The following is a 144,179-nucleotide window of genomic DNA, read 5'->3' as shown; positions in this document are numbered from 1 at the left end:
TATGGATGCAGGCAGGAGTGGTATATGAGAGAACAGGTTTGGACCTGTTCACACAGGAGGTGCAGGTATGGATATAGGCAGGAAGGAGTGGTATATGAGAGGACAGGTTTGGACCTGTTCACACAGGAGATGCAGGTATGGATATAGGCAGGAAGGAGTGGTATATGAGAGGACAGGTTTGGACCTGTTCACACAGGAGATGCAGGTATGGATATAGGCAGGAAGGAGTGGTATATGAGAGAACAGGTTTGGACCTGTTCACACAGGAGGTGCAGGTAGGCAGAGCCGCAGGAGTGCGGAGCAGGCAGAGCCGCAGGAGTGCGGAGCAGACAGAGCGGCTAAGGAGCCGTGCAGATGCACAGATAAAGCTGCGAGGGTGCAGATGCACAGATAAAGCTGCGAGGGTGCAGATGCACAGATAAAGCTGCGAAGGTGCAGATGCACAGACAGGGGGGGACACAAGGAAAGACACGGCAGAGAAGGAACCACAAACAAGGAGACTGACAGACAGAGGTAAAACTGAGTTCAGACAGAGACACCGGGACAAAGACACAAGGACCAGGATATTCAGCCTCCTGGCAGGCGGACAGAGTACAAAGCAAGACTAGAGTAATCCTCCAGAGAAGGAGACACACAGAACAGGGCCTGGCTTGCTCAGCAGCAAGATACTAACTGAGTATAGACATTGCACAGGCAATGTTTCAGTGGGAGTGGCGAAACTAAATAGTCAAGGGCTCCGGGTGATTGGTCAGGGACAGATTACACAGGTGCACCCTGACTGCATAAGAACCAGAGTGTTCAGGCGCCGCCCCCCTATACACAGTCTGGAAACATGGAGAGCAGAGGCACAGAGCTGGCAACAGACAGAATTCACCGCATGGCTTGAAGCAGAAAGTAAGTTGGTGTGCGGGGGATGGGAGGCCATGCGGTGATGCCAGCAGGGTTGTTACAGTACCCCCCCTTTACGGCCCTTCTTCCTCAAGCCTGCCAGAATGACCAGAAGAAGGAGTATGGGACGACACACAGTCCAGGCTGACAGGGCATCCTTCTGGTAAGATGAAGTAAGTGTGCCATCTGGAATCACCGAATGCCAAGTTTCTTGGTGCCCAACAGCCTCCAACACAGAGGGTACAAGGACTTCTTCCTCCTGATTAGCAGAAGGCAGGGACCTGGACGCTTCAGACTTGACCCCTACATCAGCCGGCCAACTAGAAACAGAAGACACCATCACCGAGTCCGACTTCCGCCCGATGTGCCAGAAAAATTGGACCTCCTCCTCCCGGTTGGTGAGAAATGGAGATAGGTAGGTCACTGCTCCAATATCTTCACCCACCTGCCAAATGGAAGCTGGAGGCATACATACAGGGAGCCACTTCAGCCTGTTACCCTGAAAAAACTGGACCACATCTTCCTGGTTAGAGGATGGGTGAAGCTCTGTCTTGGGACCTTCACCCCTGGGCCACAGGGGAGCTGAAGGCATACACTCAGGATCCATCTTCAGCCCTTTATCCTGGGGAAGACAATCAAGAGGCAGGGGTGCTCTTGGGAGCAGGACACTGGTACAGTCGCTGGGGACGTGTGAGGAGACTGAGACCGCCTCCCCCTCTTCAGAGGCATCCTCACACCTTGACTCGGCGACTAGCAAACCAGACGAAGAAGACGACCTTGCTGACTGAATGCGACACATGGGAACCAGACACCTCTTGTCACTTGGTTGTTTCAAGTGTGGTGCCTTGCTGGGTCTCCAAACATAAATGGGCACCAGGATCTCTGGTTCAGAATGACCCATGGGCATACCAGTCAACACGTGGAAGATGAACTTCTTCATGTATAAAGCTCCAACCTGGAGCTGTAGTTGTCCTTGTAGGACTAGACTGTTTTCCAACAGGGCTCGGCCACCTCGAGACAACGCCCACGTCGGCTTCGGGAGCTGTATGACAGAGACGACACACTGACTCCGTATGGCTGGCGGTTTATACACACCAAAGCTCCCAGAAGGCAGAGAAACAGTCATTGGCTTCACAGGACAGAGACTGTCGGGATGTTCCTTCACGAGACCAGATTGCGGCTGTAAGCTTGCCAGCCGCTTTTTCTTAGACCTCTTGGACCTTACACGGGAGGCCGCCTTGGCAGGCTGAGGAACAGGAGTGTCAGGGACGGTCACAGACGGATGAGAGGATTCACCCATAGGTACCTCTTGTCTGGTCTGTATCTGGAAGCTTGAAGGGGAAGACATCTCAAGAGCAGCTGGACGAGGCATGTCGAAAACTTTACGGAAGGCCACCAGGAAGGCCCCCTGGCTCATGATGACAGGGTCCCCTGCTTCCCAAAGGGGACAGATCCAATTCAAGGCATCACCAGCTAGGTAGGACATGATATATGCCACCTTGACCCGGTCAGAGGGGAAACAAACTGCATTCTGCAGGATGTAGTGCAGGCACTTTTTCAGGAACCCTTGGCACTCTTTGGGGTCCCCATAGAACCTAGGCGGATCTGCTGGGTCGTGCTCTTCGTAGGCCAGGAGCTGCTCATAGATGGCCTTGGAGACTATGAGTGGTTCAGTAGACTCCACAATTGGAACCACACAAGGCGGAACAAACTCTTCCGGTGGCTCACACTGGCAGGGAGAGAGTTCATGACGCTCTGCGAGCGGAAGGACATGGGACTCAGCGGGGACCATGGCCTGTGCAAACTGTCAAGCTCGCGCCTTGGCTGAATGGCGCGAGCCGGGGGTTGTGGCCCCACTGTGCCACAGACCAGACTACCCTGGAAGGGGCGTGACTGCGACAGCTACCTTGGTCTTCACTGGAGCCTCTGATGGTGAGGTCAGGCTTGTGCGGCAGATAGCTGTCGGGTGCCACTCCAGGGGGGTGTCTGGCTGTGGCTGCTGATCCCACTTGGAGACAAGTCACTTGGACAGATGTGACTGACAGGCAGACTGAGACACAGGGCAAAAAGGTACGACAGATACAGGGCAAGCAGGCGTGGCTTGGAGACACTGGGCTAACAGGCACAGCTTGAGACACAGGACAGGCGGGCACGGCTTGAGACGCAGGACAGGCGGGCACGGCTTGAGACACAGGACAGGCGGGCACGGCTTGAGAAGGAACAGGTAGGGACCTGTTCACACAGCAGGTGCAGGTATGGATGCAGGCAGGAGTGGTATATGAGAGAACAGGTTTGGACCTGTTCACACAGGAGATGCAGGTATGGATATAGGCAGGAAGGAGTGGTATATGAGAGGGCAGGTTTGGACCTGTTCACACAGGAGATGCAGGTATGGATATAGGCAGGAAGGAGTGGTATATGAGAGGACAGGTTAGGACCTGTTCGCACAGGAAATGCAGGTATGGATATAGGCAGGAAGGAGTGGTATATGAGAGGACAGGTTTGGACCTGTTCACACAGGAGATGCAGGTATGGATATAGGCAGGAAGGAGTGGTATATGAGAGAACAGGTTTGGACCTGTTCACACAGGAGGTGCAGGTAGGCAGAGCCGCAGGAGTGCGGAGCAGGCAGAGCCGCAGGAGTGCGGAGCAGACAGAGCGGCTAAGGAGCCGTGCAGACAGAGCTGCGAAGGTGCAGATGCACAGATAAAGCTGCGAAGGTGCAGATGCACAGATAAAGCTGCGAGGGTGCAGATGCACAGATAAAGCTGCGAGGGTGCAGATGCACAGATAAAGCTGCGAAGGTGCAGATGCACAGACAGGGGGGGACACAAGGAAAGACACGGCAGAGAAGGAACCACAAACAAGGAGACCGACAGAGGTAAAACTGAGTTCAGACAGAGACACCGGGACAAAGACACAAGGACCAGGATATTCAGCCTCCTGGCAGGCGGACAGAGTACAAAGCAAGACTAGAGTAATCCTCCAGAGAAGGAAACACACAGAACAGGGCCTGGCTTGCTCAGCAGCAAGATACTAACTGAGTATAGACATTGCACAGGCAATGTTTCAGTGGGAGTGGCGAAACTAAATAGTCAAGGGCTCCGGGTGATTGGTCAGGGACAGATTACACAGGTGCACCCTGACTGCATAAGAACCAGAGAGTTCAGGCGCCGCCCCCCTATACACAGTCTGGAAACATGGAGAGCAGAGGAACAGAGCTGGCAACAGACAGAATTCACCGCATGGCTTGAAGCAGAAAGTAAGTTGGTGTGCGGGGGATGGGAGGCCATGCGGTGATGCCAGCAGGGTTGTTACACCTGGTTTGCCTGCCGGATGCCCGGAACCTGCCGATCGCTGCCAGAGATCGTAAGCTGGATGACTGCGGCCTGATGTCCGGAGCTGATGTTCGCAGCCTGATGCCTTGATCATGTCGATCGTCGCCAGCGGTCCGGAGTCCGATGCCATTGTGCCTTTACCTGTACCTAGGCGTGCCACCTGGCACGTACTATGCTATGGACCTTGGCGTGCCCACGCGCGCACCTTGCACGTTTTGCTTGTTTTCACTGAATGTAATCCTGAAGATCTTAATGAAGATACCTTGCACTTATGTTTTGTCTTGTCTTGCTTCCTGCTTGTCTCTGGTCGTCAGACACTCCCATAGTGTCCCCCTGAGCCGGCCGTCTGGTCCCAGCAGTCGTGGTGGCTCACCCCCTTGGTCTTGCCCCTGACACTCCCTGTATAGGGGGTGGATTCTGATAAGGTCAGCTCGCCCTCGGTGGGTGGGTGCCACGACCCAGAGGGTTCACTCAAAAAATGGGCTCAGCAGGAGCTGAGTCCGTCACAATACTAGAGCATGGCCGAGCGGCCATGCGAACCTTTTATAGGCAGGACCTTCCGGAAGCTTCCAGATCCCTGAGATGGACCAATCAGATCTGGAGAAGGACCTGGACATGTGGCTCCCGATCTCCAATGGGAGATCGTCTCGTGAGCATGCTCAGTGGAGCTACGGAGGGACTTAGCCTCTGGAGTGATTTGCTGATGAGCAGCCTGCATTGCCAGTGCTGACCCAAAGGTGGCAGCAATAGCCAACCCCACAGAGCAGGTCTGGGCAGAGCGTCTGGGAAGCCGGGATTGCTGAGCAATCTCCTCTGAGGTCGAAAGATAATGGGAGACCGCAGAATGTGAGGCTCTGGATTCCTGTTGAATCGCTGCAGGAACCTGACGCCTAACAGTCAGCTTATTCTCACAGCTGACACCCAGCACTAAGTGCCAGGATCGGTCACGGACTACTCCCGGCCCTTTAACCCCTGAGACACTGCGATCAAACATGATCGCAGTGTTCCAGAGCCAGCAGAGGGGCTGACAGCTCTTCTGCCTTTGGATCGGAGACCCTGCGTCATGACACAGGGTCCCGATCGCTGCCATGGAGACACGATTTCGTCATCAGTACATCCGGGTCTCCAGAGCTGAGAGACTTCCTGTCATGCGCAGTGCATGTCAGGAAGTCTCTCAGGTCAGTGTGCACTACGTGCTGCGCTGACAGCTTCTATAGCATGCAGATCTGAATGCTATAGAAGTGATCAGCCTGCACAAAATGAGTGTCCCATAGTGGGACAAAGTGTAAAAGACAGAAGGATATTAAAAAAAAAAAATAATTGAAAAAATAATAATAAATCAATATTTTGTCAGGATCCTGTCAGCGTCGGCAAACTGCCACGGCTGAGCAGGGTGACTTACCCACACTACGGGTGGGCCCAGGGTCCGATACTACAGTGAAAGTTCAAGCAGACAGGACCTGCGACAGTGAAAGTAGTAAGGAGTACAAGGACCTACGATCATGTGACTGCAGGGGGTGGGGCTTAGCGTTCTACTGCTGCAGATGATGTAATATACTTACTGCAGAGATACTGTAGTAGAGGAGAGGGAAATGCAGGTCATACACAGAGAGGGCGGTGCGGTACCAGAGGGACGAGCAGTGAATAGTCAAGTCACAGACAGAGAGTCATACACAGAGAGGGTATCGCAGTACAAGAGGGACAGGCAGAACTCGTAAAACAGGGACGGAACCGGATCAAAACTAAACAAGCAACAAGTTAACAGGCACAAGTACGCAAGAGGTCAACTAACTCAGCCGAGGGCAGGAGTATAACTGACACTGGACCTAGGTCGAGTGGCCACTAAATAGCCGCCCTCTGCCAGAGAGGCAGAAACAATTAACCCCTGTCTGACCAGGACGGGCCAAAGACAGAACCCCGTCCTGGATCATGACATATTTATTCCATTAATAAATAAATATTTAAATAAAAAAATGTAATCAATAAAAGTACACATATTTAATATCGCCGCATCCGTAACGACCTGACCTATAAAACTGTCCCACTATTTAACCCTTTTAGTGAACACCATTAAAAAAAGGCAAAAAACCAATGCTTTATCATCATACTGCCAAACAAAAAGTGGAATAACACGCGCTCAAAATGACGGATATAAATAAATGTGGTACTGCTGAAAACTTCATCCTGTCCCGCAAAAAACAAGCTGCCATACAGCGTCATCAGCGAAAAAATAAAAAAGTTATAGCTCTCAGAATAAAGCGATGCAAAAAGAATTATTTTTTGATATAAAAGTTTTTATTGTATAAAAGCGGCAAACATAAAAAAAGATATAAATGAGGTATCGCTGTCATCGTACTAACCCGAAGAATAAAACCGCTTTATCAATTTTACCACACGCGGAAATGTATAAACGCCCCCCCAAAAGAAATTCATGAATTGCTAGTTTTTGTTCATTCTGCCTCCCAAAAATCGTAATAAAAAGTGACCAAAAAAAGTAATGTGCCTGAAGATGGTACCAATAAAAACATCAACTCGTCCCGCAAAAAACAAGACCTCACATGACTCTGTGGGTCAAAATGTGGAAAAATTATAGCTCTCACAATGTGGTGATGCAAAAACTATTTTTTGCAATAAAAAGTGTCTTTTAGTATTTGACAGCTGCCAAACATAAAAACCTGATATAAAAACCCGCTATAAATAGTAAATTAAAACCCCCTTTATCACCCCCTTATTTAGGGAAAAATAATAAAATAATTTTTTTTTATTTATTTCCATTTTCCCAGGGTTAGGGTTGGAGCTAAAGTTAGGATTACGGTTATGGTTGCGATTAGAGTTAGGGGTGTGTTAGGGTAAGGTTTGTGGTTAGGGTTGGGATTAGGGTTAGGGGTGTGTTGGGGTTAGGGTTGGAGTTACAATTGGGGGGTTTCCACTGTTTAGGCACATCAGGGGCTTTCCAAACGCGACATGGCGTCTGATCTCAATTCCAGCCAATTTTGCACTGAAAAGTCAATTGGCGCTCCTTCCCTTCCGAGCTCTGCCATGCACCTAAACAGTGGTTTACCTGCATATATGGGGTATTAGCGTACTCAAGACAAATTGTACAACAACTTTTGGGGTCCAATTTCTCCAGTTACCCTTGGTAAAATAAAACCAATTGGATCTGAAGTAAATTTTTTGTGAAAAAAAGTTAAATGTTCATTTTTTTTTAAACATTCCAAAAATTCCTGTGAAGCACCTGAAGGGTTAATAAACTTCTTGATTGTGGTTTTGAGCACCTTGAGGGGTGCAGTTTTTAGAATGGTGTCACTTTTTGGTATTTTCTATCATATAGACCCCTCAAAGTGACTTCAAATGTGATGTGATCCCTAAAAATAAAATGGTGTTGTAAAAATGAGAAATCGCTGGTAAACTTTTAACCCTTATAACTTCCTAACAAAAAAAAAATTTGGTTCCAAAATTGTGCTGATGTAAAGTAAACATGTGGAAAATGTTACTTATTCAGTTTTTTATGTGTACCATATCTCTGTGATTTAAGGGTATGAAAATTCAAAGTTGGAAAATTGCGAAATTTTCAAAATTTTTGCCAAATTTCTTTTTTTTCACAAATAAACACAAGTGATATCAAATAAATTTTACCACTAACATGAAGTACAATATGTCACGAGAAAACAATGTCAGAATCACCGGGATCCATGGAAGCGTTTCAGAGTTATGACCTCATAAAGGGACAGTGGTCAGAGTTGTACAATTTGGCCCGGGCATTAACGTGCAAACCACCCTTGGGGGTAAATGGGTTAAGGATATAAAAACTGAAAGTTGAGAAATTTTCAAAATTTTTGCCAAAAATTTCAATATTTTTTCAAATAAATGCAAACAAAATTCAACCTAAATTTACCACTAACATAAAGTACAATGTGGTATGAAAAAAACCACATTCTCAGAAACGGTGGGATCTGATGAAGCGTTCCAGAGTTATTACCACATAAAGTGACAGTGGTCAGAAATTTGGCTTGGTCAGTAAGGTGAAAATTTGGCGTGAAGGGGTTTAAAACTGTGTACAAATGTACCTAGGAGAACTGATGCTTTGATGCTTTTGTGAAGACAAAGGATGGTCATACCAAATATTGATTTGATTTCTTTTTGTCCATTCACTTTGCGTTTTGTTAATTGACAAAATTAACTATTAACACTTCTAGTTTGAAATAATTCTTATCTACAGCATTGTTTCCACACATGCCTAAAACATTTGCACAGTGCAGTATACACTTACTGTTTTCAATGTATCTACCTATGTTCTTAATGTTTACCTATGTTTTCACATGTCATTTATATGTTTTTAGAATATCTTTATAATGTTTAGTTGGGTGTTTGTACCATGACCCAGTGTAGGTGCATTTTGCAACCTCAGTCTATTTCCATTTGACTTGAAGAAGGGAGCCATTCGCTCTTGATACGTGTAAAACAAAATAAAGATTTACTACTCCATATTCACCATGGGAGTTCTCTTTTCTTCCATTGGCAGCATATCAAACCTCAATCGCTTTTTCCTTCGGAAAATATTCTTCTAAGAAATAATTAATGGCACTCTTTTTTAAGCTTGAAACAAAGACAAAATCAGACTAACCTGTGATTAATTAGAAATTAAACTCATCTGTCCCTATCTTGTCAGTACTTTCAAAATGTTAATTAGCCTGTGAATGGTGGTTTTGATGCTTAAAAATGGCAGTTATATTCTCTGTTCCTTTTTCATAATGGCAAACGCGTGAGAACATAGGAAATGCTATTATCACGGAGCACAAGCAGTCTAAAGGAAATACTAATATCACCAAGCACAAGCGGTCTAAATGCTACAAATCAATCTCCAAAGACCCTGGCATGCTGACTTCTACAAATGTTATTAAGAAGATTGCTACTCACGCAACAGTCAAATATCTTGCAGGACGTGGTGGAAAGAGAAATTAGGATAGGTCATCAATGTCTGATAGGTGGGGGTGCGACACCTGGCACTGATGCCGACCAGCTGTTCTCGATGTTGGTCGGAACTGCTCAGTTACAGAGCTGCACAACACAGCTTGGTTGACTGTATAGTGATCATGGCTGGTTAATGGACATCCGCCACGATTCAAATCAATAGGGGGTGGATGTGTAGTACTCGGCTGCGGACACTATTCCATTGATAGAGCTGCATTGTGCAGCTCCGGTCATCGGTGGATGTCAGCTGATCGGCGTAGGTGCCGGATGTTGCACCGACACCGATCAGACATTGATGACCTATCCTAACGATAGGCTATCAATGTACAGTCCCGGATAACCCCTTTAGAAAGAGAGCCTAAACTTTGCCTAAAGTTACACAGACAAAGAACAATCCTTCTGGGGAAAATATCCAAAATATACATCCAAAAATATACAAGAATGGTAAAGAAGGAAAAAATGGATTGTTTTATAGTGGCCAGCAATGAGTCCTGATCTCAATCATTGGAAAGATCTGAAATCTATTAATGGGGATAAAGATCCCGACAAACATTTAAGAGCTTGGGAGAATTGCATCTGTACCCATGGACTGACACAAGAGGCTCAAAGAGGGCACACAAAAATCACAGGAGGCTGTCACTGTTACAAAAAGTGGTGCAACCAAGTGATAAAGTTGGTTATTAGTGTCCATGCCATATGTTTCCACTTTATTTCTTTCTTTAAACATGACTGTAGATCATGGAGACAGGATAGCTTTCTGTTGAATGTATTTGGACATGATATTAAAATACTCTAATGGTACACAGTTGGTATACATTCACTTATTTCTGAAAATATTGCCCTTTTTATTATAATGCACAATCAATGGTGCCCATAATTTTGACCACAACTGTATCACACACACTGCATAAATCATGAATAAATGAATCATATTTGCTATTTACATGTCATAAAAATGATCCAATGAAGAGCTATTATGACACATACATAATATGCCGCCACCTGGTGTTCAAAGTGTGCAACAGTGTGCAGGTCCTTCCAATGAGCTGAATGCTGAAGAACATAATGCCCCGCTGCCACTCTTCTAATTGTTCAGGTGGTTGGGCCCCCATCTATCACTAAATGAACACCTTGCTTAGCTGCGGATCATTTGCAGAGCCCTGTATGGAATGGAACAGAAGTGTGCATGCCAGACCTCCGCTCCATTTATTGTCTATGGATCTGCGAAAAATAGTTAAAGGGGCTCTCTGGCCTTGGGCTACAAGTCTGCAGTCAATCTATGTGACTGCAGACTTGTGAATCCTCACATTGCCTGTACTGCGAAAACTTTCGGCCACATTCCGATTTGATGTATCTAGATGGCAAGTGACAACATGTATGCAAATCGCATGGCTGCAGATAAGCACCCAGCGCTGGCAAATTCTGAAGGAAGGCACTTCATGCAATTTGAGGATTCACAGATCTGCAGTGACATAGCGTGGTTGCAGACTTGTAGCCTAAGACAGGAAACCACTTTTAGGCTATGTGCACACGGTGTGTTTATGGACCAAAGACACAGTGCACATGATCAGTAATTTTCCTTGAGTATTTGAAGTGCGTATTTTTCTGCAGCATGTCAATTCTTTGTGCGGATTTTTAGCGTTTTTTATCCATTGATTTTAATTAGGTCAGTCATATCCACAGCAAAAATGCAGGTCTAAAAATATTTGCGGATTGGCTCAGTTTTTGTTTGCATTTTTATGGGCTTCCTATGGTGTTTCCCACGCTGTCATCTGTGTGACAGCGTGGGAAACACCGGCGCAGCGGTACTGATCTGTGGTAATGTTATCGCTGGTAAGATTGCTACCGCCGTCAGAGTGCTGCGGGGTCACGCTGTCAGATGTCAGCGTGATAAATATAAATATATACAGTCATTGCGGAAAGTGTTGGCACCCTGTGACCCTGTGAAATTGTTCCAGAAAATTAAGTATTCCTCTCAGAAAATTATTACAATTACACATGTTTTGTTATACATATGTTTATTTCCTTTGTGTGTGTTGGAACAACACAAAAAAAATAGAGAACAAAAGCCTAATTGGATGTAATTTCATGCTAAAACCTAAAAATGTGTCAGACAAAATTGATGGCACCCTCAACTTAATATTTGGTTGCACACCCTTTGGAATAAATAACTGTAATCAATCACTTCCTATAACCATTTAAAAGCTTCTTACACCTCTCAAATGGAATGTCGGACGACTCTTCTTTTGCAAACTGCTCCAGGTCTCTCATATGTGAAGGCGCCTTCTCCTAACAGTGAGTTCAAGATCCCTCCCATAGGTGTTCAATGGGATTTAGACCCAGACCCATTGCTGGCCACTTCAGAACTCTCCAGTGCTTTTTTGCCATCCATTTCTGGGAGCTTCTTGAAGTATGTTTGGGGTCATTGTCCTACTGGAAGACCCATGACCTAGGATGCAAACCCTACTTTCCGACACTGGGCACTACATTGCGACCCAAAATCCTTTGCTGATCTTTAGATTTCATGATGCCTTGCAAACAGTCAAGGCACCCAGTGCCAGAGGCAGCAAAACAACCCAAAAAGTCTTTGAATCTCCACTTTATTTAACTGTAGGTACTGTGTTCTTTTTGATGTAGGCCTCATTCCATTTTCATTAAATAGTAGAAGATGTGCTTTACCAAAAAGCCCCATCTTGGTCTCATCTGTACACAAGACACTTTCCCAGAAGGATTTTTGGCTTATTCACGTACATTTTATCAAACTGCAGTCGTCTAGCTTTTTATGTTTCTGTCAGCAGTCTTCCTGGGTCTCCTGCTATAGCGTTTCATTCCATTGAAATGTCGACAGATAGTGTCACATGTACCTGTTCTGTGTGACACGAACCGCAGATCGGTAACTAAAACAACAAGACAAAAGGGGAACACCGGGGAAACAAGTACAACGGTGGGCCCTGTAATAAGGAACAGGGACGTGGAGACCTCCCGCAGTCCCCTGAGGCAGTGTCCCTGAACACTCCTAATGTTCCCTATACAGGCTCTTCACCTGTCGCCGAGCAGGATACCTGAATCTGTTGTGAGCTCATCTGTTCATTCATCTTTTGTGTCCGAGGATCTCCCTCTTCTGGTGAAGGAAGGTAGTGAGGCTGATTTAGATGAAAGAAACCAAACACCTGATCAGGTAGATGGTGACTGGGTAACGAGAACTTCAGACTAGATATAAGGCAGCTGATGCCCTTCTGAGTCGCTGGTGATTTCTCTGCTGGATTCTTGGAGACCAGTCTGATTCCTGCTTCCCAAAGATAAGTTTTTGCTCTGCTATTGAACTTATTAGTTTTGGTTTTGTTTACCTTGTTTTTTGAGTTCAGCCATCCCCGGCCGGGGGTGTGCTGGATTCTTTTTCCTTGATCAGTGTTCTCTTTTGCTCTGCTTCCAGAATATTCTGAGTGCTGATATAGGGTTTGAAGTCTAGTGGCTTCAGGGTCCTTTTTGCTTATCAGTTGTGTTGGTAGTATTTTTTGGCAGGGTTTTCTCGGATTGCAGACAGCAGCTTTTCTGTCCTGTCCTATTTAGTTAGCTTGGGCCCCATCATTTGCTCAACCTATCTTTCTGTCTGTGTTAGTGTTTTCATCTTGCTTCACCGTCATTATGTTGGGGGCTGCCTATTGCTTTGGGGTCTGCTCTGGGGCAGTGTTTCTCTTTTCTCTCTTTAGGCTTGTGTAGATCTCCGGCTGTGACGAGGTGTCTGGGATCACCGTAGGAACACTCCACGGCTACTGCTAGTTGTGTGATAGGATCAGGGGTCTGCAATCTGCTAGTTTCCAACCTCTCTGATTTTCTGGGCTGAGCTTGTGTTTTGTTTTTTCCTCCTCGGTGACTCAATCATAACAGAATCACCAGCCATACTGCAGATACTAGGGTACTCAAAAGCAGGAAGGAATTGTTTAAAAAAAAAAAAAAAAAGGTGTCAATTTTTTTTTTGTGTATATTTTTTCCTCTTTTTCTCTGAGGCCGTAGGAGGAATATTTTTTTTTCTGATGGAGTTTAAGCAATTGTCTGATCGTGTGGAGCAGGTTGCTGCTGAAGTGCGAGGAATTTCCGCCTATCTTGCTCATTCACACGCTGCTGAACCAAAAATCCCCACTCCTGATGTGTTTTTTGGGGATCGGTCTAAATGTTTGAATTTTAAGAATAATTGTAAATTATTTCTTGCCTTGAAGCCTAACTCATCGGGGAGCTCTGCGCAGCAGGTTAAAATTGTCATCTCCTTGCTGCGCGGCGATCCCCAGGATTGGGCATTTTCTTTAGTACCAGATGATCCTATTCTAGCTAATGTGGACGCATTTTTTCAGGCCTTCGGGTTGTTGAATGATGAACCTAATGCGATTGATCAAGCTGAAAAGACCCTGTTTGCATTGAGCAAGGGTCAAGATTCTGCAGAACTGTACTGTCAAAAAATTCCGAAAGTGGGCGGTCCTCACCACTTGGAATGATGGTGCCTTGGCAGCTCTCTTTCGGAAGGGTTTGTCGGAAACTGTAAAAGATACTATGGTGGGATATCCTGTTCCCTCTGGTCTTGACGATTCTATGTCATTAGCCATTCAGGTTGATCGGCGTTTACATGAACGTAAAATTATACGGGAAACGCTGCCACCTGTTGAACAAATGTCTGAACCTATGCAATGTGATAGAGTTTTGTCTAGGGCGCAACGTCAGGAGTTTAGAAGACGTAATAAGCTATGTTTTTTCTGTGGAGATGCCTCTCACATTATTTCTGTCTGCCCTAAACGAGAGAAACGTTTTGCACACACATTTGCTGTAGGTGGTGTACAACCTAAGTTTCTTCTGGCAATTACTCTGATCTGCTCCCTGTCCACATTTTCTGCTAAAGCCTTTGTGGATTCAGGAGTGGCCTTGAACCTAATGGATTTAGATTTTGCTAAACGTTGTGGTTTCCCTATGACACCCCTGCAGACGCCTATTCCTTTGAGGGGTATTGATGCTACTCCTTTGGCGAAGAATAAACCTCAGTTTTGGACCCAGGTGGTAATGTGGGTCGCCCCAGACCATCAAGAAAATTGCAGATTTTTGGTGTTGCATAATTTGCATGATACCATCGTGCTGGGGTTCCCCTGGTTGCAATCCATAACCCAGTTTTGGATTGGAAATCTGTGTCTGTGGTGAGTTGGGGTTGTCGATGTGCTCTTAGTGACACTCCTGTTTTCTCCACCTCTTCCCAGTCGCATGAGGTTCCTGACTATTTTGCTGATTTTTATGATGTGTTTAGTGAGAGTAAGTCTGCGTCTTTGCCTCCTCATAGGAGTTATGACTGTGCAATTGAGCTGAGTCCGGGGTGTAAATTTCCCAAGAGTCGACTTTTTAATTTATCTGTACCTGAACATGAGGCTATGCGTTCTTATATTAAGGAGTCGTTGGAGAAGGGTCATATTAGACCATCCTCTTCACCCTTGGGTGCTGGGTTTTTTTTTTATGGCCAAGAAGGATGGTTCATTAAGGCCCTGTATTGACTGTCGCTCCCTTAACAAAATTACTGTTAAATATCAGTATCCGTTACCCCTGATTTCTGACTTATTTTCTAGAGTTGAAGGTGCTTGCTGGTTTACCAAGCTTGACCTCAGGGGGCGTATAATCTTATTCGAATTAAGCATGGGGATGAATGGAAGACAGCGTTTAATACTCCGGAGGGACATTTTGAGTACCTGGTGATGCCTTTTGTGCTCACTAACGCCCCTTCTGTCTTCCAGTGCTTCATGAATGATATTTTCCGGGACTTTGTGGATAAGTTTCTGATTATCTATTTGGATGATATTTTGATCTTTTCCAGGGATTGGGACTCTCATGTGGAACATGTTCGGACTGTGTTCCGGATTTTGAGGGAAAACTCCCTGTATGTTAAGGGATCGAAATGTCTTTTTGGTGTACAGAGGATTTCATTTTTGGGATTTATTTTGTCTCCGTCAACTATTGAAATGGACCCGGCCAAGGTACAGGCCATTTATGATTGGGTGCAGCCCACTTCTTTGAAGGCTCTCCAGAAGTTTTTGGGTTTTGCTAATTTTTATTGTAAGTTTATAGCCAATTTTTCTGTTATTGCCAAACCATTGACTGATTTGGCTAAGAAGGGCGCTGATTTGCTGAATTGGTCTCCAGAGGCTGTTTCTTCTTTTCAGGAGCTGAAGCGGAGGTTCACTTCTTCTCCGGTTTTGCGACAACCCGATGTCTCACTTCCATTTCAGGTGGAGGTGGATGCTTCAGAGACTGGTGCAGGAGCTGTTTTGTCCCAAAAAGATCCTGTAACATCTAAAATGAACCCCTGTGCCTTCTTTTCCCGAAAGTTCTCTCCTTCGGAACGCAACTATGATGTGGGGAATCGAGAACTGTTGGCCATGAAGTGGGCATTTGAGGAGTGGAGACATTGGTTGGAGGGAGCTAGACATCAAGTTGTGGTCCTCACTGACCACAAGAATTTGATCTACCTTGAGTCGGCTAAACGCTTAAATCCGAGACAGGCCAGGTGGGCCTTGTTTTTCACACGTTTTGATTTTGTGGTCTCCTTTCTTCCGGGCACTAAGAACATTAAGGCTGATGCCCTCTCTAGGAGTTTTTTGGCTGATTCTCCTATTGTGACCAAGCCTGCTACCATCTTAGGTGAGGGGGTGGTTCTTTCTGCCATCTCGCCTGATTTGAGACGTGCTCTGGAGAAGTTTCAGGAGGATAAGCCTGAGCGTTGTCCCAGTGGTAGGTTATAAGTTCATGACCAGTGGAGGAGGAAAGTGATGTCTGAGGTTCATTGCTCCACGTTGGCTGGTCATCCTGGTATTTTTGGTACTAGAGATTTGGTGAGTCGGTCTTTTTTGGTGGCCTGCCTTGTCTCGTGATGTCAGAAATTTTGTGCAGTCCTGTGGGACTTGCTCCCGATCTAAGCCTTGTTCTCGTTCTAGTGGGTTGTTGATGCCTTTGCCGGTGCCCAGGAGGCCATGGACCCATATTTCAATGGATTTTATTTCTGATCTGCCTGTCTCTCAGAGGATGACTGTTATCTGGGTGATTTGTGATAGATTCTCTAAGATGGTCCATCTTGTACCACTCCCTAAGTTGCCATCTTCCTCAGAGTTGGTGCCCTTGTTTTTGCAACAGGTGGTTCGCTTGCACGGGATTCCTGAGAACATTGTATCGGACAGAGGAGTTCAGTTTGTCTCTAGATTCTGGAGGACCTTTTGTTCCAAGTTGGGAATTCAGTTGTCCTTCTCCTCTACATTTCACCCTCAGACCAATGGGCAGACGGGGAGAACAAATCAGACTTTGGAGGCTTATTTGAGATGTTTTATATCTGCTGATCAGGATGATTGGGTCTCATTTTTACCCTTGGCCGAATTTGCTTTAAATAATAGAGCTAGTTCTGCCACTTTGATATCACCCTTTTTCTGTAACTTTGGGTTTCATCCTCGATTTTCTTCAGGGCAGGTGGAGTCTTCTGCCTGTCCAGGGGTTGACACTGTGGTGGAAAGAATGCAGCAGATTTGGGACCAAGTGGTGGATAGTTGTCTCTTTCCCAGGAAAAGGCCCAGCGGTTTTCTAACCGGCATAGGACCATTGGTCCCCGGTTTAAGGTGGGTGATATGGTCTGGTTGTCATCAAAAAATATCTCTATGAAAGTGGCTTCTCCAAAGTTTAAACCTAGATTTATTGGACCTTACATGATTTTGGAGATTATTAATCCGGTCTCTTTTCGGCTGGCTCTTTCTGTCACATTTAAGATTCATAATGTGTTTCATAAGTCCTTGTTGAAGAGGTTTGTTGAACCAGTGGTTCCTATGGCGGCACCTCCTGACCCTGTGTTGGTTGAAGGTAACATGGAATATGAGGTTGAGAAGATACTGGATTCCCGTCTGGCTAGATGGAGACTCCAGTATTTGGTTAAGTGGAAGGATTATGGTCAGGAGGATAATTCCTGGGTCTCTGCCTCTGATATTCATGCCAAAAGATTGGTGCGTGCTTTTCATCGAGCTCATCCTGATCGGCCTGGTGGCTTGGATGAGGGTTCGGTGACCCCTCCTCAAGGGGGAGGTACTGTTGTGAGCTCATCTGTTCATTCATCTTTTGTGCCCGAGGATCTACCTCTTCTGGTGAAGGAAGGTAGTGAGGCTGATTTAGATGAAAGAAACCAAACACCTGATCAGGTAGATGGTGACTGGGTAATGAGAACTTCAGACTAGATATAAGGCAGCCGATGCCCTTCTGAGTCGCTGGTGATTTCTCTGCTGGATTCTTGGAGACCACTCTGATTCCTGCTTCCCAAAGATAAGTTTTTGCTCTGCTATTGAACTTATTAGTTTTGGTTTTGTTTACCTTGTTTTTTGAGTTCAGCCATCCCCGGCCGGGGGTGTGCTGGATTCTTTTTCCTTGATCAGTGTTCTCTTTTGCTCTGCTTCCAGAATATTCTGAGTGCTGATATAGGGTTTGAAGTCTAGTGACTTCAGGGTCCTTTTTGCTTATCAGTTGTGTTGGTAGTATTTTTTGGCAGGGTTTTCTCGGATTGCAGACAGCAGCTTTTCTGTCCTGTCCTATTTAGTTAGCTTGGGCCCCATCATTTGCTCAACCTATCTTTCTGTCTGTGTTAGTGTTTTCATCTTGCTTCACTGTCATTATATGTTGGGGGCTGCCTATTGCTTTGGGGTCTGCTCTGGGGCAGTTAGTTTTTCTCTTTTCTCTCTTTAGGCTTGTGTAGATCTCCGGCTGTGAGAAGGTGTCTAGGATCACCGTAGGAACACTCCACGGCTACTGCTAGTTGTGTGATAGGATCAGGGGTCTGCAATCTGCTAGTTTCCAACCTCTCTGATTTTCTGGGCTGAGCTTGTATTTTGTTTTTTCCTCCTCTTTGACTCAATCATAACATGAATCCCTCACTATCCCTGCACCTATTCCTTGCTAGGGAACTGGATAGTGCGGACACTGGTCCCACCGCTGCACTAATACACACGAAGGAAAAAGGGGAAAACACCAAAGCACTTATCATTCTCTGGTGCAGTCAGCAGGCAGCAGAGTTCTTCACTGGATTAACTTTCAGCAGTGGCTCGACACGTCAGGGCCAGCTGCCACCTTCACCATCTTTCTCTGCTGCAGTCACTAGGCAGCAGAGATCAGCACCAGATTAACTTTCAGCAGTGCCTTGACACCTCAGAGCCAGCTGCCACCTTCACCATCTTTCTCTGCTGCAGACACCGGGCAGGCAGAGTTCAGCACCAGTTTCAGCAGTGGCTTGACACCTCAGAGTCAGCTGCTCACTTCACCGTGGTTGGAATCCAAAAAGGAACTGCTATAACCAACACCTGCTGATACACCATGTGACCCTATATAGCAAAGGAGGAGTGGTCACATCAGCAGGGAAAACAACAGACATGTAAAAAATACTTGTGGCCACCGGGGGCAAAAAACCCATATTAAGTCCCCAAAGGCCTGAAAGGAAATTAAAAGGATTTAAATGAGGGAATCCCGAATCTGACACAGATCCAAGAATTGGACTGTGACAGATGGTTTGTGCTGACACTGATGCAGCCTGAGCCTGCAGGACAGCTTGAATTTCTTTGGAACTTAATTAGGGCTGCTTTTCCACCATCAGGACTATCCTGTGTTGTAACCTTTCATCAATTTTTCTCTGCCATCCACGTTGAGGAAGATTAGCTACAGTACCATGCGTTGTAAACTTCTTGATTATGTTGCGCACCGTGCACTACAGAACATCAAGCTCTCTGGAGATGGATTGCAACCTTGAGATTGTTGATATGTTTCAACAATTTTGGTTCTCAAGTTCTCAGACAGTTCTCTTCTCCTGTTTCTGTTCACCATGCTTAGCGTGGCACACACAGACACACAATGCAAAGACTGAGTCAACTTCTCCCCTTTATATCTGGTTTCAGGTGTGATTTTCATATTGCCCAGACCTGTAATGTGCGACAGGTGAGTTTGAACAAGCATCACATGCTTGAAACAAAGTTGTTTACCCACAATTTTGGAAAGGTACCAACAATTTTGTCCGGCCCATTTTTGGGGTTTCATGTGAAATGATATCCAAATTGTCTATTTTTTTGTGCTGTTTCAATACACACAAAGGAAATAAACATGTATATAACAAAACATGTGTGATTCAATGACCTTTTGTGGACTACCCTCCTTGTGGAGTGTGTCATTGACTGCCTTCTGGACATCAGTCAAGTCAGCAGTCTTCCCCAGGATTGCGGAGCTACTGAAACAGACTAAGGGACCTTTTTTAAATGTTTAGGAAACATTTGCAGGTGTTTCTTGTTAATTATTCTAATTTACTGAGATAATGACTTTGGGGTTTTCATTGACTGTAAGCCATCATCATCAATACTAACAGAAATAAACACTTGAAATACATCACTCTGTATGTAATGACTCTATATATTATACTAGCTGAAGAGCCCGGCGCGGCCCGGGCATAGTAACTAACTACGATAACAAATTATAATGATTATATATATATACACATAAAGCTGAGTATAGCTCCGCCCACTCCGCATAGTCACGTTCACTATTATATCCCACGTCATCCCATCTGCCACAGCTACTGGACCACTACCCCTAATATCCCACATCGTCCGGTCACCCAGAGCCACAGGACTACTACCCCTAATATCCCACATCATCCTGTCAGCCAGAGCCACCGGACTACTACTCCTAATATTCCACATCATCCCGTCAGCCAAAGTCATCGGACTACTACCCATAACATCCATCATCATCCCTTCAGTCAGAGCCACCGGACTACTACCACTAATATCCCACATCATTCCGTCAGAGCCACTGGACTACTACCCCTAATATCCCACATCATCCCGTCAGAACCACCGGACTACTACCCCTAATATTCCACATCATCCCGTCAGCCAAAGCCATCGGACTACTACCCCTAATATCCAACATCATCTCTTCAGCCAGAGCCACCGGACTACTACCCCTAATATCCCACATCATCCCGTCAGCCAGAGCCACCGGACAACTACCGCTAATATCCCACATCATCCCATCAGAGCCACCGAACTACTACCCCTAATATCCCACATCATCCCGTCAGCCAGAGCCACCGGACTACTACCCCTAATATTCCACATCATCCCGTCAGCCAGAGCCACCGGACAACTACCGCTAATATCCCACATCATCCCGTCAGTCACCGGACTACTACCCCTAATATCCCACATCATACCGTCAGAGTCACCAGACTACTACCCCTAATATCCCACATCATCCCATCAGAGTCATCGGACTACAACCCCTAATATCCCACATCATCCCGTCAGAGCCACCGGACTACTACCCCTATTATCCCACATCATCCCGTCAGCCAGAGCCACTGGACTACTATCCCTAATATCCCACATCATCCCGTCAGCCAGAGCCACCGGACTACTACCCCTAATATCCCACGTCATACAAGGAAAACTGTTGCTCATAGCAACCAATCACAGCTCAGCATCTTTTAAACAGCTGTGGTGAAATGAAAGATGCTTAGTGATTGGTTGGGGCTATGTGGAGTGGGCGTGGGTGAGACACACACATGCTGTTGCTCATAGCAATCAATCACAGCTCAGCTTCTTTTAAACAGCTCTGTTGAAATGAAATATGCTTTGTGATTGGTTGGTGATACACACACATTCATACATACATACATACATACATACATACATTCACTTTTATTTATATATATATATATATATATATATATATAGATGAGTTTCACTTTTTGTATCGAAGAACTGAAATAAATTAACTTTATGATGATATTCTAATATAGTGAGAAGCACCTGTATTTAAATTTGGTGATCTGAAACATTTAAGTGTGACACATATACATATATATATATATATTATATAGACAGAAGTATTGGGACACCTACTCATTAAACCTTCAGGCTCTTTTATGACAACACTTTCCAATCACATAGGCATTAACATGGTATTTTCCCCTCTTTGCAACCAAAACCTCTTCCACTCTTCTGGGAAGGTTTTCTATAACATTTTGGAGGTGTCTGTGGGACTTTCTGCTCATTCATCCAGAATAGCATTTGTGAGGTCAGACACTGATATTTGAGGGGAGGGCCGGGCTCACAATCTCCATTCTAATTCACCCCAAAAGTGATCAATGGGGTTGAGGTCTGGGCTCTGTGAGGCCAGTCATGTCTTTCCATATCAGAATTCCCCAACCATGACATTTTGATTCTTGTGCTCTGGGCACAGTCATGGGGAACAGAAAAGGGGAACAGAAAGGGAATTAAAAGGGAACAGAATGGGACGGCTGCACAGTTTTTGTGCTGATAAGGTTTGTAGCTAACAGAACATTGGTAAGTTTTCTGCCCTCTGCTCTTTAACGCTTGGAGACCCTGCTCTGTAACTTTTCATGAGTTGCTGTGGTTCTTAAACGCCCCCCTCGTTTCAATAATATTACTCACAGTTGAAGATCACAGACAAGAAAAATCTCTTGGCATTACTGGCACCCCTATTCGGATGTATGGTTAAACTCTTGGATGTTAACTGCCACCGATATACAGGACATCCTACAATGCATTCAATGTGTGAGAGAAAGAAATTAGTGGCACTCATTGTATGATAAAATTTTCTTCTTTATTAGTATAAATCCATTAACCGCAGTACAACCAGGCAAGGAGAGTTAGGACGTATGCACATGACAGCATTATCAGTCCGAGCGTGATCCGACAAAACATCGTATCGCACCTGGACCAATATTATTCTATAGGGCCGTGCACATGTCCACTTTATTCCTTGGTCAGAGCCAGGCCGGGAAAAAAAAAAAATCACAGCATACCTGAGTTTGATTCAATATGCTTAGCCATGCAAGGTAATAAGTGCATGATAATCATCGGACTGCTCTCGGATGACATCTGAGTGCAGTCCGATTTCCACAAACTGACGGGATGCAGACATTTTTTCTCCACCTTCTCCTCAACACAGAGAATCGGAGCACACTGCGATCAGTGTGTCATTTGCATTATTGACCCAATTCTCTCGGATGAGCGACCCAAACCTTATTGTGAGACACGTGCCACCAATTTCTTTCACTTCAACAATTAATTTAGGAGGGTGGAAATGTCACAGATGGACTGGTTACCCCGGTGGCTCCTATGACAGGACTGTGCTGGTATCGGTGAGCTCTGCACCACCAGCTGATATGTCACATGTTGGGAAAGACAGCTGGCGTGGAAATGGGCCGGATATTACACACCGGGGTCAATGGGACTAAATGAAAAGCCTGAAATAAATGATTAAGGCTAGTTTCACACTAGCGTATGGCCGATGCGGAGGGCTGTGGACTTCCTCTGAGAAGCTCCGCCCATGGCCGCACCTCCTCCCGTCAGCTCCGCCTACCTTAGCATGCGGCATGCGTACCCTATCTTTAGCATTGGGTACGCATGTCGTGCCGATGTATGCGGATGCCTTCACATGCGTCGTTTTGACGGTGTGGCGACCGCACCAAAATGCAAGAGGTTGCGTTTGGCGGAGGTAACCGCACCGTCAAACCGACGCATACAGAGGTATCCGCATACATCGGCACGGCCTGTGTGGCGCCCCCAGGGGTATGGCCGCCACAGTGGCTTTGCCTTCATCCAGGGGAGGGTAATGCCAGGCTTGGAGGCAATGATGGGTCTCTCTCGCAGTCAATCCATACATGCAACACAGTTCCACTCCAGGCCAGCAGGGGGAACTCTGAACCGGGATTAAGGGGAGGAGTGCTCTCTGAGGGCCAAGATTAAGGAGTGGTCAGTTTGTCTGCGGAGGGTGAAGTGTGCAGACGTGTAGAGAGAAGCTGGAGGTTGAGCTAGGAAGGAGAGCTCCCTCAGCTTGAGAGTGCATGAACTGGAGCCTGGGCTCCACGGTTGTACGGACACTTATGGTCCTACAACAGATACCAGAGGAGTAGGAGGCTGTAAATGCCCTGCTCCCATCTAAGACTTGAGACACAACAGCAGCTTGGATAGGGAGCCAGGACTCAGAGAGAGAGGAGTCCCCGAGAGAGGCTACAGCTGTCTTCCGTGCAAGTAAGGTTCTTGGGAACATCTGACAGGAGGAACATCAGAGTAACTTAGTACTGGACTGTGTTTGTGCAAAAAGACTGTGTATAATTGGCGCCAATAGCCGCCATTACCACGCTGCTTGGCGCACGTGGGAAGAGGCAGGCCTTTGTGGGCGGAGCCAGCCACAGAGCGCGAAGAAGTGAAGAGAGGACAGCGCGCGAGAGATGGAGGAGCTGAAGCCTACAGCCCGGAGCGTCGGGCCTGTGAAGCGGCCGCCGGTGAACTCTCATAACCCCCGGCCCTGGCTAACGTTAACTGGGGGGGAGAGGATGTGCGTGCCCAACGGCGATGCAGCGGCAGGCGCCGGTGCCAACCCCGCAGCACCACCAGGAGGAGCGCCGGCCGCAGCGGTCTCCATAATGCCGCTGTCTATGCCCTATATACCGGGAGCGGCCTGGCTACCGCAGTACTCAGGTGAGTCGCACACCCTGAGTGAATTTAAAGAGAGACTGTGCAGTTTGTTTAAAGTATACCCTCTGTCTGAAAGCCAGAAAGTGAATATCCTGATTGGACAGCTAACGGGTGCAGCACAGAGCGAGTTGAAAGCCTGGCAGGACACTGATAAAGAGACTGTTGCAAAGATCCTGGCCAAGCTGAGAAGCACCTTTGACACACACACTGCAGCTGAAATCAAGAGGTTCTTTGGCTGTGAACAGAAGGCACAGGACAGTATCAGGGATTATGCTCTCAACCTGCAGGAGGTGCTGCGAGCAGTTAAGCAAGTTGATCCTGACAGTGTAAAGGAGGAAGATAAACTGTTAAAGGAGCAGTTCATTGAAGAACTCCTATCCAGTACCCATAGAGGACAGTTGCGTATTATAACCCTGCAGAACCCTGATCTGGACTTTGCTGATTTTAAGGACAGGGCTATTCGAGTACTGCAGGAATCCACTGACAGCCGTCCAGCGCCCCCCTAGGCGCCCAGCGATCACCTACCATCAGGAAGCAACATCTTTCCCTTCCATCCCTGTGGAGTCTGATGCACAGACTCTGGATAAAGATCCAACTGAGGAGCTGCGTCTTCAGGTCCAGGAGTTGAACAAAGGGATGGCTGCACTTACTAAAACCGTGCAGTCCCTGAAAAGATCCAGCTTGCTTCCAGTCCAGAGGATGTCCCGTGGCTCCGGAGGCCATCCCTATGCAAAATCTCCTGGTGGGGCAGTCCAAGAAGACCAAACAGAAAAATTCCACCTTTGAATGGACTGAAGAGTTGGAAAGGTCCTTCACCAGATTGAAGATGGCTCTCACCGGAGACGAAGTTCTGGCCTACCCAGATTATGACAAACCCTTTGTGCTGTACACAGATGCCAGCAACGTGGGACTAGGAGCAGTACTGTTGCAGGTACAGAATGGGAAAGAAAGAGTGATCTCCTACGCCAGCAGGAAGCTGCGCCCCACTGAAAGGAACCCTGATAACTACAGTTCTTTCAAGCTGGAGTTTCTTGCCATAGTCTGGGATGTCACCGAAAGGTTCAAACATTACCTAGCCTCCGCCAAGTTCACTATCTTCACGGACAACAACCCGTTGATGCATTTGGACACTGCAAAACTATTTGCACTGGAACAGCGATGGATGACTTGGCTATCGAACTATGAGTTTAACATCAAGTACCGGGCAGGGCACAAGAATGCCAATGCTGATGCGCTGTCCAGAATGCCTAACCTGCAGCTGCTGCAAAGGCAAATAAAATAATGGGATGCATTAAAAGAGGCATAGATGCTCATGAGGAGAACATAATTATACCTCTATATAAGTCACTAGTGCGACCACACTTAGAATACTGTGTACAGTTCTGGTCTCCGGTGTATAAGAAAGACAGCTGAACTGGAGCGGGTGCAGAGAAGAGCGACCAAGGTTATTAGGGAACTAGGGGGTCTGCAATACCAAGACAGGTTATTACATTTGGGGTTATTTAGTTTGGAGAATCGAAGGCTTAGGGGTGATCTTATTACAATGTATAAATATATGCGAGGACAATAACAAAACCTTTCTAATGATTTTTTTACTCTTAGACCTGTGACGGGGACAAGGGGGCATCCTCTACGTCTGGAGGAAAGAAGGTTTACTCACAGACGCGGATTCTTTACTGTAAGAGCAGTGAGACTATGGAACTCTCTGCCATATGATGTTGTAATGAGTGATTCCCTAATAAAATTTAAGAAGGGACTGGATGCCTTTCTTGAAAAGTATAATATTACAGGGTATATACACTAGTTTCCTTAATATTGCGTTTATCCAGGGAACTAGTCTGATTGCCGTATGTGGAGTCGGGAAGGAATTTTTTTCCCCAATGTGAAGCTTACTGTTTGCCACATGAGTTTTTTTTTGCCTTCCTCTGGATCAACATGTTAGGGCAAGTTAGGATAGGATATGGGTTGAACTAGATGGACTTAAAGTCTCCCTTCAACCTTAATAACTATGTTATTATGTTACTATGTTACCAGATGCCGGAGAAGACCCTGAGGCTCTTGAAGAGATAGAGCTACCTCCCTTCCACAGGCCACTTGCGGCCCAGCGTGCTCAAGGAGTGAGGAACCGACGGTCTGGCTTGAAGGAGGTCACCCTGAATCCATTGCCCCATCATGACTGGGCAGAAGCGCAAGATAGTGACCCTGCAGTCCGCCTGGTGAAGGAGCTGCTGACACGAGCTGACTCACGTCCAGAGTCGGATGCTCCTGAAGAAACTCAGCAGTTGTGGAATTAGAGAGGCCGGCTGTTCATTTATGAAGGGAAGCTGTGTCGGAGAAGTATCAATGCCCGCACTCATGAGCTGGTTTGGCAGGTGATAGTCCCAAAGAGAGGCATCAATGGTCCTGGAAGCATACCACAATGGAGCTGGACACTTCGGATGGAAGAAGTTGGAAGTTTTGCTCCGAGCCGAGTGAGCTTTCGAGGCAGAAGTGTTCCAAGAATTCTGTAACCTGTATGGTTGTAAGAAGATCCGGACAACGCCGTATCACCAACAGACCAATGGCATGTGCGAGAAGATGAACCAGGTAGTGATGGATCTCCTGAAGACTTTGCCCTTGGAGGAGAGGAATCTATGGCCAGAGAAGTTGCCCGATCTGGTAGACTTCTACAACCATATTCCCGTGAACTCTACCAACTGTACCCCAGCCTACTTAATGAGAGCAAGACCTGGTAAGCTGCCTATTGACTTAGACATGGGAGTCCTGACACCTGAAGTAGCATCCCCAGATGCTGACTGGGACTTGGAGAGGCAGCAACAGTACAGAAGAGTTCAAGAATGCATGGAGAAGAGTTTGGCCCAGGCAAGGCAAAAGCAGGAGAAACTTTACAATCAAAATGCACCTGCTGTTCCTTTGTCGCCGGGAGAGCAAGTCTTGAAAAGAAAGAGAAGATTGCACAAATTGGATGATCAGTGGGAAGCTGAACCTTATACCATTCTGCCCTCAAATTTTGATAATGCTAAAGTATGCCTTGTGAGTAAAGATGGAGGAGAGACCTCAGCAGCGGTATCAAGAGATCATTTGAAGTTGTGTCCTGACCAGTTGAAGGAATGGAAAGAAGAACCAGATAACATCCAACCCATAGTGGAAGAAGAGAAGGTCAACACAGTGCTTGGAGAATTCCCTGCGAATTGGACTAAAGTGAACGATGCTACAGTGGTGCCAGTGTTGCTGTTTCTTCAATTGGTAGCACAGGAAGATGTGACTCAAGAGAATCAGGAAAATCGGGTAGCAGATGCCACACCAGCAGTGGAGCCAGAGATCCCTCGCCCTGCCAGTAGTGAACCTGTTGTGCCCTTGTGTCATGCGGCGGCTGCCGCGCACTCCTCCCTTTGCCTCCTCCCGGCCGCAGCTTACCCGCTCGCCGGTGGCCTCCTCGCCTCGGCGCCGGCTGCCTTCTCCGCGGTCTCTCCCGGCTCCTCTCCTCCGTCCGGCGATCGCCTCCGTCCGGTCTTCTGGACCGCGCCGGGTGCGCGCTCCCGCCCCTCCTCCTCGGCGGGCGCGCGCACACACTATGCCCGGGCACACGCGCGCCTCCTCCTCCCCCTCCTCCTGAGGACGCGCGCCTTCCTCTCCTCCACTAGGAGGTCACGACCCGGAAGGCCTCCTACTTCCCCTATATCAGGCCGCCTCTTCCTGCTGGCGGTGCCTGATTATCACTGCGCTTCCTTAGTGATTCTGGCCGCTCTCTATATACGCCCCTGCGTCCTGTCCGTCCGTTGCTCATTCGCCTCTTCCATTATCCTCTCTCCTAGGCTCGGGAGGTCCGTGGTCGTGTCCCGTCCAGCCCTGTTCCCGCCTGTCCGGTGTCTCCAAGCCATGCCCGTCTGTCCTGTGTCTCCAAGCCGTGCCCGTCTGTCCGGTGTCTCCAAGCCATGCCCGTCTGTCCTGTGTCTCCTAGCCGTGCCCGTCTGTCCTGTGTCTCCAAGCCGTGCCCGCCTGTCCTGTGTCTCCAAGCCGGGCCCGTCAGTCCTGTGTCCCCAACTCGGATCTACCTGTCTGTCTGTCGATACATCCCCTGGGTACCAGCTGCCGTGGTAATAGTTACCCGCGGGCTTGCCCCAAACACTCCCTGTATAGGGGGTGGTCCACCTGGTCAGCTCGCCCCCGGGAGGTTCGTTGCCACGGTCTAGCGGGTCCACCCCAGGAGTACCTCACACCTTGGTGAGTCTAAGAGGTCATAGTCAATCTAGTATCCCTGTGTTACATAGAACTCCCAGTAGTGTATCCGGTACATTACCCACTACACCAGTCTTACACAGGTCTACCCGCATTACACAAGGTATACCACCCCTTAGATATCGCATATAGTAAAATAAATGTAAAGGTTGAAATTGTGTATGTGTAAATATGTAACTGTTTTTCAAGTTTTGTGCTTACAGGTAACCTGTAAGAGTTTCCTTTGGAATTTGTTTTATGGACACTGAACCACAGGACTTGTGTGTGGTCAAAAACTTTCCTTGTAAATATTTTACCATTTGCCCAGAAATGGACCATGGACACTGATGCTTGGACTTATCATAGGACCATTTTTGAAGCACTTGGTTTTTGTAACTTTTCCATTTTTAAATCTTGTACAATTATTATTGTAACTGTATATACGTTTCCTGTTTTTGTTCAGCCCAGGAGTGCTGACTTGCACTAGGGGGGAATGTGGCGCCCCCAGGTGGTATGGCCGCCACAGTGGCTTTGCCTTCCTCCAGGGGAGGGTAATGCCAGCCTTGGAGGCAATGATGGGTCTCTCTCGCAGTCAACCCATACATGCAACACAGTTCCACTCCAGGCCAGCAGGGGGAACTCTGAACCGGGATTAAGGGGAGGAGTGCTCTCTGAGGGCCAAGAGGAAGGAGTGGTCAGTTAGTCTGCGGAGAGTGAAGTGTGCAGACGTGTAGAGAGAAGCTGGAGGTTGAGCTAGGAAGGAGAGCTCCCTCAGCTTGAGAGCGCATGATCTGGAGCCTGGTCTCCACAGTTGTACGGACACTTACGGTCCTACAACAGATACCAGATCTGCTGTAAATGCCCTGTTCCCATCTAAGACTTGAGGCACAACAGCAGCTTGGATAGAGAGCCAGGACTCAGAGAGAGAGGAGTCCCCGAGAGAAGCTAAAGCTGTCTGCCATGCAAGTAAGATTCTTGGGAACATCTGACAGGAAGAACTTCAGAGTAACTTAGTACTGGAGTGCTTCATTCAAACAAGCGTTAGGAAGGAGACTGCACAGCCCGTCTACTGAGAGAGAATCCCTGAGTTGCTTCCAGGCTAGCCTGCTCCGTTACCATCTGTAATCAGGACCCTGGACTGCAGTTATCAAGTAAAGGTACAGATATTGCACCCCGCTGTGTCTTGTCTGCTTCCTACCTTTCCGGCACTGCTACATCCCCATGCCAACCACATCTACACTGCCCTGGGACTATAGCTTCACCTGTGGGGAGCTTTTACACCTTTGCTGCACCCTACCATCATTCCCAGTGGATCTGCATGCAGCGTCGGCTTAACATCTCACTTGCCAAACACCACAGGTGGCATCACGAACTATTCCATTCCATTAACTACATTCCCCCATTGCTTGGGCGCCCAGGGCCACGGACGGGTCACCGCTGCTGTGACACATTCCCCTGACACCGGCCCGGTACCGAGTACCCCACAGCCCTTGGAGGGCGACCCACCTGCGTACCCAATGCTAAAGATAGGGTACGCACGCCACATGCTGAGGTAGGCGGAGCTGATGGGAGTCGGTGCAGCCGTGGGCGGAGCTGCACCTCGGCCATACGCTAGTGTGAAACTAGCCTAAGAAGTGATTCCAATACTTTCGTCCATATAGTGTGTATACATAATTTATATATCTGTGTGTGACGCATCAGTTCAAAGGTGTTAGGGACGGTGGAACGCACTAAATACTAAATAACAGAAAGTGCGTTCGCCGCCCGGGGTCCACCGTGCAGAGGTGTTAAACTGCTGCTATATAATGGCAGACGCGCCATATGGCGGTATAGCACACACGGGTTATACGTCACCCGATGTGCGCTGGCGAGCGCTGTTAACCTCACAGAGACGCCTAAGTTATAAACATAAATTCCGAGCCTGTTGACTTCACAGGTCTCAGCGGTGTGCACACACAGTATACTAGGCCCAAGACTCAGGGTCAATGTCCGTCTAGACCTACCATGCGTGCGGCGTCGCTACCGCAGACGCCAATAAATGCTGCTGACTGCAGGGCGGCGACCGACTCAGCCACCACGTGACAATGCCCAAGAGGGGGCGCACTGTCGGACGCTAGTGCTGTAAGATGTGAACTGTGGCCTGTAGCGCGCCACAGACTGGCGCTGGCTCTATGAGTAAGTCCCTATCCACACACGTAATATCAGAGGGAGGGGATCTTAATGAGTCATTCGCAGGCACATGCATTCATCATCATTCACACAGATAGCAATTAGAGTCTATACTAGCGCATGACCGAGCGGCCATGCGGGCCTTTTATAGCTGTGCGCTTCCAGGACCTTCCAGATCTCTGAGATGGACCAATCAGATCAGGAGAAGTACCTGAGCACGTGACTCCCGATCTCCACTGGGAGATCGTCTCGTGAGCATGCCCAGTAGCGCGGCGAGAGGACTTAGCCTCTGGAGTGGCTTGCTGCAGAGCAGTCTGCGCTACTATTGCTGGTCCAGAGGTGGCAGCAACAACCAGACCCAGAGAACAGGTCTAGGCAGGGCGTCTGGATCGTTCTGCAAGTCCCCGAGAGGTCAGAGGGGAATGGGAGACCACTGGCTGCATGGCTCTGGATTCCTGCTGTGCAGCTGCAGGAACCCAACGCCTAACATTACCCTCCTCCCAGGGCCCCCCCCTCTGAGCCTCACTATGCTCAAAGGCCGCGATCAGGAGCGAAGGGTGGATGTTCTCCACTGGCTCCCAGGTCCGGGCCTCTGCACCATGACCCTTCCAGTCCACCAAATAACATTTTTTGCCACGCACAATCCTGCGTCCCACAATGGCGTTAACCTCAAACTCATCCGAAGACAAGTCTGATGAGCCGGCAGATGACTCGGAGAACTGGGCCATGTGAACAGGTTTGAGAAGGGACACGTGGAAGACGTCAGAGATGGCCAAATGTGGTGGAAGAGCCAGGCGGTAGACCACCGAGCTGATTTGCTCAAGAACCTTAAAAGGTCCGATGTATCGCGGCGTGAACTTGGTAGACTCGGCCCGCAGCTTGATATTTCGAGCAGAGAGCCACACCAAGTCGCTGGAGGAAAAGGTTGGAGCGGGACGTCGATGTGTGTCGGCGGACGCCCTCATTCTTTCTTTAGAGGCTCGAATAGCATCCTGGGTGTGATCCCAAATGTTGAGAGCCTCCACTGCCCAGTCTGCCACCCTGGAATCAGTGGAGGACACTGGCAAAGTGTATTATAAGGGTTCCAATGGATTGTGATGAATAAGAAAATGCTCACACAAGAATTTAATTTACTAAATTGATTTACTATATAAAGTGATAAGAACAAATAATAAACAATATAAAACTATAAATACATATGCATTAATCAGAAACAGGCATTATTCATTCATTACATTATTCAGATAGTCTCATCTCAGTCCTCTCTGGTCTGTCACATCTCTTTCTCTGTGTCTCTCTACTGTACTATTTTTTGATACTTTTGCTCTCTCTAGAGCAGATAGCTGGGAGATTAAATTGCATGCTGTGCAGACATTAGTGGAATTTCCCATAAGTGCACTGAACATAGTGAATAATGGGGCTTTGTAAGCAGCTGGGGCACCTTCTATGAACTTATTCTTCATCAATACTGTCAATATTGCAGCATCTGGTCCCTTCCAATCCTCCACAACAGCAAAATGATCATTCAGATCTGGCAAAGGATTGCGAGTTATGCCACCTATACCTGCGATTTTTTTCAATCTCTGAACTCCATCTGCAAGAGTCTCCCATCGTGTCTGTGGTATTAATTCCATGGGAGAGTCATACACTTGTGCCACAGAATCCCTCACCAAATGCAGCAAAAAGAAAGTCTCTGTAGTGTCCCTTGCACGTCTCATTTTTAGACGCACCATAGGATCAATACAAATACTACAAAGTCCTACTGCCTCAAGACGGTTCAAGATTATAGTATCGGCTCCCTGATCCCATAATCTGAGAATCCATGCTAACAAAGGTTCTCCTGCTTGCTGCCTGTACCTGGTAGCTAATTCTGATAATTCTCCGGCTGTGTAATTCCTAGTTTCTTCGCTCATTGAAGCTTCTGCTCCTGTAGCTGCGTTTCCTGCATCTATCCTATCTCCACTACCCTGTGTGACTTCTCTCCTAGTTTTAGTAGTCACAATCGGTCTGGCTTGCTTTTCTTCCTCATCTGTTTCACTGTCATCCCATTCTAGCAATTCTGACCATTTCTCATGTGCAATCATGGTTCTAATCTGTGCAGTATGAATATCTGACACTGGCCGCTGTCTCCTCCTGCGCCTATTCACATTTTTCATTACATAAGCTTCAAAATTCCTTTGCATATTGTCATGCTGTTTTATTTGGTCTCTCAAGGCTGATTGCAAGCTAATCCTTTGCTCTAAAACTGTATGCAGCTCTAAACACAAATTGTCTATCTCCTCCTGTAATCTTTGGGACACTTGCACACAAATCCATCCAACGGCTGCTGCAGCTTTCTGCTCTTTTGCATCATACCTTGAGAGATCAAATTTGCCAGCCACATCAAGGGCTTTAGAGAAGTTCTTACATAAAAAAGGAGGGTACTGATTAGCAGAAGGTGAGACACAGAGAAAGAGATGTGACAGACCAGAGAGGACACGAGGACACGGAGATTAGACTATCTGAATAATGTAATGTATGAATAATGCCTGTTTCTGATTAATGCATATGTATTTATAGTTGTATATTGTTTATTATTTGATCTTATCACTTTATATAGTAAATCAATTTAGTAAATTCAATTTCTTGTGTGAGCATTTTCTTATTCATTACAATCCATTGGAACCCTTACAATACAAATCGGGACAGGGACGCGTGGATGCTGGCCGTAATTAAGAAGGAACGGCGTCAGACCAGTGGAATCAGCCACTGCATTATTCAGGGCAAATTCAGCCCATGGTAGCAAGGATGCCCAGTCATCCTGCCTGGCAGAAACAAAATGCCGCAGGTACGTGACCAAGGTTTGGTTGGCTCTCTCAACCAACTCGTTCGTCTCGGGGTGATAAGCGGAGGACAGGTTTAGCTCAATGCTGAGTAGGATGCAGAGCTCCCTCCAAAACTGGGACGCGAATTGGGGACCTCGGTCACTGACAATTTTGTCCGGCATGCCATGCAAACGGAGTACATGTTTTATGAACAGTGTGGCAAGACCACGAGCGGAAGGCAACCGCGCGAGTGGTACCAGATGCACCATTTTAGAAAAATGGTCGGTGACTACCCAGATGACCGTACTGCCACCAGACTTGGGCAGGCCAACCACAAAATCCATGCCAACCATCTCACAAGGTCTGTCTGCCACTGGCAGAGGATACAATAACCCAGCCGGCCTCTGTCTAGAGGACCTGATCCGCGCACATGAGATGCATGTGTGTCGCCCCTGAGGCTGTCGCCACAGAGGTACTGCACCTTCCTCTCTCTCCTAAGGTGTGGTACCCCACCATCCGGGTAAGGTGGGAACTCCTTTCGACACTCCAACACTCACACCCCACACAACAGGGTAGTTCTGCACAACCACATTGCGGCTCTTTGCTCAGAGGGTAGCAGAGCACCTTTGGTGGTTCCCTGCTTGGAACACTGGACGTGCTGGGAGGTGGGTGGAGTTAAGATACATAAAAGAGTGAGGTTCAGTCTGACAGAAGGTCAGGCAGGTAGGAAGTCACTCAGACAGGAGTGAGGATCCCTGGAAGAAGGGATGGAGGAAGGAGTGCTGCAGCTGCCTCAGTGATCTGAGCCAGCTGGCACAGGAAAGGAAAAGAAGGAGAAAGACGTAGAACTGAAACCTAAGCTTCCATAAGAAAGAAAGACAAGTACGGAATGAAGGAGTAGAGAGAACAGAGAGGACGTGGGTTAGAAGAGGAACCCTGTCTATAGGTTCTCAGCGCAAGGCCGGGGCCCGGTCCCCGAGGTTGTATGGACACTTATGGTTCTGCAGCAGACACCGGTGGAGTAGTTGGCTGTAAATGCACTAATCCCATCTAAGACTTGGGGCACAACAGCAATTGTATAGAGAGCCGGGACTCAGGAGAAGGGAGTCCCCGAAGCAGGCTACAGCTGTCTGCCGTACAAGTAAGGTTCTTGGGAACATCTGACAGGAGGAACTCCAGTGTACCACAGTACTGGACATCTTCACACTTCAAGGCGCTATAGAGGAGAGGTTCAGGAAAGGCACATGTCATGGTCACACGTGGCTGGACACAGCGCCTCCACAGGACGGAATTAGATGACACGCGTGACCCTGGATACACCGCCTCCAGTGGGGTGAATTTAAATAATAAAACGTGCAGCTGGATACGCCACCTCCAACAGGCGAATTTAGGTAATACACGTTAGTCTGGAAACCCCGCCTCCAGAAAGGCGAATTTAAACAATAAAGGGAAAACCTGGGTAACAATAACAATGGAGGGCCCTGCAGTAGGGAAACGGGGAAGTGGAGACCTCCTGCACTCCCCTGAGTCAGTGTCTCTACACTCCTATCGTTCCCTATGCCGGTTCTGCACCAGGCGACGCACAGGAACCTTAAAACCCTGACTCGCCCTGCACCTAAACCCTCACTAGGGAATTGGTCGGTGCGGAAACTAATCCCACCACTGCACTAAACACACATAAGGGAAAATGACAATACAGGGGGACACCACTTAGCTTTGCTCTGTTGCTTATGCTCCCCGCCACAGAGCCCACCACCTGCGTGCATCTTCTCCTTCAACAGGATCCATCACCATAACCGGATCCATCACCATAGTGCAGCCTTGGAGCAGAGTCCACCACCAGTTGCAGCTGCCCAGTAAACAGAGTCCCAAAGATGAGTCCAGCTTCTGCCAAAAAGTCCAGCATGCTTGAGACCAACTTTTCTGGCAAAAAGTCCAGCATGCTTGAGTCCAGCTATCAGCAACCAAGTCCAGCATGCTGAGTGCAACTCTCACCATAGTCGCCACTCCACCAAGCCATTCAAGCACTTCCTGCTGACACCATAAACTGCGACTCCACCACGCCATGCCAGCCCTTCTTGCAGAGCCCATCGTTGGACTCCACCAATCCATGCCAGCACTCCTTGCAGACTCCATAGCTGCCACTCGTCCCCTCTGGCTGGGCTGCCCAGGACTCTTGTTCACCTCCATCTTTCACCCAGGCTTACTTGTGAATGACTAACTGAAGACCTATCACCAACAGTGATTAATACACCTGACACTCTTTTATAGAGCATCACACCTGTTTTATAATTACGTGCACTTAACCAAAGAAACTAAAGTGCACTACTGCTCACCACCACCGGGGCAACTTAGAACAAATGACACCACAGTGCAATAATTCTAATGGCCACCGTAGGCAATCACACCACTTTGGCACACAGCCAAAGGAAAAAAAAGTTCAATTTATCCATTTAACTTGTCAGATCCAGCCTGGATCATGACAGCACATAAGTTGGCGGAGTGTGGAGGGGAGCTTTCCATCTTGCCAGAGGTTGACTGGGTCTCTGACCTGGAGGACACGGCACAGAAGCGGGCACTACTGACTGTGAGTAAAGCCTTGGAACTACATGACCTGGTGTCCTCCATTCCTTCCTGCGTCCGTCTGCCTGACACTGCTACATCCCCTGCGCCGGACACTACACCATCAAAGTGTCCCCACATCTACACTGCCCTGGGACAACAGCCCTGCCTGTGGAGGGCTATACCATCGTTGCTGCATCACACCATCTGTCCCGGAGGATCTCTTTGCAGCATCGGCTTAACACTTCCCTTGCCGACCACCACAGGTGGCGTCACAAACTATTCCATTCCATTAACTACATTACATTGACCCATTGATTTGGGCGCCAAGGGCCACGGTCCAGGTCACCGCTGCTGTGACACATCCCGCGACACCGGCCCGGTACCGAGTACCCCGCAGCCCTGGGAGGGCGACCCACATGCCTGTATGTATTCCTTCGTGTCTCAAGCCATGTGCGGCCACCAATAAGACCTTGCCAGGAGTTATGTGGTCAGCTTATTGCCGAAGTGACCCCCACCCTGGACGCGTGTGCCCATGCGAGAACCTCCGGCCGTAGCTGAGGAGGGACAAAGGTCTTGCCCGGCGGCACTGACTCGAGAGCAACTGGAGCCACGGTCCTAAAACTCTCAGTAGGGAGAATTAGCCGAGGCTCAGCCTCCTCTTCCTCCGCTGAAACCACCGAGCGCGAGAGAGCATCCGCACGGACGTTCTTCTCTCCAGAGAGACAGTGCAAGGTGAAGCGGAAGCGGGAGAAGAAGAGCGACCACCTAGCTTGACGAGAGTTCAAGCGCTGGGCCGTTTGTAAATAGACCAGATTTTTATGGTCCGTATACACCTGGAAGGGAAACCGGGCTCCTTCCAAGAGATGTCTCCACTCGGAAAAGGCCACCTTCATTGCCAGCAGCTCTCTGTCCCCGATGGAGTAGTTCTTCTCCACCGGTGAAAAGGTCTTAGAGAAGAAGAAGCAGGGATGCTTCCAACCTTGAGCATGCTTCTGGAAAAGGACTGCTCCTGCACCGACGGAAGCATCTACCTCTAGGATAAAAGGTTTATCCACATAGGGACAGTGTAAGATGGGAGCGCCAGCAAAATGGGATTTTAGAGACAAAAAGGCCTTGGAGACTTGTTCAGACTAAGCCTTAGGATTAGCTCCTTTCTTTGTGAGAGCAACCAAAGGAGCCACCAGTGTGGAGAAGTGAGGAATGAACTGGCGATAATAGTTGACGAACCCCAAAAAGCGCTGCACCGCTTTGAGTGAATGTGGTTCCTGCCAGTCCATTACCACTTGTAGTCTGGCCGGATCCATAGCCAACCCCTGGGCCGAGATGATGTAGCCCAGGAACGGCAAGGACTCCTGCTCAAACTGGCACTTCTCCAGCTTGGCGAAAAGAGAATTCGCCCGCAGACGGTCGAAGACCCTGCAGACGTCTCTCAGGTGGGAGGTCAAATCTGGCGAAAAGAAGAGGATGTCATCCAGATAGACCACCACCGAGGTAGTGAGCATATCGCGGAAGACGTCGTTAACAAAATCCTGGAAGACAGCGGGCGCATTACAGAGGCCGAAGGGCATGACCAGATATTCATAATGGCCGTCCCTGGTGTTAAATGCTGTCTTCCACTCGTCTCCTTCGCGAATGCGGATCAGGTTGTACGCCCCCGTAGATCTAATTTTGTAAAGACCCGGGCCCCTCGCAACCTGTCAAATAACTCAGAGATCAACGGAAGAGGGTACTTATTTTTAACCGTTATGGCGTTGAGACCTCTGTAATCAATGCAGGGTCGTAACTCTCCGCTCTTCTTCTGCACGAAGAAGGACCCTGCACCAGCCGGCGATACCGACTTTCTGATAAAACCTCTTGCCAGGTTCTCCCGGATATATTGAGACATAGCCTCCGTCTCAGGTAGTGATAGCGGATACACGCAGCCTCTAGGAGGTTCCGTGCCTGGCAATAGATCTATTGGACAATCGCAAGGACGGTGCGGCGGAAGCGTCTCTGCAGATTTTTTAGAGAAGACGTCCGCGTACTGATGGTACGGTTTGGGAAGCCCGGAGAGATCCGCGGGTACTTCAGTGGAAGCTACTTGAACACTGCCCTTCAGGCACCTTCCCTCACAGTCCTTGCTCCAACCCAGTATATTCCCCGAAGCCCAATCAATATGAGGGGAATGGCAACGGAGCCAGGGAACTCCGAGAAGCACCTGGTTGATGCCATCAGGACAAAATCTCACGGTGGGATGGTGACATTGAGAGACCGAGTGGTGCTGTCTGGTGGGTAACCTGAGATGGTAAAGGTGCACCATTAACCACCCTGATGGTCAGGGGTTGGGGCAGTAACACCAGAGGAATAGTGTGCTTTAGGGCGAAGGTCGAGGACATAAAGTTCCCTTCTGCCCCAGAATGCACCGTGACCTCTACCTCCCAGGTGGAAGCCCCGCTATCTAAGGTCCCTCGGAATACTTGTTTGGGGGAAAAGGGTATTAGTTAGACCACCACCTACGACCACTGGACGTGATTGTTTTTTCAACCGCAGAGGACACATGCTAGCTGAGTGACCAAACTGCTGGCACTGGTAACAACGTGCGGAGCTTCGCACCGGACGTGGCTTGGGGCCAGCGCGAGACACCTCCATAGGTTCAGAAGGTGTAAGCTCCTGAGTGGGAAATCTTAGCGGCTTGGAGAAGGTGGGAGCCAATTTAACCCGTCGTCTAGATTACGCACGTTCCAGCCCGCACTCCGTAAACCGGAGATCAATGCGGGTGGAGATGGCAATCAATTCCTCCAGACTTGTGGGGACCTCTCTGGTTGCTAGAGCATCTTTGACATGCTCCGCTAACCCTCTCCAAAACACAGGGACGAGTGCTTTATCAGGCCACTCCAGTTCGGAAGCCAATGTCCAGAATCGGACGGCATAATGGCTGACCGAGAGAGACCCCTGTGTAAGGGCCAATAATTGGAGAGCGGTGTCGTGCGTGATCCGTGGTCCCAAAAAGACCTGCTTCAGGGCCGTGAGGAACTGAGCAGCGCTCTGAACTACGGGGTCATCACGCTCCCACAATGGCGTAGCCCACTCTAACACCCTGCCTGATAGGAGAGAAACAATAAACCCTACCTTAGCCCGCTCTGTAGAAAATCGCATGGCCAGTAACTCAAGCTGGATAGAGCACTGACTCACGAAACCCCTGCAGGCGGTGCTGTCACCGGAAAACTTATCGGGCAATGGGAGGTGGGTTATTGTCGGCATAGGCGTGGACACGCGTGAGACAGCCTCTGCGACTGCCTGAGCAGCGGCCACTGTAGCATTCGCAGCTGAGGTGGAGCTCTCAATAGCCACCAACCTGCTCTCCAGCTGCCGAATGTACCTCTCTAGCTGCTGCAGGTCCGCCATTACTAGCCAGACCCTGGCACTAGTATAATGTTAGTGACGACGGAACGCACTAAATATTAAATAACAGAAAGTGCGTTCGCCGCCCGGGGTCCACCGTGCAGAGGTGTTAATCTGCTGCTATATAATGGCAGATGCGCTATATGGCGGTATAGCACATGCGGGTTATACTTCACCCGATGTGCGCTGGCGAGCTCTGTTAACCTCACAGAGACGCCTAAGTTATAAACATAAATGCCGAGACTGTTGACCGCACAGGTCTCAGCGGTGTGCACACATGGTATACGGTCACAGGACTAGGCCCAAGACTCAGGGTCAATGTCCGTCTAGACCTACCGTGCGTGTGGCTACCGCGGATGCCAATAAGTGCTGCTGACTGCAGCGCGGTGACCGACTCAGCCGCCACACGACAATGCCCAATGCATCTTACGCTAGTGCTGTAAGATGTTAACTGTGGCCTGTAGCGCGCCACAGACTGGCGCTGACTCTATGACTAAGTCCCCATCCACACATGTAATATCAGAGGGAAGGGATCTTAATGAGTCATTCGCAGGCACATGCATTCATCATCATTCACACAGATAGCAATTAGAGTCTATACTAGCGCATGGCCGAACGGCCATGCGGGCCTTTTATAGCCGTGCACTTCCGGGACCTTCCAGATCTCTGAGATGGACCAATCAGATCAGGAGAAGGACCTGAGCATGTGACTCCCGATCTCCACTGGGAGATCGTCTTGTGAGCATGCCCAGTAGCGCGGCGAGAGGACTTAGCCTCTGGAGTGGCTTGCTGCAGAGCAGGCTGCGCTACTATTGCTGGTCCAGAGGTGGCAGCAACAACCAGACCCAGACTGGTCTGGGCAGGGCGTCTGGATCGCCGAGATTGCTGTGCAGGTCCCTGAGAGGTCGGAGGGGAATGGGAGACCGCTGGCTGCATGGCTCTGGATTCCTTCTGTGAAGCTGCAGGAACCCGACGCCTAACATTAGGTATGAAAGTAGCAACTTGGTGCTTTGTAGTAACTTCAAATCAGCCCTAGAATCTCGGTATGTACCGACTGCCTGCTGCTGTGATGATCTCCTTTCCTTCAAAGTATGAAGAATCATGCTATGCATGCTGCGAACAAAGACAACTGTATGGTAATGCAAATGTCCTCTGATTGTCTGCTCCTTACAACACGTTCATTCTTGGAATATATTAGATGTTACTAGTTGTGGTAGGAAACAAATGTTTAATGTGGACAGATTGGACCCTACATGAGATTGGAGACAAACAAGACTATAGCTCCTACCTCACCGACCATGGATGCATGCCTGGATGGGGCACAAGCGTCCACCACTGGCCACTCTATTTACATACATGAGACACTTAGTACCTATGGGTCGCCTAACGTGAATGTATTGTTATATTATATGGTAGATTTTGTAATAAATCAGTCTGAAAATAGAATACCTTCTGTTCTGTCCTTACTAATGAACCGGGATTCATGTAGCGTATACAGGCAGCTAAACCGCTATACCGGGGGTCCAATAAGAAGACTGTAGGTTGAATCTGTGCTTTATTGAACATGATGGTATATTGGCGCGGTGAAACTACAAGCAAAACGTACAATACAATCAACAATCCAAACACTTTAAACCTCATATCATGGAAAAATTGAGCAATGATCCCTCCAGAATCAATACATAGAACCAAAAGAGAACAAAAAAGGAGCAAAAAGATCCAAAAATACAAATTTTATTTCAATAAATACAAAAATATCATATTAACACTATATAATGCACATAAGAGATACAGAGCACATATAAAGAGGTAAATACCTCACCTGGATGGACAAACAAGCATTGTTGTGGATAAGATAAATTGTATAGGGTCACAACATATAGGCCAAACACAGCATGAACTCATGTAGTGCAAATGCCAATTATGCACCATGTAAGGGGATATAGTAACATAACTCTTTCATAAGCAAAAACTTTTGCTCACATGATATTCATCCCCCTAGTGCGCCAGATGGGAAAGAGTATAAATCCCATGTGGCATAAATAAACGTCACAACATTCACAATACATATGATGTAAATATACCTGTCGTCATGCTGCCACCTGGTTGTAGACCTGTAACGCACCCCTACGTTACGGGTTTACCCCCTGCGTTACAGGTCTACAACCAGGTGGCAGCATGACGACAGGTCATCATATGTATTGTGAATATGTATTGTGAATGTTGCTTATGAAAGAGTTATGTTACTATATCCCCTTACATGGTGCATAATTGGGATTTGCACTACATGAGTTTGTGCTGTGTTTGGCCTATATGTTGTGACCCTATACAATTTATCTTATCCACAACAATGCTTGTTTGTCCATCCAGGTGAGGTATTTACCTCTTTATATGTGCTCTGTATCTCTTATGTGCATTATATAGTGTTAATATGATATTTTTGTATTTATTGAAGTAAAATTTGTATTTTTGGATCTTTTTGCTCCTTTTTTGTTCTCTTTTGGTGGTATATAATACAATCAGTCAGTATGGGTACATAGGAATACATAATATACATTACATAGATTACCTGCGCTAATAGCTAACCAGGGGAGAGCTAGCGAGGGTGATCTAGGACAGGGATTAGATGTGGGGAGCGTGATTACTTACCGACGATGCTGACGCAGGGGGAGAAGAGGGATGAGGTGCTTCTAGTATGCAAGCAGAAGGAAAATGGTGGACTGGAGGGAAATGGGCTGAGCTAACCATAATCCCTTGCAAACTTACCCATGATACATTGGGAATTTGGAGGGAAGCAAAAACTAAGCCAAAAACAGAAAAACACTGCGGTTATTACTTTGGCCACTAGATGGAGCCAAAACAATGAACATTAAATCTGTAGCAAACTGAGCATCATCGATATTCTGAGCAAATTACTGCATATATATTATCAAAAATAGATAGTCAAGAGTCATTAATTATGTCGGAGACAGAACACTCCCCGTCTGACATCGAATGGATGTCACTGTTCTTGTTCTCCGAAGACAACAATAGGACCAGCTCAGTCACTGGCCTGGAGAATGTCTTAGGTCCATCTCCTTTGGCCATCCTGAGTTCGACTTTGCGGACATTGCCATCTTTACTCGGGAATGTTGCAGTCACTAGTCCAAGTGTCCACTGGTTCCGATGGGCCTGACAGTCTTTAACAAGGACGAGGTCACCAATCCGAAGATTAGGCCTGGTAGATTGCCACTTTGTCCGTGGCTGCAGGGTAGACAAATATTGTTTGTGCCACCTGTCCCAGAATGTATTGGCGAGACTTTGTACCTGTCTCCATTGGCGCTTATAGAGGTCCTTAGCATTGAATTCTCCTGGAGGGGCTATGGATAGTCCTGCTTTCAGGGTGAGGAGAGTAGCTGGAGTCTTTGTATGAAGTGTTGACAACCGAGGGCGGATTTCAGCACCTAAGTCCTCTCTCACTAGTTCAAAGGTGTCTGGACAACGTTCCTCAGTGTACAATCATTCTCTTTCAGGAAGCTTCTGCGATCCGGCATAGATTTTCCTCTGAAGGCTCTGCATTTCAGGAGAGGATGAGGCTTCTGAGCGGGCACTGCTTGTCAGGTTCTTGTACCTTGGTCTCTGATTGAGAGCGGCCAGCAGACCTGTAATTGGAACTTGGAGAAGAAACATTAGTCTTGTGTACTGTCACAGATGTTCTGCGTGGGTTTGCAGCTGGTGGTGGTGCGGCGTATGACATTGCAAAGTCAAAGCTGGGATCATTTCTGAATGCCGCTTGATCGTGTATAAAGTCTACAAAAAACGGAGAAGGGAGGGAATGAAACACTGTGTTTGTATTTGTATGTGGAACCACATGTGAGCCACCTCTCCTGTAGATTGTAGGGCAACTTTTGGACTATAGGGTTAACACTTTTGGCTGTGTCAAGGTATGCAAGTCCTTGTAGATCACCTTCGCATTTGGCAACTAGGACCTCTTGTAGCAGGTCACCTAGCTCTCTAAGTTTTAGGAGACCTTTGTTAGATATTTTAGGAAAGTCATCAATTCTTTTGAACAAGGCTCTCTCTATGACCTATGCTGAGCCGTAACACTCATCCAGCCTCTTCCAGATCTCTTTGAGACAGATTTGAGGGTGATTTATGTTAATGTCTCTGATCCTTACTGCATGTTTGACTGACTCTTCTCCTAGGTATTTGACTAAGAGGTCTGTTATGATTGAGTCACCGTAGGAGGCAAAAACAGAAATGCTAGCTAAGTCCAGAAAACCAGAGAAGTTGGCAGCTATCGGATTGCAGACCCCTGAGCCTATCAACACAACTAGCAGTAGCCGTGGGGGGTTCCTACGATGCCCTAGACCCCTCGATCACAGCTGGAGAATTAAATAGGCCTAAAGAAAGAAAGGGGAAATCTAAACTGCCCCAGAGCAGACCCCAAAGCAATAGGCAGCCCCCAACATATAATGACGGTGAAGCAAGATGAAAATACTAACACAGACAGAAAGATAGACTGAGCAAAGACGGGGCCCAAGCTAACTAGATAGAAAAGGAAAGGAAGGCTGCTGTCTGCAATCCGTGAAAAACCCTATGAAAATAAGAGCCAACAGACTGACAGTGAAAAAAGGCCCTGAAGACGCTAGGCTTCAAAAAAGCTATGTCAGTACTCAGGAATATTCTGAAGACAGAGCTACAGGCAAAAAGAAATTCAGCTCACCCCAGCAGGGAATGGCAGAATACAGAAAAGCAAGGAAAGCAAAAAACAAAACAAAAATGCTAACAGGCAAAACAGAAAACTTAGCTTTAAGGAGCAGGAATCAGACTGGTGTCCTAGAAGTCCACAGAGAAATCACCCGCAGGGCAGAAGGGCGTCGGCAGCCTTATATCCAGTCCGTGACTCCACTCAGCCAGTCATCCTCATTAGGCTCAGGTGCCTGATAATCAGGCTCATTAGCTTCCTTTACCAGAATAGGGAGTTCACCAGACCTCAGTGACGAAGGGGAAAATGAACTCACAACAGAGGTCTATCTCTTCCCTGTGTTGCAGCCCCAAGTCTCTAGTAACATTTTGGAAGGAAGCTTTCCAAGCTCTGTAACCTTCAGCGTGGTCAGTGAATTTCATGAGTTCTTTAGTAACCAGATCTCTTCGTGTGAAGATCCTAGCAAGTTCTGATGTGAACCGGTTGTCAGCAGAGTATAATGGTGATGGGTCACCCTGATAGTGTTGTGAGGTGCGTTCATACCTGTTAGTATCCTCAGGATGGCGCCAGCTGGTGTCATATTGCTTTGGTCTAACGTGCGGTGTGTCAGCAAGGTGATTCACGTTGGTTACCTGGCGAGGGGCAAGGTAGACATTAGCAGAGTTGTTTTGCTCCACGTTTTCCTGGAGCTAAGCCTCATGATGACTCTCACTCGTTTCACTGGATGTGTCATGATCTTGGTTATAGTTTGGATGAGGAAGTTCATTTACATACTGAGATGTGCGTTGTGGTGAATCTTGCAGTGGCAGCTTCAGACTTGACACACTGCTACGGCTATGCAGCTCAGGGTTGTGCGCGGCTTCTATTGATTCTGCCTCGGCTAATGCTGCAGCAGCCTCTCTTTTTACTGCTAGGCTCTCCAAGGTGGCATCCACACGTGCCTTCTCTAACTGCGCCTTTCTCTCTTGATCATCTAGGCATGCTTTCTCTAATTTAAATTGCATCTCTTCTTCAGCATAGCATGCTCGCATTTTGGCGGCTTCCGCATTTGCGCGGGCAATGGCGACCGCGCTGCTGATGGATACAGTCTTTGAGGAGATGGATGTAGCAGATTTTGTCCTGTGTGATTTGTGGGACAAGGTGTCTTGGAGGGATGCTTGGCTGGCTAGAGATTGCTGTAGCTGTATTAGTCTCTGTGTAGCCGGTGACTTGAATCTCACTAGATGGATTTCTGCAATTTACTAGTTCCTGCAAGCTGGATGAAGGGCTGTATTTTCTCTGAATTGCACTAGCTGGATGGTGCTGTGTAACTGGCCTCTGCAGGATGGAAGACTCTTCTATCTCTGAGTTCTCACTAGCTGGCTACATGTTGTTTTACTGCAGTCCTGCAGGATGGAAGGCTCTTCTCTCTGTATTCCCACTAGCTGGAGAGCCGTCGTTTCACTGTTCTGTCCTTACTAATGAACCGGGATTCATGTAGCGTATACAGGCAGCTAAACCGCTATACCGGGGGTCCAATAAGAAGACTGTAGGTTGAATCTGTGCTTTATTGAACGTGAAGGTATACTGGCGCGGTGAAACTACAAGTATACATATAATACAATCAGTCAGTATGGGTACATAGGAATACATAATATACATTACATAATTACCTGCGCTAATAGCTAAACAGGGGAGAGCTAACTAAAGAGGGTGATCTAGGACAGGGATTAAATGTGGGGAGTGTGATTACTTACCGACGATGCTGACACAGGGGGAGAAGAGGGATGAGGTGCTTCCAGCATGCAAGCAGAAGGAAATGGTGGACTGGAGGGAAATGGGCTGAGCTAACCATAATCCCTTGCAAACTTACCCATGATACATTGGGAATTTGGAGGGAAGCAAAAATGAAACCAAAAACAGAAAAACACTGCGGTTATTACTTTGGCCACTAGATGGAGCCAAAACAACGAACATTAAATCTATAGTAAACTGAGCATCGTCGATATTCTGAGCAAATTACTGCATATATATTATCAAAAATAGATAGTCAAGAGTCATTATGTCGGAGACAGAACACCTTCCACTTTGTGACCTCTTCCTCACCTTCCCTCGCCTTTAATCCCTTTTTCTCTTCCTGCAGGCGCTCAGCAAACGTTCAGAAATGTCCTCAGTCACCAAAATTGTATCTGTAAGAAAAAGAAGCAAGAGAGGAGGGGGATGCAGCTGCAGTTGATCTTGATCTCTCTCAGTAAGGCCTCATTCAGATGTCAGTGATTTTTCATGGGTGCAACACAAAAAAGGGTCTGAGTTTCATCAGCGTTTTTCATCTGAGTTTCATCAGTTTTTTGCATCCGAGTTTTATCAGATTCAGTTTTTCCCATCAGTTTTCATCCGTTGCTTTCACTAAAGGATACATAAGTTATATATCACTAGATTGGTGACCACAAAGAGTAACGAATGATCACAAAAGATGGTACTTAAAGGTTAAAATATTGTTTTATTAATTTAAATAATTAAAACAAAACATACAGTTGGAGAGGTATTAGATCAAGTTAAAGAAGGATCTAAATGCCATGGGGTATTCCAATGCAATGGACACAATAAGGGTAGATATAAATCAATGTGTAAATTAAAATAAGATGCACAATATAATAATGAGCTTATCTGGAATATATAAGATTAAAGGAATATGAATTAGCTACTAACAATATGAGACAATTACAAATCCTCAAAAGTACATAATGTGCCTATTGTACAAAGGCTTATAGTGATATGCTTGTCAACAAAAGAGTAGCTCTGAGCTAAATATCAAGTTCCTAGGTGAATCCTATGCTGCCAGCATGTGCCTGTATTAGCTGCACCATATAATAACTTTGCCCAAAATGATTAGTGCCAAAATGGCATAATGTGCCTGATATTGACCACGTGGAGAATCCCCCGGCGTCCCTCTGCCCCAACGCGCATTTCGCAATGCTTCTTTGGCAGGAGGGAGAAATAAATTGCAAAGTTTTTCTGATCCTTTGTAATGTTAATCACGGACAGTAGAATGCACACTGATGCCGTCCGTGTGCAGTATGCCATTTTCACGGACCCATAGCATCGTAATGACAATTGTTATCTTTGACATAGATCAAAAATGGACACGTCTCCATGATTTGTTTTTGCAGACATATGGTCAGCAAAAAAACTGTAGACTTGTTCAATGCATGAAAATCACAAAAAGACAATGCATGTGAAAAATGGACGTCTGAATGAGGCTTTATGAATTTTGCAAGGAAGAGAAGCAGAAGTGGGGAGATACAATATTAGGCCGGGGTCACACTTGCGAGAAACTCGCATGAGTCTCGCGTCTCAATACCCGGCACTCGGGACCGGACTGTGCGGCTGCATGTTTTTCTATGCAACTGTGCGATCCGGTCCGAGCGCCGGCGGCAGTGCCGGGTATTGAGACGTGAGTTTCTCGCAAGTGTGACCTTAGCCTTACCATCACACAAGGGAGAACCCTACCACCTGAGAATGACTACATATTCTCAAAGGATATGGAGAGGGATGGATAATACTTGTATGCTAATCATAGGAATAAATGGTGTAAGCATAGTTTCCCCGCATTTTCTCTATAAGGATACATACCCACAATGAGCTTTTGGTGAGTTTTTCACGTTGCAGAATTTCTGCACGTATTATTTGAATTAGGTTACTTGCGTTTTTTCATTGCGTTTCTGTGTGGGTTTTCGTTGTATTTTTGACACTGCGCCTTTTTGTCGCTTTCTGGTGTGTCATGCTTTCAATAAACCTGCTTTTTTTTAATACTTCCTAATTCTTGGCTTTGCAATAACGTGACTGATATTCCGTACTTAGCTGGGGATTACAGCGTTTTTGATCGGCTTCCACTGCAGAAATGCACTAAGAACGTATTTGCATTTTTTACTTGCGGATTTCCCGCCCCTAATGCAAGTCTATGGCTTGTGGGATTATGTGTGGTGATTTATAACTACTATATAACCCACTGCAGAAGATTGCAAGGTCGCATAGCAATAAAACAGAAGGCTGCAGCAAATACGGAGGAAAAAAGCAAACTTCACATTGTCTGGGCATGAACAACGTATTTCCCAAAGTGGCTGTGTCTGTAGCCCTTGCGGTTAGTAGAGCGACCATGCTCGTGTGCTACTAAAAAGTTTGAGTCCCCGCGGCGGCATGTCTCACGGCTGTCTGACAGGCGCAACACATGTAGGGACTATCTAACAAACAGGCAATCCTGCATATGCTGTGGATGTTGAACAGCCGTGACACATGCAGCCGCGGGGACTCGAATACACTTTTTGATCGAAATCCCTCTTTTAGCACCCGAGCATGCTCAGATAACACCTTACGGGAGCACGTCCGCTCATCACTGCTTGCGAGAGACCAAGGAGATCTTGCTGAAACTGCGAGCGGCATTTTATTCTGCTCGGCAACAGCTGAACAGATTGCAGCTGAACAAGGATGTCAGTCGGGCACAATGCCCATTCAAACAAAATGTAGTTGGGACCAAAGTAGGAAAGATGGATATTAGAATGTGCCTGTTTTCTGCTTCCAAAGCACTTGGAACGAAAATATCCACATTCTAATATAATTCCACGCTTCCTATAAAAAATGAATAAAGTACATGCTCTCATATGGCAAGAACTGCAATGTGGCTTTCTAAGCAGTCTGTAAAATATGCATGATCACGAGGGATAGACTGGTATTTTCTGTGTCACATAGGAGCCGTTACACAGGATTTCTTGTGTTTGGGAACGAGATCAGACTAGGACAGGACAGGCATAATTGTAACATACGGTAACTAATAATGTAAGCTTATGGGAGAAGAGCTAAATGGCTGCCAGACACTAATGTCATGGCTTATCTTTCAAGGACTGGAAACAACAATCTATCTGCTCTTTGGTTAGTGACAGTCAGGATCGCCCTGTCCATATTACAGATGTGTACATTTGTGCAATCCAATGACAAGTATCTAATATTTTATTCCCAGTTATTCAAAGGATCAAACTGTCAAGTAAAGAGGACGTCTGGGGACAGGCGACCATTACATATCATGTCCACTGTATAAATAAAAAGGAAGAATAATTTTTAATTTATATGCTGTTAAAAGATCACGTGAAGAACTCTGATGACATTTCCCAACATAGAATAGCGCCAACCGGTGTTCAAAGTGTATAGTAATATGCACCTCCACCTAATGAGATGATGCCACTGGACACACATGCTCAGTCGCTCCTCAGTCTCTTCTCTGCATAGTGATACTCTGCTCTGAGCACTAGGCCTAATGTTATCCTATAGGGCAGCTCACATCTGCGATTATTTTGTCATGCCTAAACAATGGCAGCATGTTGCAATTGCACCTGATAGTCAGATCACATGCACCCATATAAGTCTATGGGTGCATGTGAAACATCGCGCTGCACTCGGATGTCACCCGAGTGCAGTGCAATTCCCGCGAACACTGGCTCCTTCGCACCTGTGCTGTGATTCTCTGATGCGAGAGGCTCAGAGCACAGTAGCATGACTCTCGGATCATGCTTCCAGTAGAGCTGGAGCCGAATGTCAATAGCATGTCACATCCGATGTTCTCGCATGAGATGCCATACGCTAATGATACTCTGACCTGAGCAATTGGGAATGGCAGCTATTCATTAATAAGGCTGATGTTGGATGACTGTTGGCCAATGCTGCTTCAGCCAATCGCCATCCCAGCCGATTCTCCCATACACAGGAGCACTCACTTGGCCAAGCACTCTAATTTATCCTCCATGAGAAAGATGCCGAACTGACACGTTGACCGGCAGTTTATCTCAGGGAACACAATGTGGTCGGCAGTCTGAAATCTCATAAGCGCGATGGACATCTCTCCTGAAGATCAGTCGGCCTGCACCCCCATACACATTTGAATCAGCTGAACCTGCCGATATTGGGGGTTCCTCCGACATAAGCCTAACTTGTACGGGGGCCTTAATGCTGTCTATACACATTAGATATCGATGGGTTTGGCCGATGGTCTGACGTGTATGGGGGTGCAGGCCATATTATGGTCGGGAGAGATGTCAATCAGACACGTCCGATCTCAGGCTGCAGATCTCATTCTTCTCACTTAGATTAGCCGCCGACTCTTATAGAGAACACAAGTGTACGGACTGTGGGAGATCCGGCTGACATGGCTGTCAGTGGAACGATGAGTTGGCCGACAGCCATCTAATGGCCATTTAATGTGTATGGAGGTCTGTACACAAACAGTTATCGGACCAATTTCTCTCCAGTCACGCAGATGATGAAATTGGTCTGAGTTTTCTATTCACACCAGTAGTATTGAGCGAGTATACTTGCTGCTCGGGTGTCCTCCGTGTATTTTGGCGTGCTCGGAGATTTAGTTTTTGTCGACGCAGCTGCATGATTTGCGACTGCTAGACAGTCTGAACACATGTGGGGATTGCCTGTTTGTTAGCGAATCCACACATGTATTCAGGCTGTCTAGCAGTCGCAAATCATGCAGCCGCGTCGACAAAAACTAAATCTCCGAGCACGCCAAAATACTCGGAGACCACCCGAGCATGCTCGGGAAAACCCAATCAAAGAGTATACTCGCTCATCACTACACATCAGCAGATATTCTGGTCTTCTTCATCAGTTGTAATTGTCTTAAATGAAACCCTTCCTATTCCTTACAGTAGATTTATCTTTCAGATGTCTGTTTACACCCTACATTCACTGCTAGATCCATACTTGACAGATTTCTGTCAGACTGAATGGCCGTGCACACACCAACAGTGGTCTGATTGGGCAGATATTGTTCTGTATCTATCCTGCATTTAGAAGGGCATCGATATGGGGCAACTGGTTGTACTTTCTGTGTATAATGAAAGATACAAACCCCTATCATGGCCGTCACACGGCCGGCAGCAGCGGTGCCTGACCACAGTGATCTCTTTCCCAGAGGTGTCTGGCATTTTGATTGGACTAATAGCTACTTTTACATCAACTATGATTAAATCTGCCAGCTTCCCGGTTCGGTGCAGACGTGATCAGTACCATACGTGCAGTATCGCCATTCATGGACGGATATTGTGGGATGGCACTTTTGCAATTTACTGCGTATTAAAATTTGCATCTGTCCTTGAGCTATTATCACTTTTAATGATAGCTTGCTGCCTAGGAGACCGACCACCTCTGCTCTCTATTCTGTAAGTGCGGCTCGGAAGGTACCAGAACCATACTAGCCAGCTTCAAAACAAGTGCTTACAGGCTCAATAGAAAACACCTTGGAAGCCCTGCATATGCTCTATGTGCTGGCTAGCAGAGGTGGTCGGTCTCCAAGGCAACAAGCTGCAAACAAAAGTGTTAATTTCTCAGGACCGGCTGCAAATTATAACAAGCAATAAATTGCAAAATTGCTTGTATTTATGAGCACTATCCAATAATATCCATGTATGAAGACGGTAACCATTTATGTAGGCACCACGCAAACACTGGCTCCATATTGTACAAGCTGAGCAAGGATGTACATGTGAAAATGACTGTGCGCCAGCCTCACGATACAGGCATGTCACAATACGAAGGGTACCAAACGAGAAGCCTCCCATCAGCTGTGGCGACACTGTCCGTGCACATAAAGTTATTGCTGCTCCTCGGCCGATGCTCCCTTTCTGCGCCTGCGCAGCTCGCCTTGTCATGTGACCGTGGTCAGACGGCGCAGGCATAACAGGAAGTGTCCGAGAGAGAAGCGGAGAGCAGAGTGGAGACAGCAGCCGCCCGAGAACCATGGCGACCAGTGTCAGCACGCAGCGAGGACCGGTGAGAGGACCTTATCACAGGGGAGGGCAGGCTGGAGGGATGTTACAGCCTGCGGAGGACAGCTGCTGGGGGACTACAAGTCCCAGCATGCCTCCCATTACAGCCTGTGGTGATTGTACTGTGGGCTGTAGTTCTTTATTTCCTGGAGGAAAGGTGACTCATGATGTAGTAAGGCGTTTCTGGTGACTACACGTCTGTGGCAGAGCCTCCATTCATTGGTGGCAGTGCTGCCCTGGGCTCCTCAGTCCCCATCAGCACTTATCGCTCCACTTGTGCTATGCATCACGAAGATGAAGTTGGTTTCTTATTTGGCATTTTCCCCCTGTTTCTTATAGGTTAACAACAAAAAATAATCATCACAATAATAACCTACAATGCAGCGAGGCGCCCTGATGTGAATACACTTAGAAACCGCTACAAAAACTATACAACTGGCACAAAAATGGGCACCAAAGGCCGTTAATGAAAGGGTTAAATGACTTTGGGCCACTGATACCACACTGCAGACATATAGAGCAGGGAGCCCCACATCAAAAGCAGGTCTCTCCAGCCTGGCCCAAATGGGTTCTGGGCATCAGAATTGGCATCAAAGTGGGAAAAGAGCCCGTTTTCACAGTTTTGAATAAGTGATGTTTTTAAGGGGTTAAATGACTTTGGGCCACTGATGTCACACTATGAATACACAGACAGTGATGCCCTGCATTAATCCCAGGTCCCTCCAGCCTGGCCCAAATGGGTTCTGGGCATCAGAACTGGCATCAAAGTGGGCACACATCAGTTGCTTATTCAAATCTGTGAAAATGGGCTCTTTGATGCCAATTCTGATGCCCAGAACCCATTTGGGCCAGGCTGGAGGGACCTGATTTTGATGTGGGGCTCCCTGTTCTATATATCTGCCGTGTGATATCTGTGGCCCAAAGTCATTTAACCCTTTCATTAACGCCCTTCGGTGCCCACTTTGATGCCCATTTTTGTGCAATTTTTATAATTTTTGTCGCTGATTTTAAGTGTCTTCTCATCAGGGCGCCTCACTGCATTGTTTTATTATTGTGGTGTTTATTTTTTGTTAAACCTATAAAAAAAAAAACAAAAACCAACTTCAGCTTCGTCTATGCACCATAACTTTTTATTTTCCGTCAGCGCGGCCGTATGAGGCTTTTTCTTCTCTTTGCAGGACAAGTTGTCGTTCTGAATAACTTCCTTCATTTTACATAAAAAAAAAATTATACTGGAAAATAGGGAGAATTGCATGAGTGGAGGTGACGGCGCTCATGCAAAAAGAGTGCTGACTAGTCTGGAGTCCAAAGCCTCATTAGCATAGGGAAGGCGGAGGTTATATTTTGCTTTTTAAGCATTTAACTGATTTATGTTATACAGGGCTGGTTATGGAGGGAGTATAATCACACATAGCTTGATGCTACTGGGTTGGAGGGCACGGGGGACCTGACAGGTTCACTTTAAGTCCATCGAGTTCAACCTATAGCCTAACATGTTGATCCAGAGGAAGGCAAAAACCCATTAAGCAGATGCTAACTGCCCCATATTAGAGGGAACCTGCCACCAGAAAAAACCCATTATTAATCTGCATATATGGGGTTATTATGCAGGTGAATAGCGTTACTGACATGCCAGGAACACACACGTAGCCGAATGCTGCAGGGAAAAAATGAACTTTACTCCCCTCCCACCGTTCCAGTTTCAGTCATGAGGGCAGCGGCAGCGCAGGTTTAGTCACCGCTCTGAGTATACAGAGTGGCCAATGTAACTGCACCCTCGGCCCTGACTAACAGTCGGCCCTAAGCAGAGCCTGTGTCAGGGGCGCAGTTAGTCGTTGCTCTGTATATATAGATCGGTGACTGAACCGGCGCCGCCCCTGTGGCTGAAACCGGAACGCTACTGAAGAGAATAAAGTTAATTTTCTCCCCACAGTGCTCAGCTAAGTGCAGGCGCCGGGCAGGTTAGTAATGCTATCAACCTGCAGGTTAACCTGATATCTGCAGGATAATAGTGTTTTTTTTTTTTTTTCTTCTGTTCACAGGTTCCATTTTAAAGGAAAAATTCCTTCCCACGTCCACATATGGCTATAACATTAGTTCCCTGGAATCAACATCACTTCACAATATCTAGTCACCATAACATATGTTTCAAGAAAGGCATCCAGATCTTTCTTGAACTTTTGTAGTGAATGAACCATTACAACATCATATGGCAGAGAGTTCCATAGTCTCATTGCTCTTACAGTAAAGAATCTGCATCTGTTATTGTGATTAAACCTTCTTTCCTCCAGACGTAGTGGACGCCCCTTTGTCCCCGTCACAGGTCTAAGAGTAAAAAGGTCATTAGAAAGGTCTTTGTATTGTCCCCGCATATATTTATACATTGTAATAAGATCACCCCTAAGCCTTCGATTCTCCAAACGAAATAATCCCAAGTGTAATAACCTGTCTTGGTATTGCAGACCCCCTAGTGCTCTAATAACCTTGGTCGCTCTTCTCTGCACCCGCTCCAGTTCAGCTATGTCTTTCTTATACACCGGAGACCAGAACTGTACACAGTATTCTAAGTGTGGTCGCACTAGTGACTTATATAGAGGTAAAATTATGTTCTCCTCATGAGCATCTAAGCCTCTTTTAATGCATCCCATTATTTTATTTGCCTTTGCATCAGCTGCCTGACACTGGCCACTAAAGTTCAGGTTGCCATCCGCCCAAGTCTTTTTCAGTGTCAGTTTTACCTAATGTTTTACAATTTAATACTTAATTATACATTTTATTTCCTTGGCCCAAGTGCATAACCCTACATTAAAGGGGTTGTCCGGGCTTTTCACATAATCTCAGTGCATATCTGGGCTGCAGAATGCTGACAATAAGTAATTTACCTTCTGTGGCCAGTTTGCAGCGTTTGCTAGATATCATCTCTTGCTTGTAAGAAACCGTCCAGGGGGGTGTGTTCTGGCATTGAAATGAGAACTGGTCGTTTCCGCCTCACTAGTTTCACTTTCCATAGATCACTGTTCAGCGTGTGTCTTTGTGGTCCTGCTCTCTGCACTGAGGCTGCTAGAGGGGGAGGATTTTTTACTGTGTGAGGAGGGCTAGGCTTGTTCATGTGGTCGGGGAGTTGCTATGGAGGGTGGGGTTGTTGCTATAGACGGCATGCTTTTAGTAGAGTAGGAGGAAAGGACCAGTTCTCATTTCAATGCCAGAACACCCCCCCCGGACGTTTTTCTTACGAGCAAGAGATCATATGTTGGAAACCCTGAAAACTGGCCACAGAAGGTAAATTACTTATTGTCAGCATTCTGCAGCCCAGATATGCACTGAGATTATGTGAAAGGCCCAGACAACCCCTTTAAACATTAAACTTCAGCTGCCATTGTAGCTCTCTTATGAAGATCGACCTTTGGCTAACCTCCACAGAAGGACTAAGATTACAGGGGTCCTTCAACAGGTCCCCAGCTGCCATGGTATCTCATGGGTTCTCCGCAGTCGTGTTGTGGGGAGCAATTAGAGCTCTGCGTTGGTCACTACGGTTGGCCACAGATGAAGTTGGCCTTTTACAGCCCTCAATGATTTGTGATGGAAACGTATCTCTTTGGACATTAGGGTTTTATACTGCTCTTATTGGGCTCAGTTCACATTTGTTTTGGGATTCGATTGCAGTGAGTTCAATAGAGGGGGGGCAAAAAAGATACCAAGCTGAAACCAAAGTTTGTTTTTAAATCGATGACCAGGAGCCCTCTGCTATAGTTATTCAACTACGAGTCGGTGGATCTTTATTATGGGTTCCCAAAAATTGTCTGCCCCTTTTACAGTAGACATTTTATAGTTGTAAGCATTCCCCACAGGAGAAAAATGGCAGAGGATGCCAGTGCAGTCTCAGCTTTACTCAATTGATAACTCATTACCCCCCATAGCAATGACCATACAATGTGTGGTGCCCGTGTGGAGTACTCCTAGACCTGGGGTGGGCATGAACAGCATATGGACCTTCCACTATCTCCTCATAGAGCGCTCCTTTTGTATCTTTAACAATGCCAAGTAATTGTGAGCCATGAAATTATGACCTTGCATTCTAATAGGCAGACAGTAACTAGTTTGAAGGTGGCAGTGGACCCCTGACCTACTGGACTCCTGTCTGCAGGTCTCAGTAGAGATGATGCATTTACAGTGGAGCAAGATAAATCTCAATTCTACAAAATTTCCTTTTAGAGTAGCTATATACATCATAGGGAGAGCCCCAAGATCTTTCGCAAAGATCTTTACAAATGTAAAAAAAAGAAGATTCTGGCAAATCGATATTCTTTGTTTAAAGTCATGTTAAAACAAAAAGATGCATGTAACCACTTTATAAAACCTGATGCGTTTCTGGCGTGACAAACGCCCTTAATCATACAATAAAGGAAGGGGTTATGGGAGTCTTGTATAAATCCATGAAAAACTATCACCCAGGTGAATAAGTAGAACCAATAGAGAATGCTAGATATAACACCCAAACATGCAAAATCAAGACAAATCCAGTGCTAATATGTTTATTAGTGTGCGTGACAAAGTCAGTGTTAAAGTACTGGAAGGGACATATGGATCACTGAGGGACTCCAGCACACAAAGTGCTGAGAGGGGTTAATAGGCCATTTTAAGAGTTTGATTTGTGAACAGCTGGAGAGGGTGGGAAGCTGTTCACCATTTCTCCACCCCAGGTTGTGGTTTCTGGGGTAGTTAGTCATCCTTCTGAATCATTCAGTGTGCCTGGAGGCGAGCGCTCCATAGCTTTGTTTATGCTAAAACTGAGCTGAACTCTGTTGTTGTTGTTCCTGAGCGGGCAGATACGTGTAACCACATGGACTGTGCTACAAGTTATTTTGTTTTCCTTTTGTGCCAGACTGTGTTTATTATCAACTTTGCACTGGTTTATGCCTTACTTTTTAATAAACTAGCAGAATATTCAAACAGGAAATGTTCCTGTGTCCATTTCTGTGAGCATCTGAGCGTTCCGGTAACCTTCCCCTATTGGTTATTATAGCGCCATTTATTTGATGGCACTTTACGAGTGAAAAGGGGTTTACATAATATAAAAAACAAGTACAATAATGTTAAGCAATACAAGTCACGACTGGTACAGGAGGAGAGAGGACCCTGCCCACGAGGTCTCACAAAACTACAAGGGATGAGTGAGGATACAAAAGGCGAGGGCAGAACTGGTTGTGTGCCGGTTTGGTGGATCGGTGGTTACTAGGGTGACCGGATCTCATATGCGGGGGAAAAAATGTCAGAATCTTGTTCGTCTGGACCCCACAAAACGATTCCCCTTTCCAGATATTGAGAGAGCCAAAATTTGAGCTTGATCAAATGACGTTAACCCGTGCCGCTCGTCGCTCAAAGTTTGAAAAAAATCCAAATTGAGGTATTTTAAGATTTAGGTATTTTGCATAGTCTGTTAGACTATAAAGAATGTGACAACAACATTGCAGAAATAGCCCTGACCAAATTTTCGAACCATTTGTGGTATTTGAATGCAGAGTTGGTGGGATTATCGTTTTTTGATTCCACCATTACAGACAATGAAAAGTTGTTAATGGCTAATAAATTGCTCAGTAGCACAGATGAACCATCAGAGCACGCTAACCTACATGAGTTGATAATTTTACATAGTTATCTAATCTATTCTAGAGCTTTTGTTAAAGTAGTTTTTGAAACGTCAGAATAAAATGCTCGGCATTTGCTTACAACTTGCAGGACATATTGCTTTTGTTCTTCATCTTTTGTCAGAAGGTCGTTAAAGTCGGTTACTTCCTACCTCTTTTAATTTTTCTTTCCTAACTTTTGGATTTACAACCCTAGCGTGCTCTGATGGTTCATCTGTGCTACTGAGCAATTTATTAGCCATTAACAACTTTTCATTGTCTGTAATGGTGGGATCAAAAAACGATAATCCCACCAACTCTGCATTCAAATACCACAAATGGTTCGAAAATTTGGTCAGGGCTATTTCTGCAATGTTGTTGTCACATTCTTTATAGTCTAACAGACTATGCAAAATACCTAAATCTTAAAATACCTCAATTTGGATTTTTCCTCTTCGCCACGACAGCACCCACTGAGAGAGGGGATCCGCCCCCGGAACAGGAAACGTACAGAGAGATAAATGGGGCGGTCCCCCTCGCTCCCTCAGTTTGGTTTCCTGTTCCTGGAAAGGAACCCGCAGAAGAGGATGCCTGGTCTGGTAGCCGCCTGCGTGCAGAATATGAGCAGCAGGGGCCCCAGGACCGGAGGCAGCGTCGGGCGGAGAGGTGTATTCCCCCCCCCCCCCCCCCCCCCCCAGAGCTGGTGTAATGCAGGTGAGGCTGGAGGCGAAAGTGGTGCCAAAGCTCACTGGGGTTATGGCTATACCCCCCCCCCCCCCCCAGCCGCGCGCCCCCCCCCCCAGAGTGGCAGAAGGGCTTGTGCGGTGTGTGCTGAGCGGAGCTGCTGGGAGTCATACCTGCGGCAGGAGAAGGCGTGGAGGGGGGGCGCAGACGCGCGGTGTGGCCGGCCGCATTTTCATTTGCGGTGACCCAGCGCTCCAGGAGAGGCAACCCGGAAGTGGAGGAGGACTTCCGGGATCAGGCCCAAGGCAGAGACCGCGGGACAACACCCGCGCATGCGCAGTAGGAAAAAAAAAAAAGAGAAGGAGGAGCAGCTATAGCAAAGGCTTTAAAAGGAAGCCACAGACACAGCGCTAGTGCGCAGTCATGTCGTCCTTAGATGACCCAGCTTCGCTCCCATTAGGTCAGCTAGTGGTATCCCCACTTGGCAGTAGACAGAGCAGTGCTACGAGGAGAACCAATAGCACCAGAAGAAGTGGCAGCACTAGGAAAGAATCCAGTGGGCCTTTCTGGCAAGATGAGCCGTTAGAGAAGAAACGTAAGGAAAAGAAGTCGTCCCATGCCTCGCCTCAGCCTGGGTCCCGGACACCGCAGCCGGTAGTTGCTGACGAAATTCACGGGTGAGTGTTTTTTTGGTCAGGTTAGATAATTGATAGCCTTCTCTTTCTGGTCCATACCCCTTTTAGGCTAAAGGAACAGAGAAGGCGAAGCATAGAGAGTGTGCCTTATGTTCGCAGCCCCTCCCGGATGGCCACCCAAAGAGATTATGCCAATCATGTGTTGAGGAGGCCTTGCAGGAGGAATCCTCACGGAAGAAGGAGGATATCCGGGCACTGATAAGAGAGGAACTACGGGCCTTAGGCGGTTCCAGTAGTCTAGGGGGTCACTCCTCCGTGAGAGAAATACGTTCATCTAAAGGAGGAGTCTCGCTGGCGTCTAGGTCACCGTCAGATACCGGAGAACTAGATTCCGATAAGTCTCAGGAATACCTTTCCTCAGAGGACGAAGATCAGACGTGTTTCCCCACGGACAATGTGTCAGTAATCTCGTGAAGTCTGTCCGAAATACCATGGGGTTGCCGGAGAGTAAGGACCCCAAAACCCCTCAGGACATAATGTTTGCGGGTATTTCCCGTAAAAAGGTCCGAGCATTCCCAGTGGTCCCAGCTGTAAAAGACCTAGTTAAGAGGGAATGGGAGAAACAAGGTCAGAGGACCTTCCTCCCCTTAACGTCAAAGCGTAAGTATCCCTTTGACGATGAGGAGTTAACGGCCTGGTCAAGAGCCCCCAAGGTGGATGCGGCAGTGGCCTCTACCTCCCGTAGATCCTCCTTGCCGGTGGAGGATTCGGGAACTTTGGCTGATTCTTCGGATCGTAAGACCGATACATTCCTCAAAAGATCTTGGGAAGCTTGTACGGCAGCCTTTAAGCCCGCAATAGCAGCCACATGTACGGCAAGATCTATGTTGGTGTGGCTGAACGACTTGGAGGACAATATTAAAAATGGATTAGCTAGGAGTAGGCTTCTTTCCTCTATGCCCCTCATTAAGGGAGCAGCGGCCTTCCTCTCCGACTCCTCCGCGGATTCTCTCCGGTTGTCGGCTAGAGCGGCAGGACTGACCAATGCAGGCAGGCGGGCCTTATGGTTGAAGGGGTGGAAAGGAGACACACAAACAAAAACTAGATTGTGTGCTATACCCTGCCAGGGTAAGTACCTGTTTGGTACAGAACTGGATGAGATTTTAACAAAAGCGGGGGAGAGGAAAAAGGGGTTCCCTAACCCGTATGTTCCGTTCAACAGGAGGGCCTACAGGAAGCCGCCGTTCGGTAAAAAGAAAGACTTTAGACCCCAGGACCGCTGGGGAAATAAGGACCCCAAGCAAAGAGGCAACCTATTCGGGAAACGTCCCTTCAGAGGAGACAGATCCCGATAAAACCGTTACACCGGTAGGTGGCAGGCTATTAAGATTCAGCCGCCAATGGATGAAGGTGACATCAAACCCGTGGGCCCTAAGTATTGTATCATCAGGCCTAAAATTAGAATTCGTTCGGTATCCACCGAACTCCTTCTTATTGACTTCTATGAAGTCCCGATCTCAGCAGGAAGCACTGGAGATGGAGATTGCGGTACTGCTAACTAAACAGGTTCTAGTGGAGGTCCCAGACGACGAAACAGGGATGGGCTTTTATTCTCCTCTATTCTTAGTCCCAAAACCAGATGGCTCTTACAGGACTATAATAAATTTAAAGAAACTTAATACCTTCCTAAGACTAAGGTCGTTTAAAATGGAGTCGATTAAGTCTGCAATAAAGCTTTTGTTTCCCAGGTGTTATATGGCGGTCTTGGACCTAAAGGACGCCTACTACCATCTCCCCATATATCGAGGGCACCAGAGGTTCCTGCGGGTAGCAGTCTGGTTCAGAGGTCGGATTCAGCATTTCCAGTTTGCGGCAATGCCATTCGGGCTATCCATGGCTCCTCGGGTATTTACCAAATTAATGCTGGAAGTAATGTCATATATAAGGCTGAATGACACCCTAGTTGTCCCTTACTTAGACGACTTACTCATAGTGGGGAATTCTGTTTCACAGTGTGAAGCAAGAATAGCTAGGATTATCTCATCCCTACAAACACTGGGTTGGCTAATTAACTGGGAGAAATCCAGACTAAAGCCAGTGACCTGTCAAAGGTTTTTGGGCCTGCAAGTAGACTCCGTAACTGAGGAGTGCTTTCTGCCAAACGCCAAAGTAATGGCCATAATCGACAAAGTACAGAATGCTACAGGAAGACCCGTAATATCATTGAGACAGGGCATGTCCTTGCTGGGGTCACTGATATCATGCATTCCAGCGGTGCAATGGGCTCAGTTCCACTCTAGAGAACTACAGTGGGCTATTCTGCAGGAGATAGATAGACTGCAGGGGCGGCTGGAAGGGAAGATGTCCCTATCGCCCGAGGTGGTTGAATCCCTAAAATGGTGGTTAATTCCTTCCAATCTATCGAAGGGAGTACAGTGGTGGGTGACTCCCTCCAAGATACTCACCACGGATGCCAGCCCCTTAGGTTGGGGAGCCCACCTAGAGGAGCACATGGTACAAGGCTGGTGGCGGGAGAATGAAATAGAGGCCTCCTCTAATGTAAAGGAGCTAACAGCGATTTTTTTTTTTATGCGATATCTCACTTCCTCCCGCAGTTAAGAGGCGCCCACGTAAAGATCCAGACAGACAATACCACCGCAGTGGCCTATATAAACCGGCAAGGAGGCACGCGGTCAATGCCACTGATGTCTATCGCGGGAAAGATTCTGAAGATGGCCGAAGTCCATCTTCTCTCCTTGTCAGCGCTCCATATAAGAGGAGTAGACAACTCCCGAGCGGACTATCTCAGTCGCCAGGCCCTATACCAGGGAGAGTGGGTCCTCAGCAGAGACGTCTTCGAAATGATAGCGTCAGAATGGGGCAGACCGGAGATAGACCTATTCGCAACCAGAGCCAACAGGCGCGTAAAAAGGTTTGCTTCTCTCTACAGGTCGGACAACCCAGATATTCTAGATGCCCTCCAAGCACCCTGGGCATTCCAACTAGCCTATGCCTTTCCTCCGATGGTGCTACTACCAACAGTAGTCAGGAAAATAAGACAGGAGAGGGCGAGGGTCATCTTGATAGCCCCGTTTTGGCCAAAAAGACCGTGGTTTTCATGGCTGAGAGCCATGTCGGTAACTGACCCGTGGATCCTGCCGCTGCACCAGAATCTTCTCTCGCAGGGACCCTGCTACCATCCACAGGCCAAAGCCCTGCACCTAGCGGCCTGGAATTTGAAAGGGAGCTACTGAGGCAGAAGGGTTTCTCAAGGAACCTAATCAATACCCTGCTACAAAGCAGGAAGGAGTCCACGACAAAAATATATGCTAAGGTGTGGAGGAAGTTCCTGGCCTTTCACCCAACAAAACTAGCTGGTGAAGTACCCATTACGGCCATTCTAGAGTTTCTACAAAGAGGCCGAGTACTTAGACTCTCAGTAAGCACTCTTAAGGTCCACGTGTCAGCCCTAGGAGCCCTGTTTAACTATAACGTGGCAGCAAATAGATGGGTGACTCGGTTTATCTCGGCCTGTCAACGAGCAGAACCGGTGCATGTGCCTCGACTTCCAGCGTGGAACCTTACTCTAGTTTTGGATGCCTTCACTCAGGCACCGTTTGAGCCCATAAGCTCAGCATCAATAAAATGCCTCTCATTGAAAACGGCTATGCTGGTGGCCTTAGTATCGGCCAGGAGAGTGGGTGATCTTCACGCTTTATCAGTAGACCCACCGTTCCTGTTAACAACACGAGACAGTCTGATTTTAAAGACGGATCCGTCCTACCTGCCCAAACGGGTAACTAAATTTCATAGATCTCAAGAGATATGCCTACCTTCTTTCTATGAGAACCCGTCAACACAGGACGAGGAGAAATATCACACCTTAGATGTGAAGAGAGCCGTGCTAGCCTATCTAGATAGGACCAGTCCCTGGAGGCAGAGTAGGTCTCTTTTTGTCTCCTTCCAGGGCAGCAGGAAGGGGTCTGCAGTTACATCGGGCACGATATCCAGATGGATTAGAGATGCGATCACAATGTCGTATCTGACAAAAGGAGAAGACCCTCCACTGGCGATTAAGGCGCACTCTACTAGAGCCATATCATCCTCCTGGGCCGAGAGGGCGAACGTCCCAATTGAACAAATATGTAAGGCTGCAACCTGGTCTTCTCCATCTACCTTTTATAGTCACTATAGACTAGATTTGTCCTCTACCGAGGATCTAACTTTTGGTAGATCAGTCCTTAACACGGTATGCCCGCCCAAGTGATTATCTCTGGAAATCTCTCAGTGGGTGCTGTCGTGGCGAAGAGGAAAAACCGGATTACTTACCGGTAATACTCTTTTGTAGAGTCCACGACAGCACCCGCTCACTTCCCTCCCGTAAGAATTTTTTCACACATGGGTCTCCTTGGTGGTGGAGATTATGATTTAAGTTAGATATATGATTAAACTTAGTAAGCTTAAAACTGCATAGGGGTAAGATAGATGAATCGCCCAAACAGTTTGACTAAAACATGTACGGCGGTTCCTCCATTGTTCTCGGTAACACAAACTGAGGGAGCGAGGGGGACCGCCCCATTTATCTCTCTGTAGGTTTCCTGTTCCGGGGGCGGATCCCCTCTCTCAGTGGGTGCTGTCGTGGACTCTACAAAAGAGTATTACCGGTAAGTAATCCGGTTTTTTCAAACTTTGAGCAACGAGCGGCACGGGTTAACGTCGTTTGATCGAGCTCAAATTTTGGCTATCTCAATATCTGGAAAGGGGAATCGTTTTGTGGGGTCCAGACGGACAAAATTCCGACATCGATTTTTTTGCGGTCACCCTAGTGGTTACTGTAGGCTTGTTGGAAGAGGTAGGTCTTCAGGTTCCTTTTGAAGGTTTCCACAATAGGCAAGAGTCTGATATGTTGGGATAGGTAGTTCCAGAGTAGGGGGGGATGTGTGGGAGAAAGCTTGTGGGTTCTACTTATTTGCCTGTGTGATTGGTTCTCATTGATTTAAGTAATACTCACATAACCCCATTTTTATTTTTTTTATCCTATTAATAAGGGCATTTTTAAAGTCGTTACATGTATCCTTTTAAAGGGAATTAGATTCTCTCTTGTATTTCTGCTGTGCTTCACCAGCTGGATTCGGCACCAACCCATTGAAGATTCCAGCGTATTTGCTCTGCGGAAGGCGTGTGAGCTCCATACTTCTCTATTTTGTAGAACAGAAGCCCTCACCTTTCCACCAACCCATTAAGTCTGCCAAAGTAATCGTTTTTGGCTGCTCCAGCCAACAATCTAATGTGTATGGAGGTCTCCTGATTCTCTCCAGATAGATGATGTTAGGGGTGGATTTGGGATCAGAATTATTTAAATGCCCAGTTCTTTTGTTCTTCCAGGAGATAAGCCACCTCCAGAAATGTCTGATATCAGCTTACTCCTTTTCTCCATTAAAGCAGCCAAATCGAGCATGCATGTGCATGGAGAATCTGTCTTCTGAGCAGGCAGTGAGCCAACTACTGTCTTAGCTATATGGACACCCTAAGACACGTATATGTGACTATATTATGAAGAGAAGATGCTAGTAATCCGTTTATGCTTTTCAGCCAGCTGCTTGGCAAATGTACAGCTGTCTTATCTTATGATTGCCTTAGGGCCCCGTCACACATAGCGACTCACCAGAGATCCCGACAACGATATGAACTTGTCAGGATCGCTGGTGTCGCCTCATGTAGTACCTTAGATACCAGCACGCTGGTGCAGGGAGCTGGTAACCAAGGTAAACAGTGGGTTTCTTTTTTTTTTTTTTTTTTACACAAATTTTATTTCAAATTTTCATAGACATTGCTTCATTTCACATGACAAGTCATTTTTCCAATAAACAGACAATAACTCAGCCTATCATCCTCCCTTCCTACCCTCCCTTAAACAAACCCTCTTCCTCTTACATTTTCAATGGTCTCCCCTAGCAACTTCGCACACATGTTATGTCTAGACCACTTGTAAAACACAGATTGCAAGCATCACCTCTGTAAAATATCACCACACATTTATCCTTTTTAACTCCTGTCCCTACCAGGACCTTACACCTCGCCTTCATTAGCCAACTTCAGATTCCCCAAATTGTTTTGGATGTCTTCCAGTAGGTACCATTCAGTATATTTAAAGGGCCTTACTATTCTCCTTATTTCCTCTTCATCACATTGTCTTACTATGAAAAGCCTCCATTTTTTAAAGAATTTACCCGTCAGACCCTCCTTGTTCCTTTCCGCCTCCAGCTGTTCGATTCTGAGTAAAGATTTAATCTGTCCCATCACCTCTTCCATCAACGGCACACTTCCCTCAAGCCATTTGGACAGTAGAGCCCTCTTACCTATCATAGCCACCCCATGAAACAATTTTGGTAATTTGGGCCTCTGTTCCTCTCCTCCTCTTACTACCTGTCCCTTGTTCCTATAATGAAAGATCCACAGCAATGGATCCATTTCAATTTCCACACTCCCCACTTTTTGCATTAATAATTGCAATCCTTTCCAGAATTTCTGGCTCTCTGGGCATTGCCAGATCCCATGGAACAGGTCTGTTTTTGGCAATTTACATTTGGGGCACTGAGTCACTGTTTATCTGTTGTGTATTTGGGATGTTAAAACCATAGATTGCTCTATGCATCAGTCTATATTGAGTGTCCCTCCAACCTTCATTAATCACCTCCTTCCTCATCTTCATCCACCCCTGTAATATCTTCTCCCCTGCTTCAGAGTCACCCAGTTGTCTTGCCCATGCTCTCCAGACTTGATCTGGGCAGATTGGAATCAAAACCTCCCTCAAAGCTTTATATAATGCGGAGATAGAATTCTCATGTCGGTCATTCGTCACCTGTTCCATTCTAACATCCCTCAGTTGTGACATTAGCCCCTTTTCTATCTGTTTGTATTGGAGGATTTGAAATGTGGATAGCCCATATTTTGTCACGATTTCCTGGTATGTCAGCCATCTATTCTCCACCTCATGTATTAGATCTGTCACCCTTTTTATCCCCTTGTTCTTCCATTCTGAAAATAATTTGTTGTCTCTTCCCGCTGGGAAATCTGGGAACCTCCATATATCAAGATGCTTGGATATTCTCCAAGACAACTTGAATTTTTTCCTCACTGCCTTCCAGGCCATCACCGTATCTCTACATACCAGTGAGTGTTTAATGTTCCTTGGTATGTTGGCCAATGACGTGTGTAATAGTGCCCCTAAATCCCAGGGTTTACAAAACTCACTCTCCAAACGTATGTCAGAATGCCCATTTGTCTTCCTCAACCAGTCTATGGCATGTCTCATCAGGCGTGCCAAATTATACCCTCTAATATTTGGCAGTTTAATGCCTCCTTGTTCCAAAGATTGCATCAATTTTTCCGTTTTAATTCTCGGTCTTTTCCCCCTCCATAGGAATGTCGAAAATGCTGTATTCAATCTATTTATGTCTGTATGTTTCAACAACATGGGGATGGTCTGCATTGGGTAGAGTAACTTTGGAAAGCACATCATTTTCAAGAGATGATTTCTATCTAGCAGAGATAACGGTAGCCCTTCCCACAACTTCAATTCCCGTTCTATTTTCTGTATCAAAGGTTTGTAGTTTAAGTCATATATCGATGCTGACGTACATCCCATCTGTATTCCTAGATATTTAAGATGTGACTTTGCTATTGGTATCCCACAGATTTCCCCCCTTGTTCCATCTGCTACCATTAGTGGCATCCTTTGCCCACAGAGAAATAGTATTTCACACTTTGTTCTGTTCAATTTAAAACCTGACAAGCTCCCAAACTCCTCTATCTGTTTTATCACTTTCGGTAGGTCCCTCTGAGGATTGTTCATGAATAATATAATATCATCCGCAAATAGCGCTGAGTGCAGTCGTTCCTTCCCAACACTAATGCCTTCGAAACAATCTCCTTCATTTAACAGTCGAGACAATGGCTCAATGGCAAGGTTAAACAGAAGGGGTGACAATGGACATCCCTGTCTAGTCCCTTTGTTCAAAGGGAAAGACTGCGACAGGAACCCGGGCGTTGCCACCCTCGCCTGAGGATTCGCGTATAATACTCCTATAAACGTACGAAAGGCTCCCTCTATCCCCATATTGTCGAGTACCGTCTCCAACCATGTCCACCCCACGCTGTCGAACGCTTTTTCAGCATCAAGCGTGACCATGGCTGGACATTCCTCCTTTCGAAGATACCTGTGTCTAATAGCATCCATTACCAACATGGCCCTCCGCACATTTGTCACCGCTGCCCTCCCTTTAACAAACCCCGATTGTGCCGGTGAAATTAAATTTGGTATTATCTCCGCCAACCTATTGGCCATCAATTTGGCCAAGATTTTAAGATCCTGATTTATTAATGAAATTGGCCTATAGTTTGCTGGATTGTCTAGATTCTTATCACCCTTGGGTATCAATTTTATGTACGCAGTGTTGAGATGTCCCGAAATTCCACATCCTCCCAGTATTTTATTGTACATTCTAGTCAAAACCGGCACTATCTGCTCTCCCATTTCTTTATAAAATTCCCCATTGAACCCGTCAGGTCCCGGTGCCTTGTGTATATTCAAATCCCTTATTACCGACTGTACTTCCTCTATTGTTATTTCCGCGTTCAATCTAGACAGCTCTTCCGAATTTATTTGCGAAAGTTTTATTTTTCCCAACAGATCACTTCCCCTGTCTCCCGTCTCTTCCCCCCCTGCTATATAAATTCGCATAGTACTTCCCCAAAATCTCTGTAATCTCCTTTGGGTTTGAGGATTTGCTCCCGTCCGGTCTAGTCATATTAGTTATCAAGGTCATTGGTCGTCGTCCTTTCGCCAGATTGGCCAATAATTTCCCCGCTTTATTGCCAAATTTGTGTAGATCAACTTCCTGTTGTGATCGTATCAGATCCTCTCTTTTCCCCACCCAAGAGTGAAATTCCTGTCTCGCTGCCTTCCACTCCTCTTTCGCACTTTGTGTCTTGTTTGCTAAGTACCCCGCGTATTTCTCTCTGAGGGCCTCGCTTGCGTTTTGGTATTGTTTATGAGTATGCTTTCTAAGTTTAGCTACATGTCCAATCAATCTACCTCTCAGTACTGTTTTTGCAGTTTCCCAGAACAACATTACATCCGCCGCATGTTCACTATTAGTACTGCTATAATCATCCCACCATTCGATCAGAGTTTTGGCAAATTCCTTGTCTCTAAGCAAAAACGACGGAAACCTCCACAGATAATCTGTCCCCCTCTGTATTGTATCAGTGATGTCTAAAAGCACTGGGCTATGATCCGATATCACCATATCCTCAATAACCACATCTCTAACCCTATGCATCAAAAGTTGGTCAACCAAAATGTAGTCAATCCTGGACCACGCTTCATGAGGATGTGAATAGTGAGTGTACTCCCGGTCATTTGGATGATGCAATCTCCAGCTATCTTTCAAATTTGGGTCCTCCAAAAGCTTGGCCATTAAACCTTTTACCTCTCTAATCGGCCTACCATCATCCCTACTATATCTCTTGTCTTCCCCCCCCTTGATACCACCGCATTAAAGTCCCCTCCAACCACCCTTTTGAGTTCCGTATCCTTTTCCAATTCCTGAGTGATGAAGTTAAAAAAAGAAGTTTGTTCATTATTGGGGGCATATATGTTATGTATACCAAATTCTCCCTGTGGACTGGAAAGCTTGATGTAGATATACCTCCCTTCCTCGTCATTGGTCTGAGACACTATCGTGTGGTTAAAATTTTTGTTGCTCAAAATAATCACCCCTGCCTTGCGTCCCATCCCATGGAGCCTGACCCAACTACTTTTCCCACCCATAGTTTTTGCATACGAAAGAAATCTCCCTGGGGTAGATGAGTCTCCTGTAATAATGCTATATCCACTTTCAATCTTTTGAGGTGCCTCAATATCATCATACGTTTATGTGGTGACTTCAATCCTTTTACATTCCATGTCACTATTTTAACCATTATCCCAATTCCTCAAATATGTCAAGTCGCCATGTGGTCTTTCATATGTGTGGTGTTTTGCTTCCTTCAAGCGTTCAGTGCGCTTATGCCGTTGCATTCCCTGTACCCATCCACCCTTCCTGTATCCATTAACAGTTAACAACCCCTCAACTATCCCCCCTGTACAATCAAATGTCTCTGCACTCCCATTTTTTCTGTGATGCTCCTGGCTCCGCTATTCTCCCTCAGCCATTTAATTAAGAATTATACGTAGTCTATCCCTCATTAATTTATTACCCAACTAACCCAAACAAGGCCTTCTTGGTCAGTAGTCTAGCCAACATATAGCACCCCCTCCCTCCTTTCCCATGCATAATATTTGTCATTACTGAACCCAGAATCTTTCTTCTTCCCAGCTTTGTGGATACCTCAACATCCAACAGAGGAGTTTATCAAATAAAAATATAAATGCGAAAGAAACCCGATTTTCCCCCCCCCCCCCCCAGATATTAGTACTCCCCTACCCCTACCCCTCAGAGTAAGCAAAACCCCAATATCAATAACATCTGGAGAGACGAGAGGAACCAGTAAGAAGAGGCCACTTCAGCCCCCACTATCCGTCAATCTCTCCTCTCATAAATCCCTCAGTTCAGTCTTCAAACCTACTCCCCAGAGTCTCTCTCAAGGCACTCCCCTGCCCTGGTTTCCCGACTTGTGTGACGGCGATCTTCGTGCCTTAGGGTTCTCCATGTGAGGCTCCTTCCCTTCCTCTCTCCTTTCAGTCCATTCGTTCCAGCCCTCCTCCCGAACCTCCCCTTCCCTCTCCCCGTGTCGACCACCCCTCCTCTCCGGAGATTCACTTGTCAGGTTTCTGTCCTCCATCTCCTCCATCCATCTCTCCGCCTCTCTCAAGTCCTTTGTCACAAAAAAAGATCCATTTCGTTTTGTCACTCTCAGAAGAGCAGGGTAGAGTAGTTGAAACTTTATACCCTTGCGGTACAGTGCGGTGCATATCTTGCTGAAGGACTTCCTTTTCCGGGTGACCTCTGCCGAATAATCCCCAAAGATCAATATTTTATGTCCTTGAAGAGACAGTGGGGTCCTTCGTCCTCTAAATGCTCGCAACAACTCTTCTTTGTCCTTGTATTCCAAATATTTTATTATGACTTGGCGCGGTCTGGCTGTTCCAGTCACCCCTGCATTACCCTCCTTCCCGTCCGCTCCCCATGCGCCCGTGTTTTCTCTTACAGGGCCCACTCTGTGCGCTCTTTCCACTCTGCATCTGTGTGTCAGGCCCAGCGCCTTGGGAAGCTCTGCTTCACAAATGTTATCCAGCTGCCGCATGGTTATTGATTCCGGTAACCCCACCAGTCTTAAGTTGCTTCTCCTGGACCGGTTTTCTAGATCTTCCAGTTTGTCTTTCATAGCCTGGGAACCCTCCTCCATCTCCTTCATTTTCCCCTTTAACGTTGTCACCTCATCCTCTGTATTAGATAATCTTTGTTCCAGCTCTGCCACTCTGGCTCCCTGCTGTGTGATCTGTTCTTTAATGGGGGATAGCGCCACCCCCACCATGGCCTCCAGGGACTCCTTTATCTTGTCTGCCAGGTGTGCTGCCACTGCTCCTGCCAGGCGATCATAGTCTATGAGCACGTCCGTTAACTGACTGCTCTGCTGGGCTGCCGGCTGCTCATGCTGCTTTCTCCCCTCCTCCTCCATCAGGCTCTGCTCACCTCCCTGCAGACCGCTGTATCCCGTGTCTGCCGCGCCCGCCGCCATTTTGAGATCTCGTGCTGCGTGGTCTTCCCCAGCAGCTCCTGGCTTTAAATGCTTGCCGCCGCTCCGGAGAAGGTACCGCTCCATATACCGGCGTCTCCTACTACTTATCCCTCACTTCCCGCTGTCTCCCGCAGCCTTGGGGTGATCTTTGTCGGTCTTTGTAGCTGAGGGGAGCGCGGAGCTCTGTCTCCTGCGTCCTCACATCACAGCGCCGGAACCGGAAGTCACAGTGGGTTTCTAAGCGCCGCGTGGCACTTAGAAACCCGCTGTTTAACTTGGTTACCAGCTCCCTGCACCAGCGCGCTGGTAACTAAGGTACACAGAGGGTTTCTAAGTGCCGCGCGGCGCTTAGAAACCCGCTGTTTACCTTGGATACGAGCAGGGAGCTTGCTGGTCGTTGCTCTCCCGCCTGCCACACGCAGCGGTGCAAATTAAAACTTTTATTGTAAAATTTAAAAAAGTATACTAATCCTTCAAAAAAGCCCATATATGTTCTGAAAGTAGATACGGTACCTGCCACATTTTTATGCCACTCTGCCCTTTTTACATAAAACCTCCTTCTTGGACTTTTGTGTCACATTGTGATATTTCGATACAAATGCCTAGAGGTTTTGGTTACAGATTTGAGCCTGGAAGATTAGATGTTCAACATCTCCTCCTAAAATTAATGTTGAGATGTGCAGAGTCACATGTACCGCATATTCTTATAAAAACCAGAACTAGAGACACCAAAACCTGGTTTTAAACTGGAAAGTCAGAAAATGTAATTTCTGATAGAACTATGAAACGATCAAGGTCTTTTCATGAAATTGATCTAGAGCCTTTAATGGACCTCTGTCAGTGCAGAATGACTGTTCACACCAAGTACAGGTGCTCGGTGCTTCATGGTGGCCAATCACCTTCCCACCTGCTTGGTTTCCATCTATCCTCGCCCTTCTCTGGCTCTATGAAGCCGTAGCTGTCAAAGAGGGGGATTGGCCGCCATGATGCACCGAGCTCCTGTACTTGGTGTGAACAATCATTTTGTGCTGACAGTCCCTTTTAATAGCGAGGCCTTAAGGTACTGTCACACTTAGCGATGCACCAGCGATCCCGACCAGCGATATGACGCGGTCAGGATCGCTGGTACATCGCTAAGTGGTCGCTAATGAGCTGCCACACAGGCAGATCTCACCAGCGACATCGCTGGGGACGGGGGTCGCTACTTACCTGTCAGTCGAGGCGATCCTGCGTCCTCCCGCCCGGCTCCACGCTCGTCGTCACAGCAGGAAGCGCCGCAGGAAGCTGATGACGAGAAACAGTCCTGGACGTTCTCGCGTGATTAGCGATAACCAGCGGGGGAGCGGGTTGTAGGTAAGTATCAGACATGGCGATATCGCTAGCAATATCGCTATAACGTCACAAGTTATAGCGATATTGCTAGCGATATCTCTTAGTGTGACAGGCCCTTTAGGCTTTTACACAGTGTTTTTGCCTATGTTTGTTGGTCCCGTCTGAGATTTTCTTATCTATTCCCACCCCTCCCCCCTGCAAAATGGGATTTGGGCATATACACCTACTAGAAGCAGACACCCAGCACCAAAGCTTCATGAAAGATGGGGCTGCAATGCCATGTTCTCAGGATTCCAGAGTCTCCATCTCCAGATTGCTTTGTGTAGATCGGAAATACCTTGGTTTTATCCCTTTAAGTGATTCCTTGCCCAGACCTAAAACGTGTCTTTGTTGGGGAAGTGGTTAGTAGCACCTCATGGAAACTGTAGCCTTCGGTGCATGTATTTCTGGGTTTAGAAAAGAGAACTTGCACACTCAAAGGAAAATATAGACCTCAAATGCGAGTAGAATGGGCTTTATGCATACAAGCATGCGCATGTTTCTGTAAATCCCATTGACATCGGCGCAGAAAGCCATGCTCACCTCTCCTCTCGCTCTAGCCTGGATGTGGCCCTAATAGACATTTATGTTATAGCTTGTCATTGAACTCGGCTCAGTGTGGAAATGGCTGACAGCTGATTCTTCACCTCTGATAACTGATCTGTACAAGAGAAATCTAAGATGCATTGCCTTTAGAGGAGAATACCACGTGATGTCTACATGCAGTGACGCCAACATGGAGTGCTCCTAGATCAGAAAAGCTCTATGCACTGGCAAGAACCAGCGGTCGGTACACACTGCTCAAATAGATCATGGTAGTTGCCTTGTAAGGCTGGATTCACAGATCGGTGTTTTGTGGTCCAAGTAGGACCCGTAATGACAACATATCTCCAGACCTGAAGTTGACCGTTTCATCAACATAGGAGTCTGGGTCAGGAGATCTGTGGCTGGCCTGTGCGTCGTGTTATATACCCAGACTGTGATACACTGATGTGTGAATCCGTCCCAAGATGAATTCCAACCGAGTCAAGCTATGGGACGTACTTCCCGAAGTACAGCCTTATGATGCTCCAGTAGAGAGCATGGAGCTGAACCAGCAGGAGACACATTTGGGCCTATGTGTAAAGTGTTACCAATGGCAGTCAGATTCTAGCTTTTTCTAGACTTTGTTTCCAGAATTAAAACCAAAAAAAGTGATCGGATTGGTTGTAATAGTTCTTACATGTGAGGCCCTGTGCCTTCCTGTCTGACAAACTAATGAATGCTGTGGACAATTTCTCCAATTAAATACGGTATATCTTAAAATGTTTGGTCCCAAAATATCACCCCTTCATTAAAAGAATTTTCTTTTATTGACGCACAAGCGTACTCGGATAACGCATTGTCAGGCTCATCACTAACCAGCATCCCTTCCCACAATTCTAAAAACTTAATTCCAGCTCACCCAGTTGCTCTATCCAACTGGGGCTCAGACATTGGCCTAACATCAAGGATAATAGAAATGAGTATGACTGCTTAGTGCAGTCGAAACGTGTGGACCATGAAAATTTTCTCTTGTATGCGCTATAATTTCTTTTGAAAAATTAAAACGAAAAGTAAAATCTAGTTCTGTTGAGCCGGACTCCAATTTTTTTCTATTATCCCTTCACATGTCTGGCTTTTAAATAGACCATAGGACCCCTTTTAACGTTTTAGCTAAACCTAATACTGCTTGCAAAGGCTTGCTCAATAGGTCGTACTATTCAGGGATAGCCATAGGTATGTTAGAGGGGGCTGATTATAAAGTGTATTTCATCTAAAATAAATCCAAATAGGTTTTTATCCTTGCGCTGTATAAAACCTGATTGAGGACTGCAGTGATTTTTGGGGACTGGAGAACAGTCTTGTAGTTTCACTATTAAGTTTTCAGCGTTAATTTTTCTCAAGCGCTTTAATCGGGTAGGTGCTTTGCATAAAGGCCTTGCCCGGTCCAGTGATGCCTTTCTGGTCTTGTCTTTGCAGACAGGCTGCAGTGGTGAAATTTCAATCATAGCATGGGTGACCACTGCAGTCAATCTCTTGGCTTCTCGGTGATGTAAATATAGACAGGCACTGAACCCAATGATAGGACGTGACTGCTGCAGCCAATGTAGTTGTGGCCAAGCTGCATTGGTGACGTCAACAAGACCAGAGCAGCAGTAGAGTTGTCGCTGGAGTAGGGGAGATGAGCATTGACTGAGCCCATATTCAACTAGCGCAAGCCAATAATTCTAAATGCTTATTTGCAGGAAAATCCCTTCAAGGGAACGCTCACTGAGGGCTGAGCTGCAGCAAGCAATATTTAGACTCCATATACATTAGATTAAGGTCAGCTGAATCCACCAATAACAACGGGTTCAGCCGATGATCTGATTCGTTTGGGGTCTTTGAGGGACTGATGGTCGGGAGAGTTGTGGATCACGCATGTCTGGTTTTGGACTGCCGATCGCATTGTTCTCCCTGAGAGTAGCCACCGGCCATTGTAACAGTTCGCGACTTCCTCACAAATACGATAAGGGTGCTCGGCCGAGCAAGTGCTGCTGTGTATGAGAGAGTCTGTAAAGATGGCGACTTGCCGAAGCATCGTTTGTCCAACAGCCATCTAATTTTTATGGCCAGCTTTAAATTTAGGGACTCTGTGGAATCAGAATGCGTAACTTCATTATTTTACTTTAACTATAAATCGGGTAAACTTGATGCAGTAATAGGATTTTTTAGCAATAATTGTTCTGTTTTATAAATATTTTATTTTTTAATTAAAGAAAAAAAAATAGTGTGTAATGAACCTATAAAGGATGCAGAAATGCTTCTTAATAGAGTATTTGCCCTGGCTCCAAAATAAAATGTAAGAAAAAAAAAAAATAGCATGTATTCTTGAAAGAGGCATTGTTGGCTCCATTTATTATAATATACCCAAGGATTAAGGGATTGTGATCTTGAAAGATAATTATGTTTAACAAACGAGGAGAGCTTTAGGAGTGTGACGTTGAGAAACCTAGTGAAGAAGAGTTGACAGCCACAGTCACTGATGGCAGCCTTTAAATAGCGCACTCGCAGGGTGCTGATGAACCGGGGACCTGCCGAAGGCAACCTTGTCTGCCATCATAGGTCTCTGGTAAAGTCCAGCCTGGGTCTGGGCTTCCTAGAAAAATATTCACGGTATACTGCAGTATTGGAGTGTTGCAGATTACAGAACAGCGATCGGTTGACTGCAGGTTCATGTCCGCTAGGGAAAATTAAAAGGCTAGAAAAAAAAAGTGAGAAAAATTGGAATCATCACCACCCTCCTTACAGTGTGTGTGTATATATAACTTTATCTTTTAGATAAAAATGCAAAATTATGCATATTTGTCTTTGCCATGTCCATGAATGTCTGATCTATAAAAACATACGATTAACTAATAACTAAGCCCTATGGTAAATGCCAAAAAGAGGAGAGGGCAGGTTAATATCAAACATCAGAATTTGTGTTTTTGTGGTATGTACCCCACAATGGTATCAATAAATGGTTCAGCTTGACGTACAAAAAACAAGCACTCATTTATACAGCTCCATCAATGGTAAAATAAGTGTCTGGTCTCCAAAACCAAATTGTTTCTACAAATGTAAAAATTTTTTTTTTTTTTTTTTTTAAATTTCACACAGTGGCACTAATCTGAATAAACAGTGACCATTTCCCCCCCCCCCCCCCCATCTTTTCAGTTTGGAATTTTTTTTTTCACCTGTTCTCCAGTACATTGTACCGTAAAATAAATGGTGTCCTTCAAAACTATAACTCGCCCCAGAAAAAAAAAAATCTCAATCTCTTCTATGGCTTTGTTGATAGAAAATGAAAATTCTGTCTCTTGGATAATGGAGGGGAGGAAAAGAAGATGAAAGCGTGAAAACCGCCTGCAGCAGGAAGTAGTGCCCGATTTAGTGTAAAATGATTTCTCTTCTATCCTGAAAAGATAAATTAGGAAATGCAAGAATTGCAAGCTACTGCAGTAATGATCAGCGTACGGCTTCTCGTCACATTAGCCAATTCAAGCGGATTGTGTCATAATTACAGTGTCTGTCACCCACAGATTCAGGGGAAATGATCTAATTTAGAAAACTGTAAAACGCACAATTGGCAGTGGCATGCCATTATACGTCGCCTCGGCACGTGTAATCATAAAATCCAGCAGGCTGGTACCACATCCCATTACTTGGATGCACAGAGTGAAGGAACTGATCCCGGCACCTACACACAGGAAGAGCCGCCATTTCCACTTCATAATGTATGAGGATGGTGTCTTATCTCTTGAAGAGCCCCCCCCCCCAGGGGATTTCAAAAGTTTGGCAAACTACTATTCCTTCCGATTTCCCCCATAGACATGCAAGCTCGACCCGGAAGATCATCTAATATATAATTACCTTGTAATGTCTTCACATCCTGTTCTGTCCAGATGTGTCCGGATCCCAGAATTCCAAGCGGCGGAAGTTCACCGACTGCCATATTGGGACACCCAAGTGATGGGTGTCTCAATATGTAAACTGCTGGTGGTACCAGCTGACAATACTTGCTTTACAGCAGGGGATCACAGAGGATTCATTTTGTGAGGTAAAATATTTCACTGACTGTTTTTAAACAATATTTTACCTCACACAATGAATCCTCTGTGATCCCCTGCTGTAATGTCAGAACTGTCTTTTGCTTCCTCCCCTGCCCAGGAGCTGTGGTATGTTCTGTACATGGTCAGACACAGGGGTGAGAGACACAGAGCACAGGGGGAGACAGCTCAAACGGGACGGCACATGAGGGGAGAACACAGCACAGGAAGGAGACAGCAGACAAGGGGGATGGCACATGGGGCAGACAGGTCAAAGAAGAGAGCAAAGATGGGAGAAGTCAGCACATGGGGAAAGAGAGTGGATAGGTGGGTGAGCACATGGAGGGGAGAGATTCTCAATGCTGCAAAGCCTGCCCCCATCGTGACATTACCGCTCTCCCGATGCGATGGCATCAGGCCTCCATCTAGGTGTCTTGCTGTGAAACACAGGATTGGGCTCTGTGACATCCAGCATGCCTGATCCCTTTCCCTAACGTACCGTTGGAGGCGTCCTTAATTCCAATTTTGGTGGAGGATGTATAAATTTGCGACTTCACTTACTGCAAATTGCAAACCTGTGCCATTGAAGTGGTTAACATGCTGCTGATCACGCGGAGCTGTTTGCTGAGCTGTCGGCTGTAGTTTGTTTATTTTCCCTCGGCACAGAGAGGCCAATTCTTGGGGAAATAATGAAGAAACAGCCATTTAAGTGTTTTCTATCAAGTGTATTTATTGCCATAGAGAACGGCAGCAACAAGTCAGCGCAGGACAAAGCTGCACATCCAGTAAGTCGCTTTCTCACAGCAGGTCCAGTGCAGTCCATTGTGAAGATGTCACACAGCGTTCATCCTGGCCCTAAAAGTGCGGGCAATTTAGCGGCCGTGCCGGCGTAAAATGATTGTGTCAAAATGTGCCCGAAACAGATTTTGCTTTCCAGCAGAAAATAATGACTGCCGTCTAAACACACGAGCAGAAAACGAGTTTTCGTTAGTGTGTTGGAGATAGAGGAACAGAACTCGGAGACCTCTTGGCGGACTCCCGAATCATTTCATTCCTACTACTCCAGGGAGAATGAATAGAGAGTGGCACGTAGTAATGGAGGCCTTCAGAAAAGGCTGTACTCATGTTCTGATATTCGCAAATTATGTCCTAGTGCAGGACACGGAGGTCCTAGTGGTCCATAATTCTTCATTCCCTGCTGTCGGCAAAACTAAATTCTATAAGAAACATTGGTCCTTATGGTTGTTGTAACCATTGTAAACTTTTCTGTACAAAGACCACATTTATAGCTGTGGGCAACTGACAATACAGACCCCTGTGAGGTCTGGAGTATTGCCCAATGTATACAGTGGCTTGTCCAGAATTGTATAAAACCCCCTTTATTTGCCCATTACATAGAAAGTTTCCTTATTTTTGCATCGAGTCTTACCAGTCTACTTTTGCATCTAAATTTGCCATTGACTATTCTAAACAGATTATGTATTTTTCTGTTCATATTAGCATCATGGGCATAAAACCCTACAGGCCCCATAGACATTAATGATGTCTGTCAGGTTCTGCTGGTTTTGATGGCACAGTCTGCGAGGTATCTTTACTATTATTGGCATCAAAACACTGGAAAGTAGAATCAAATCTGACCGCCCGTGGCCCTGTTCACACGTGCATTAATGGAGTCCTTTGGGCGTTTACATTATTTTGATGGCAGGAATAGCACCCTGTTTTGCACTCGTCAGAAATATCAGGACCCAGTGGACCCCATTAAAGTTCGTCAGGATCAAAATTGTTCTATGGAACTTGGGCAGACAAGCATGTGAGGGATGAGCGGCCATGATAAATATTCCAGTCACATATTTGGAGAAGTTGTATAGCCCTTTATGCCGTCTTCTACAGCTGCTCTATGTGATCAGTCCATAAACATTACAAGAGTATACAAACATGTTTTGAGAATCCAATTCCTTCAGCTTTGTGAGTCTACAAAATGTCTACGGTGTACAGATTGGCTATAGCAGATACCCAGCGAGCCTCTAACTGGGTTCTGTGTCCTGGCATAGGCTGGTGACCGAGCTGCTCGGGTACTCTACCTTGTGCACTGTGGTGAGTGACCACACAGTGCAGATCAACGGACTCTCATCAGTTGGACCTTTTTTTTTTTTTGGTTTTTCAATTGCCCTTTCTTATAAAGTCTGCTATTGCAACTGAACCCCATTGAAGTGAATGGAGCTGAGCTGCAATACCATGTGCACAACCCTTGGTCAGAGGTGGCGCTGTTTCTGAAAAAGCAGCCATGTTTTTTCTAATCCAAGATGAACTCTCACGAGTCTTCTGTAGACTTGCCTCCTGTGAATCTTGCCTTACCGTACAACTCTTATCACATTGCATTATTGTTCAGTTGAGTTGTCCTCCGATTTGCCCCTGCGTAAGATTGTTTCTAAAGTATTGGGCCTCATTCAGTTTATAGTAATTTTTCACGTATGCAAAAAGTGGGGTCCTCAATGTCTTGAATTGATTTTTTTTTTCATTTTCACCACTCCACATGTTTTGTTTTTACCATCCTTTTGTTTAAGTGATGGATCGATGTATTTAGTGTGCGGATTAGGGTACATGCCCACGAACTGGAATAGTAGTATTTTGGACGCAGTGTATTTTCCCGCAGTGTCTGCACTTCCATTCAGGGCTGTGGAGTCGGCAAGCCAAACCTCCGACTTCAATTCCACAGCCCTGCCTCTGTTCTTGGAGCTCACATGAGGTTGTTATAACACACGAGTCCTGCATCCAATCAGGGTCACTGTCTCCCCCTTCAGCCGTATAAGTAATATACAGGAAGTCAGAGCAGCTGCAGCTTGGCTTTATTCATTTGCTGTAATACCAGACACCGCCTGGGCACAGGAGTGGCGCCCTATGGGAAAAAATTAATAATTCATGGATTAAATTGTCTCACACTTGAACCCCTGAGCCTATTCTCACTTTCATGACCAGGGAAAAAAATTTACAATTCTGATCAGCGTCACTTAGAGATAATAACTCTGGAACGCTTCATCGGATTCCATTGATTTTGAGATTGCTTCCCCTCCCCCCAATGTCGTTTTGTGCTTCATGTTGGTGGTAAATTTTGAGACAGTATTGGAGTTTTGGCAAAAATTTCGCAATTTCTAAGCTTTGTGTTTCCAGATGGTTATATCACACAAAATTAGCATTTCCCATGTGTCTGCTTTACGTCACCATCATTTTTAATACTTTTTTTGTTTTTTTTGTTTTAGGAAGTTACAAGGGCTAAAAGTTGATCAATAATTTCTGAACTTTCCAACAAAACTTACAAATCCAGTTTCTTTAAGGGTGTGTGCACATGCTGCGGTTCCGTAGCAGTTTTAGCCGCTGCGTACCTGCAGCAGTTTTTGCTGCGGTGTACAGTACCATGATTCCCTATGGGAATCAAAAACCGCAATGCAGACGGTGCGGAATTTTCCGCACGGATTATCTGCGGTTTTCAATCCGCAGAAAGAATTGACATGTCAGTTCTTTCTGCGGATTCCGCTGCGGTTTGCCATCTCCTCCATTGAGGAGATGCAAAACCGCAGAGCAATCCGCAGGTATTTTGACCTGCGGAATTTACAAAATCCGCGTGGATGAATCTGCAGCGTGTGCACACAGCCTTAGGGACCGCGCCATATTTGAAGTGACTTTCGAGGGATCTATATGACAGAAAATACTCAAGTGACACCATTTTAAAATCTGCACCCATTCAAGAAGGTTATTAACCCTTCATGTGCTTTACAGGAATTAAAGCAGTGTGGCAGGAAAAAATTAAAAATTTACTTTTTCCCACAAAGATCTTGTGGATTTTTTTTTTCTTTTTCCTTAAAGCTTCAAATCTTGCATTTTCACAAGGGTAACAGAAGAAAATGGACAGAACAATTTGAGCAATTTCTCCTGATTATACCGATTATCCCCCTTCCATAGGTGATGGGAAAACTAGTGTTTGGCAGGGCTCTGAAGGGAAGGAGGACCATTTGACTTTTGGAGTGCAAAATTTTCTGGAATGGATAGCGGACCTCATGTCACATTTGTAGAGCCCCTGATGTGCCTAAACAGTGGAAACCCTGCAACAAATTGCCCCATTTTGGAAACTACTCCCCTAAAGGAACTTATCTAGATCTGTGGTGAGCACCTTGAACCCACTGGTGCTTCACAGAATTTTATAACCTAGACCTGTGGGGGTGGGGTGGATTCCCACAAAAAAATGTTGGTTTGTCCCACAATTTTCAATTTCACAAGGGTAACAGGAGAAAGTAGACCATACAACTTGTGTAAATTCTTCTGAGCATGCAGATACCCCATATGTGGGGGGAAACCACTGTTTGGACACATGGCAGAGCTCGGAAGGGAAGGCGCACCAATTGAATTCTGGGGCACAAGTTTGGCTGCAATAGTTTGAGGATGCCATGTTGCATTTGTAGAGCCCCTAACATGCCAAAACAGCAGAAACTCCCACAAGTGACACCATTATGTAAACTACACCTCTTGAGGATTTCATCTAGGGGTGTAGCCGTGTAGTGAGCATTTTTACCCTTCAGGTGATTTACAGAATTGTATAACTTTTGACTAAGTAAATGCCTTTTTTTCCACTAAAATGTTGCTTTGGCCCAAAGTCTTTAATTTTCAAAAGGGACAATAGGTGAAAATGAATGGTACAATTTGTTACGCAATGTCTCCTTAGTTACGCCAATACCCCATATGTGGTCGCAAACGTCAGAACGAAAGAAACTCCATATTGAAGTTCAGATTTTGCTGGAATGGTTTGAGGGTGCCATGTCACATTGGCAGAGCCCCTGAGGTGCCAGAATAGCAGAAACCCCCCCTATAAATAGCCTAATTTTACAAACTACACTTTTCAATTAATTCATCTAGGGGTGCAGTGATCATATTGACACCCTGAGTATGTCACAGAAATGTATACAATTGTGCAGTGAATAAAATATAAATACTGTTTTTTCCGGATTAAAAGCGGGGGAAAATTTGTGCGTCTTATAATGCGTATATGCCTTACCGGTACTGTTGCTGCAGGCGGCGATGAGGGGTTCTCCGGCGGTGCTGCTGGGGTCTCTTAATTTTGGTGCGGGGGGCTCTGCTGCAGTGCTGAGATCTCATCTTCCGAGATCTTGATGCCGATATCTCCATCTGTGTATGCACACAGGAATCCACAGAACTGCAGGGGTCTCTTGCCTTTCACAACATGTCGGTGGAGACCCCCGCAGCAGTGCCGGGCACTTGCAGTGGCGCACTGCACATCGGACACCCTCCTCAACCCAGCCTGCAGCATCACCCCACTCCTGCCTCCTCCAGTAGCGACCCTGGGACCCCGCTTCATTGCGGCTACCACCCCCGGTAAGCAATAAGACGCGTTGCTTATAAGAAGCACCACCATTTTATTAAAAAAAAAAAAAAAAATCCTATTTCTCCTCAAAATTTGGGGTGTGTCTTATAATCTGAAAAATACAGTACATTTTTACCACAAAAATGCTTGAGCCCCGGATTTTACATTTTTCACACTGGGGAAGTGAGTAAAAATTGCACCAAAATTTGTCCCACTATTTCTACTGAACATGGAAATACCCCATATGTGATTAGCCATACGGAGAGACTCTGGAGGGATGGAGCGCTTATTTAACTCATGGCGAACAAATTCTTGTAGAATAGTTTGTGGACTTCATATACAGAGCCCCTAGATGCTAGTATAGCAGAATCCCCCCCCCTCCCCCCCCAAGAGACCCCATTTTGGAAATTACACCCCTTTACAAATTCATCTACTGGTGTAGTGACTATTTCTCCTTCCCAAATGACGGCACCACGGAGAGAGGGGATCCGCCCCACGGGGACAGGAAACCTACCAATAAAAAGGCGGTACCTCTCTCCCGCATCAGTTGGTTTCCTGTCACCATAAGGGAACCTACAGACTTACCGGATGCTGGGGCCGACCAGTCTGAAAGATGGCAGCGGGAGCCCCCTACCCCAGCTGGGGCAGTTACCCAAGGCGCCACCGCTGGGGTCAGCGGGCCTCCAGGGTGTGTGGGGGGAGGAGAGACGGCAGCAGGAAGATCCATCCTCCATGGCGGCTGGAAGCGGCCCTGGGCCGGAGAGGTACCGGGGTGGGAGATCGCCAGCGGGCGCAGGTATCCCCCACGCGCGCTGGGGGATATGCTGCCGCCTGCGCAATGCACCTCTGGGAGCCGGCGGTGGTGCGCATGAGCGTAGCGGTGACGTCATACAGAGGCCGGCAGGCGCAATGCACCACTGGGAGCCAGCGGTGGGGCGCACGCGCGGCGACACGCGCCAGAGGGCAGGGGGAGACGCCGCTGCCCGCGCAATGCACCACAGGATGAGACGGTGGTGCACATGCGCGGGGTGGAGATTGCGACGTCAGCACGTCGCAAATCAGCTGGCCGGGGGCGCGCAGGGAAAAAAAAAAAATTTGAAATTTGCCTCGCTTAGTTTAAAAGCACACAGGCATAGCGCAGCCTGTCACCTGGAGCCATGAGCACAGAGCCAGAGGAGCAGCAGCTGCTGGACATGTCCTCACACAGGACACTAGCAGCAGCCACGAAAGTCACCGCAGCAGCACCGTAAGAAAGAGACGAAGGTGCAGCAGCAGCCGTTCGGAGTCTCGACGCAGCAAGGAGTCTGGGGGGGCAGGGATCCCAAAGGACAAGCCACGTGCGGATCCGGGGCCCTCCTCTGATTCGGTATCCTTCTTCGGGCTGGCGGGTAAGTGGACTACGTGAACGTATATGCTGTAATTAGGGCCTGTCCTCCTTTTGTTATAGGGGAAAAAGTATACGCAGAAGTCCAACCACAAGGTTTGCCGACTTTGTAAGGAGGAACTCCCCACGGCATGGGGAGAAAGGCTCTGCCAGTCCTGCATTGAACATACAATATGCAAGGAATCCCCAGGGTTCGCTGATGACCTTAGAGCCCTAATCGCCCACCAGGTAGAGAACACCGTCAAAACCCTTCAGGGGAAAAGCAAAAAGCATAAGAAACCCAAAAGGAAGGAACCCGAGTCGGAGCCTAGCGAAAAGGAGAGCGGGTCTTCATCAGACACAGCCCGTCGTCCGGCTCCTCGTCGTCTGAAGAGGAAGGTCGCAGCTGCTTCCTTATAGAAGAGACGGATAGCTTAATAAAGGCTATCAGAACCACTATGGGCCTAGTAGACACCGGGCCTAAGAGGACCATTCAGGATGCCATGTTTAGCGGGTTGGAGCAGAAGAAAAGGAGTTCATTTCCCATGAATGAATGATAAAATCCAGGCGCTCATACAGAGGGAATGGAAAAGGCCAGAGAAGAAGGGCCTCTAGCACCGAAAAGGAAATGCCCTTTTGAGGAGCCAAGCTGTTTGTTTTGGGACAAGGCACTGAAAGTGAACGTAGCCATAGCGAAGGCCTTGAAAAAATTCTCTCTGCCGTTCGAGGACATGGGGACGCTGATAGACCCTATGGATAAAAAAGCGAATACGTTCCTAAAAAGAGCCTGGGAGGCAGCTGGAGGTGGTCTAAAACCCGCTATAGCTGCCACTTGCACAGCCAGAGCCCTGATGGTGTGGCTGGAAGACCAACTAAGGAACAAAACAAGAGGAGCAATCCTGGACTCCATCCCACTAATGAGAGGAGCAGCAGCATTTCTAGCGGACGCATCCGCGGATTCAATCAGATTGACAGCTAGAGCAGCTTCATTCTCGAACGCAGCGCGAAGGGCCCTATGGCTCAAGTGCTGGACAGGAGACCCGCAAACAAAAACCAAGTTGTGCTCCATCTCCTGTGAAGGGGAATTCCTTTTCTGGCCTACATGGGACGATATACTCGAGAAAGCGGGGGATAAAAAGAAATCTTTCCCTAACCCATCCAATTTCCCCTTCAAACGCTTTCGGAGCAGGAAATTTATCCAGAGGAAGCCACCTAAAAACTCCCAGGACAAGTGGGAAGATAGAAGAGGCAAAGGGAAGGGGTTCATGTTCAGAAAACCGGTGGACAAGAAGCAACCCCAATGAAGGTGTCTACCAGGTAGGGGGAAGATTGAGCCGCCTCTTCCTGGCCTGGGAAAAAATATCAGACATTTCTTGGATCCTAAGCATTATAGAAACAGGTCTCAAGTTAAAATTCCACACCTTACCGAAACCCTCTTTTGTAGTAACCCCACAGAGGCAGTCGATAGAAGAGCAAGTTGCAGTACAACAGGAGATTCAGACCCTGGTGGACAAAGCAGTGTTACAGGAAGTTCCCCACCAAGAAAAAGGAGGGGAATAGAAGCCTTCTATCTTCTTGCGGAAGAAACCAGATGGGACATTCAGGACGATGGTTAACCTGAAAAGGTTAAACAAATGCCTAGTGATTCCTCCATTCAAGATGGAGGCAATAAAATCCGCAGTAAAGGTATTGTTTCCAGCTTGTTACATGGCAGTACACGACTTAAAAGATGCGTACTATCAAGTCCCTATACACACGGACTACTGCCGGTTTCTCAGAATAGCAGTCACAATAGGGGGAGAAAGAAAACCTTACCAATTCAAAGTCCTCCCATTCGGGCTGGCCATCGCCACAAGAGTATTCACGAAAATCATATCGGAGGTTATGGCACATTTCATAGAACAAGACGCCCTAATAGTCCCATACTTGGACGACTTCCTAGTAGTGGGCAACTCCCCGAGCCATTGCAGAAACCAGTTGAACCAGACTATGGAATCTTTGTCCAACTTAGGTTGGCTGCTGAACCCACCGAAATCTCGGCTAATTCCGAGGAGGGGGTGCAAGAATATTTGGGCATAACCATAGATTCCATCAGGCAGGAGTGCCGCCTCCCCGAAGGGAAATGGCTACACACAGAGCAGCTAGCAACTGGAGCAATAACACGGACACTAATGACACTCAGGAAGGCCATGTCCTTGCTCTGCTCAATGACAGTCTGCCTACCAGCGGTCCAGTGGGCCCAAGCTCATACAAGAGATCTCCAGTGGGAGATACTAGAGGCAGAAATTTCTCTTCACGGGAATTTAGAAGGGCAGTTCAACATCTCACCCGTAACAGCTCGCTCTTTACAGTGGTGGATGGAACCATCCAACCTAGCCGGGGGGTTCCTTGGGTGATACCGGTCTCGCAGGTCCTTACTACAGACGCAAGCCCCAGGGGGTGGGGGGCTCACTGGGACAACCAATTAGCACAAGGAGTCTGGACAGAGGACGAAAAGGCAGCCTCTAATATGAAGGAGCTATTAGCGGTGAAGCGCGCCCTCCTATATTTTCTAAACTCCCTCAGGGCCCACCACATAAGTGTTCTCGGACAACAGCACGGTAGTTGCTTACTTAAATCATCAGGGGGGCACGAGATCCTGTACCCTTATGGACATGACAAAGTCAATTTTCCACTTGGCAGAAGAGAACCTAAGCTCACTAACGGCATTACACATAAAAGGGTCAGACAACGTGATGGCGGATTTTTTAAGTCGCACACAGCAGAGACAGGGCGAATGGGAGCTGAACCAGAAAGTTTTCATTCAGATCACGCAGCTATGGGGAAAACCCAACATAGACCTATTCGCCAACAAAATGAATCGGAAAGTGAAAACCTTCTGCTCCATAGACCCATCCGGGGACCCGTAGCCCTGGACGCCCTTATGATCCCCTGACACTTTCCCCTTGCATATGCATTCCCACCAATAGCCTTGATTCCGTCAGTTCTGAGGAAGATTCGGGAGGACAAAGCGAGGGTAATACTAATAGCCCCCTTCTGGCCAAGAAGGACGTGATTCTCGTGGCTGAGGAGAATGTTCATCTCTGATCCTTGGGTCCTCCCGGATATCCCGAACTTACTCTCCCAGGGCCCACTACTGCACCCTCGGGCAGAGAATCTACACATGACTGCCTGGAATTTGAAAGGGCTCTATTAATCAACAGAGGCTTCTCCCAAAACTGAGTATCCACGCTACTGCAAAGCAGGAAGCCGATAACCACTAAACAGTACGGGAGGGTCTGGAGAAAGTTCCTTTCAGTATCAAAGGCTAGTCCAAAGGGGAAGGTACCCATATCAAACATCTTAGAGTTCCTACAAAGGGGTTTAGAGCAAGGCCTAGCTACCAGCACACTAAAGGTTCAAGTGGCAGCCCTGGGGGCCCTATACAACTGTGACTTGGCGGGGAATCGTTGGGTGTCCAGGTTCATTAAGGCAGCCGGTGGATCCAGGCCTGTGGCTTCCCTAAACACCCCTCCCTGGGATCTAAACTTGGTACTCTCAGCCCTGACCAAGTCTTCCTTTGAGCCTTTGCAGAAGGCACCGCTGAAATTAATATCTCTCAAGACCTCCCTCCTGGTAGCCCTCACATCAGCCCGTAGAATTAGCGATATCCAGGCCCTCTCAGCCTTTCCGCCATTCACACAGGTTCTGGACGACAGGGTGATACTTAGGCTGGGTCTGTACAATCTGCCGAAGGTAGCGTCCCGATTCCACAGAACCCAGAAAATCTCTCTCCCTTCATTTTGCCCCTATCCCAAAAACAAGGGTGAAGAGACTTTGCACACATTAGATGTCAGGAGATGCCTAGTGGAATACTTTGTGGCAACCAGGGAGTGTAGGGCTCTTTTTGTCTGCTTCCAGGGGCCAAAGAAAGGGCGAAAGGCATCAAAGAGCACGCTGGCGAGGTGGATAAGGGAGGCCATCACCTTGTCATACTCGTCAGAAGACGCGGACATCCCAGGCAGAATAACTGCCCGTTCCACAAGAGCGGTGTCAACTTCCTGGGCAGAGAGAGCAGGTGTCTCCATTGAGCAGATATGTAGAGCCGCTACTTGGTCCTCTCCTTCAACTTCCTTTAACCACTATCGGCTGGACCTAGCCACCTCCTCAGATCTAACCTTTGGTAGAAGGGTGCTGGAGGCAGTGGTCCCCCCCCCCCCCCCCCCCCCAATAGTCTCTGCAATTCTCTCCGTGGTGCAGTCATGGGGGAAGGAGAAAATCGTAGTTACTTACCGATAACGGTATTTCTCCGATCCCATGACTGCACCCGTATATTCCCTCCCTACATGCGTGGGGTGCGCACGTTTTGTAAATATAGTCAAAAAGTCACGTGGTGTCTGCTCTATGCAGTTTAATAATTATAGAAATTCCTTTTTCTTAAAGTGTTGTGTTAGTATTAGGCAGAAGTTCCATTAATGCTCTGTAAAACAACTGATGCGGGAGAGAGGTACCGCCTTTTTATTGGTAGGTTTCCTGTCCCCGTGGGGCAGATTCCTTCTCTCCGTGGTGCCGTCGTGGGATCAGAGAAATACTGTTATCGGTAAGTAACTACGATTTTCTCCTTCCCCCATGACTGCACCAAGTAACTACGATTTTTGTCTCCATGGATGGTTTCCAGAAACAAGCAGCAGTCGATATGGACGACAGAAATTTGCAAATCTGCCAGTGGAGTGCCCAGCCCATGCTTCTGGAGACGCGCACCTGTAAATTAATCTAATCTAGCTTTCATCGCTACAGAAATGCCAAAAGTGAATGCTAAATGTGGTTTAGGCACACTGGGGCTCAGAAGTGAGGGGGATTTCCTTGTTTTCCTTCCTTTGGAAAGCGAGGAGCCGTTTTGCTTTTCCTGAGCTTTTGTACCACCAGTTACGTGGAAGCCGCCTTTATTTCCATTGACGGATGACAGACCTGAGTGGGGACTTGCTCTTCTTGTGGATTGGTTTGTTGGGAACATTTTACATCTGGGATCGTATTTATCCTGCTGAACAGTTATATCAGGTTTTACATCTAAATCTTCGAATGATGTGATTATGATGAAACACCTGAGGTACCCATTTACTAAAATGAGGTACCAGAGTTACTCTGGACTATGTCTGGCCTCTGTTCAGAGGTGTCCTTTTCAGATGTGTACACGCTTTTTGATCGCGCTTTATTCCTTTTTTTTTTTTTCTTTTATTAGTCCTGAGCTCTGGTATAATGCATTGCAGTTCATTATACCTGTCAGCAGGGCTGTGGAGTCGGTAAGCTAAACCTGTGACTCCGACTCCTCAATTTCCCTTCCACCAACTCCATGACTCCGACTCCACAGCCCTGCCTGTCAGTGCGGTGCCGGCAGAAGCCTCTTAAGGGCCCTTTTACACATAGGGATATCGCTAAAGCGTCACCGATTTTGTGACGCAACAGCGATATTGCTACATGTGACACTTACCTCCGACCGGCCCCCGCGCTTGATATCGCTTATCACGCTCGAACGTCCTTGGCCATTTTCTTCTCAATGGCGTCCCGCTGGCGCCGACTAGCGACCCATGGACGCAGGCGGAAGTCGTCATCATCGCTGCCATCTGACAGGGAGGAGCGACCGCCGAGCATTGCGGGATCGTTGCTGCGTCACTGGTGAGATCTGCCTGTTTGGCAGCTCACTAGCGACCATTTAACGATGCACCAGCAAGCCTGTTCATTGTTGATCGCTGGTGCATCGCTAAATGTCACGGGACTCTTAAGGTACTGTCACACTTAGCGATGCACCAGCGATCCCGACCAGCGATATGACGCAGTCAGGATCGCTGGTGCATCGCTAAGTGGTCGCTAGTGAGCTGCCACACAGAAAAATCTCACCAGCGACATAGCAGGGGTCGGGAGTCGCTACTTACCTGTCAGACGAAGCGATCCTGATGTCATCCCGCCCACGTCCACGCGTCGCTCGTCGGCGCCACAGGAAGCCCAGCAGGAAGCTGACGACGAGAAACAGCCCAGGACGTTCTCGCATGATCAGCGATAATCAGCGGGGGAGCCGGTCGGAGGTAAGTATCACACATAGCGATATCGCTGCTACGTCACAAAACCAGTGACGTTACAGCGGTATTGCTAGCGATATTGCTTAGTGTGACAGGCCCTTAAGACCATGCTCTCGACATGATGTAACAGGCTTGCCGTAGCTGGCTTATCTGGAGATAGTCATGACAACCTCAGTGTTGCACAAAAAACATCTCCTGATGGGAAAACCAGTCTCAAGACATTCCCAACCTTATTGTTGCAAAACATACTGATGGCATTGGTTGAAAAAGAATTTTGTCTACTGAATGTTCCACCTCACAGTGCTCACTGGGGGCCATAATCCAGAAGTGGAAACATTTGACCAGAAACTGGCCATGACCATGAGCAAGACTTTGGACAGAGACAGAAGCGTGAAAATAATTATCAGAAAAGTTGTCCAAGAGCCAAGGACCACCTGTGTAAAACTTCAGAAAGACTTGGAATCAGCAGGTACAATTGTGTCAAAGAAAACTAAGTAATGAATTCACCCTCCATGACCTGTATGCACACTCACCATGCAGGATTCCATTGGTAAACAAAAAACATGTTCAAGCGCATGTAAAGTTTGCTCAACATTTAGACAATCTTGTGACATACTGGGAGAATATAGTCTGTTTAGATGCCATAATACTCATGTTTCAAGGCCAAAGGGAACTGCATATCACACCAAAAACACCATACTGACAGTTAAGTTTGGAGGTTGGAACATCATGGTGTTGGGCTGTTTTTCAGCATATGGCACTGGCAAACTTCATATCATTGAAGGAGGGGTGAATGGACAAATGTACCTAGACATTCTTGATAAAAGAAAAAAAAGAAAAAAAAAAAAAAAGTCCTCTATCTACCAGGATGATGAATATGAAAGGAGGGTGGACATTTCAGCGAGACAATGGCCACAAACACACCGCCAAGGAAATTCTCAACTGGTTCCAGACAAAAGAATATACAGCTGCTAGAATGGCTCAGCCAATCACCTGACCTGAATCCAATAGAAAATTAATGGAAGGAACTAAAGCTCAGAGTTCATAGAAGGACCCCATGGAGCCTTCAGGATTTGAAGAGTGTTTGTGTAGAAGAATGGGACAAAATCGCACCTGAGTAATGCCTGCGACTAGTTTCTCCATACAGGAGGCGTCTTGAAGCTATCATAACCAACATACTTTTGTATGATGTATTACATCTCAGTACATGTGTTCAATATTTTCCCTGTGTAATTTCTCATTATTACACATAACTTAACCTAATTTATTGGCATCTTTGCTTTGATTTCTCAGCCTGTGTGGATTTGGGTTATTACTGACATCTGTTGAGAATTTGTATCAATAACCCCTTTAGAAATGGATTGACTTAGAAAATTGAAGTGTTCAATACTTCACCCACTGTAATTTTTGGATCCTTCTTCCAATCGGAAAAATTGATGAGGTGGTTTCACTGTAGTTGAGACAAGTTTGAAATGCAGGGCTCTTGCAAAGACGGTAGCCCACATCTGTTTTAGTAATCATATTGGTCATCATCCAGTTTTTCCAGAAACTGATATAACAAAGAAACAGCTGAAGATAGGTTTTCTTAGCTGTGATAAATCTCCGCCACTTCAAGTAAAATAATAAGAATCTGTCAGCTGCTATCCTCGTCTGGGCCGAGCTCTGCAGATAATGCTTTTTTTTTTTTTTTTTTTTGTCAAGTCCTTGAGGCTGTGTACATACAGAAAATACATGGGCGTGCTGGACTTTGGAATCTCATATAAATGTGTGCTGACATAGGAAATGTTTCCATATATTCCGCTAGACTTAAGCGGCAGGGGCTCTCCCTGACCGCTATTATGTCTCTGTGCCCTCTCTATAGAGACTCGGGCCGTCTCAAACAATGGGATCCCTGCTATGGTGTATACATTAACGTCACTTCATAGGTGTGGGACCACCCAAACGTTTAGTCTATGGGCAGTCGCAAGCCATTAAAAGAAAACCTGTCATCAGTATTTTATACCCCAAATTAAGGGCACTTGCATAAAGGTGCTTTAATGCTGATTAATTCCTCCTCTTTCTTGTAGAAATTCTTTTTGCGGTTTTAGAGAAATTCATAGGTGAAATTGTAGCTAATGAAGCTGTAAGTGCATCATGTGGGCGCTGCACTTACAGCTCTTCTGACTCTTACTGTTCCCCGCCCCTTCTCTGACAGGTCACTCATATCTTCACTCCTATTTTATTTTGGTTTTTATTTATTTTACATATGCTATATGGTTCCAGAAATATAGGTTGTTGTTGTTTTTTTTTTTTTTTTTTTTTTTTTTTTTTCCTAATTTTATAGTCTTCATCAAGGGATGGAACTGTTTGCTTAGGCTGGAATCAGCACAGCACCTGGCAGCGCTTCCAAGCTGTATATCAGAGTATACAATTGCTGTGCTGCTTGCATAGATCGGCCACCTCTGCAGTCTGTCCCAGGCCATCACCAGTAAACTATAGCATTAAAAGCTCTTTCTGTTCTCAGGAACAGATAGGATTTTTAATGAATTATATTGCAATGTTTAATACTTTTACAAGTACTTTGCAATTTCGCACATTTTAAGGAGAAGAGAAAACTGCTTAAAAGATAAATAAATGAAAAGGAGCACCTTACCAGAAAATTGAAAGAGAGAATTCTCTTTATTTCATAGTTTTTCAACCAAATTTTTGCTGCCATATAGATTGTCAGATAACTTACTAGGACTCCTCCGTGCCTGTATGACCAGGCTAGATTGCCATTCTGACTAGGACGGCTGAGTGACGACCCCCATGGTGGGCAGTAATGTAAGCCTCGCTACTGGGGGTGTCTACCACTTGTAATGTAAGCCTGCCTACTGGGTCTTCTACTACAGTTAGTGTTGAGCTTTCCAATACCGCGGGTATCGGCCGATATTAGCTGTATCGGAATTCCGATACTGACTTCCGATACTTTTTTCGTATCGGATACCGGAATCGGAAGTTCCCATAAAGCTATCAGCCTGCTTGATTTGATTCAGCCAATGGGAATCCTCAGAAGTGTGGGCACATCCTGTTAGGCATGTTAACTCTTGGCATGGCTGTGATTGGCTGCTGAAATGACGGCATCATGATGCGCGATCTGTGCGCATCATGATGCGTGGTCTGTGCCGACTGCTGGGGGTCTGTGCCGGCTGCCGGTGGTCTGTGCGGGACTGCCGGGTGCCTGTGCCGGCTGCCGGTGGTCTGTGCGGGCCTGCCGGGGGTCGTGTGTGTGTGTGTGTGTGTGTGTGTGTGTGTATCGTCCGATGGGACTACAAGTCCCATCGGGCGATGCCTGCTACACTGACAGTGATTGACACATTAGCCAATGATGGGACAGTAGTAGTCCCATCATCCGGCTAATGTGTTGAATGTAAAAAAAAAAAAACAAAAAAAAACCATAGATGCTACATACAATGGATGCTACATACAATGGATGCTACATACAATGGATGCTACATACAATGGATGCTACATACAATGGATGCTGCATACATGGATGCTACATACATATAACATAGAGTACATACTCACCACTACTTGTCACATTGTTCCCCGAAGCCAGTGTCATCTAAGGAAAAATATGAAAATAACAAACAAGCCATATACTCCCTGATCCGCAGAAATCCACGTGTGTCCCACACCGATCTCCCGTGGAGAGCAGCAGCATCAGCTGATGCGACCGCTCTTTAGGGGCTCAAGGAATCCAGTGTCGGGAGGTAGGAATCCTTCCGCACTGTATTCCTCTGCCACTGTAAAAAAATAGTCCCTAGTCTCACTTTTGGCATTGCTGTGTGAAGAAGTTCCCACGCAGCATTTGCCATAAAGTGAGACCAGGGACTATTTTCTTTACAGTGGCGGAGGAATACAGTGCGGAAGGATACTTGCCTCCCAACACTGGATTCCTGAGCCCCGTAGAGAGCGGTCACATCAGCTGATGCTGCTGCTCTCCACGAGAGATCGGCGTGGGACACTCGCTCGTGGATTTCTGCGGATCAGGGAGTATTTGGTGGTTGGTTATTTTCATATTTTTCCTTAGATGACACTGGCTTCGGGGATCAAAGTGACAAGTAATGGTGAGTATGTACTCTGTGTTATATGTACTGTATGTCTATGAATGTATTGTATGCAGTATGTATGTATGTATGTATGTATGTATGTAGTATTTTTTTTTTTTTTTTTTTTTTACATTCAACACATTAGCCGGATGATGGGACTACTATTGTCCCATCATTGGCTAATGTGTCAATCACTGTCAGTGTAGCAGGCATCGCCCGATGGGACTTGTAGTCCCATCGGACGATGCCTGCATACACAAGACCCTCGAGAGGCCCGTACAGACCCCGCCCGCACACAGACACGCACAGTGTCTGCCCAAGCTCCGCCCACCCCCCACCCCCCGAACAGGCTGTACAAGGCAAGAGAGGGGTTTTTTCATTTCCGATATTTCTGTCCCATTGACTTGAATGGGACTTCCGGGATCGGCGATACCCGATACTTTTTTTTAGATCGGCCGATCCATTCCGATACGATATTTTTCTGTATCGGGTGGTATCGCTCAACACTAAATACAGTTACTTTTAATGTAAGCCTCGCTACTGGGGGCTTCTGCCACTTGTAATGTAAGCCTCGCTACTGGGTCTTCTACTACAGTTACTTGTAAGCCTCGCTACTGGGGGCTTCTACCACTTGTAATGTAAGCCTCACTACTGGGGGCTTCTGCCACTTGTAATGTAAGCCTCGCTACTGGGTCTTCTACTACAGTTACTTGTAAGCCTCGGTACTGGGGGATTCTACCACTTGTAATGTAAGCCTCACTACTGGGGGCTTCTACCACTTGTAATGTAAGCCTCACTACTGGGGGCTTCTGCCACTTGTAATGTAAGCCTCGCTACTGGGTCTTCTACTACAGTTACTTGTAAGCCTCGGTACTGGGGGATTCTACCACTTGTAATGTAAGCCTCACTACTGGGGGCTTCTGCCACTTGTAATGTAAGCCTTGCTACTGGGGGCTTCTGCCACTTGTAATGTAAGCCTCGCTACTGGGGGGGGTTATTCCACTTGTAATGTAAGCCTCGCTACTGGGGGGGTTATACCACTTGTAAGCCTCACCACTGGGGGCTTCTACTACTTGTAATGTGAGCCTGTCTACTGGGGGCTTCTACCACTCGTAAGCTTATGGTGTGATATTATCTGCCCTACTCAACATTATTCTGTACACACAGCACCATCTAGTGACAGCTTTTGTGCAAAAACACCTCGGCATTGCATGATCACAGCTGAGACCAAACACGTTACTCACAACTTTGTTTTTCCGTAAACTTGAAAAACCACTTCTCTGCATAGTTTTGTGATTAGCCAATGTATAGGTGTGGAAGCGATTGCCTGTAGCAACCGATCAGCCGTAGCTCCACATTCCTGCACCGAGGCTGTGGCTGCAGGTCTGACGCTGAGTGCTAGCTACAGAAAGTCGTGTGTTGGGTTATCAGACAGAAGAGATCACTCGTTCTCAGTGTTTCTCGGACTCTGCTTATGATGGAGGAGTAGAGAAGTCCTGTTGATGGTAAGAATCTTATTAGCAGGGATTTTGGGAATGTTGTGCTGTGTGGGACTTGGTAGGTTATGTGTAGATCTGTTTTATACCTTTTTCCTTTTATCAACGAATGCCCACTTCACCCCCATATATGTTCTCATTGTGCACCATATCCCTTAGCTTTAGCAAAGAATGGCCACTGGTTCTTGATTCTTTCTGGATCTTACAACTTGGAGGATTGGTCTTCCAATATTGCCTTTCTACTTTTTGGAGGGGGTTTGGGCTAATAGCCTCCACAGACAGTTATTTGGTTGGCACTTTCTTGTTTTATATGAATTAGTGTTCATGTTGTGACTTTTTTCATATCAAAGACATTGATTAGAAGGCTCCCACCTACAATATTGATTGTGCGGGCTGTAATCTTGACCATTTCATGTCAGTGATGAGCTTGCAGCCGGTTGGATCTCCTAATCCTTCTATAAGGAGTGTAGGGGCCGGACACTAGATGAGCGGCAGCCAGGCCTGATTTATGGCACGGTCTCTCCCACCAACGGCAGACGTTATTGAAAATGATCAGACGTGTTGGACTTGAAAAGGTCTTCTCGGTTCTTGCAGTAGATAAGCTGCTACCTGTGATCTGTCAGCAGAATATTTTACCCACCTACTAAAAATACACGCTTGTTCAGCTTAACGAAGTGTGTATGGGGGGTTTGCTGAGGAATAGTCAGTTACCGTAAAGGTAATATCTCACAGCAACTTTTTTTTTTCCTGGAACCCCCCCCACCATTCACGAAAACAGCGGTTCTGTGACCACTTCTTGGCTCGCGGTCATGTGTGCGATGCCGCTCCCATACACTGGTAGAAGTGACTGAAGCGGTGGTCACACAGGACTTTGAGACCCCCTTATCGGGATGGGTGGGTGTTCTTCTGATCATACATTTATGCTCCATATTATAAGTAGATGAATGTTGTTGGTGGAATTCCCCTTAAGGCTACTGTCAGACTATGCTCGGCAGGTCAGACATGGTCCGGTGCCCCCTCCCCATCATGGTGTAAATACTGGGTGCCGGCTTGTACGCGACAGTATTTAACCAGATCCAACTATGGTCTCCATTCTGAGGTTAGATAGTGGTGTACCACTTGACCACCTGGTTGGACTATAGGTTTTCATGTTCAGCAAGGATTAAGAAAATAAGACCCTCTTCCATCTTTCATGTCCTCTTACAGAAGACTGGACACTTTCCAGTGTATATTGAGTTTACTTTTCCACCTTATACCCTTGAGTCCTACACCTTAAGTGCTCTGCCCAGGTGGGTGTCCTGCAGTAAGCCCCTGTAATCTGAGTTTGGTGGTTCGGTGAGACCTATATTGCAGTGTACAGCACAGATGAGATGGCGGTGTGGTTTTCTCCTTCAGTTATTAAGTAATTAAGACTACCCTGTACAGAGATAAGAGAACATTCGCTGTCTGAGCTATAGTAATAGATGGGACGACCTTTGTACCAGCGGCAGATAACCCGGGCAATGCTTGTACCTAATACCGACCGGCTCTGTTACGCATCACTCTTAGTGATTGCCATAACAAATGGCCAAACCTCTAATATCAGCTTGGGCAGGAAAACGGCTCTGTCTTCCCTGCAAACTGCGCGGACATCGTAAGACTAATGCTACGTCTATCACTTGTCAGCGTAGCCGGATGGAGTGCGTGCTGGAGCCGCTATTGGACGTCCCGCATGGAGGAGAAGACGCCGTACCAGGAATAATGGGTACAAATACCCGTTATGTATTGGAATTGGAATGTCAATCCCTTCACTGGCTCCCCATTGCCCAGAGACTCCATTACAAAACCCTAACCATGACATACAAAGCCATCGACAACCTGTCTCCTCCATACACCTGTGACCTCGTCTCCCGGTACTTTCCTGCACGCAACCTCCGATCCTCACAAGATCTCCTTCTCTACTCGCCTCTTATCTCCTCTTCCCACAATCGCATACAAGATTTCTCTCGCGCATCACCCCTACTCTGGAACTCTCTACCACAACATATCAGACTCTCACCTACCATCGAAACCTTCAAAAAGAGCCTGAAGACCCACCTCTTCCGACAAGCCTATAACCTGCAGTAACCACCGATTGACCAAACCGCTGCATGACCAGCTCTACCCTCGCCTACTGTATTCTCACCCATCCCTTGTAGATTGTGAGCCTTAGCGGGCAGGGTCCTCTCTCCTCCTGTACCAGTTATGACTTGTATTGTTTAACATTATTGTACTTTTTTTTATTATATATACCCCTCCTTACATGTAAAGCGCCATGGAATAAATGGCGCTATAACAATAAATAATACGAGATTGGACTTTCTACTGCCAATCTGAGCCAGTCTTTAAAGTAAGAAAAGCCGAGTATTTTACAACCTCAGGTCATTATTTTTGATGTATGGCCTTTATAATCAATAATCAAAGCTAATGCTTCCCATTTAATTAGCCACAATTAGATTTATGTTGCTGAAGCCACAGTTTTATCGCTGATCTTATCAAACAGCAGATCTAGCTCTGTATCAGGGCAGGTCCTCTTTACCTTTCATCCATTGGGCTTTTTACTCTTGTTTTATATTCTGTTACTTTAAGGAATAAAGAGGAACTAAACTTGCTTTGAGCCTTTTTGTATTTTCTAGCCACCTAATTTCCTGCAGGGGAGGGTCTGGGTCCTGTCCTGGAACAGTCAGTGACCACTCCATAAGACCCCAGAAAGTGTGCAGCTCGGCAGATGGCTCCATGCACTGGAGTAGGGTGCACCAAATTAAAGGTTTCAGATTTGGCCGTTCCACCCCCCCCCCCCCCCCCCGCAAGAGGTGTACTCGTCATTTATATCTTATCAACGCCAATTTTTTTTTTTTTTTTTTAATGTAATTTGCCGGCTGCGTGAGTGCTCATGCCCCTTCATGCAAAACTCCACTTAGGTTGATACAGTTAACCAACCAAGGGTTGCACAAAAAGGAGCAATTTGTTCAGCAGTTTTAATTTTTGTTGAACACTTTATCAAGACCAAAACTAGAAGTCAATGAAAATTGGAGAATGCATCCAAGAGCTTTTTTTTTTTTTTTTTTTTTTAGTCATTTATGGGTAATTTTGATCTGTGACTCAGATTAAAATCTGACCTGTTTCCTTGTTTTGTCCACTAAACTACAGACATAAACATCTCCATAGACCATAATAGGACGAATTCGATCTGTGACAGTGCTAGATCTCCTTACTAGACATGAACGACTTTTGACTTTTTTCGGGTCGAGTCGGGTTTTATGAAACCCGACTTTCGCAAAAGTCGGGTCGAACGAAATCGGCCGATTATCGTGAAAAGTCGAAGGCCGACTGAAACACGAAACCCCATGCAAGTCAATGGGGAAGAAAAGTCGGCAGTGAGTGGAGGACAGGAAACACACCTACAGTGCCCATTTTAATGCCAAAAACATCAATTCTTATTACTTAAGCTTGTCAACCTTAATTTACTTTATAATAGGCATTGAAAACTGGGGGTTATTTGGCTAAAGTTGTGTGTGTGGGGGGGGGGGTAGGGCTGGCTCCAGATTTTTGTGGGCCCAGGGCCAAAGAGTGTCAATGGGCTCCTTTAACACATGCCACAATTCATGATCCTCTGATACGGCAGAGAAATAGCGGTATAGTACAATGAAAAATACTTCACTTCTTACATCACATGACTGATTTCCATTTTAAATTCTCCAATAGCTCCAAAAACAGACAGTATATTACTCCATACAGTATTTTGGCCACCGCATAGTGCACCATACAGAGTAATGAGGCCCATATATTTCTCCATACAGAATCATTGGTCCCATATAATGTTCGATACAGTTGTGACCAAAAGTATTGACACCCCTGCAATTCTGTCAGATAATACTCAGTTTCTTCCTGAAAATGATTGCATTCACAAATTGTTTGGTATTATCTTCATTTAATTTGTCTTAAATGAAAAAACACAAAACAAATTGTCCTAAAGCCAAATTGGATATAATTCCACACCAAACATATAAAAAAGAGGGTGGACAAAAGTAATGGCACTCTTCGAAAAATCATGTGATGCTTCTCTAATTTGTGTAATTAACAGCACCTGTAACTTACCTGTGGCACCTAACAGGTGTTGGCAATAGCTAAATCACACTTGCAGCCAGTTGACATGGATTAAAGTTGACTCAACCTCTGTTCTGTGTCCTTGTGTGTACCACATTGAGCATGGAGAAAAGAAAGAAGACCAAAGAACTGTCTGAGGACTTGAGAAACCAAATTGTGAGGAAGCATGAGCAATCTCAAGGGTACAAGTCCATCTCCAAAGACCTGAATGTTCCTGTGTCTACAGTGTGCAGTGTCATCAAGAAGTTTAAAGCCCATGGCACTGTGGCTAACCTCCCTAGATGTGGACGGAAAAGAAAAATTGACAAGAGATTTCAATGCAAGATTGTGCGGATGTTGGATAAAGAACCTCGACTAACATTCAAACAAGTTCAAGCTGCCCTGCAGTCCGAGGGTACAACAGTGTCAACCCGTACTATCCGTCGGCATCTGAATGAAAAGGGACTGTATGGTGGGAGACCCAGGAAGACCCCACTTCTTACCCCGAGACATAAAAAAGCCAGCTTAAAACGTTTTGGAAGAATGTTCTCTGGTCAGATGAGACAAAAGTAGAGCTTTTTGGGCAAAGGCATCAACATAGTTTACAGGAGAAAAAAAGAGGCATTCAGAGAACAAAACACTGTCCCTACAGTCAAACATGGCGGAGGTTCCCTGATGTTTTGGGGTTGCTTTGCTGCCTCTGGCACTGGACTGCTTGACCGTGTACATGGCATTATGAAGTCTGAAGACTACCAACAAATTTTGCAGCATAATGTACGGCCCAGTGTGAGAAAGCTGGGTCTCCCTCAGAGGTCATGGGTCTTCCAGCAGGACAATGACCAAAAACACACTTCAAAAAGCACTAGAAAATGGTTTGATAGAAAGCACTGGAGACTTCTAAGGTGGCCAGCAATGAGTCCAGACCTGAATCCCATAGAACACCTGTGGAGAGATCTAAAAATGTCAGTTTGGAGAAGGCACACTTCAAATATCAGGGACCTGGAGCAGTTTGCCAAAGAAGAATGGTCTAAAATTCCAGCAGAGCATTGTAAGAAACTCATTGATTGTTACCAGAAGCGTTTGGTCGCAGTTATTTTGGCTAAAGGTTGTGCAACAAAGTATTAGGCTGAGGGTGCCAATACCTTTTGTCTGGCCCATTTTTGGAGTTTTGTGTGAAATGATCAATGTTTTGCTTTTTGCTTCATTCTCTTTTGTGTTTTTTCATTTAAGACAAATTAAATGAAGATAATACCGAAGAATTTGTGTTTGCAATCATTTTCAAAAGAAACTGAGTATTATCGGACAGAATTGCAGGGGTGTCAATTCTTTTGGCCACAACTGTATGATGAGCTCCACATAATGCTACAGTATATGTTGGTCCCCATGGATGAAGCTCCACTGTCTTATGGGCCCAAATAATGCTCCATATATAATGGGCCCCATTTCTAATGCTCCAGTGTATAATGGGCCCTGTAAATGCTGCTCCAGTGTCTGATGTCCACCTTTCAATATAATACACTATAGGAACAGAAAAGCGCAAATAGGGTCTTATCCGGGTTAATGTAAAAAATATATAAGAAATCCACTCACCTGTTGCAGGAGAGATCAGGCATGTAAGGTTAGAAGTCAGCTGCTGCACGTCCAAAGGTCAACCAAGTGACCGCTAATATATCAATTCTTGTGGAACTAATTTATGGACTTCCATGCGCTGCTTGACAAAATACAGCATTACAATTATGGTGAAAGATTAATCATTTAATTCCCAACGCGTTTCGAAGTAAGAACTACTTCTTACATCCCCTGAGGAAGTAGTTCTTACTTCGAAACGCGTTGAGAATAAATGATCTTTCACCATAATTGGAATCCTGTATTTTGTCAAGCAGCGCATGAAAGTCCATAAATTAGTTACACAAGAATTGATGTCCACCTTTGGAATGCTCCAGTCATGTATGGTGGGCCCCAAATATCATTCTGCAGAGTATAGTGCTCACAAAAAATTGCTCCCAACCTTTAAAACAATTAAATAAGTCTCCTCGTTAGGGGATCCCTGTACTAGTCTGGACTCCTCGTCGTCCCCATCTTCCATCTCTCTGCACTTGGACTGTTTAGGCAGAGGGCGTACAGACATGATGTCATCGCGCTCTCTGATCAGAATGTCACTGTCAGGAAACGCAGAAGACGTCATGGCGGTGGAGCAGGGAGAGGTAAGTATTTCAACTTTGCAAGTGCTGTGATCCTGAGCAAGCAGGGGGGGGGCCCACTTGTTGGCGACGGCACTGGCACAGGGCCCCTCATAGTACGGCTTTGTGTCTGACGGCGACAGACACTTTTGCGTACTATGAGGGGCCCTGTGCCAGTGCCGTCACCCAGGAGTATGCCCCCCCCCACCTGCTCAAGGAACCTGCACCTTCCTCACTGTGTAAGGTGGTATAGTATGCGGGAAGGGGAACCTGAGTTTCATCAGAGTCAGATTCTGGCTGTGTAGAGTGCGAGGGGAATGTAGTGGTCTGGTCAATGTACCAGCAGAATCATCTAGCAGTGGCTGGGCATCAGTGCACTTGTGGCGCTCCCAGGAGTACAGTCGCCACATTGGCATTACCTTTCTCCTAGGAAGTGTGATGTCTTGCTTGGGAACATTGAAGGATCTCTCTAGCAGTTAAAACAACACACAACACAGTTTCCACTCCAGGCCAGCAGGGAGAGCTCTGAACCTGATTGCTGAGGAGCTGCTCTCTGTGGTCGAGAGGAGGGAAATTAGGGCAGTCTGTGAAGGGAAGGGGAAGTGAGTGGATGTGAGAAGGGGATCTGGAGGATGAGCACAGTTAAGGCTCACTCATAGCTGGAGCGCATGGTCCGGATTCCGGTCTTCGAGTTTGTAGGGACACTGACGGTCCTGCAGCAGAAGCCGGAGGAAGTAGCAGCTGTAAATGCTCTGTTCCCAACTAAGGTTCGGAGGCCCCAGCAGCGACTTGTGTGAGCCAGAAGGAAAAGGCTATGGCTGCCTTCCATACGAGAAAGTTTCAAAAGCGAGTCAACAAGGGGAACTTGAGTGAACTCAGTACTGCGAGGAATATGAAAAGTAGAAAAAGAGTACCTTAGATAAGCACTAGAACGGAGGCCACACTACCAGTCTGCAGAGAGAGAATTCCTAATTTGCTTCCAGGCTGACCAACTCCTTCTCCATCTGTACTCTGGGTCCTGGACGGCACTTGCCAAGTACACGTAAAGGAACTGCACGACTGTGTCTGTCATATTTCTCCTGCGCCTGGCGCATGGCTCTGCTACATCCTGCACACCATCTACCAACTCTTTCATCTGCCCTGCGACTACCGCCCTACCTGTGCAGGGCTTCTATATCTTAGCTGCACCACAGCATCTGTCCCAGAGAAGCGACACTGCAGCGCTGGTCAATCTGATCAGAAGCCACAGGTGGTGTCACGTATCATTCACCTATAACCGTTATTCACCCCTTTGCATGGACGCCCAGGCCCACAGACCGGGTCACCACCACCGTGACACATCCCTCTGAGACACCGGCCCGGTACCGATTAACCCCACTGCCCTGGCTGGCCACCCACAATCCATGCCAGATTCATCTTGGACTGGGGAATTCACGATTTGATTTGATAACCCAGTCATGGTATGTGAGAGAGAGCTACATGGACTAATGTGAAGTGTGGCCTGCTGCATCATTCACTTTTGGTGGGGGTGAAGGACACAAGGAAAGGGGTTCTTCCTGACCAGGAGCCAGCACTTGACGACTCAGTGCTTGCATTTTTTTGAAACTTCAGAAGAGGAGGGCATATTTGCTTGAGTCTGTTTCGGCAATGTAAGCCAAAACCAGTTCCTGATGCTCCAGCTTTAAAAGCTGTTAACCTACTCCCAGAAAAGGTAGCCTTTCAGGCGTTCCGGAGCCAGACCATGATGCAGGCTCAACACCTCCTGCCTTAGCTGCTATTGTGCTTTTGCCACTACCAGCAGATGTACCAGCTGGCCATGCCCACGTCCCCGGCCTCTTCCACCATACTTCAAAATTTTGGAGAAAATGTACCCAAAATAACATCAGATATATGGTACTGTATCAGAAGCGTACAGCTCTATACAGTCAAAGGATAATTGTAAAGCTCTGTATATATTTCATGAGTCACACAGACTATCACAGGCTCAGTATGGATTAGACAGGAATATAAAAAGTAGAAAAAGGGTACAGTATCATCAGATACCAGGTATATATAGTATAGTTTAAAAATTCTAAATCTCCGTATATATTTCAGGAGGCAGGCAGACGCTCTCAGGCTCAGTATGGATTACAACGCAATATAAAAAGCCGTAAAACGGTAATGGATCTGAAGCGTACAGCTGTATACAGTGTAGGGGTCATTGTCAATCTCAGTATTTATTTCCACAGTCGGAAACAGACTCTCACTTGGTCAGTTTGGATTAGACCAGAATATAAAAAGCAGTAAATGGGTAATGTATCACAAGCGTAGAGCTGTATACAGTGTTGGGGAAATTTTTAAATCTACATACAAATTGCAGGAGTAACCCACAGACTCTCACATGCTCAGGATGGATCACACTACACTATAAAAAGAAGATCCGCAAGAAATAATCACACGTGGGACAATGTTCCAGGTGTCAATGATACACTTAGAGTGGTGGGTGGAGAAGGACTTCCTGGCAGAAAGGGTACAGTATTACCAGATACCAGGTGTATATATAGCATAGTTTAAACATTAAAAATGTACGTCTATAAATCAGGAGTAGTGTTGAGCCACTCCGCTAGTGTTTGAGTTCGGTTCGGTGCGTTTAACAGGAGGCAAGTTGGTCGAACGTTCGACGAACACCGTCGAGCCCCATTGAAAACAATGGCAGGCAAACACATACAAACACATAGAAAACAATTACAAAACACCTTAAAAGGTGTCCCAAAGCAGACAAAATGCTCAGAAGACAAAAATAACATATGGAAAAGGGCAAGTACATATAGAAAAGAGGAGGAGGAGACACCGATATAGGCATGTCATGCCCTTATAAAGTCAAGAAAGGCTGGACTAAAAATCTAAAATCGAAGACGATCCTATACCGTCGGACTTCCCACCATAAATTATGCTAACTGCCGATCGGGCGGCGTTATTCCCACGACCCTCCGAACAGCGTCCATGAAGGCAAAGTGTTTGGTTTCCGGGGGCAGGATGGTTGCAAAGCTGAACCTTAAAGGAATGTCCAGAAGGGCACCACCAGGAGTGGAGCCTGCAGCTTAATTGGATTCCACATGGGCAACCTCAACCATGCCAGCCACGGAAAGGATGGACAGATTGCAAGCTTTGTCGATTCTGTGGGTGGTGGTGCATGGCCGTTTTTAGTTGTGCTAGCGACTTGTCAGCTTAATTCCGTTAACGAATGAGACTCCGGCATGCCCCCGCGGTCCACGTCCAGCTTACTAGCGGGACACGCGAGGCTCTGGCACGCGAGATCGAGCAATAACAGGTCTGTCGTGCCCTTACATGTCCGGGGCTGCATGCGCGCTACACTGAAAGGTCTAGCGTGTGTCGCTTACAGGTGCGGATAACCCGCTGAACCCCGTTAGTGATGGGGATCTGGTATTCCAATTCTTCAACGCGAACGAGGATTTCCCAGTAAGTACAGGTCAACCTGAATTCCGGAATTAGGCCTAACCGGCATTCCAGAAAAAATGAAAAAATTAATTGTCCAAACCACAGGTGCTGTAGCTTGCTTAACAGCTGGGCTCCTCTGCTGAGTAGCATGCAGTTCTTACATAAACAGGCGGCATAGCTTTGTTCACGGGTGGGCTCCTCTGCTGAGCAGTAGACACAGGTACTAGGCCCAAAGTATTCACTGGGTTAAATGGAGTTAAAAAATGGTTCTTACATAAACAGGTGGCATAGCTAGGTTCACGGGTGGGCTCCTCTGCTGAGTAGCAGACAATGCTACAAGGCCCAAAAGGATTTTCTGGACAAGATGCGCTAAAAAATTATTAGAAACACATGGTGTAGCTCCTTGACAGGTGCATTACACCGCTGGCTACCAGACACCGCTACTATGCCATGAAACTATCTATTAACATTGAAAACCATTATTAATGTGAAAATAAAGTTACGCTTTTGGTGAACGAACCGTTCTCGAACGGAACCTCGAACAGCCAAATTTTAAGCAAAACAGCTCAAATTTGCTTGAACACCGCCCAAAACAGCTCAAATTTGAACTTGGCGAACAGGTCGACTCGAACACTGCTCATCTCTAATCAGGAGGCAGACTCAGACGGTCTCAGGCCCAAACGAGATGGATACAAGTACAGATGGAAAGTCGAGTGATTGCAGAAATTTTGGAATTACTAATCACGGGAAAAACTCCCGGGAGAATTCTCAGAGGCTATGCTGACCCTCAATTACTTTGTCTGTGGAGACAGTGAAAACAGTTCTTTGTGAAGAAAGGTTTGCTGTATCGCAGTACCGTGGATCCCATCACCATTACTCATCTCCATCAAATTGTGATCACAGGGAGAGATGTAGACCTTGTCCTCACTGCCTATCATGAGCAGTCAGGTAACTTTGGAGTGCAAAAGACAGAAGCCACAGGCCATAGGCGATTCTATTTGATTGGCATGAGAGGACACATTTAAAAATGTGGGCAGGAATGTCCCATGTCTGTGAGTAGGAAAACCGTGAAAGCTGATGATAAACCACCACTTGCATCTCATTGTGAGTCGACGTCCATAACAAATGGAAGCCATTGATCATCTGAAGATAGAGCCCAGCAGGACAGGGCATAGCTACGTTTTACCATCTTTTGTCAGTTAACCAAATTTGTATTGGCAGTCCCAGTGAAGGATTTAACAGCCCAGACTACACAGCGGTGGAGCAGGGAGAGGTAAGTATTGCAAGCGCTGGGGCCCTGAGCAAGCAGGGGGGGCCCCATTCGTGGGCGGCGGTACTGGCACAGGGCCCCTCATAGTACGCCGGTGTGTCTGACGGCGGGTGTGCACCCCCACCGTCAGAGACACTTGATTGTACTATGAGGGACCCTGTGCTAGTGCCGTCGCCCAAGAGTGGGCCCACCCACCTGTCCAGGGCAACAGCACTCGCATGGGTGCGTGCGCCAGGTGGTGACCCCGGCCCTAGGGGGGGAGGCAGCCCAGTTAGGGAGGTTGAAAAAATGGCATATGTTGATGTTGGACATTCAGCAGCTGAAAATGGAGTAATTGGAGAAGTCCGAGGAAGAGGAGGACAAAAGCGACCCATTTTTCTGGCAAGCTACGTGTCAGCAGGGGAAGGTGGGACCAAATCCTTTGAAACCCATGCATGGTTCATTTTAATGAAGGTTAGATCATCCACATTTTGGGTCGACAGACGAGTCCTCGACAGACGGGTCCTTTTTTCTGTCAGGATTGATCCAGCAGCACTGAAGACTCTTTCGGATAGCACACTAGCAGCAGGGCAAGCGAGCTCCTGTAAGGCATATTGTGCCAATTCAGGCCAGGTGTCCAGTTTACAGGCCCAATAGTCAAAGGGGTATGACCTGTGAGGGAGAACATCGATATGGGAGAAGTAGTATGTAACCATAGTTGACAACTGCTGTCCGTGTGAGCGGTACTTGAAAAATCAGTCCACAACATGGTCTTGAAACCCCTGTGTCCAACGCCACTTGGGCTGTGTGCACCACGAACACCTCTTCCATGTTGCCCCCTACGGCTCGTGGGAGAACCATCACCGCCGCTGTGTGCTGGGAATGCCTCAAACAAACTGTTTACCAGTGTTGCTTGTTTGTTAGCCAGTATTAGCTCTAGGTTCTCCTGTGGCATGATGTATTGGAATTTGCCTTTATAGCGTGGATCCAGGATGCTGGCCAACCAGTAGTCGTTATCGTTCTTCATTTTGGCAATGCGGGGGTCCCTTTTTAGGATCTGCAAGGCATAATCACACATGTGGGTCAATGTTCCAGGTGTCAATGATGCACTGCGAGTGCTGGGTGGAGGAGCACTTTCTGTCAAATCCACATCCCTCCAGTCACGCACAAACCCTGTACCTGACCTTGCCACGCCAACATTTTCTCTTGCCCCCTGAGAAGCATCCTCCCCTAAATAATCATCCCCATCCTCCTCCTCCTCTTCTTCCTCCACCTCGTCCAGGAGAGTTCCCTGAGCAGACAATGGCTGACTGTCATCAAGGATTCCCCCCTCCTCTTCCTCCTCGGCTGCAGATGCCTGCTCCTTAATGTGCGTCAAAGTTTGCATGAGCAGACACATAAGTGGGATGCTCATGCCTATGATGGCATCGTCTGCGCTTACCAGCCGTGTGCATTCCTCAAAACACTGAAGGACTTTTCAGAGGTCTTTCAGTTTCGACCACTGCACACCAGACAACTCCATGTCTGCTCTCAAACTGCCTGCCCGTGTATCCTCCCACAAATGCATTACAGCCTGCCTCTGTTCGCACAGCCTCTGGACCATGTGCAGGGTGGAGTTCCAGCTTGTTGCAACGTCGTTAATTAGGCGGTGCTTGGGAAGGTGGAGCAATCGCTGCAGCTTCTGCATACGACTGGAGTGTACGGGCGACCGGCGGATGTGCGAGCACAGTCTTCGCACCTTATGGAGCAGGGCTGTTAACTCCGGATAATTATTGAGGAAGCACTGCACCACCAGGTTCAAGGTGTGAGCCAGGCAAGGTATATGGCTGAGTTTTGAAAGGGCTATGGCTGCCACAAAATTCCGGCCGTTATCACTAACTACCTTGCCTGCCTCAAGATGTACACTGCCCAGCCATGACTCAATTTGTCGCTGCAAGTAGTCGGCCAGTACCTCCGCGTTGTCTGTCACCCAAACACATCTTCAACACAGCCTGCTGATGCTTACCAGTAGCTGTTCGATAGTGGGACATCTCGTGTGCAACACTGGCAGCTGCGGATGGAGTGCTCGTGCGACTGCTCTGTGGACGAGCTTTCGCTTCTGGAGGAGGAGGAGGGGGGTCAGATGCCTACAGCCAACTGCTTCCTATACCGTGGGCTAGGCAGCACTGTCCCCTGTGGACCCTGCTTCCACCACATTAACCCAGTGCGCAGTGATGGACACTTAACGGCCCTGGCCATGTCTACTGGACCATGCATCTGTGGTGAGGTGCCCCTTTCCACTCACTGATTGCTTGAGTGCATGGACAATGCGGTCTTTCACATGCAGGTGGAGGGCTGGGATGGCTTTTCGAGAAAAGTGCCGACTGGGTAGGTCATAGCGTGGTACTACGTAGGCCATGAGCTCGCGGAAAACTTCGCTTTCAACCAACCGCTGGGGTATCCTCTCTAACGAGATTAGTTTGGCAATGTGGGTGTTCAAACACTGTGTACGTGGATGAGAGGATGAGTACTTTCTTGTCCTACTGAGAGTCTCTGGTAGGGTGAGCTGGACTTGAAAGCTGCATATGGTGGAATTAGCGGTGGACATGGCGGACAGAGGGTTGGGGATGGTGTTGTTGGTCTTGCTGATGGCCTAGATTCAGTCTTTCGTAGCAATAACATTGTGATTCCCTGACTGCTTTGGCCATGAGACAACACCTCAACATTTGCTGCTGGTGGTGTGCTAACCGGTGGGCTTACAGTGGGGGAAGCGATGTAGCGTTGCTGACTACCTTCATTCGAAGCAGGTGCACATGTGATACGTGAGGTTTGGTAGTCCGTCCACGCTTGCAAGTGCATGGTGGTTAAATGTCTAAGCATGCAACTGGTATTCAAATTTCTCAGATTTTTCCCTCGGCTAAAGGTCTTTGCGCACTTCTTACAGATAACCTTTGCCTGATCATTAGGATTTTGTTCAAAAAAGTGCCACACTGCACTCTTCCTACTATGGAAGACATTTTGAGGCCTTGCACGCTTTGCTAATTTGACAGTCTGGCCAAGCTGTCCTGCAACTCTTTTGGTTTTTGTAACCCGTTTTTGGACTGCTACGGGCCTGCCAGATAACAGCTGTTACGATGTCGATGCCTGCTGCGGATCCTCCTCCTCTTCTGAGCTATTGGCAGCGGCACCCTCTTCCCCCAATGGATGCCAATCTGGGTCATCCATCACCTCCTCTTCAATTTCATGTGCGCCTTCCTCTGTTTCACCGTGTAAGGTGGTATAGTATGCGGGAAGGGGCACCTGAGTTTCATCAGGATCAGATTCTGGCTCGGTACACTGCGAGAACAATGTAGTGCTCTGAGTGAATGTACCAGCAGAAAAATCTAGCAGTGGCTGTGCATCAGTGCACTCCATGTCAGATTCATCTTGGACTGGGGAATTCACGATTTGACTTGATAACCCAGGCCTAGTATGTGAAAAGAGCTCCATGGAGTAATCTGTAGTGTGGCCTGCCGCATCCTTCACTTTTGGTAGGGGTGAAGGACACAAGGAAAGCTGTTGTTCCTGACCAGGAGCCTCCACTGACGACTCAGTGCTTTTATTTTTTGAAACTTCAGAAGAGGAGGCGAGAGAGCTGGAGGCTGTGTTAGCAATGTAAGCCAAAACTTGTTCCTGAAGCTCCGGCTTTAAAAACGGTTTACCTACTCCCAGAAAAGGGAGCCTTCGAGGCCTTGTGGAGTCAGACGATGACGCAGGCTCAACACCTCCTGCCTTAGGTGCTATTGTGCTTTTGCCACTACAAGCAGATGCACCATCATTATTACCAGCTGGCAACCCCCGCCCACTTCCATGGCGTCTTCCACCATACTTCCTCATTTTTGGAAAAATGTACCCAAAGTACCACCAGCTATATGGTACTGTAAAACAAGGTACAAGGTGTATATAGTATTGGGGAGAATTGGAAGCTCCCTACAGACTTGAGGACACTGAACTATTATCTCAGGCCCAGTGTAGATTACACCTTAATATAACAGGCAGAAATTGGATGGTGTATGACAAAGTACAAGGTGTATATAGTATTGGGGAGAATTTGAGTCTCCCTAGAGATTTTAGGAGGCTGACAATAATGCTCTCAGTCCAAGTGTGGCAGCAGGCAGCCTAATAAGCAGGACTGCTGCACACAAAAGGGTGGAAAAATGAACGCTTGATAACTGTGCAGAAAAGAGGAAGAAAAGTATTTTTGCTTTTAAAAAAGCAGTTTGCACAGCAGTGTGCAAACAGCAATGCAGCTATCAGGGAGCCTTATAAGGCAGCCTAATAACCAACAGAGCTGATGCACCAAAATAGAGCCTCCCATTGCACTGCACACTAACTGGTGTGTTATACAGTGGAAATCGCTACCAGCAGAAGCAGTTTTTTTTTGTTCTTCTTCCCTGCCTAACATTCTCCCTTATTCAGAATCGGCAGCCAGCAACCTCTCCCTAATGCTAAGATTGGCAGAAGTAAGATGGCGGTCGGCGTGCACGCCCTTTTATAGCCCCTGTGACGCCACACAAAGCAAGCCAGTCACTTGCATGCCCTTCTCAAAGATGGTGGTGACCGCTGCCTATGTCATCGCGTTGCCCAGTGTGTGTCCTCCATCATTGGCTGAAAAGGGGCGCTGGAAGCATCATTTGAAACGCGACTTTGGCGCTCTGGTTGCCAACCTTGTGGCTGACCTCACGCTATGGTTGGGTTTCGTTTCTTGAAACTCGACTTCAGCGAAAGTCGCTGACTTATGAATTTGACCGACCCGTTTCGCTTAACTCTACTCATTACTCTTCTGAATGAGCGCTTACAGGTGTAACGTCTACTTGTCACAGGAGGAGAGTGACATCTGGTGGTAACTCTGGGTTTTGGTCATTCATGTCTGTCTGAATTGCGTCTAACTGTGCAAGAGTCATTGACTCACATCGGAGAACTATATATATATATATATATATATATATATATATATATATATATATATATATATATATATATATATATATATATAATTAATTTTGTGCAGGAGTTCAGAAATCTCATTCACTTTACTGGTACAGTAAGGCTATGGGCCCACGTAGCGTTTTAAAGCGCACACTAAAAACCGGACTCCTTCCCAGAAATCGCGCGGTTTTTTTTCCGCGCGATTTTACCGCGATTCTGTTCGCGATTTTGCCGCGATTTTCTCAAGCACTTTCCAAGCGATTTGAAGCATCGCTTGGAAAGTGATTGACAGGTTGGTCACACTCATCAAACATAGTGTTTGACAAGTGTGACCAGCTTTTTACTATTGAGGCTGCCTATGCGGCATCAATAGTAAAAGATAAAATGTTAAAAATGATAAAAAAAAATAAAACATCGGGGTATATTTACCTTCCGGCGTCCCGCGCTGCCATCCCGGGCCACAGCGTTCCCAGTAATGCCTTGCGAGACCTGTGATGATGTTGGTCTCGCATTACTATAGCGATCTCGCGAGACCGCGTCATCACAGGACCTTGCCGCAAGGCATTACTGGGACCGCTTAGGCCGGGAATGCAGCGCGGGACGTCGGAAGGTAAATATACCCCGATTTTTTTTTCTATTCTTCTTTTTTTTTTTTTTTTTTTTTTTTTACAGGGCTATGGTACCCAGGGCCTGGAGGACAGTCTCCTCTCCTCCACACCGTGGGTACCAACCGCACATGAGACGCTTAACTTCCCGCATGATGGGCATAGCCACATGCGGGAAGTAAGCGATTCTCATGCATTCCTATGGGTGCGGAATCGCGGCAATTCTTTGCGATTCCGCACAAAAGAATGAGCATGCTGCGATTTTTTTTTCCGCGATGCGATTCCGCCGCGGAAAAAAGTGCAGCATTAGCACAGAATGTGCGGAATGCCATAGGAATGCATGGGGGGCGTTCTGTACACGATTTTTAAACGTTTTCGCGCCGAAAATTGCTGCAAAAACGCTTAAAAATTGCATCGTGGGCACACAGCCTAAAATGCAGCGTTTTAACCCTTAAAAAAAAAAAAAAGTGACAAATCATAGCATGTGAACAAGCCCCAATACTTGCTGAAAAATCAAACCACCCATTTTATAGAGTACTTGTGCTTCACTGTGACTGGTGTTTTTGCTTGCAGTCTGTCTTGTGTTGTAGCGACCACTCTGATGGCCTCAGGATGGTACATGTGAGTCGATTGAGTCTGTGACCATAACATTGCCAGATACAGAACTACATTGCTTGTACATAACTTTCAGTTCATGCATATTCCTAGCTTCTGTGTCCGGTGACACTGGTGGAAGATGTGATCGCAGATCCTAGTGAAATCCAGATCTGCTATTGCTCGTAGTTGGGTGAGCGCCCTCTAGTGGCCGCCTCGGGTATCTTTACATTTATCGCAGCCAGCACCTGTCACTGAGGATCTGGCACTCAGTATCTCTGTAATGGTTTTGTCACGTCACATGCTGGGTGTTGCTGTCGCTGGTCATCTTGTGCTGACTTGTGAGCACTCCCATGATGGCACTAGAGCGACTCGCTCAGGATTGGTGTCATTTCGCCCCCAGCACTCCTGGTTCCGGTCTCGGGTATGACTGTTCGGAGCGCTCCTCCTAAGGCTCGCTGTGACGCACCCAATGAGAAGCAGGGTGGGGCTGACGACGTGCTGTGCTTGCCTTTTAACGTCTTAATAACGACTCTAGAAAATAAAAGGAGTTTGATTCCGGTAACACTGAGTTAAAGGACTTGTATCAGGAACCTGGGATTTTTACATGAAGATGCTGCGATCAGCTAGATAATCCTAAATTCAGAGCCATTGGTGGTCTCCTGTCTGGGGCATCTAACACGGCACATGCATTGTCCAGAGCACTGACAAAAGGGGTATCAAGAAGACAACCCTATATGTCCTCTCTGGGGGTCTCCACGTATGGGCCAGAACATTCTGGCAGACTCGAGCCTTTCTTGTCTTACAGCAGTGGTTAAAATCTGAATGGCCACCATGTAAGATGCAGCGATTCAATCCCTGACTGATCGTCCCATTCTGAAAAGGGCCGTCTCTGGTGAAAATCATGCCACGTGCTTAATAAACCTGCACCTATAAAGCTTTATCCTTGTCATTGCAGGTGTTCATCGGGGAACTACCCCAAGACTTCCTGCGCATCACTCCCACCCAGCAACAGCAGCAGATCCAATTAGACGCCCAGGCGGCACAACAGCTGCAATACACTGGAGCGATGGGCACCATGGGCAGACTCAGCGTGACGGTGGTGCAGGTATGTTAGCATGTTTGTTGTGCATCATTTTGGAAACCGCATTACAGTACTGGGAGGTGGTCGCCAGTTGTATCGGAGAAAACCTGCGGGGGTCCGTCAGGTTCTTCCAGCAATTTGCTCAAGTTGATGAATCCGGTTCCATGACACAATTCATTAGGTACAGATATACTGTATATACGTATAATGTATTTGTAGTTTATCTGTTCACGTTTTCTTCCTAGGCCAAGCTGGCAAAGAATTATGGCATGACCCGAATGGACCCTTACTGCAGGATACGTTTGGGGTACGCCGTGTATGAGACCCCCACTGCACATAACGGAGCCAAGAACCCTCGCTGGAACAAAGTGATCCAATGCACCATCCCGCCAGGAGTGGACTCTTTCTACCTGGAAATATTTGATGAGGTTAGTATGCAGTAAAACGCCTTCAGTCATTGTACCAACATCATGGGCAGCACAATTCTGTTACATGACCGCTTTCCCTAGCATACACCCCCTTTAATATAGTATGAGACCTGCATGGAGAGGGCCCATTGGGAGATTTTGCATTCACTTTATTCCCCTTCTAAGTGTTGATTGCATGGCCAAAAAGTCAGCTGCACTTCTCTGTAAGCTGTGCCATATTTTTCATTAATTTTATGCATAGAATGTGTCTATGAGGTGGGATATGCCAAAAACTGGCCATCTGCTGTAGTGCAGTGCCTCGGAGCATATATGGATCAAACTACTAGTGATGAGGGAACTTGCTGGGATAAGGTGTTATCTGAGCATGCTCGGGTGCTAAGCGGGTGTCTTCAGCATGCTCAAAAAATGTTCGAGCCACTGCATGTCTTGTGCTTAGACATCCGCAACACATGCAAGGATTGTCTAACAAACAGGCAATCCCTGCATGTGTTCCAGCTGTCTAACAGCCACAAGACATGCAGCCGTGGGGGCTCAAACATATCTTTCGAGTACGCTGAAGACAGTCTGTTAGCACATGAGCATGCTCAGATAACACCTTTTCCGAGCACGTTCGCTCCTCACTATACACTACCCATCAACACCACCCAGTTGCCAATTTAGGGAATGGAGGACCTGTTTCCATCAATTGGCGTGATATTTAGTCATTCACACATGGCCATGGTGATTGTGATCATGTAGTGGGGAAATGAGCCTGAGACTTGACCTGCATATTGGAAATTGGTCTAACCTCCATGTCATCAAGACCAGAGTGAAAAATGCCAGTACTGAGGGGACAGTGGTGGGGCCAGAGATGCTCCTGATTCATTAAGGGCACACGCCCGTACTGAGTCAGGAGCGTCTGACAAGTGGCGTGTGCCTCCCCACAATTCTTACGCTAGTCGGGGACAGGAGTAATACTTCAGGTATAAAAGATGCTGCAGCTTGTCATGAATTAGAGGAGTGTGGCATCACATCCCAATTCTTTTTTTTTTTTTTTTTTGTAAAACTTGTGTAATAATGTTTGCCTAAAAATGTTGTAACTCTTCAAAGCGATTTATACCAGAATTCTAGTGTAATCTCTAATAAATCGGGGCATGTATCGATGGTTTGGCACTTCAGTTACTGAGATCCCTGACGTTTGTGTACAGCATGGTTCAAGCGTGCTTGGATTGCACCTGATTTCACACCACAAAGCTGCAGCAAGCTCATATTTAACACCTTAAGGCTATGTGGGCACGTTGCTTTTTTGCTTGGAGAAATTTCTGCAATGTTTCTGGCTTTTTGCATCTCTTGGCAGCAGAGAAATGCACTGTGTTTTTGGTGCTTTTTTATGCATTTTTTTTTTTTTTCCTGTGCAATCAATGAGTCAAAAACGCAAAAAGCACTGACATGCTGCAGAAAAAAGCGCACTGCAGATACGTGCGGAAATTTACTGGTTATGTGCACAACACTTCAGGATTGCTATTGAATAAGCTTGCATAAGGATTCCATTGCAGTTCTGGACCATTTACGCGCTGAAAAAAACCGCACGGAAAACGCATCAAGTGCGCACATAGCCTTATAGTATGTGAGTGCGATTCACTAAAAGTCCTCAAGTAACACAAAGTTTTGGTCACATATGGACTAAGGGTAAGAAGTTCAGACCCACAAGATGGCGCACTCACAAACTCCACCTGTGTTATTCTCATATGTCCGTGGTTATTTTCCCTTTTAATGAACTCTATACTTCACTTATCCTTACGTCTCCACAGAGAGCCTTCTCCATGGATGACCGCATTGCTTGGACACATATTGCCATCCCAGAAACTCTGAAGGAGGGCAAGGTGGTGGATGAATGGTTTAGTTTGAGTGGAAGACAAGGAGATGACAAGGAAGGCATGATTAACCTGGTGATGTCCTACACGGTGAGAGCACTGCTTATTCCGCACATAGTAGGAGTGGTGGTGATCGGGCCTGGGACGTTTGGAGAGACTGTTCTTGTAGGGACATAGACCTAGGACAGCTGAAGGACTTTGTCCATACACCTACCACTTACAGGACGGTACCTCATAATCTATTTAACGTTTCCTTGAGGCATAGCGGTTATGTCTGCATAGTGGAGAAAAGGCAGCATTTATGGGCATTGAGGGTTATTATAGCACAGATGATGGACGTGGGGGTAAACTAGCTACCATGGATTGGAGATTTTGGGGGAGATGTACCAAATTTGGCTTCCTGGGCCACTGCTCCACTATTTTGCACCAATCTCATTTTATAGAAGTGTTTTTGCTCTTTACACTGAAAAGTCTAATGGACCTCATATTGGCCTAAAAGATCTACTAATGATCCTATTAAAACTGAAGCCAATACTACAGAGTCATAGAGGCCTAATAAGCAGTGGCCCTGGCTTTGCAGTTTATTTCCCAGCTCTCACATTAAGTTAGTTGCAGATTAATGGGAACCTGTCTAGTTTCCAAATGCTTTTAATTTGCATATATGGGGCTATTCTGCAGGATAAAAGCAAAGCTGTGCAGCCGCCGCACTGTCCTTGCCACTACTGGGAGGAAATGAGCTTTTTATTGCTCCCGGCAGCCATCCCAATACACGTCTTCAGTCACCGCTCCATGCATAGTGATTGGCGGCTGTATCCACTTCCTGGCATTGACAGACAGCCAGCTCAGCACTGATGCGCTACACAGCCGGCTGTCAGTCAGTGCCGAGATGTGCTCATAGCCGCCACCCGCTATGTACTGAATGGTAACGGAGGCCACATCTCTGTCTGAAAGCTGGAGGAAAACAAGCTGATGGAAAGATGCATTTAAATGTTTCTCTGTGGTGAATCACCAAGCGACCGTACTTGGTTTGAACAGTCTTTTTGTGCTGACATGATAGTCCCTTTAAATCCCCATTTTACTTACATTGTATTGTAGTTTGTAGCACACTTCCCATCAATTTGCTACTCACTTTAAAATAACACATTCCTGCATTTTTATGCAACCATGCTACAAAATGGGATGAATACAGTCTTAAATAAGTTTTCCGGGCTTCAGGTACATTTCTGCAGTCTCTGTAGCTAGAGAATCCAGACGGCGTGCATTATGTGTACTGTGAGGATCTCTTGCTTTTGCCAGGTTGAGCAATGGTCCTGTGTCCACCTGTATGCAATGCACATACTGCAGGTCACCTACAGACTAGATTCTCATCTGTGTGGTCTCCACTCAGTGGTCAGTGACAGCTGAAATTTCACTGAAGCCCACAAAACCCTGTATTTTGTTGCCTAACCTCATTGTTGACTTCTCTTGTAGTCTCTGCCCGCAGCAATGATGCAGCCTCAGCCTGTGGTTTTAATGCCTACAGTGTTCCAGCAAGGTGTTGGCTACGTACCCATCGCAGGTGAGGTATTGATGATTTAATATGTATATGCTGCAGGTTGTGGCACACAAGTATGTTCTCCAAGAGTATAAGCTGGGCCTAAATAGAGCTTGTCAAACGGAAGTAAAAGCTGATTTACATGGCACAAACTACCATTTTTAAAGAAGCCAACTAATGGTAGATATCTGTAGGGTTGTCTTTTCCATATTGGATTTTTTGGCATGTTTTGTAGTTGGAGATGGGGAAGGGGGTGGAGGATGAATCCAATTAAATGACCATTTCACATATCGTGAAGAAAAGTGAACGTTGCACACTCGTCCCAGCGCAAGATGTCCACGTAGGGTTCTCTACCTTATCCCATAGTAAACAGAACTCTGCCGTTTTATATACTTGTTCTGTTTTTATTGCTAGAGTATCCAGAAACCATGACTCTGTGGTGAGATTACATGACCTTTCTCAAGCAGGAGCTAATCAGAGTTAACGAGCCGCGCAGTGAGTGGCGGTATGACTGCCCTGGTGAGAGGCGTTCCTCTTACACATTCTGATTAGCAATCTGTTTGATAAAGGTTATGTAATCTGACCACGGCGTTGCGTTTTTTGGATTGCCCAACAATAAACAGAACACTTGACGATTTTTTGTCTTTTCAAATTGCGACTTTTTTTTACATTGTGGCAGAGAGCAATCGTGGCTTTATTAAAATTAAATTTAACGTATGTCATGCGTTACTTCAGAAAATGGCCAAATGGAATTCTTAAAGGGAATCTCGTGTTTCCTATTGCTGCACAATAACAAATGTGGAATTTTCCTTGAAATTAATGAGCATGCTGCGTTTTTTTACCGCAAAGCGTTTTTTTCACGGAAAAAAGAGCATCAATATGCACAAAAAGTTCAAAATGCACTAAAATGAATGGGATGCTTCTTTTAAGCGTTTTTTGAGTGGATTTTTATGGTAAATCCACGGGAAAAATGCGAAAAAAAAAAAAAAAACGCTGTGTGTGTGAACACAGCCTAAATGGATTATTATATGCCTACATCACATATACTATGACGCTGCTTGGATGTGGTACAATGGTGTTGCTGCCCTTTTAATTATCAGCCCTTTTTCATTTGCATTTATTCTGTTTTTATTAAATTTATAATAAAATTATTAATCCGGTCTGATATGTTCTGGTGTCCCTTCCTTCTTCTTTTAGGCTATTCTTAGGAGTGGCTAGCAAGATTTTTTTTTTTTTTTTTTTTTTTTTTTTTTTTTCCCTCTCCCCTTCGGTACCTGTTATATAAGGATGGGGGGATGAATGGGATTGTTAGGAGAGCTGAACTGGAAGCCTGTCTGACCAATTTGCTAGCAAATTCCATTCTACAACATGGCTTCTGTTGCAAGAAATAGGAGTTTTGGCTGATTCTAATTAAAACCTAATTGCATTTCAGTAAATTGCCCCAAAGGTGTCCATGGCCCTTCCAACCTTTTCTCTCTGAGGCCGCTTCTGCTAAATGAGATGGTGGGCTTCCCTTTAGCTGTTTTCGGATGGTCCCTTACCTGCCTGTTGGCTTAGCAACTTTATTGAAGACACAACTTTGTTACTGTTGAAGTAAAGATTTTGCACTGATGGTGGTGATCTGTTTCTGCCTTCTGGGTGCACCGGCCAGCATATCCAGTCACCATGTGCTCATTGTCGGCATACAGGTATTTCTGGCTTGCAGAGTAACCCCGTCATTACATTGCCATCCTTCTAATGAGCCTTGTTATATGACATGATCCAAACCAGAGTCCTCTCCAGAAGGAAATGCCCCCCCAAATCATCTGCTGACTGCTATTTCGGGGTTCCTTGTCGCTGTAGAGTAGGATACTGGGTGACAGGGCTGTTACCGAACAATATGGAGTAAACGTTCTCCTTTGGGGAAGCACAGATCAGCCTCTCACCGAGCCAACTCCTACCTTGCTCTGTACCAACAAGGGTTCGAGACCTCCTAAAACTGATGTCTGCAGATGGTGGTCTTTTCCTTCTGCTGAAGCCTCTAGTTTAGCTGAATATCCAAAGACAAAGACTTGAACATGGTGGTGTCATCCTGTCTTATCATGTATATTCTGACTGTATTTCCTATCGTACATTAGCATGGTCTCTGGGTGCTTATTTCCATCTCTATGGCGCACACACACACCGAGGATTTGGTTCCTTGTCTCTGGGTTGTATAGCTCCTCAATGATCAATTTCCATCATCCACACAGCGGCGTTTGCTTGTTTTGCTGTAAAATGCACAGAATTGTAGCAGAGTAATTCTAATCCACAGAGAAAGTCTCATCACAACACATACCCCGTGGATCCAACTTCATAGGCAGTGTTTCTTCTTTATGGTAATGAGCATTAATGGCAACTCACACCACCTGTTCTTTGGAGCAACCCGTAGAAATAGGCTCTGATCTGGGCAATCGAGACTTGCAGAGAGTGGGAGGAGGTGAGCTGTGACCATGTATCAAGACAGGATCCACCATTCATATCTACAGTATATTGTATACGATGTCTTTTATAGTGAAAACTTCAGCTGCGTCTTCTGTACACAACGGAGAGTGCGAGTTTAGTATCAGGCCTAGTGACCGTATGATTGCAAAAATAAAAGGCAAGGCAACTGAGGGGGACTTGCTGAATAAATATGTATGTTTTTGTATTTTTGTCCCTTTAGTTTCCTATTGCCTGCCAGTTGGGGAGGGTCCAGAGACCCTGAAGAAATGCACAAATCTGTGTAATTTTTCCATTGAGTCCATTCTTTTGTGTGCTTATGCACCAATTGTGGTTTCCTGACCTGTGCTCTCCTCAGGGGTCTTTTTAACCAATTGGTGTTGGTTTTGGGACCTGGAACCCCTACTGATCTGCAGGCAATAGCGATGGAGACCTCCATTGTCAACCTATTGTTCAAAAAAGCATTGTTACTCTTTAAACAATGGGTCATTTTGTGGTGCAAGATAAAAAAAAAAAAAGTGTTCAGCTCACCCTTTGTACTTCCATTCTATCTATCACAGGCAGTTGGGGGCAAGTAGGCTGGTACAGCCCTTAGCTACAAATCAGTAATGGCCTCTTTATTTGACTATTGGCTTATAAATGGGGTTGTGTGTAGTTTTTGTTTTGTTTTTCATTCATGTAGCTGTACGAGGGTTTTTTTTTTTTTTTGCTCGCTGAGCTGCCATTTTTTTTTATTGATGCACTATTGGGTTATATATTTTACATTGCATAGGGGGTCTTCACTTATTTTGCATTGGGGCAGTGAAGGTAGCCTTTAAGAAAAATATGCAATGTACACATTACAAGCAGTTATTTGTGTGCTACTTTTAAATTTGGTGTTTATGTTTTTGATTTGTATTGTAGCTGCCCTTGGCTGTTTGTTTATTTTTTAGTTTCCCCTCTGGTGGCTGGAATCTAAAAGCAGTTCTTGCAGTCTCTGCCCTGAAAATCAAAATTGGGAATAACTTATAATGACTTTTTAGTTTAAAAAAAAAAAGTTTCTACTTAAAGGGAACCTGTCACCAAAAATACCGTCCAAATTGCAGACACCATGTTATAGAGCAGAGGGAGTGGAGTAGATTGATATCTAGCTCTTCCTGACTTTTTTGTGTCCCTTGGGCGGTCCGATCAGTGACTTGACAGCTATCTCTGTAAGCATACGTCTGCAAAGAAAAATATCAGTCACTGGTCAGACTGCCCACTGGACACAAAATCACAGAGCGGCAATTAATTTGATTAAATCCCGGTTACGGCTCGCTTCCACTTGTGAATAAGCCGGACGAATGCAATCCGCTTTAAAAATCTGATTGCGTTTGTGCAATGGTGTGGGTTTTTTTTTTTTTTTTTTCTCCTCTGCTTCTATCTGATTGCAATCAGACAGAAAAAAAAGCAGCACGCTGCGATTGCGTGCCAAATTCTGATGGCTCGCACCCATATAAGTCTGAGTGCGTGTGAAACATTGCACTGCACTCGGATATCACCTGAGTGCCGTGCTATTCCTGCTGACGCCAGCAGCAGAGGAGATGGAGAAACTACTTCCTCTGTCTCCTCCACACCTGAGCACTGACACTCGGATCACGCTCGCAGCAGAGCAGGAGCCCGTGTCATTAGCAGATTGCATCTTATGTGATTCGCTAATGTGACTCCAGCCTTCTACTGAATCTTCTCTCACAAAGCTGCTCCGCTCCACTGCTGTATGTCATGGTGCCAGCGGATTGGACGACATTTTCGGAGTTACAGGGACTCTATAAACTAGTATTTCACAAGGAATATCTGAACATGCGAAACGTCCTCTGTCCCCTCTTACTTTTCCATTTGTCAGACTGTTCTAGTTTTTCTTCCTTGATATCTTTTTATCTTATTTTATTATTTTTTTTCTAAGCCAGAGAATTAATTTCCCCTCTAATGACTCTGCAGTGCCAGTGACTGCTACAAAGCCGCCTCCAGGACTGACCCCGTTTGAAGTTGACGCTTTGTTCTTTTGGCTCGGCGTTTGAGCACTGTCACCGCTAATAAGGAATCCTATTTTTGTGCAATATTTTCCTATGAAAAGAAACTTCTATGGAGAAAAAGTTCCTATTTTGATCATTCACAGATCAGAATCTAACGTATTATATGTATATAATAAGAGCCTGAAGCGTGGGCAGTAATAACCGAGACTTCTTTTTCTTTTCCTTCTAGGTATGCCATCGGTTTACAACCCAGGAATGCCAATGACTCTACCGCAGCCGGCTGTGAACCCACAGCACCAAACAAGAGAAGAAGACCTAAAAGCCCTCAAAGATATGTTTCCAGGCATGGACCAAGAAGTCATTAAATCCGTTCTCGAGGAACATCGAGGCAACAGAGAAGCAGCAGTCAACTCCCTACTCCAGATGGCCGAAGAGTCTTAGTGACAATCTCGCTCTGCGGTTCCCCTTTCCCTGCCAGTGTCCTATCTGACTTGCCAAGATGGAATCTCCGTTCCTATTTTTCTTTTTTCCTCTACTCACGAGTTGTTGTTTTGGCTGTTCATTGTGTGCTCTATCAATCTTCTCCACCACTACAAGATTTGTGACTTTCCTTACATTATAGCTCGCCCTGCAGTACTCTTATTCATGGAAATGCGTGTACTCCAGGCCGCTCTTCAGCTTACTCTACTGATATTGTTTTACAATGGGAATGAATGGTTAGATGTACAGGCTATTGTTGGCCGGCATAGAATGTGATCTGTTTTATGTTTTTAGTGAAACTGAATATTATATGGCTAAAGTCTGCCAGAAGGTGGTGTGTACCGATCTATGGGCTCATGCGGGGCTATATGCCACAGGGGCTCATTGCCCGGTATCCACCATTCAAGAGAATAAGAAACAAAATCTTTAAAAAATATATATTTAAAATGCTTAAAGTAAAGGGTTTTATTCAATGTTAGGTCTGATCTCGTTACAAATACTTGGTAAGGTACCGAACCACCACGCAATCATTTCTCCTGCTACTAGGAGAGCCTCACATACTGCTGTATATGCAACAGGCTGAAAATACAACTATGCAAAACCCAAATGTAAGATCGGAGTACAGTCGCGGCAGAGCAAAGCCGTCCTCTCGTTAGATTCTGCTTGGCCATGTATATGTTTTCCATCCATCTCTGCTGCTATCTTTCTCCTGTGAAGCCAGAGCTGTCAGTCAAAGAGGAGATAGATGGAAAACAAGTAGAGGGGGGGAAGTTCGCTGAACTCTGGCCACACCAAGGGTGCACCAAGCTCCTTTGCTTGGTTTAAACAGTCATTTTGAGCTGACACTCTTCACACAAGCCCGATACCTGCCATAGAAACGAAAGCTTAATTGCTTTTCTTTTCTTTTTTTTTTCCAACATTTTCTTTCCTTTTTTGCAATAAATCTGAAGTTTGTGGAGCGACACTCGCCATAGACACATTAAAGCTGCTGGCATAGCTGCTGTAGGAGTGTGGAGTGCTGACAGTTGAATTTGTATGGAAGTCAGCTGCCCCTTCTAGACATTTATTTTCAGGTATGGCCACTCTTTTTTTTTTTTTTTTTTTTTTTTTTTTATTTTATTCAATTTTGATGGGAAAACCTCTTAAGTTTTATGACCCCAGCTTCTTCCATTGCTTGTAATAAACCGCCTGGTCACTGTGCCCTATTAGATTTTATAGAAGGCATAAATGGGGGTTTCTATGATTAACAGAGGGCTATTCTGTGAAAACAGCTTTGATGGGACCCCGCACGCCTACGGATTTACATGGCTAGCCGTTCTTTTCCACTCTCAACCTGAAGCGCATAGCCTAAGAGTTGATCGCTGGGTTGTCTTCTTGAGGAGCCCACTTTTTAAGTGCAGTAGTTATCACTACTGTGTTTCTTCCCTGTAAGGAGCCATCTTGACTCTCAGGCCTGGGTTACATTACACCTTTTCAAGTATCAAGTAGGTGTGTTATCTTTGTGGAATTCCTGCTGAAATTCTAATCTTATCCTGAGTGTGTGAACAGGGACAAACACCTGAGACATTTCACATTCCGCTGACAACTCTCCCGGCTCGCCCGAGCATTCATGTAGTTTCAATGTGGAAAGGAGAAAAGCTGCTGCCGGGGGCTATCTACTATGAAAGCAATGGCTTTGGATATATTCCATTAGGTGGATCCTTCTTGTCCCCTTACTTCATTGGAGGATTCAGCCATCTTTCATTGGATATTTATTGAGACCTTAAGACCGACTGCTTAGTTATAACTTGCCTGGGTAGTCATGGTTAAATTCCTAGTTGAAAGTTGCTTGTAGAAATATACTGTGTGCCGTTCCTTGTAGACTATCCAGTATTTCTTAAATGTAATGTTTGTTTTCTCTTTAGGATACATAATAGATTAAGGATTAAAATGATCAAAATTATATACATAGAGAGAGAGAGAGAGAGAGGAGTTTGAGGACTCGACTACTGATTTATATGTAAGATGGGCATTTGTATGAGATCGGTGGGGATTCGACTCCTGGCTCCACCAACGATCAGCTGATATCTGCTCCGGTGGCAGATGGCAATAAGCAATGTACAGGGTGGTACATAGTACTGTGGATTTTGCCCTATATATCAGTTCTTGTGTTTCAGCTGATCTGTAGGGGTGCCAGACGTGGGACACCACCGATTGCGTATTGATGACCCATCCTATGGATCGGTCATCAACTGTTTAGTTCTAAATATTGCTTTTTGATCAGTTTTTAGAAAAAAAAAATAAGCTGATGTCGATATTTTTTTGTTGTGTGCAATATGGCCCCTTATGCCTAATGCGTCTATCTCCTAATGCATCCGTCAGGCACTGGTTATATTCGTTTTAGGTCTGTTGCAAGTTCTGGCAGATTTGTCTTGACATGGATAATAGAAAGGCCTTAAAGGGAACTGTCAGCGCAAAATGACTGACCAAATACGACCACTTGGTGCTTCATGGCGGGGCCAGTCGTTAATATACACCCCCCCCGCTTGGTTTTCATCGATCCTCGCCCTTTTTGGCCCTATAAAGCCAGAGCTGTCAATCAAAGAGGGGGTGGTAGAGATTGAGAGCAAACAAGTAGGTATGGAGCACCGAGCGGCTGCACTGTCTGATCAGTCATTCTGTGCTGACAGTCCCTTAAGGCCAGGGTCGCACTTGCGAGTGTGATGCGAGAAACTCGTGCATCAATACCGGGCGCTGCCGCCGGCACTCGGGACTGGAGTGTGCAGCTGCATAGATATACATGCAGCCGCACACTCCGGTCCCGAGTATCGGCGGCAGCGCTGGGTATTTTTTTGAGAGACTTGCGCAAGGTTCTCGCATCACACTTGCATGTGTGACCCCGGCATAATCCCAAAAATAAAAAGCGGTAGCGGTGGTGACTGTGCTTTACATTTGCTGTCATACCTCAGAAAAGCTACAATCAGTCTTTGTGGCTGCAGTGTAAATGTTAATGCTAATTTTTGTGAAAAATTTAGAAAATTAAAGCCAATGTTTTTACGGAGGATTTGCCCATCCCTCTCCTGTCTTTAGAGATGGCAGCGTGCCATACTGTAAGGCATATACATTGCTGTAAAATAGCTCAAAGTTCATATTTTCTTAGGTATTACCATATTTATTGCTCTTTTTCTTTATGGGATCCAAAACTTTATTCCAGTGTTGCTGGTGCCTGGCAGGGAATATACTAATGGTAGCTTGGTTCTTTTGGCCTCTGCTTATTTGCAGAAATGGGCCTGTCCAGGGAATGTGTATATAGAGTTCCCCTTTAAGACTGTGTATTTTGATGCACATTAATCGCTTTAAAATAGGGGAACAGCGAATATATTATGATGTGAGTGATCTCTAGCAATCTTATACATTAGGACAGTATTAGTTTTGATAAGTGCTAATAATTAGTGATGAGCGAACATGCCGGAATAAGGTTATCTCAGCATGCTTGTGTGCTAGCCGAGTGTCTTCGGCGTGCTCTAATAATATGTTTGCCTGTGAGACAGCCACGAGACATGCAGCTGTGAGGACTCGAACATATTATTTGACCACGCCGAAGATGCCCTGCTAGCACACAAGCATGCTCAGATAATTTTATTTGGGCACGCTTGTTCATCACTAAGTCAGTGGACTACTGGATCATTGCAAGTTACCAGAAAGGTCTGCATCCAGAAAACAAGTGGGCTGTACGCATCATCTAATACCAGATAATGATTTGTGTGTCACTCTCAAAGGATGGTGGAAATCCGAGTCCATCTTCATCAGGATTGAGGAGGTCTTCTAGACTAATGGTGATCATGATGAACGTGGATCTCCAGCCCAAACATTTCTTTTCAGACCTGTGCCATCATTTATATGTTTGGCTGCACAGTTTACGGCACATGTGGCAGGAGGGTTTTAAAGGGAATCTGTGACCCTTTTTTTGGACTATGCGCTGCCGGCATCAACATCAGGGGCTTATCTACAGCATTCTGTAATGCTGTAGATAAGCCCCCGATGTAACCTGAAAGATAAGAAAAAAGAGTTAGATTATACTCACCGGGGTCGGTCTGGTCTGATGGGTGTCGCGGTCCGGTGCCTCCCATCTTCATACGATGCCATCCTCTTCTTCCCTTCCTGTCGTGGCTCTGGCGCACTGCTCTGCCCTGTTGAGGGCAGAGTAGAGTCCTGCAGTGCACAGGCGTCGGACCTCTCCCGGCGCCTGCGCACTGCGGGATTCTACTCTGCCCTCAACAGGACAGAGCAGTGCGCCGGAGCCACGACAGGAAGGGAAGAAGAGGACTGCATCGTATGAAGATGGGAGGCACCAGACCGGACGGCGACACCCATCAGACCGGACCGACCCTGGTGAGTATAATCTAACTCCCTGATGTCGATGCCGGCAGCACATAGACCAAAAAAAGGGTTACATATTCCCTTTAAGCTATAGGCAGGAGGTAGTTATTGATTTGATGGGGCTTTTTAACTAGGATTAGGGTCCACGTGCATCGTTTCACCAAGATTTTGCTTTCTCTCTGTCTAAAAATAATCCCCCTTCTAAAAGGCATGGGTTTTCTGTTGTGGTTTTGATTACGTTATTTTTACGTCTTTATCCAGCATTGTTCTTTTATGCGTTTTTAATTATAATATGGGTGTAGCAAACTTTTTTTTTTTCTGTTTCCAGAGTGCAAAAAAGATACAAAAAGTCATCAAAACTGTGGCAAGTGTTTAAGAGTTAGGAAAACCCATGTTTTCTGCTTGAGAAGTATGGAAAGATTTTTACCAGTATATTTTATTTAATTTTTTTTTTTTGTGCAGAAAAAATCTATAAAAAAAATCCTGCATGCACAGACCTTTAGAGGAGTAGTGTGCTTCATGTGTTGGTATGTGACCGGTCATGTGTATGAAAAGAGCTGGAGGAGGACTGGTTCACTCTTGCCTAAGCCAACCCCCCTTCTTTCAGTGTGACTCAATAGTGAGGGCTGCAGCCAATCATCCTGCAACATTGGCTGTCCGAAGACCGTCAGGGAACATGGCTGAGATGAATGGAGCTGGAACGGGAGATACGGATATCTTTAAATTATAAATATAAGCCTCCCTCTACAAAGCTGAATGCTTAGTTGTTTTTTTTTGTGTTAAGCGTAAGCTCCATCTCAGATGCACCCCACCGTGGAGCTGTGAGGGGTCACTATATGGTTCTGTATTGCACAACATACTGAAAGCCAAAAAAGGTTTAAGTTCTACTATGAACAACATAATTGCTGCTGAATAATTGTGAATTTGTTTATTCATGACTTTTTTCTTTTTATTTTACATCCCCTTTAGGTCCAATGTGGGATAAAATTGAAAATGTAGTCCTCTAAGTAAGGGGAGTTTTATTATGAGGACTATGATCGTAAAATTGAGTCTCCCCACTTATTGATCCTTTTTATACCATCTTGCCTGTTTTTTCTTTTGAATCTTTGGACAGAAGGGATGTCCTGATCTGCTCCATCTTCTATACAAAGAATTAGTAGGCATGTATCGGGACCAGCAGGAGAAGAAACAGCCATTATTGCCATATAGGGACCCCATATAATGTTTTGGTGAGGGTCTTTTGCCCAGAGATGGTTTGTTCCCTTTTTGACAGGTTATCACCTGACACACGATAGGTCAGACCTTTAGGACCCTCCAAGAAGGGGCAGTAGGTGCTCCTCCGTGCTACCACTCCATTCATTTCCTATAATAATGCCGGAGAGATTATTTTTGGATCCAGATTCTCTGGGTGGGTTAATGAGGATCTGACCATGGAACACCCACATATCTCAAGAAGGGGGCATCCTAATGAGATCTCTAGTGCTCCTATATGGACAGTGAGTTGAGTGGTGGTCCGCATGTGGATAGATGTGCCAATGTGGAAAAGCCTTTTAAATGGTTATATTGAGATTGATAGGTTTCGCTGTTTGTTTTTTTTACCCCCAAATGGTGCCGCTATCGTTGATGTCATGTGTCTAATATTGCCGCTCCTCATCCTGTTTACTTAACTAGCTCAGAGCTGCAATCCCAAACGCAACCCACTGACCAGGGAGGCGCTGTTGCAGGAGAAATAAAGCAGACCCTGGTTTGTAGGTATGAATCATTGTGGAGACCATTTTCTTGACCATTCTGGTTCATAGTTTCAGGGATCCATAGAAGGGAGAGACGCGTTCTCTATGCAAGTGAGTATCGCTTCCTATTGTTGCCTTATTACTTTGTGGAAGAATATATTCATAGGAATGTTGTCGATTTTAAAGATATTGCTCCATTTGACGTCCATCTAGTTGGTGGAAGTGTCAGAGAATTGCTCTCATCATTGTCCTAATATGTGCAATAAGGAACAGTCCTGGAACAATGACATCTCCCAGTGGGTCGGTGGTTACAGGCAGTGGCGGATTAAGTGGACTATGGGCCCGGGGCTGTTCATAAAACCTGGGCCCCTGTACCCCCCTTCCCACCTGAGCGCTGCGGTCCCCGTGCGGGAATTGACAGCCGTACGGACCGCAGCACTTGGTTTGCTGCGGGTCCATACGGAAAACCCGCCACCATTCCACCACGTGTGGACATGGCCTAAAAAGACGTTGCACATAAGCTGTAGGCCTACGGCCAATACGCACAAAATCGCCCAACGTGATCCTGGCCATAGGGGATCTACTTTAATGTCCCCACTTTAATTTGAAGTCCCCTTACTTCATCCATTGCAGTCCCCTATCACCCACTCACTTCAGCTGAGTGCAGACGGAGTTTTGAGCCCTGCGGATTTTTCCGTGCAGAATGGAAGAAAACCGCAGGTCAAATGACCTGCATTTTTCCTGCGGATTTCTTCCATTTTTCACGCGGTTTTCATGCGTTTTTTGTGCGGTTTTCCATTGCGGTCTTCCCCCTGCGGATTTGGTAACAGGGGAGATAGAAAACCGCAGAAAAGAAGTAACATGCTGCAGATTTTGTACCGCAGGAAAACCGTGCGGAAAAATCCGCAGCATCTGCACAGCGTTTTTTTTTTTTTTTTTTTTTTCATTCATTTTAAAGGTACTGTACATCACAATGCGGATATGCAACGTTTCTGCGCGGTAAAATCAGCTGCGGAAACGCTGCAAATCTGCATCGTGTGCACATGGCCTTCATCTGCAGTGCCGCTTCATCATTTGCAGCCCCTTATCCCCCCTTCCATTTCATCATGTGCAGTCCCCTTCCCCCCCAACTTCATGTGCAGCCCCACTCCCCCATCATCATGTGCAGTTAATTTTACCCCCACATCATGTGCAGTCCCCCTTACCCCCCAACTTCATGTGCAGTCCCACTTACCCCTTAATTCATCATGTGTAGTCCCCCTTACCCCCCACTTCATCATGTTCAGCCCCACTCACCGCCCTTCATCATGTGAAGCCCCCACTCATCCCCCCTTCATCCTGTGTAACCCCAGTCACCCCCCTTCATCCTGTACAACCCCACTCAACCCCCTTCATCATATACAGCCCCCAGTCACCCCCCTTCATCATATACAGGCCCCAGTCACTCCCCTTCATCATATACAGCCCCCAGTCACCCTCCCCTTCATCATATACAGCCCCCAGTCACCCCCCCCTTCATCATATACAGCCCCCAGTCACCCCCCTTCATCATATACAGGCCCCAGTCACCCCCCCGTCAAAATATACAGGCCCCAGTCACCCCCCCGTCAAAATATACAGGCCCCAGTCACCCCCCCGTCATCATATACAGGCCCCAGTCACCCCTCCTTCATTGTGTACAGCCCCCAGTCACCCCCCTTCATCATATACAGCCCCCAGTCACCCCCCCATCATCATATACAGGCCCCAGTCACCCCCCCCTTCATTGTGTACAGCCCCCACTCACCCCCCCATCATCATATACAGGCCCCAGTCACCCCCCCTTCATTGTGTACAGCCCCCACTCACCCCCTCCCCCATTTAATTCATTTTATAAATAAAAAAAAGTTCCCCATACTTACCTCACAGCCGGCTCGCTTCCCAGCAGCGCCTTTGCATTCAGCATCCCCCGGGACATGTCGGCGCGTGCACGATGACGTCATCGCGCACGCCCGACATCTGACCCGGAAGTACAGCCGGGTGAGCCGGAGCTGAGCAGCCGTCAAGGTGACGACCGTGCACAGCTCCCGGCCCCGGCCTCATAGAATGTGACGCGGGCGGCTGTCTGCTGCCGGCGGCGTCACAGCACAGGGCACGGCCGGCCCTGTACAGGTGCTGGGGGAGCGGTCCGGGGGGCATTTGCCTCTCTGCCACCCGGCCCAGCCCGCCCCTGCCCCTGCCCCTGGGCCCCCAAAAAACCTTGGGCCCGGGGCGACCGCCCCATCCGCCCCTATTAAGATCCGCCATTGGTTACAGGAATGGTCTGCGGGTTTCCCTTGTGTCGATCTGTTCTCTGCGTCACGGCCGCGACTCCGGTATCCACAATGCTGCCTGCAGTCCACACTGTACTTCGAAGTGTATTTGTGGTGCCTATATACTGTATATATGTGTGTGTAACATATATATATATATATATAATGTAATACCTTACTTTTCCACATGTAAATGGATTCACATTGTGCTTTTAATGTCTGTCATTTTAATTAGCTGTCCAAGGTAATAAATGATTATACTCTACATTAACTGCATCCGTGTTGCTTACATTTTTGTATGGACCTAAACAATTGTTCTTTTAAAGTAGTGTTCCCGAAAACTCAGTCCTCAGGCGTATTTCATTGTTTTTTTGTGTTAAAAACCTTTGCTTTACCCACTGTCCCCAGTCCCTGTGCTGAATCTCCACTGGTTCCCAGGCTCTCATTTAAATCACAGGCTATACTTGAAACTTTCTCCCAAAACTATTTATCAGTCTGCTCCACCCCCCCCCCTGCACTATAACATGTCTGCAGATCAGATTGCCTTTTCATAGTGACAGGTTTAAACCTTATCAGTAGTAAAGGGATCTAATACATTTTAATGAAAAAAAAAAAAAAAAAAGCTAAAAACCTAAATGCCATTAATGAGCCAATTTTCTTGAGTAAATGTTAGCGCTATGGCAGGAATCACTTTATCTGTACAAAAGGATCTGAGTCTCGGGACTAGACACGTGTTTACCAGTAAGCGTTTTAAGGGAAGGGTCAGCCGGCCGTATAACTCGGGATCAGAACGCAATGCTCGGACTGGCTGGTGGTTCTCCCAACCCGAGCGTGACAGTTGCATAGAAATACATGCTGTCATGCTCTGGACGGGAGAGCCGCCAGCCGGTCCGACCGTTGTGTTGTGATCGCCATCTGGCTTAGTGTGAGCAGTGATTGGACAGTGCAGGGACACACCCCCAGCCGGTAACACACCCTTTAATTTATTCATACACTTCTAGGTGGAATAACAGAGGAACAGCACAAAGTGGAGTTCTAAGAAAAGATGCTCCAGAATTCTAATTTTGTGGGGAATACATGTATTAACTAAGAGACCTGTCATTAGGGTGAGAGATTCTCATTAAAGGTGTGTGAGAACCAATGAAAATAAGGCTGTCTTCTTTCAGATACAGTGCCCCTTTTGTCCATGGGCTCTTGGTGGTATTACAGCTCAGCCTGGTCCTACGTAGAACACCTATTTGATGTTTGCAAATAGGTTTAGAACCGTGACCTCCTGGAGCCGCTATGGTTTATCTCTGATTTATCGCTACTAATGTTGTTGGTGACATCACAAGTGCAGCACAAGAAGCGGGCTTCATAATCCAGACAGTCCTCAGTTTCTTGGTTTTTGTTGAGACACATAAGTCCATGGGATGCACTGCACTCCTGTGTGGAGTACAACTCGCTGAGAGGCACGTAGGGGAACCTGACTAGGCGACACTCTGCCGCTTGTGGAGCAGAACATATGGAATAACCCAAATTAAGAATTGCTGTAACATTTTCAAAGTCTCCACCATCGGGGCCAGAAGTGGTTAAGTGAGTGTTATACCAGTCGCTCCAATTACACTGGGCAGTGGGACAGCTGGTTGGATTCCCTGAAAGAAAAAAAAAAAAAAGCGTTCAGCGTACGAATAGTCAAATAATCCCAACACTTATCAGTAAATATAGGTTTAAGAGGGTTTTCCAGAACTTTACACAAAATGCAGAAAAAAGTTGGGAAGTAAGAATAATATTTTCAGTAATGATATCCTGTCTATCCGTCACTGGCGTCAGTAGTGATGTATGTATAGCATGTGAAAGATGAGGCCAGTGATTGGCTGCAGTGGCCAAATGACTGAAGGACAGGGAGATGTTCCGACATAGACCACCAGTGCAGCGAAGGTTTGAAGGAATAAGTGTGACTTATATTTTACTCTAAAACATTCCCTAGTCTAGGGGCATTTTTGTTAAATTCCATTAATTACAGTGCCTTGCGAAAGTATTCGGCCCCCTGGAACTTTTCAACATTTTCCCACATATCATGCTTCAAACCTAAAGATACCAAATGTAAATTTTTGGTGAAGAATCCACAACCAGTGGGACACAATTGTGAAGTTCAACGAAACTTATTGGTTATTTTACATTTTTGTGGAAATTCAAAAACTGAAAAGTGGGGCGTGCAATATTATTCAGCCCCTTTACTTTCAGTGCAGCAAACTCACTCCAGAAGATCATTGTGGATCTCTGAACCGGCAGTCCGAACACTGCATTGCAATCCTTCTATTAGTTATACTGCCGTATGACTTAACCTTAAAGGATTTATATTTAAAGCGGGAGAGGCCTCCTAATGCTAAGAATCAATGCTTATTAACATGTATTACCTGTTGGCACAGGCGGCATCTCCATGGTTGAATGTTCTACATCTCGGTCACTGTCACAACAAAGGAATTGCACCTCAAAGTCTATACAGGAGACGTTATTGTCCTTATTGAGGCAGGTCAGCCCCGTGCTCTTATCACACGTCGTGTTGTACTGAAGTTCTCTAAAGGGGATATATGGAAATCGGACAGAGCGGCAGTGAATGTCTCTAGGTATTTGGCACACATTAAATCCTTGGGCTGTGATGTTTCCCAGTGTCTCCCAGTCTTCACCATTTGAGTCTTCAGTTGGATGGTCAACATTAAACCAATCTGTCCATTTACAAGAATAGGTAATTACTGCAATTGGCACTGAACAGGAAAGAAAGCAAAAGGGTAAAATTATTTACATCCACATTGGCGGAAAATAGTTATTTTTTGTATATTTTAATCTGGCCCTTCCCCACAAGCCTTAGATGTGTCATGAAGACCACCTTTGTTTATATTCCCGATTAGCGCATGCAGGGTAGCTATGGCATACTGTTGAAACCAGAAGTTTACAAACACTAAATAAAAAGACACATGTGCATGTTTTTCTCAATATCTGACATCAAATCAGAATATACCTTTCCTGTTTTAGGTCAGTTAGGATAACCATAATCTAATATATAAAGCTCAAGTGTGTGTGTGTGTGTGTGTGTGTGTGTGTGTGTGTGTGTGTGTGTGTGTGTCCGTGTGTCCGTCCGGGATTGGCATCCGCACCGTCGCAGCTACAGCCACAAAATTTGGCACAGTCACACATCTGGACCCCGAGAGTGTCCTAGGCTTTGTTGTGAGGCGAAATTTTAACCCCGCGCGTTCCAATTCACCAAACAATTTTGCCCCTATCTACAAAATGGGGAAAAAGTGTGTATCAATCCCCGCCCCTCATTATGATGTCAATGGTTGCCATGGCGACGCTGATGTCATCATAGGTTGCAAGCCCCGCCGCTCAGGAAGGAGACGGGTTCTGTGTCCCAGAGAAGAACGTGCTTTGGTCCGACAGGTGCATATCAACCCAAAGACAAAAGCAAAAGACCTTGTGAAGATGATGGCGGAGGCTGGTAAGATTGTGTCAATATCCACAGTGAAACGAGTACTGTACTAACATGGGTTGAAAGGCCACTCTGCCAGGAAGAAGCCATTACTCCAAATACTGGCAATACTGAAGCAACATCTCAAGACATCAGCCAGGAAATTAAAGCTTGGGCGGAAATGGGTCTTCCAAATGGACAATGACCTGAAGTATACTGACGAAATGGTAACAAAGTGGCTTAAGGATAACAAAGTCAATGTTTTGGAGTGACCATCACAAAGCCCTGATCTCAATCCTATTGAAAATTTATGAGAAATCTGAAAATGCAGGCGAGAGCAAAACGACCTACAAACCTGGATCAGTTACACAAGTTTTGTCAGGAGGAATGAGCCCAAATTCCGACCAAACTTATGAGCTTGTGGAAGGAGATCCCAAACGTTTGACCCAAGTCATTCAGTTTAAGGGCAATGGTACCAAATACTACTGAAATGTATGTAAACCTTTGACTTTGCAGTAAGTAGTGAATTGAGCGAGGCCAGACAGGTTTAGCCAGAATTTTTCCATAAGTATGAAAATCACAAATTTGCCATCACATGACCGTCTGCTCCGCTCCCAGCATCCGACAATCCGGACAGAGTGTGCACTGGGAGAATTCACAAATCTGCAGTCATGTAGTGATTGCAGACCTGAACCCAAACCTTGACAATCTCTTGTTGGAATGTGCAGCAGAAGGCTGGAGAAGAGGAAAATCTGTAGACACAATCTGTGCATGTGAAAAGTAATCATGGCACCTGGACCAGATGGGAGACAAAAGGGATGAGAACGACTCCAACCATAGAAGATGTCAATTAGAATGTACCTAGGTGTAAATGTTCATTCATGATATGGACTTTGTCTAATCAGTACTGCGGTTCCTATATAGTCTACAATCTGATGATGCCTGGTAATAACAGCTCCCAACATCTCCTTATGATTCTTAAAGACCTAATGGAAGCTGTAAGTTCATGCGATGCAAATATGAATGGCAGGAGTTGACATGACAGGGCAATTAATAGCTGTACTAAGCTTGGTGATGTATTCATGTATTGATGGTTAAGGAGCTGTATTTATGTACTGATAATGTATTCCTGTACTATTGATGGTTCTGGTGCTATATTCATGTATTAATTTTTGCTCTATTGCTTTATTGATGTAGACGTACTGATGGTGGTTTGGGCTCTGTACTGTATTTATATACCGATTATGGATTTGGTGATGTGTTCGTGTACTGATGTTGATTCTGTATTCATGCATCACTGTTGCCTCTGGTGATGTATTCATGCACTGATGGTTCTAGTGATGTGTTCATATACCGATAATGGTTCTGGTGCTATATTTATGTACTACTGGTAGTTCCAGTGATGTTTTCATATACTGATGATCTTGTGATTTATTTTTGTACTGATGATTCTGGTTCTCTATTAATACACTAGTGATTTTGGTGTATATTTTATGCATTGATGAGTCTGGTGCTGTATTTGTGCTGATCGTGGGTATGGTAATGTATTCGTGTTCATGTACTAATTATGATTCCGGTGTTGTGTTCATGTACTGATGATGGTATTAGTGCTGTATTCATATATTGATTATGGTCCCAGGGATGTAATTATATTCATGATCTTTTTGAAAGCTGGGCATAAATTATGATCATTACAATGTTCAGTGTTTCTTGGCTCTCTATATCAGAGTGTAGATATAGACTTTGAAAGTGTTTCAGCAGATATTATAGGCTCAGGCAAGCAGGGCCACCATCAGGGCATTACTGCCCTGACTGGCGTATGGGGCCCGATCAGCAGAGGGGGCCTGCTTCGGGCTTCGTCACTTTTGCCCATCGGGCCCTACTGCCCTAGTGGCAGGATTCTGCCGATCAAGTAACTGAACCTGCACCTGAGATGCAGGTTTAGTTACTCTATTGCTGTGCAGGCCCGCACGGCAATAGTTAAAGCCGCCAGCCAATCGGAGGCTGGCAGCTGATGTCAACGCGCACCTTGCCGGCGTCTTGACGTCTTTGTCATTCGCCGGCAAGTGCGCGCCTTCAGCCTGGAGGGAAGATCGCTTGCTGCAGGAGCGCAGCAAGGTAAGGAGAAAGGGTTTTTAAATTTTTTTTATTGAAAGCGGCAAGCCGGCAGGATGGAGACGTGTCCATCCTGCCAGGGGCAGAATGTAGACAGGGGGCATGATGGAAGATATGAGGGCAGGATTGGAGATGGGGGCAGGATGAAAGATATGGGGGCAGGATTGGAGACAGATGGGGCAGGATCATGGGGCAGGATGGAGACAGATGGGGCAGGATTGGAGACACAAGGCAGGATTGGAGACACACTGGGCAGGAGTGTAGACACGGGGCAAGAAAGAGACAGATGGGGCAGGATGGAGACAGATGGGGCAGGATGGAGAAAGATCATGCAGGATCATGGGGCAGGATGGAAACGATGGCTACAGATGGGGAAGGTGTTATGAATAGGTCACCGAGGAGGATGGCAGGAATAGGCTAAGCCACCAGGAAACCAGAAAGGTTGGTAACTTAGCAGATTGCAGGCCCCTAATCCTAACAACACAACTAGTAGTAGCCGTGGGGCGTACCTACGATGCCCTTGACGCCTTCGGCACAGCCGGAGAGCTAACTAAACCTAAAGCAAGAAAGGTGAAATCTAAACTGCCCTGGAGTAGAACCCCAAAGGAATAGATAGCCCCCAAACATATATTGTCGGTGAGACAAGATGAGGCACAAACACAGGCAGGATATAGACTGAGCAAATGATGGGGCCCAAACTGTCTAGACAGAATAGGACAGGAAAGACACTGTCTGCAATCACGCAAATACCCTAAAAAATCCAACACGTCTGATGTACAAAAAACACTGAGGTCTCACGACCTCTCCCCCACTATATCAGCATTCTGGTGTGGACTGGCAGCAAAGCAAAAGAGACTAATATAACAGGGGACTGAACAAACTGACACAAGCTGTAAAACATATGGAACGGGGTCCAGCACTGCCCCAGCAGGGAGCATGCTGAACACTCACAGCAAAGCAGAAAAAGGCAAAACCAGATCAGATACAAAGGATTGGCAAATGAACAACTTAACTGAAAAATGCAGGATCAGGCGGGAGACAGCAGACCTCAAAATTCACAGGAAGAAACCAAATCACCAGCAGCAACTGAAGGAAGCCTGCTTACTTAAATCCTCCCAGTCAGTAACCCCTGACTTCCAATCATTGTTGTCAGGTGGCAGACTTCTGTCAACCCGGCCAGCTCCACTACCCGCAGTAACCACCAGAGGGAGCCCCGACTCAGAAGTCAGATCAAGAGAGTTCACAACAGGCAGGATCATGGGACAGATGGGGCATGATGAGGAGATCATATGGTGCAGAATGGATATTCAGGAGGGCAGGATGGGAGAACATATGGCAGGAGCCATGAATCGGACACACAGGGACCAGGAAGGGGGATATTTTTACCATAGGGGCTAATTAAGGGATATTATTACTGCAGTGATGCATTTCTTTTATTTTTTGAGGAGCCATGAATCGGACACACAGGGACCAGGAAGGGGGATATTTTTACCATAGGGGCTAATTAAGGGATATTATTACTGCAGTGATGCATTTCTTTTATTTTTTGAGGATACTGTTTTAAATGGGGGGCGGTCTTGTTACTGTGCAGAGTGACACTCTCCTTTTTACTTCATGTAGTGTAGAAGTAGGGGAAAAAAAATAAGTAATGTGTTCTGCAAACGATGCTCTAGATAACAGTTATTTCGTGCAGAGACAAGCCCAGGCTGGGAGAAGTGACGGCAGTCTGTGCTGGATGAAGATGAAAGACTTCACCTAGAGACGTCACTGGGGAGTCAGTGTGTTACCTATACACTGTATACTATATACAGTGGTCCTGTGTACCATGCCACCAGTGATCACTGTATTACCTGTACACAGACACTGCATACTAAGTACAGACCTCCTGTGTATAATGGCACTTATGGTGATATTAGTATTGTGTTTTTTTTTTATTACTGATCAGTATTGTAGTATTCAGTCACTATGTGGTGGTAATATGTTGTCCGGCCGTGGTTTGGTTGTATTTGTTCCTTGTATGTGATATTATTCGGTCACTCTGGTGGTAATATGTGGTCTGGACATGGTGTGGCAGTATTCGTTCCTTGTATGTGGTATTATAGGTCATTATGTGGTGGTAATATGGTGTTTGGTCATGGTGCGGTGGTATTTGTCCCTTGTATGTGATATTATTGGTCATTTTAAAAATTGAAAAATAAGTAAAAATATACCTAAATTGTATTGGATATTTTAACAAATGTTTAATATGATAGAGTAGAGTAGGGCTCGGCCAAAAGATTCTACCTTGTTGTGGTGATGGCTTAAAAAATCTTTTGGCCAAAACAAAAGCTTCTGGCTATATGTGTGATCTGGTGATGGGAACTGTTAATGAGTGATTGGTGAGAAGTGAAGATTTTCCTAGAGAGAGCGGTGGGACTGTGGACAGTTCGAGGGGTGGAGCCTGGGTGGAGTTTCAAGGGGCCCCAGAAATTTTGCCAGTATGGGGCCCCGAAATTCCTAGTGGCAGCCCTGTAAACAAGAGTCGCATGTGTAATTGAGTCAAAACAAGTGGTCTGTGTCGCAAGCTGTTTTTGTCAAATTACAGACGGAAGTGCAATGAGACAGTCATGTTAACTATAGTGAGGTCTGTTTGGTTATTAGCAGGGTATCCATCAAGTGCTGGACAATGCACTTAAAACCAAAATGGACCCCCATTATAGCTAAGCTGTATCAGTTTCCCTAATTAGGCTTGGGTTAAATATTTAAATTTAACATAACAAGGATTGTTATCGCTATTTATTTCTGGTATAAAGTGACTGCAGACAATGAGTAATTCTTATATCGAACTGTGAGATTGCAGTTCCTTTTAAGCATCACCCCAAAGTGCACCCCTATTTACTTTGACTAGTACTTTTTCAGTAAAAAAAAGGTGGTACTCATAGAGGAAGTGGTCATAAAGGCTTGTTTTCTGGAGGGGTTTGATAGGGTTTCTATTACTTTACCTCCAAGTCATTCCATTTGCTGGGTGAGGAAGAGTGGGCAAAATTGACATAATTTTCTTAGGGCACCAAAATATCTTGTCCCGACTCTGTTGTCTATTGGCCTTTACCCAGTATGGTTACTACACCCTTATTGCTAGGTCACGGCTACTACTGAGATTTTGCTCTCCCCTAATAATTGTTTTTCTTATCTCATAAATACCTTGATGAAAATTCAGAGTGCCCCAACTAACAAATTTACATTTTAAAGCTATTGAGGCTACTCATTCATATAAATCAATGTTAATATATGTATTACCTGTTGGCACAGGCGGCATCTCCATGGTTGAATGTTCTACATCTCGGTCACTGTCACAACAAAGGAATTGCACCTCAAAGTCTATACAGGAGACGTTATTGTCCTTATTGAGGCAGGTCAGCCCCGTGCTCTTATCACACGTCGTGTTGTACTGAAGTTCTCTAAAGGGGATATATGGAAATCGGACAGAGCGGCAGTGAATGTCTCTAGGTATTTGGCACACATTAAATCCTTGGGCTGTGATGTTTCCCAGTGTCTCCCAGTCTCCACCATTTGAGTCTTCAGTTGGATGGTCAACATTAAACCAATCTGTCCATTTACAAGAATATGTAACGGCTTCAATTGGCACTGAACAGAAAAGAAAGCAAAAAATTAAATTAAAATAATTTACATCCAAATTGGCATAAGATACATTTTGGCAATTATTTTTCTGTATGTTTTAGGATAATTCTCCAAATTATGAATACTTTTTTTTTTAAACAAGTCTACTTTATACGGTTCAATAACTGTTCTTCAGCAAATAAGAAAGCAGACATGTTCCATAATAGCACAATAATTACATGCAAAAGGGGAAATCCAAAAATACAATGACATGTCACTGACAAAATATTGGTTGAATATATACTTTTTACCATGCTATTGCTGCATATAGTAAATATCATGGTCTCCTTTTGAAGCTCAGGTGAATGTGTTGCCTCGGCTAAAATGTATTGTGGCGCAGAGAGTCACTGGCTCCCTGCACCACATTAGCTATAGAGGGCCGCCGGTTAATCAGAGGCCATTTGCTGCCCACCTCAGATGGCACTTGACATCAGTACCATGCACCGCATGCCCTCTTGTGCTGTGGAGGAAGAAGAGAATGTTATTCACCAAGGGAGCAAGGATAGGTAAGAAGAATAATTTATTTTATTTATTTTTTAAAATGTTTTTAGAAGAGCTCTAGCATGAAGGACATTATTAAATAAGTGTCCCAGGATGAGGGATGTTCTTACATTATATGGTCCGGGATGGGGGACTTTATTAAATAAAGGGACCAGGATGGAGGACATTGTTAAATTATCAATGGATAGGGATAAGGATATAGCGAATTACTACTCAATGGGGGACATTATTACAAGATTGCAGATGATATTAATAAAAAAGGGCTCAGGACACAGAACATTATTATTACATGATAGGGGCCAAAATGGGAAACATTATTACAGGAGTCTGTACATCTGATCAACATGTTGGTGGAGGCCCAAGTCCAAATTTTGCCCTGAGGTCCATATGACTCTATAATAACGCTACTGGCAGTGGATATGTTGATGGGTTGACAGAAGGATTCGCTCCATTCAGATGGTAGAATCTTTGTGAGGCTATTCCTCAATTTTTTAGTTGTGAACATGCTCATTGTTCTCATGGATGATTTTTTTGTTAAGTCACAAAAAATTCAGTGTTTTGTTGTTTTTTTTCTATGGCCCAGGTTCCATGGTAGCCTTTTCCACCTCTAACCATGGCGTTATAAATAATACAGGGTGGATAAGATACAATTGCAGAAGAATGGGTTGTCTTGGCTTGCCACACAGGCAGCAGAGAGACATCTCATCAATACATTGTGGGGTTACAACGGCTCCATTCTGGAGAATTGTGTCCCCATGTTTTTACTGTGCAATTAATACCAAAAAATTAAAAAAGGTTGAATTTTTTTTCTATTTTCACCATTTTACTGTGTTTTCCTATTTTCACTTAATCTGTATGGTGTAAAGATTGAAGTCACTCAAATTACAACCTATCCTGCAAAAAAAAGAAGCCCTCGTAGTCTGTCTGCGCAAAAAATAGAAAACGTTATGGCTGCTTGAAAATTGACCTAGAGAATGGATTAACAGGATTAACTTGTTAGCCATTGCTTAGCCATATTAACAACTCATACAGTGGCTGCATATGCATCCATTGTTTTCTTGATACTATATCTCACCCTTGTTGGTTTTATGAGAGGGCACGCCTGTGCTTGGAATGGACAGCTGGCCTCAGGCCTTCATCTTAACTACCTTTCCTAAGAACAAGAACCATTCACTGGAGTGTGATGACCTCAGATGATGACCCCTGTGAAGAGGGTTGTAAATGACCTGGGACGCTCTCATCCATTTTGGACCGAAGAGCGCCATCTTCAGGTGAGTGTTAACATCAATAACAATGTATTTGTTTCTGGAAAACTCACAAGGACAGTGACCTGATATGGTTGTCCTAATATGTGAGGTCACAGGGAACACACAATGCTGGTGACGCACTTACCATTCTTCACTACCCTCTCCTACCACACTTTTCCCTTTTCTTGCACCCATGTCCCTTCGTTAGGTTTTCCCAATGTATGTAATTGTAAGTTTCCTGTTTAATAATAGATCCTCTTTTAAATATCCAGTAGCTCTTGTTAATTATCATTAACTGACAGCAAAATTTATTTGCCGCGATCCAGGCCAGACATTACTCCATTGCCTCCCCTTCCCCTCAGTGACGTGATTGTGGAAAGCTGGTGAGTTGCTATGACATCCAAGATCTGGCAGAATGCCCCTTTACCAAAAAAGAAAGGGTAACCAGCTCACCCAAACCAGAGGCATCCTGAAGAACGGGACTCAAGGAACCACTTGTAGTGAAATGCGTGAAGGAAAGCGAATTTGAGCTTCATCAATTTGCAAAATTTATTCCAAGTGAAAGGATTCCATAGTTAAAAAATAGACATGGCAAAGTGTTTCGAACTCGCATACTGCATTCTTTTTCAGAGCTCTGAAAAATGAACACATGCGGATTCACCTGCGTTTAATAGTCAGCTACGCTTTGGATGCAGCGGACATGTGCTAAGGGTATGAAGAAGTCAAATAGAGCAAATACCTACATAATTAAAGACGACAGTGACCCAAGGCACTAGTAAAGGTATATTATATTCACAAAATGCACAATCCAGTTATTCATATATAATACTGGATAAAGTACCACAACACAACAATAACTTATTTTGTGGTCACCTCATTAATTAATATTTAAGAAGTTTCCACACAATGGTACATTATAAATAAAATCTTTATTTATAAATATCAATATCACAATATTATAATCATAAAAAGAAGGTGCTGGAACAACTATGAGAGACAAAAGACATAGAAACACCATATAGTAATATATTCATATTAGTGGGCTTTTAGTAAATACAAGTCACTATGCAGTGTGAACATCAGGAGAGATGCATAAAAAATTCCCTTACTCCATGTCCAATGCACCAATAAAGGTGCTTCCTGTAGCGTCCCTCATGAGGGGGCATGAGGGACGCTACAGGAAGCACCTTTATTCATTGGTAGGTTGCAGTGATGGTTTGGTCACACTTGCACAGTATTTATATTTGGGAATTTACATTGATGCACTGTGAAATATTGGTTTTTGAGATGCTTCCTTATTGTCATACATCTGAAGATAATTAGCATTGGACATGGAGTAAGGGAATTTTTTATGCATCTCTCCTGATGTTCACACTAGGGCAGAAACACCCTCTGCACAGCAGCAAATAACATACCCATGAGAAGAGACAGGAAAAGCACAATGGAGTCTGACATCATGTTAGGGTAAGCCTGACAAAAAGGAGAGGTCCAGCATGGATAGAGAGTTAGAGCCAAGTTCAGGAAATGACAGTTCAGTGCAGGACAGTAGTGTGAAGGGACAGTAGCAGTCTCACGCATTGGGCTGCTAGGGACAATGTGAGCCTAACGCTTGTGGCAGTGGATTGCCAAAAATACCCTTCCATGTGATTCCATCCACCAGGCTGGGGGAAGCTTGAAGTGGACGTCGGAGACCTTGGGCGCACTCAGCCTGTGAATGTACAGGGAAAGATGAACTCAGACTCTATGAGGTGGGAGGTGTTGCAATCTGGGTGCACTGCTAGTGGTGGAGAAGACTTTCTAGTGCTAGTGAAGACAGCAAAAGGGGCACTCTACCTATGCCAAGAGTCAGGGCTGAAGTTGTGTCCGGTACCTGTGGGAAAGTTGATAACCCTTTGGGCCTTATCCTATATGCCGTTTTGTAAAGACTGCCATTTGTCCAGTAAAAGTTTTATTGCTTTTTTTTTAAACACATGTGTACTATGAATTGATTGCTGCCAGGTACTGGGGCTGGTATTCAGCCATGGCATTTGAAATGACACAGGACCATGCCGTCCCCGTCCCCAAGCAACAGATGGGATATATTACTAATATTACCCTGGATGGAGGAAGCAAGATTTACTACAAGACCAATATTTCTAATGATATCTGTGGCCTGTTGAGTAAGTGACAGTCAGCGACTTTGTGCTCCGTCACAACTCTTAACAGTGTGGGTGTCTTGAGAACACCAATTCTGTTAACAATGTAGCAGACAAGGTGGCCCATGACCAGACAGGCCCTTCTGGCATTTGTCAGAATTGCCAGATGGCCAGTCCGGCCGTGATTGCTGCCAAGGATCCAGAAGAGGAAAACTTGGAGCCAATGGAGGCCTGCAGGCCAGAAGTAAGTGTGATGCACCCCACACACAGCAACACTCTGGGACGGGGACACACATTGTCTGTAGAGTGCCAGAACGAGTGGGAGCAGCAACTCTGCCACGACTATCTCGTTTGGGCACTTTACACGTATGACGAGGGTGTTCCTGGAGTAAATGGAGAATGAGGGAACAGATAATGAGGTCCAGGAAAGAGGCAAGAGAAAATGACAAAGTGTGAGTGATACTCCGGATGTGAGATCTGAGTCAGGAAATACAGCAAAGCAATACCGAGCTTACAAATCTAGAAGGTAACGGGATGAATCAGAGCAGGGAACATGAGAAGAAAAAAGTGCCTTGGGCAGCAGTTCCAAGGTGTCGACAAGCAGAGGAGTTGAGCAATGGCTAAAGTAGCTCCCCTAAAGGGGATAAGGACATGGGACCGCTGGTTGAAGTGCAGGACTCTCACTGATTGTAGTACTGTTGTTGGGGACAAGGGAAGTTCTTGAAGTGCCATGCTGGATGGTAGTGAAGATAAAGGATTAAGTAAGGAAGCACAAAGAAAATGTGTATGAAGCTGTTGCATGTATTAAGAGAAACATTCATGAAGTCATGCACCAGCTATCAGTTGTACATAATTGCATGATATGGCTGGGATCCTGCACTGCGCATCTTCCTGTCTTATCTCCAGCCTGGTTCGGTTGCGTGGTTACGCCAAGGCGCCGGTCGTCCCACGTGACCACGCCGGGTGGATGCACTGCTGCGCATGCGCCAAATCCAGCATTGTGAATGGCCCTGTTTGGTCAGCTGAATGCAGGTCCTGAACCTAAATAGAGGGATACTGATAACATCACACCACGCCCCCTGAGGAAGCTACCGTTTAGCGAAATGTGCATTGGGGACCCAGCACAGGAATGCTAGTATATACTTTTTCTCAGGGGTAATGATTGCTTTGTTTAATGCTAACATGTGAAGTGTTTGCCAGTGTTTTTTAGACTATGCAATGTTGCCTATGATATACTATGGTTGAGCCTGCCCCATTTGTTTACATATGAACATTTATGTGAATAGACTCTGATTACTGAGGGCATTATCATCTTGAGTACTCATGAGATGGTATATATATTTTTTCACTACTGTGGCGACATTAACTCATAGTCTGGT

General features: G+C 46.1%; 1 protein-coding gene across 2 annotated transcripts; it reads left to right on the top strand.

Moving 5' to 3' along the window:
* The first annotated feature begins 51,209 nt into the window (after positions 1-51,209).
* On the top strand, positions 51,210-124,358 carry TOLLIP (toll interacting protein). Of its 2 annotated transcripts, none has more exons than XM_073574017.1 (6): positions 51,210-51,367; positions 112,446-112,595; positions 112,817-112,999; positions 114,790-114,942; positions 116,323-116,410; positions 121,067-124,358. In XM_073574017.1, exons 1-6 carry the CDS (start codon positions 51,335-51,337, stop codon positions 121,276-121,278), a joined length of 819 nt encoding a protein of 272 aa, XP_073430118.1. In that variant the 5' UTR covers positions 51,210-51,334; the 3' UTR covers positions 121,279-124,358. The 2 variants fall into 2 exon arrangements, with proteins under 2 accessions (XP_073430118.1, XP_073430119.1); XM_073574018.1 differs by lacking the exon at positions 51,210-51,367 and adding an exon at positions 94,280-94,379.
* Positions 124,359-144,179: the final 19,821 nt, after the last annotated feature.

The sequence above is a fragment of the Dendrobates tinctorius genome, unplaced genomic scaffold (genome assembly GCF_039654945.1).
Source record: "Dendrobates tinctorius isolate UK_male_01 unplaced genomic scaffold, ASM3965494v1 ptg000037l, whole genome shotgun sequence".
NCBI lineage: Eukaryota > Metazoa > Chordata > Amphibia > Anura > Dendrobatidae > Dendrobates > Dendrobates tinctorius.
The sequence above is the reverse complement of the archived record's forward strand: the minus strand, read 5'-3'. Positions and strand labels throughout refer to the sequence as shown.

Bases quoted from the DNA above. Each gene is read 5' to 3' on its own strand.
- TOLLIP (XM_073574017.1), top strand. From the start codon at position 51,335: ATGGCGACCAGTGTCAGCACGCAGCGAGGACCG. The intron at 112,596-112,816 runs GTATGTTAGCAT...TTTTCTTCCTAG, and splicing joins TCAGCGTGACGGTGGTGCAG to GCCAAGCTGGCAAAGAATTA. The intron at 114,943-116,322 runs GTGAGAGCACTG...CTTCTCTTGTAG, and splicing joins ACCTGGTGATGTCCTACACG to TCTCTGCCCGCAGCAATGAT.